Below are 136791 nucleotides of genomic sequence, written 5' to 3'. Positions count from 1 at the left end.
AATCTATTATCTTTCAAGCGCATACTCAAAAAACAAATTGCTCCCAAAGTCAATACTGTAATACTGTTTTGTCACTGTGTATGTGAAAAAAATCCTCCATATAAATATAAAGCTGAGCTGTATTAGAGGTCAGTAAGCCTGGAAAAACTAAAAAATAAGTAAATAAATAAAAATCAAGTGAAAGCAGTGTCAATTGTAAAGGATTGAAGCATTCTGCTTGGCTGGATGGTAAGAAATATATACAAATATATACAAATTACACTTCTAAAGCATAATGTAAAAAACAACAAAACAGATTTCTTTTTCTAAATTCACACTCTCAAACTTAGGAAGCATCTTTGCTTAAAATTTGTGGTTAGCAGCTTTATGAAAGAGTTTGAAAGGATTTTTTTTTCCTTAACTGTTTTTTTTAATTTTTTTATTTGTTTTTTATAATTTCACTTTGAGAAAGTAAACAAAGACAAAAGACAAGCAAAAACAGAGCAGAACAAAACAGCTCATAGGGTTTAATTTTGCCTATATGCAAATTATACATTACTATGTGATCAGCTATTGAACGTCTCATTAAAGAAACCAGCAGATAGTCATGTAGAGAAAATCTATAGTCATTTGTAATACTCACACATCTAATTTCAAACTAGTCCAAAAGGGTCCATCCACTCCACAGATGAAGCAATTGCTCCCTTGTATGCGAACACATACAAATCCAGTATAATCAGTGTCCGATGCCCAATGTTACCATGGGGAAAAAAAACCTAAACTTTATTATATAAATATAATAAAGTGTGTCATCTATTTTCCAGACTGGTAGAAATACGAGTCGTGTATAGCAGCCAATTTGGAAAAGCCTGTGTTATTTATTAGCTTTTGTAGTGACAAATTATGAGTCTTTTCAAATATTGTCATAAAACTGAAGTCATGAATATGAGACAGACTAATGCAGATTCCCTGCACAGCATAGTTAACATTGTGACATGTCCTTTCCTTGTTTTACGTCTGAGAGAATAGACAGTTTTAATCACTCATCACTACTTCACAACTGCAGTAAAAACAAGTTTTCATTAAAAAAATGGAGTTAAAGGTAAATATGGCGTCACTTCTGTGTATTCAACCTCAAAATGCACTGTAAATTTCTGAATTCTGCCCAGATTTAAAACTCTTCCCTATGTTAAAAGCAAAAACTGTTTTGTATTTGGCAAAAATTTAACTAAGGTTAATACAGAGCTTGCCTGCTCATAATATGAACAGACAAACAGAAATCAAATGTTTTCAAGACATCGAAAGTATAGATATAGATAAGAAACACGTCCACTTCTACTGCTTTATGCTTGAGTAGACACATTCAGCCTTGCTGTTGTTTCTCAGTCCTCTTGGCCTCTCAGCCTTGTGGTGCTTCAAAGCGGCATAATGGATGTTTTCTTCATTTTGAGCTTCCTGATTATAAAATATTAAATGCAAAATTATTTAAAATTGCTCAAAATAAATAAAAATGAAAACATACTGACTCCAAAATGTTCTGCTTATGTTAATATTTTAATGTTAACCCCCCAAAAAATTACCTGTGCGACTGCTGAAGAAACAGGAGAAATTCTTGAACGAGACTCTGAAGAAAAACAAATAAAATGTTCTTACTGTAAAGCTGTGTCAGTACTGAGTAGTTAATGTCAATAACAATAAAAGTTGCAGTACCTGCGTGTTTGGTGCTGTTTCTCTTGTGGGTCACATACAATAATAAAGCCATTAAAACGCTCAGAAGTGTGGTGAATGCCAAAGCTCCACTCAAGAGATACACAAAGACACAACAGTTCCTCTCATCTGTGGACAGACACCAGGAAATATTATAGATCCTGTAGCTTGCTGCTGTGTAAGATTGTGTTACATAAAATAAAAGTTACTCACACTCCAGCTTGGTCCCGTTTCCAAACAGTATGTGTCCACATGAGGCGACAGCACAGTAGTAGGTCCCAGCATGAGACATATTCAGGCTCTTCATTGGCAGGTTGTAGACACAGGTGTGTGTCTGTGTGTTGGGTTTCCTCTCACACTGATCATTCCTGCCTCCATGTGTGTAAATGATTCTTGGGAAAGACTCTTCAGAGTCTCTGAACCAGTAAACACTGTGTTCTTCATCACAGGTCCCAGTGTGTACTGTACAGTTCAGAGTCACAGAGCCTCCTGGTTGGAGGGTCTCAGATACTGACTGCTGCACTAAAGTTGGGATGTTCGACCCTGAACCTTTTACATCAATGACAGTACCCTCTGCAAATGTAAACATGTATCCATAGCTGCTTGCACAATAGTAAGTAGCAGAGTCTGAAATGTCCAGATCTTTTATCTTTAAGTCAATTTTTCCTTTTTCAAAATTCACAGTGAACCGTGGATCACTCTTGAATTCATCATGAAACATGGCTTGATTGTCCACTGTGTTTACAGTACAAATGAGCTTTGACTCCTTTCCCAAATTTAACTTATACCAGTAAAGCCTTGCCACATCGTTACCTTCATACAAACAGCGCAGAGTCACATCGTCCCCAGTATTAGCTGATACAAAATGTCTTTCTTGATGAACAGATAAGGAGAATTTGAGGTCATTTGTGTGAGCTGAAATAAAATGAAAGAACGTAAATGAACATTTGAGACACAAGGAAGGACGGTAAATGTTTCTTACTGCAGTTTTAAAAAACTCACCTGTTTCCCCCAAGAACAAACATGTCAGATAGAAGACAAACTGTGCTGATGCCATTGTGTTCAGACTCTGGTGCTGAATGCAAAGATTCTTGAACCTGTCTTTGCTTTTCAAAGAAGACTGTGTTTGACTGGCCAACCACAAATGACACAGCATGTCCTATTTAGGGAGCTTGATCACGTGTCAACTGACACCTATATGTTAAGCTCAGTGTCTGGACTGTTAGGAAACAACATAAATGATGGTAAAAGAAGGTGTATATAGCTCAGTAAGGGACGGCAGGTTATTGCATTTTCGAGGACCTGTGTTTCTTGTTAACCATTTTATTCCATGTTTTTTTGCAGCATACTTTTACTAAGCTTCATTTTCTTTTTTAGATATGATGTTCAGTATTGGCTGTTTTTATATAAGAACCTTTAAGTTAAACAATCAACGTGTCATTAAAGTTTAGACTTTCAACAGGTGCAAGGCCAGGTGCATCTTCTGATGGGCTAACTCTGGCTAACCCTCTGTCTTGTTTTGTCACAATCAGTGTTGGTCAAGTTACTTGAAAAAAGTAATCAGTAACTAATTACTGATTACTCCCCCCAAAAGTAATCTGGTTACTTTACTGATTACTTATTTTTAAAAGGAATTAATTACTTAGTTACTTTTTAAAAACATGATTTACAACCTGAATAAATAAAGAAATAGATCTTTCAGCCCTGTCCAAGCCGGGGCTCGAACCGGCAACCTTCCGTTTACAAGGCAAACTCCCAACTCTTGAGCCGCGATAGTAGTGGTAGTGACAGGCAGGTGAACCAATCAACTCAATATGGAAGATGATAAACGCAAATTGGCCCTCTCGATGGGAAATTTGAGTATTAAAAAAAATAACAAGACTGAACGGTCGACCGATATAAAGTATTACGCACATTGTGTAAGAAGGAATTTTCTTTTCACCAAAGCACTTCCAACTTGAAATATCACATTGATGCGAAGCATACTTTAGTTGGGCATGCTGCTAGGACTTTGGCTAAGGCGTCACCCAGCTTGCAACATACCACTCATGGAGCATCGGGGACTCTGTAAGTCTACCTCAGACATGTTCACTGACACAATTGCCAAGTGGATTGCAACAAACTGCAGCCATGTTAATTTTGTTGAGAACACGCATTTCACACATCTTTGGTTCCACGTTTCTAGGACTTTTCTAGGATGCTTTCTAGGACTAGAAGTGCCTCCCCAAGTTTGACACAGAGAGAGGATAAATGTTTACAGAGTTTTTAGTTAATATCAATGTTCAAGATGTTCAATAAACATGTTAAGTGCGTATATTTTCTCTTTTTTCTTTAGTCTGTTTGCTCATGTAAAATGAAATGTGATTAATATAGAATAAACATGAAATGATATTTAATTGTGATTAATCAAAATTAATCCACAGTAACCCAGTGTTGAAGCTGTTAAAAAATTGTAATTGTTTGACAGCACTAATATATATTATACCTATTACCTATTAGTATATATGTTTTTTTAAAAGTTGTATTTCACAGGAGATAACCTGTGTTAAAAGATTAAAGAAAATTATTCAAATTCTCTTTGAATGTAAGCATACATTCTTTGTGTTTATTCTCCATTTACTGCATTATACAATGGCTTGCAAAAGTATTCGGCCCCCTTGAACTTTTCACGTTTTACGTGCACCCCACTTTCAGTTATTTATTTGTAAAAAATGTTTGGAATCATGTATGATTTTTGTTCCACTTCTCACGTGTACACCACTTTGTGTTGGTCTTTCACGTGGAATTCCAATAAAATTGATTCATGTTTGTGGCTGTAATGTGACAAAATGTGGAAAAGTTCAGAAGTTCCAAATACTTTTGCAAGCCACTGTATTGCATGAATGTCAGTTACAAGCTTAAGTATAAAGTTGAAAAACTATAATTGCAGCTACTATTACTATTGATCAAGTAATTGCAATTAATTACGATTAATGATAGAAAATTGTGAGATTCATTAGTTATTTTTTTTTTATTGACAGCACTAGTCATAACATCCATCCATCCATCCATTCGCTTCCACTTATCCTTTTCAGGGTCGCGGGGGGCGCTGGAGCCTATCCCAGCTGTCATAGGGCGAGAGGCAGGGTACACCCTGGACAGGTCGCCAGTCTGTCGCAGGGCCAACACACAGGGACAGACAACCGTTCGCGCTCACATTCACTCGCACATTCACACCTAATGGCAATTTGGATTTTCCAATTAACCTATCCCCACAAGCTGCATGTCTTTGGACGGTGGGAGGAAGCCGGAATACCCGGAGAGAACCCACACAAACACGGGAAGAACATGCAAACTCCACACAGAAAGACCCCGGCCTGATGTTGGAATTGAACTCAGGACCTTCTTGCTGTGCGGCAACAGTGCTAACCACCGTGCCACCGTGCTGCCCTCCATGCCACCGTGCTGCCCTAACATAATTTACCTATATTGCCAAAGATAAAACATTTCAGATTTATGCCTGACAATGTCACTGTGTTGCTGTGTTGAAAGAAAATACATTTTACTGCCATTAAATCTTTACACAACATAGTTAGCTAATGATGCGCCCATATAGAAAATGTCACGAGTTTACTCACACCTCCGGTGAAGCCCCCCCTCCCCCCCACACACATCTGCCACACTAAAAGAAGAAAACAAAAGAATGTTAAGGTGGTTAGCAGGTCTCAGTGAAACAAGACGATGTTTCTCCAACACGATGATGCTACATATGACATATAACAGACAATCAACACAGGACTACATAAAGTGCAATCTGCAAAAATCGCAAAATAACAAAACAAAGACAGTGCAAAGCCACGTGATACAGACACAACAGTACAGTAGAAATGTGCAAAAGACTGAGTATTGTGCAAAAAGTCTTGCTTTGCTGATGCTGCCGGTGCAATAAGTGTCTGTGATGGATTGGTAGAGAGGCTCCAATGAGCTTCTCAGTGTTCTCACTTTCCGTTGTAAGGTATTGCGATCAGGAACTGAATTCTTTAAAGGTCTAAAATTTGTATGAATCTGTGTGGACATGCATAGTAACAGCAAGATGACCACTTCACATCATCAAGTGGTCTTTTTCTGGCAGCTTTCTGTGCATTCAAGGTAAAACACACAGTGGAGGTTACTGTATATATTGTTAGCTTAGCAGTCCATGCAACAGATAATCCTTTTTTTCCAATCCGCAAATTTTCCATGCTCCAACAGTAATGATGCTGCCTAGTTTAATCGTGGATCATAAAGGTTCTTGAAAATCTGAGAGAAAAGAGGTAGCAGACCCAGATGGACAATATATTAAAACATTGTACAAAAGCTCATTGCTTCCAATTTTAGTCATTATCATCTCAGAACTGATATAAGAGCTTCTGAGAAAAGTGTGGCATAAAAATAACAGCATTTCTGCCTCAAAATGAACCGTCTCCAGGACACAGTCCTAAAAGATGTGCAACTTCATTCTCACGCTGCCACATTTTAGAGATAAAAATAAAATCCAACTTCTCACGACAGAACAAGTCATTTAAAAGAAAGGACTTGTTAGCAATAGAGCGGGCATTAATCATTTTAGCAGAGAAATACAGTGAAACAGCTGGAGCCAGGTACAGTGGCACAAAAGCAAAGCTCCCATGAATCTGTATTTTCATAAACCCACTGAAACCAACAAAGTAGGACAAGAAAGCCGGCTTTCTTGCTCAGCTTTTCTGTCAAAGTTTCTGAAGGGAAGTCGGGATCCTGACTTTTAGCAACAGAGGTACAGTGAGGTCTGCCGCATGCTCTAACCACAGTGGAAAAACAAACTTGTTTTGATGAGTCTGGAAACTACCCATGGCAAATATGATTGCTATTAGTGAATGATAGTCATATGTCTAATGATGTGAAGAGGCAACCTTTTCATATCAGTGACTTTAGTCTCTGACACAGTTTTGTTCTATCAAATCAAATCAGGAGTTTTTAAGAAGCTGATCATCTTGTCTGCATGTGGTCTTTAATTTGAAATATTTTCTGAGACTTTCCCGTGTCCTTCTTTCTGCCCTTCTCACCTGTTTTGTGTAGTTTGGCCCCCAACACTATTTTGTGGGGCAGATAATTTTTTCTGAAACATTTCTAGTTCTGCAGTGGACCTGGTAGAGCTGCAAACACTTTCTTGAGTAATACAGTTGCACCCAGTTTATTTCAGAAGTTAGTGTTTTTTTTTTCTGTCAGTATCATTAATCCTGAGGTAAATATAAACTGCAAACACACTTGTATGAATTGTTTAAGAGTTTTATTGAAAAGTAGCAATCTAAAGTCACCACATTTATCTGAAATCTTAAAAAATAAAACTTTAGAAAAGTCATGATAAACTTTAAAAAGTGAAAATATGAGGTTCTGCTCTGTTATAAAGAAACAAAGATGAAACATTTTCCATTTTACTGCTTGAAGCTAAAGTACACACATTCACTCCAGAAGTCACCAGTCTTGCTCTTGCTCTCCTGGTAACAACAAAGTACAAAGATTGAATTACACATTCGATGGTAAATGCAACTCAGGGCGCTTTTTATACAACATGCCACATTTACCCATTCACACAAGCACCTTTTTTCTATGTTCAAGTGTTATAGTTTCTTGTGACTTATGAAAAAAAGTTGTTTTTTAACCCAAGAGTTACCTCTTTGTGTTTTATGGAGAAATTTGAAAAGCTTGGATGACATTCTGGGCAGCAGCAGCTGTTTATCTTGATGATCACACACAAAGTGGAAACCAGTGATATAGTCAGAACGGTCATGAATGCAACAGCTCCTTTCAAGACAATGGAGTCTATGTTATCTGCAGATAAAGGAGGGGAAATAAAATAGCATTCAGCTGTATGAATTTAGAGTGGGAGTAGATGTTCTTCTTGAATGTACTCACTTTCAAAGTCCAGCTTGGTCCCGTTTCCGAACACTATGTGTCCACATGAATCAACAGCACAGTAGTAGGTCCCAGCATGAGACATGTTCAGATCCTTCATTGGCAGGTTGTAGACACAGGCGTCTGCTTTTGGGTTAGTTTTCGTCCTACAGTAATCATTTTTGCCTCCATAAGTGTAAATCAGTCCTGGACGAGATGCTTCTGTTTCTTTGAACCAGTAAACACTGTGTTCTTCATCACAGGTCCCAGTTTGTACTGTGCAGTTCAAAGTCACAGAGCCTCCTGGCTGGATGCTCTCAGATGCTGACTGATGGACTAAAGCTGGGTTTTTCAAACCTGCCTCCCTTACTTTGACAATGGTACCCTCTGCAAAAGTTAACACAAATCTATAGCTGCATGAATAGTAGTAGCTGAGTCATTGATATTCAAATCTAAAATGTTCAAGTTATTTCTTCCGTTTTCTCTATCCAGTGTAAACTGTGGATTGTTCTGGAATTCATCCTAAAAAGTGATTTTTGTATCATAGACATAGAAGGTAGAGATTAACCTTGGTTTCTGTCCCTGTGCAAGATCCATGCTGAATCATCACCTTCATAGAAACATTGCAAACTCACATTTTCTCCAACAATAGCTAAGATAAAATCTTTGTCTTGATGAACAGATGCCGGTAGTTGCAGATGAGTCTTCTGGACTACATTAAAATCAGAAAAAAAGAAAATGACTTCAATGCAAAGTCAAGTTTTCAACGACATTAGCTGTCCTGATTGGTAATATTACGTGATAGGAAATGATGTAAATACAGCGTAATCCAAATTACTAACACATAACTCACCTATATTCCCTAAGATCAGACATGTCAGATATGAAGCACGCGTGACATATGCCATCGTGTTCAAACTGCTAGTCTGAAAGAAAATAACCTTCCTCCACTCTTTTGAGATCCAACTTAATCATGTGATCTGCCTCATATAGGAAATGTGGTCACAGGTTTGGGAGCACTTTTTGCTTCTTTGAATAGAACCAACACAACATGCACCAATAATATAATTGATTAAAAGGTTTTTGTGTTTCCTTTTTCTAGTCAGGGGGAGGTTTGTGCTCATCATGTTCTCAGGTTGCTCAAACGCTGAAACTAAACACTAATAAAAGCACCAAAATAGAGACACTAGATTAAAAACAAAAGGTGACAGAGCTTTTGTTTCTGTGGCTCCCAGACTCTGGAACTCTCTTCCACTGAATTTGAGATCTGTAGACTCGGTCAGTTCTTTTAAAAACAGTTAAAAACCCATCTTTTTAAACTTGACTTTGGTTGATGTTGTTTTATGTTCTAGCTTCTGTGAAGCACTTTGTGATTTTATCTTGAAAGGTGCTATATAAGTAAAATTTTGCTTACTTTACATGTATTCAGCTAAGTGTTAGAACACATCTTATGATATTTTTACAGTTGTTGGTCTTAAAGGAACAAATTCAAAGTTGCTGTGTGGTTTTCAGTGCACTCCACTCATGTGTGAACGTAGCTGAAAGTGGCCTCAGGGAAAACGTACAGGCATACAGTGGAGCGAGAGTTTCACTTCTTCAGTAAAGCACCTTTGTTGTGCAGGTGTCTTCAACACAGCCTCCCCACTCGAATTCTGAGCAGGCATCTCCATCCGACATCAAGGAAACACTCACTATTGCTTTTAAATCATTGAACTTCAAACACTGCTCGCTTCAGTTTTAAGCGCTACATCAAAAGGTCCTGATTAATGACGAACAGCAGTTTGTTAGTGAAATCTAAAATAAAATTCATCCTTAATCACTATAAGAGGATATGAGAGGATTAAAGCTTTGTCATAAAGCTGATACCAAGCCTCTTGTGATCAGATTTCATTGCTGGACTGTGCACTGGCTTCACCCTGTGAAGAGTATGCGAACATGCAGGTAATCATGCACAGTACAGGAGAGAACAAACATCACAGGTGGTGTGAAAGATTAGATTTTTAGAGCTAAAAGCCTTTGCCAATTAGAGATCTTTATCATACCTTCAGTTTAATCTACTTAAACATGCAGAAAATTTTCTGCTTGCATGTGATGCCTGATTTTAATTGTTTCAATTGTTGTCATTTCTTTACGCAGACTTGTAAAGAAGTACAATTTAGCATGTTTTTATAAATTTTGCTGCTGGTTGATTTGGTAGTTTTAAACACTTATTGAAAGGCTGCCGTAGTTTCACCCAATCCTTATTCTAAAGTATAGCATTTATATCTACACCAGTTGCTATTCTGATGTATGTGTTACAAAGTAGCTTCAAACTAGTGTGCGCTAACTTGTAGGTTATAGTGGAAAGTGCCAGGAGTGGCAACAGCAGAATTGTTTTCTTTGGAGATGGCTGTGCTTACTTGTACTGCTGCTGAGGTTTCTTTTTGGATTTAGCTACATACATAAGCAGGTGTTACATCAGCTATTATGGGCTCTTTAGAAACAAATGACCTGAATAAAACAAGTGCAAAAGTGGAACATGGCAAGGGATACAAAAGAGAAGTTTCTATGCGAACATGACTATTATGCAAACATAGTGAAGGACACTTTCCACCCCTCACATGCAACGTTCTCCCTTCTTCCATCTGGCAGACGGTTTCGCAGCATCAAAACCGTAATGACCAGACTTTTACCCCCCAAGCACTCAGATCCCTCAACTCACTACCACCAAAGGACTGAAAAACACAAACACGTCACAAAAGTCACCAAAAGACTCAAAAACAACATAAACTTCCACAAATCTACTACAAACTGGACCTGGGAACAATATGCTTATCTGCACACCTCAGTCACATAGTTATTGTCTTTGTGTATTGTACATAGATATAGTTAGTAATAGTACCTTTTTTTTAGCTCTTAATTTTACCCAAATTTAGCAAGTTATTATTTATTTGTAATTTCTAGTTTTATATTTCTTGGAATGTTTTTTATATTCTTATAAATGCACCATGCGGGGCTTGGGGTGAAACAGCATTTCGGTACGCTGTATACTGTGTATATTTTTGTACTGACCATAAATCTTGAATCTTAAATTAATGACTCAGATTAATGACTGCTTCCTTTGTCCGTCCAGTAACCATGGACACGACTGGTTAATCCCTCTGTTGTCCCTGCTAGAATTTCCAGCAGTGAAATTCTGGGATCCAATCTTCTGAACTGCTCATCTCGCAGAAGACGAAGGGAACAGCAGAGTGTCTCCGTTTCAGTTTATACTTTGTCAAGTGCCCACCTTTCTACCTTAAATATCCAGTCACTGATCTTCAACAACACTTTATAATTTTCTCTCTCTCTCTTTTAACATGGAAAATTTCATTACATTAGAACATTCAGTCATATATGAATAAGCTTCACATAACGATTTATTCAGTTTAGATTCCATTGGCACATTCACTTTAGTATAATCCTTTTAATCCACATACTTTTTCTCTTTAAAACTGTTTGTCAATCACAATTTGAGCCTGAATTAAGCCTGTCTTTAAAATCATTTGTAACTTTTTGCATTATTATATTGCTCGACTTAAACATAATTCTGAGTTTAAACCATTGCAACATTTAAAACTACTCTTTTTGTTCAAAAGTATGGGTGATGCTAGGGTTGGCAACACAGTCCTTCTCAGTCCCAGACATGAATAAAAAGGTAAACTGTGGATCATGTCTACACACCTAAAATCTAGAAATTAGAGAAATCATTTCCACTACTCAATCTGCATTTCTTTGATAACATATTGAGCAGACATATATTTCTGATTTATCTTTGATTAAAAAAAGATAATCTACATAGTAGCAGAAAGAAAAGCTTTGTTTTAGCACTCATTTTCAATTTTAACACGTAAGGCTGGGTGTCAAGTCGTTTTACCACCTCAGCTGTGATGGCATTGGGCGGCCACGGGGACTTCAATCTCTCACCCAGGTCTGGCTAGTGAAATTCCACTCCGCTGTCCAAAAAATCTCGTTAATCATAGTTAATATGTTTGTATTGTATTGTAATTTGATTGTATTTACTTAAAAAAATCTTTGACTAATGTTAAAAGACTAACGCTAAAAGAAACAAAATCAGGAAAGCGGCAAATACTTTTTTACGGCACTGTTTATAAGCATTCAAATCAAATGCAGAGCTGAGTACAGGATCTACTACATATAAACATTGTGAATTTCCGATTCCAGCACACAGGCTAAAAACGGTTTTGTTTGGGACAAAATCGAACTCATCTTAACATAAAGTTGCAAAACTCATATCAGGAAGTTCACAGACAACAAATGTCTTTGGGGCTTTAAATGCTGAAGCCTGTTAAAAATAACAAAAGCACAAAAACAGATAACAAACTCATCCAGTTCTACTGCTTCATACTAGAGTAGACACATTCAGCCTTGCTGTTGTTACTCTTTCTTCTTGGTCTGTCAGCTCTCGGATGCCTTAAAGCCGCATAATGGATGTCTCCTTCATTGTGCTGATAATAAAATATAAAATATATACAGTTGCATAGAATTACTTAAAAGAAATAAAAGACTGAAAATAAATTGAGTCAGTTGTTAACATTTGAATGTCAACACAAAAATTACCTCTGTGTCTGCTGAGGAAAGAGGTGACGTTCTTGGATGAGACTCTAAAAAAGAACAGATGAAGTTCTCAAACTATGATGCTGGGTTGATTCAGTTTATATTGATAGTAACAATAGCAGTTGCGGTACCTGTGCACGTGGTGCTGTTTCTCTTGTGGGTTACACACAATAAAAAAGCCATTAAAACACTCAGAAGTGTGATGAATGCCAACGCTCCACTCAAGAAATACACAGAGACACAACAGTTCCCCTCATCTGTGGACAGACACCAGGAAACATTAAAGATCCTTGACTATACTATTATGTACTTTATAATAATATTACCAAGTTACTCACCCTTAAAGTCCAGCTTGGTCCTGTTTCCAAACAGTATGTGTCCACATGAGGCGACAGCACAGTAGTAGGTCCCAGCATGAGACGTATTCAGGCTCTTCATTGGCAGGTTGTAGACACAGGTGTGTGTCTGTGTGTTGGGTTTCCTCTCACACTGATCATTCCTGCCTCCATGTGTGTAAATGATTCTTGGGAAAGACTCTTCAGAGTCTCTGAACCAGTAAACACTGTGTTCTTCATCACAGGTCCCAGTGTGTACTGTACAGTTCAGAGTCACAGAGCCTCCTGGTTGGATGGTCTCAGATACTGACTGATGCACTAAAGTTGGGATGTTCGACCCTGAACCTTTTACATCAACAAAAGTACCCTCTCCAAACTCAAACATGTAGCCATAAGCTCCACAGTAGTAAATAGCAGAGTCTGAAATTTGCACATTTGTTATCTTTAAGTAGATTTTTCTTTCCTCAGTAGCCGCTGTGAATCTTGAATCATTCTTGAATTCATCATGAAATGTAGCATTGGTGCCGTACTTGTACAAAGTAGAAATGGGCTTCAGTTTGTGTCCCAAGTTCAGCTTGTACCAGAAAAACTTTGCCACATCGTTAGCGTTATAAAAACAATTCAAAGTCACACTTTGCCCAGTATTAACTGATATAAAACGTCTTTCTTGATGAACAGACAATTTCAAATCATTTGTGTGAGCTGAAATAAAATAAGAAAAAGTAAGTACACAGGACAAATGAAGGCATGGCAAAAAGGTTCAGACGGTAGTTTAAAGAGAAACTTACCCATTTGCCCCAGAAACAAACATGTGAGATAAAACTGTGTCAATGTCATCATGTTGTGGTGAATGGAAAGAGTCTCAATCCTGTCTTCACTTTTAAGAGAGAAGAATGCATTTTATTGGCCAACCAGTGATGACTCAGCATGTGCTATTTAGGGAGCTTGATCACATGTCCACTGAGACCTATAGTGTTAAGCTTTGATTCTGGATTGATGAGAAACAAAGTTAACGCTTTTTCATTTGAACATCAAATATTTTATTTACAAATCCAACTCCCGTAGTGTGATTTATACAGAATCACACACCAAGACCTGCAAGAGGAAGATAATAGCATTTAAATGAAAACGCAGGAAGATGTATAGTTATGGACAGATTTTATATTTTTATGTGACCATTTTTAAAAAAAATAATAATAAAAAAAAAAGGCTTTAAATAAATGTTATCTTTACTCTTAATTTGTTGTTCAAAATATTGGTTTTGAATGAAATATTTTGAATCTTCACTTAAAATTCACATCTTTTTGCAGCGTTATTCATTTTGAACTATTTTACATGAAATACATATGTTTCACATATCTGTGAACTAGAGGACTAATATGGGTGCAGACTACAACTTCATGAGGTGATGGGTGCATACAAATTTGTCTACAGTCAGGACACAGCCATCAGTATATGGGACACGCTCTACCAGGTGAGTATGCTTGGTGAGGGATTCTTGATGACAATGCACCAGAAGAAGAGACAATTGTTTTCCTGACTTATCCATTATTCTTTACTTCTTTTCAGAATTTTCATTTGCTAGCACAGTTCAATTCAATTCAATTTTATTAATATAGCGCCAAATCACAACAAAAGTCGCCTCAAGGCGCTTTATAGATACAGAGAAAAACCCAACAATCATATGACCCCCTATGAGCAAGCACTTTGGCGACAGTGGGAAGGAAAAACTCCCTTTTAACAGGAAGAAACCTCCGGCAGAACCAGGCTCAGGGAGGGGCGGGGCCATCTGCTGCGACCGGTTGGGGTGAGAGAAAGAAGACAGGACAGTTGAACTGTCATGAGCAACAATTGTGATGTGGTTATGAAAGCATGCTGATGTCAACATATGTCCATCCATAAGCCAATTCAGGGTCATGGTGTTGCAGGCTGGCTCTCTCAGGGGATGGACCCAAAGGCAGGACTCCAGAGAGAAAGCAAAAACTCTGATGATAACTTTCAGTAATGGGATGTACAGTGGCGAAGCTTTGGAGTGTGTTAAATCCAGGAAGTCTTTAATGAAACATGTATTGACGTGGCAAACAGGTGAGCTTGATTGCTTCAGGTGCGTCCAGGAGGAGGATGGAGATCCCAGAAGGATCCCATCACACATCCATACAGACAGAGAGAGAGGCAGGAGGACTAGAGGACCATGACAGTTGGTGTGATTTATGAACATAAATATATTCCTTCAAAATTTGTGTGCGAGTATTAGTTTCACCTGTGATTAAGAGGAGCTCATTTTTGATTAATCCTGGTGAAGGGAGAAGGGTGTCTCACTGCAATAGCAGCACTTTGAGCTGCTCTCTCTCAATAAAATATTAACCCAATAACCAAAGCTTTTTCGGCTCTCTACAGGCTCTTCAGGTTGTTTTGTTGCTTTAATTAATTCATTATTAACAACAATATAAAAATATGCACAAAAGGAATTACTAATGTAAAAAAGAAACATGGTTTTATTTATATATGTTTATATATAAATATATGTGGTGGCCCCTAGAGACAAAGTATGTACAAACTCCAAAACACATTTCTAGCTTTAACTGAACTTCCAAAAAAGAGCTACTAGATCACTTAAATTACACAATTGAAAGCATATGTTTATGGTTTGTGTATTTATACACAAGAACTCATATATATATTCAAATAATTTAAAAAAAAGTTCATTTACCTGTTACTACCACACAACAAATCTGGTCGTTGGTACTTCCTGGCTTGTGTAGCCACTAGGTAACAAAAGCTCAACTCTGCTCCTAGCATCCTGGAGCACTTCTGTTGTGTTTTGTACGTGTTTTGGAGTTTTTACGTTTTGGAGTTTTTATGTGGTTCGAAGTTTGTACGTACTATGGAGTTCGTACGTGCTGTCTCTAGCGGCCACAGTAAATATACTTTTATTTATTCACTCCACATAAAATGTAATAAATAAATCTGTCATGATGTGGGATGGACTCAAGCGCAGACGAGGCAGCTAAAATACAGTTCAGTTTATTGGTATACAACACCAGGTGCCCTCTCATACAAGTGAGAGGGCAAGGGGGATCCAGGGCACAGGGGAAAAGGAAAAGAAGCTCTTCACATGCGAGGGACTCCACAAAACACAGCACATCACCAATCTTGCACACCCAGGGCTCCAAGGGAAACGGAATTCCTGTTCCGATTAATCTCATCAATCAGCGACGTGGAAAGACAACAAGAAACTAGTACTCCGGAGCTTACTACCAAGGTTACTCAATAGTCCAGCGACGAGATGTTTCCAGCCACTGCCTTAAGTAGTGGATGAGGTTACGCGATGAGCCACAGGTGTGTGATTAATCTCAGGTGCGAGGGCCAGGGGCGGGAGCTCGCAATGAGCTCCGCCCCGGCAAGACAGGGCAAGCGTGAGAGAGGCAGATGTAAACAAGAAACATATGTAGCCAACCTGAGTCAGCCAGGCAGACACGGGGACCATGAGAAATTCATATAATACAAAAACCAACTATTAACATTTCAACTTTTAATTATTTAAATTTTCAGCTCTTTCCTTTTAAACAAGTTTAAAGTGAAACAACACAAAACACTGCAAACAACAACACAATTAAATATAAATGAAAATATGAAAACAAAATGAAGAAGCATGTTCTCTGTCATATGGGCCTGCATGAATAAACTTTCTGAATCCTTTATCATCCGCAACTTATAATAGTTGTGGATGATAACTATACCTTTCTAATGTGACGTTGTTGTCCCTGGCTCTCTTTCTCTCTCTCTCCCTCCCGCTCTGTTCCTGTGCTACTGCGAGTGTAACTACCGCCCCTCCCCCCTCTGCCCAGTGCAAAGCACAAGGCTCGCGTGTGGAGTGAAGTAGAAAAAAGTGTGAGAGAGAGGGTGAGAGAAAGAAAAAAAAACATGAGTCGGCTCACATCGTTCAGTTCAAAGACTCGGCTCTAAGAACTGTTTTGTTCGCGACCGACACATCACTACTTGCAAGTTGGAAGTCACACACAGCCAGGGAACTGGAGCGTGGAGTTTTACACATAGTTTTTGCTATGAATCTGTAACCAGACCTTAACAAAAATAATTTGCAACTTGTGTAAATATTTTTTGCAAACACACACAAAGAAGACATACAAACAGGATGTAGGTAGATGCACAAACATAACACTTTCAGTTTACATGGTTACAAAACTCAGTTCACAACTACGCATTTGATTTACAAGTACAAAATATTAATGACCACAGTTTGAGCCCATAGAGCGCCACCCCAAGGCAGGTCAGCAAATATAGTCCATAAACACATGAACCATGGATCCGCAGACTAAATCTGTCCTACAACATCTTTCAATCTGAAGAGCACATGATGACCAAACCCCCCTCTCTTTCCTGTTCAGGGTGATGTGGTGTGCACGTTTTACTCTGCTGATGCACAAAAACAATTTAAATAAACAGGTTGGAAAGCTCGGGCTCATTATGAACATGTTATTATCAGGAGAACTAAAAAGACAGCAGTGGTGTACTCTTTAGAGTCCTTTATTTTTATGATATACTGGAACAAGAGGCTTTCATTGAAAGTTGATGCAAAGAATTGGAGGTAAAATTTTACTCTCCAGTACTGTTAAAAATATGATTGTTCTTACAGCCTGATATCACAGTTGCTCATTACATTATGGAAAAGTCAAATCATGGATCATCAACTTTATTAAAACATTGTGTAAAGTGTGAAGGCTGATCTTTGTTATCCCGTAATTATTATTTTTATTTTAATTTAATGTTGATGAATGATTACACAGTGTAGCATCCCTGGCTGAATGATGGTCTCTTATACTGATGCTTCACAGAGGTTTTATTGGAAAGGTTTTTATTGAAACATTCAGTGAAGACACCGTAAGAACTAGGAGCAAAACAAAACCAGCAATTTTAATACCATAACATCAAAGGAAACAAATTTCTCCTGCTCACATATAGCATATACATCAAATTTACATCACTCAAGTCATTATATCACCTCACTAACTTACAACTACACATAAAGGTCAAGGTTAACAACACATAAACTCTATTAAACGACATTTTGATTGCACGTAACTTATTCCATTAAAGGAAACATTAACAAACCTTGTGCCACTGTCAGCCAGGAAACATATTTTTCACTTTAAGGCACACTATTTACCATATCCTAAAAGAAACGCTACTAACAAGCCCTTTAACAGTTTTGCACCAGTTTCCTGTTTCAAGATAAAAGCATGGATTTCAAAATAAAAGTAGCGAAGTACCTTTCAAACAAACGTAAAAATATTTACCAAATTTAAAGGTCATTTACACACAGGTATGATGGGTGACATGGACATAGTTCTCAAAATCTGTGAAACCTCACAAAAAGCAATCAAGCATCAGCTTTTGACAATGAAACAAAGAATGATCCTAACAGCTCTATGTCGTTTGACAGTGTGCCATGCTTAATATTTAAAGTAAGTAGTTGTTTGCCAGTGAATAACAGTATTTGTGTTCATTTTTTCTGTATATAAAACAGTATCAGAATAGCTGGGATGGGTATAAACTGGAAACGCACGTGCATGTTTGTTTTTAAAAAGCTTCTTCAGTAGATTTATTGGAAAGAACATCTCTACAGTTACCACATTTAGGTGAAATCATAAAACCAAAACTATAGATAAAGGAATTCTGTACTTATTTGTGTATATCACAGCATTTTAAAACAAAGATGAAACATTTTCAGATCTTTACAGTAAAGTAGATGCATTCACTCCAGGTGTCATCCCGCTGTCTTCTTGATCTGTTTGTTTTGTTCTCCCTTAAAATGTTCTGGTGATCCTAGTAAAGGAAAGAAGTAAATCACAAATGTGCTTCTTTGAAGGATAAAAATTGCTGAACCAAAACAGAAATTACATCTTCATTTCTTTAGTTACCTCTGAAAAGCTTCCATGAGACTCTGAAAAACAGAAGAAAATCTTTTTAGCACATGACATTCAATGCATGAATCAACTTTACAACAACACTTACCTGTGAAGTGGATGCTTTTCTTTTTGATCATTACAAACAATACGGACATCAAACACAAACTAAGGACACAAGTGAATGCAACAATTCCATTCAGGACATGCACCAAGTAAAGAAATCCCACCTCATCTGCAAAGTGAAAGAGAAGAAGAACATGCAGAATCTTCAGCTTTATTATAGGAATGAGCCGAGAATGGAATTGAATATATTTTTGAATGTGACTCACCTTCTAAGTTCAGCTTGGTCCCGTTTCCAAACAGTATGTGTCCACATGAGGCAACAGCACAGTAGTAGGTCCCAGCATGAGTCGTATTCAGGCTCTTCATTGGCAGGTTGTAGACACAGGTGTGTGTCTGTGTGTTGGGTTTCCTCTCACACTGATCATTCCTGCCTCCATGTGTGTAAATGATTCTTGGGAAAGACTCTTCAGAGTCTTTGAACCAGTAAACACTGTGTTCTTCATCACAGGTCCCAGTGTGTACTGTACAGTTCAGAGTCACAGAGCCTCCTGGTTGGATGGTCTCAGATGCTGACTGCTGCACTAAAGTTGGGATGTTCCACCCTGAACCTTTTACATCAATGACAGTACCCTGTGCAAATGTAAACCTGTACCCATAGCTGCTTGCACAATAGTAAGTAGCAGAGTCTGAAATTTGCAGATCTCTTATCTTTAAGTCAATCTTTCTTTTTTCAAAATTCACAGTGAACCGTGGATCACTCTTGAATTCATCATGAAACATGGCTTGATTGTCCACTGTGTTGACAGTACAAAGAAGCTTTGACTCCTTTCCCAAATTTAACTTATACCAGTAAAGCCTTGCCACATCGTTACCTTCATAGAAACAGCGCAGAGTCACATCGTCCCCAGTATTAGCTGATACAAAAGGTCTTTGTTGATGAACAGACAAGGAGAATTTGAGGTCATTTGTGTGAGCTGAAAAAAAATGAAAGAACGTAAATGAACATTTTAGACACAAGGAAGGACGGTAAAAGTTTCTTACTGCAGTTTTAAAAAACTCACCTGTTTCCCCCAAGAACAAACATGTCAGATAGAAGACAAACTGCGCAGATGCCATCGTGTTCAGACTCTGGTGCTGAATGCAAAGATTTTTGAACCTGTCTTTGCTTTTCAAAGAAGACTGTGTTTGACTGGCCAACCACATATGACACAGCATGTCCTATTTAGGGAGCTTGATCACGTGTCGGCTGACACATATATGTTAAGCTCAGTGTCTGGACTGTTAGGAAACAACATAAATGATGGTAAAAGAAGGTATATAGCTCAGTAAGGGACGGCAGGTTATTGCATTTTCGAGGACCTGTGTTTCTTGTTAACCATTTTATTCCATGTTTTTTTCCAGCATACTTTTACTAAGCGTCATTTTCTTTTTTAGATATGATGTTCAGTATTATCACTATTACATTATGACCTGTTCCTTTTGCAGCATACTTTTAGTAAACGTGAAATATAATGTTCATTATCGTCTGTTTTCATAGTAAGAACTTATTTGGACGAATACAATTTTTTTGTACTTTTGCCTCTGAATTTTAAATTAATCCTTTAAGACGTACCATAGAACCAAGAGCCAACCAGAGCTTATTTTGTATTTTTTACATACTATAGTGCCATTTTTGGGAGTATTTCAAGTTGCTATACATCAATACAACCATTATAGCCCGAATTTTAATAATATGTATTGCATTAAGTGCATAGTAATTACATAAATTGCAAAAAAGGACAATAAACTAGAAAAAACTTGAAAATCGTTTTTTTTTTTAACATATATTTCTAGTTATAAGAGGTTATAAGAAATCAAAGAGCTTTATCCCTCAAAACTGTAAATACAAAAAAGTTGCACAAAATAGTTTCCCACCACAGGAAATTTATTTTGTGTGTCTTTATAGTTTTATTTTTTAAATACACCAATTTTTACATACTGCAGGTAAAATTACAACAACTATTTTGTTGCACATGCTGGTTTTTTTTGCAAATTTGCATTATAATAAACTATTTCCAGCAGTGCAATTTGAGTTCTAAGGATCCCAGAAACAAAAACAAAGTCATAAATTCAAACATAACTTTTAAAAACACCAGTACAGGCTTATAGGATCCTGAAGGTAAAAAACTACATTTCCGCGAAAATGACATAACGTCCGGTTTCGGGCAGGTAATGGAGGACATGCGATAGTTCGCGCTGATGTCTATTCCAACATAGGAAGTGTTACAAACAGCTAATCGGATCAGCAAAGCGTGTTTCTGTAATATTATGTTTTTGTTTCTGCAAGTGCTTTTAATACAATTTTTGCAAAGCTATATGTGGAAGGAAACCGTGACCTAGAAAAAGCTGATGGCATAAGATGTAAGTACAACTCCTCTGGTTTCATATGCAAAAAAAATTATTGCGCTAGCTCACGTGGTTGCAGTTCTACCAGGATTTTAAAATAGTTACACAGAACGGAGCGTGCCGGCTCCGACCGGCCTTAAAGGGTTAAACTTCAGCTTTTAAATCAAGGGGGTGGGGGTGGGGGGGGGGGTTGCATTGACTGTTTAGGAATTAAACACATTTTTCTCTTCACTGTGTTCAGTGTTGAGTGAGTGGAAGCATGTAAAAATAATAATAACTAATGCTGCCAAAAAGAGTGCCTGACGAGCGCAGTTGTAAGTAAGCTATTAAGACTCGACTGTACACTGTGTTCATGTGTTCAATTCAATTTATTAACCTACCTCTGAGATGAAGTGCAGCTGTGAAGAACGCTACAGCAGGTAATGTGGTGCTCTTAATGTGTCTATGTTAATTTGAGCTCCCTGAAACCACAACAAGCAGGTATTTATGTTTCTACAATTTTATTTGCTGGGTTTAATTTCATAACAGCGTTATTGCAAATGATGTTGCATGATGGTTTAAGTTGATTACTTTCACTGAAGATGTAAGAAAAGCTAAAGTAGCATTATATTTTTATGTTTAAGATACAGTGACGTTCCTAAATGTAACTTCCTTTATTTAAATTTTTTCTCACAATGACGATGCTGAGCGATCCTGTTGGTGAACTCGGATTCCGGTCTTTAAGTCTGACGTGATTTGCCGTTTCCAGGCGTATGTACCTTAATCGAGCCATGTAATAACAACATGTGCCGGAACATAATAGAGTAAAAGAAACATGTTTGTTCAGACAGTGAATGGACTGATTCTTATATAGCGCGCTTCTACTCTCCCAGTTTACTCAAAATGCTTTATACAACATGGCACATTCACCGAATCACACACTATCTCTAAACTCAGTGCTTCTTAAATACGTTCATGCTCTTGACATGCAGACTGGAGGAGCCAGGGATCGACCCACCAACCTTCCGATCAGTAGGTGACCTGCTCTACCTCCTGAGCTACAGCCACCTAGTGGTAAACATGAGTAAACCCTCACTATATTTTGGATCAAGTGTATCCTCAAATCTGCATTTGTAAGATGGCTACTATAGAAGTATAGTATTGCAACATGGCATTTGGATCTTCTAACTAAAATAGGAAAATAGGAACATAAACAGTGCCATGATTGCCAGACCTGGCCGGTTAGTCAGAAGTGCCAGCTTGATGACAGATCCGGCCCAGACCGGTTTTCTATGAGCCTGGGCCACATAAACCAAACCACAATCGGGCCAGATATGGCATGCAGTGCCATCAACACCAGGCCTGGCTCGTATCTGGATGACATACCACTTACCATGCCAGAAGTCAGCCAGTAGTGCCGGCTTGACACCTGTCTGGTATGTGGGAAGTCTGTCATGTCTAAGGGTAGAGGCCTGACAAAGTGCAACCCAATTACATGACAAAAACAGTTATCCAGAGCACCTCACCCAACCCCCACTCCTTACCTGCCTGGATTGCCTCTATGTGCCCCCTTTACATTTCTGTCTGCCCCCTCATATATGCCTGTCTAGAACCAGCCCAGACCAACATGCAGGTAATTTCAGATGAAAAGCTTCTTTCATGTCAACAAATATCAGAAAACACCAAAACTGTGTGCAGTTTGTCACATAGTATGTTGCTAGTTAAGGTCCAGCTACTGTATTTCAGAGGGAAAGAAAATAAAGAGAGCCAACTTCACCCAGAGATAGAGAAAGATAATAAAGACAGAACAATAGAGGAAGAAGACAGGTTAGATTTAAAGGTAAGGACTGCACTGCAGCTGCCACACAGTGACGTGTGGGCAAGGCCTCAAGTAAACATCCACCAAAGCTACAAGAAATTGATGTTGTTCATGTCAATGGAAGAAAGGGTCTACTGGGTACATAGTAATTGCCAGGGAACTCAATGTGTGTGTGTGTGTGTGTGCGCGCACAGATGCATGAATCTTTTCTTGTGTGCATATGGCAGTTTGACAAATGAGGATGTGCCTGAATTCATTTATTTACACCAATTGTTTCCTTCCCCACTCATTTCTCGTTGTTTTTTTTTTCAGGGAATGCCAAAGTGTACAAATGTTGGCTAAAATCAGTGGCATCCTGGTGTCGTTGCTGTAGTGGATTGTAATTCCATCTATTTTCTTAGTAAAGTAGTTGTAAGCAGCAGTTATAAGGAGGTTTTGAACAGGAAACTGTTAGGTTAGGAACCGATACTTGTACTTAGTGACAAGATATGAGCTGTTAGAAATAAGTGATAGATTCGGTTATTCTTTATGGTTAGTCTGTAGAAACAGTAGAGAAACTGATTTGTTTTTTTGTATTAAAAAAGTAAAAGGTCTGCTCATTATTTGTCCGAATTTATTGTCACTGTAAAAGTATTGTGTTATAGAAAGATAAAACACTCAAGAAAGCAACAACTTCTAACAGATACCATCTCATACAAATGCTTCAGAGGTTCAATCCCAGCACACACAGTAAAAAGTGTTTTATTTTGGCGAAAAAACTAAACATGAAGATACAGAACTGCAATGCTTATATCGTGTCAGTGTCTTATTCTTTAGCATTTAAAGGCTTTGAGAAAATATACTAAGTATAAAAACTACCAAGACAACTATAATACATAAAAACACACACTCATTTCTACTGCTTTATACTTGAGTAGACACATTCAGCCTTGCTGTTGTTTCTCTGTCTTCTTGGTCTGTCAGCCTTGTGGTGCCTTAAAGCTGCATAATGGAGGTTTTCTTCATTTTGCTTGACCTAATAATAAAATATAATTGCAAAATAACAATATACAACTTAAAATGAGCTAACAATGTTTTACAATGATAATGTGCAAAAATCAACACCAAAATTTACCTCTGCATTTGTTGACGGCGGCGAAATTCTCGAATGAGACTCTGAAAAGAAAATGATAAAGTGTTCTTACTATTATGCTATTGGTTGACTAGATGTTGACAATAACAATAGCAGTTGCAGTACCTTGGCATTGGTGCCGTGTGCAGTTTCTTTTGTGGGCCATATACAATAAGAAAGCCATTAAAACATTCAGAAGTGTGCTGAATGCCAAAGCTCCACTGAAGAAGTACACAGCATTCCCATCATCTATGGACATTAAGACACCAGCAAACATTATATATCTTCCAGCTAGCTCCTATGAAATATTAAAATATAAGCCATCCGAATTACTCACCCTTAAAGTCCAGTTTGGTCCCGTTTCCAAACAGTATGTGTCCACATGAAGCCACGGCACAGTAGTAGGTCCCAGCATGAGCCGTATTCAGGCTCTTCATTGGCAGGTTGTAGACACAGGTGTGTATCTGTGTGTTGGGTTTCCTCTCACACTGATCATTCCTGCCTCCATGGGTGTAAATGATTCTTGGGAAAGACTCTTCAGAGTCTCTGAACCAGTAAACACTGTGTTCTTCATCACAGGTCCCAGTGTGTACTGTACAGTTCAGAGTCACAGAGCCTCCTGGCTGGATGGTCTCAGAAGCTGACTGCTGCACTAAAGTTGGGATGTCCAGCTCTGAACCTCTTACGTTGATGATAGTGCCCTCTCCAAATTCAAACTTTCCTATGTAATAGCTACTTGCACAATAGTAAGTAGCAGAGTCTGAAATGTCCAGATTTGTTATCTTTAAGTAGATTTTTCCTTTTTCAGCATCAGCTGTGAATCGTGGATCATTCTTGAATTCATCACTAAAGGTGGCGTTGGTGTCAAACTTGTAAAGAGTAGAAATGAGCTTTGGTTTCTGTCCCAAAGTCAGCTTGTACCAGTAAATCCTCGCAGCAACATCTCCTTCATAGAAACAAGTCAAAGTCACGCTGTCCCCTCTGTTAGCTGTTATGAAACGTCTTTCTTGATGAACAGAAAAGGAGAATTTGAGGTCTTTCGTCAGAGCTGAAGTGAAATGAAAGACAAAGTAAACACAATTATGGTCTCATAAAATCATCGTCATTCATGTTAAAAGATTCAAACTGCATTTTATAACACACACATACACGCACAAACACACACACACAAACAAAAAAAAACTTACCCATTTTTCCTAAGCACAAACATGTCAAATAGAAGGCGAACTGTGCAGATGTCATTGTGCTCATATCGTTCTGCTCGTTGTAAAGAGCATTGACCCTTTCTCCTCTTTTAAAAGAGAAGAGTGAGTCTGATTGGCCAAGCAGAAGTGACATGGTATGTCCTGTTAAGGAAACTTGATCACATGTCACCTGCAACCTATAGTGTTGAGCTCAGTGTCTCAGAAATATTGCATGGTGAGAGCTATAAAAATGTAATCTCTTGACATATATACATATCTTACAGTCAGTCACTTTGCTAGCGATGCTATACTTGTGGATTTCAACTGAATGCTAGGTAAGCAACAACGAAGAATCTGATGTTGGTTTAAAGAAATAAATAAACCATTTTCTTTGTTGATTTAAAGTCAATAAATATTCATCTCTGCATACATGTGCTAATGAAAAGGAACACACTAAAACTAAATATTGTAATTATGTATTAATTTATATATTTATTTATTACTTTATTATTCAAACAATAGAGACAAAAAACATACCTGATTTAAATTTGGCCAATCTCATTCAAGGATGTGTTTCTATACTGTCAGACTCTCACATTAAATCTAATATCTACTTGCATGTATAAATCTTCAGTGCATGCTGGATCTCCTCAAGTGCAGCATAAATTATATAGGTCTGAAAACCCTCAGCGAGAACTGGCTACAGATACAGACTACGGAATGGAGCAGCTGTCAGCCACCTCCTGCATACAGCTTGATGACATCAAGCTGTATGCCAAGAGCGAATGAGACATTGGTCGTGTCCAAATTCATGGGCTGCATCCTCCTGAGAAGGTCGAGTAGGCCGGAAGTAAACGGCTGGGGAAATTGGACGGTCCAGCCTTCAGATCTGCGTTACCGCTGTCTCCGTGGAGTTTAATAAACTCGGCCGTCTGCTCCTTGCTATCTAAAATATAACAGGACACTGGCGTAAACTCTCGACCGTCTCACACTTCTGTTTAATTGTTTCTGTTTGACGTTTAGTCAGCTGTGTGAAAACTAAGGAGGAACCCACCCGGGGGATTAATAAGTTTTATTTTATCTAATCTAATCTAATAACTTTAATCTCAGCCAAGCCGATTTACTCACGAACAAATAAAACACCCAAAAAAGCCCAACAATAACATTTTAGGTTGTCTAAGTGACTTATATATTACGTTTAACCTGAGTAGCGAAACTCCGCGGTGATCTGAAAATGATGTGCCGGGAGTTGTGCCGTTCTCGGCCGCATCAGTAACCCTCAAGCTCCCGGCGAGCTATCGAGCTGGTGGGTAGCAGATGCTCCGAAAACGTCGAAGCACTTTTGCAAATATGCGATATCTTGATAAACCGAGCAGATATTTGATGTTTACACAGCTACTTTCTCGCCTGAAAATATGTTAAACGTTTATTTTGTGACCCAGAAAGATTAGTATGAGTAATTTTAAAACTTAGTAGCGGCCGCCATTATTGGAAACTGGAGTTTGGCTGGGCGGCGCTATGAATTCTGGGATATGGTGGGCCACGAAGGACACACCCGACCCATCCTTCAAATTTGGGGAAAAGGAGGACGCATTTGTCGGCTGCAATCGGAGGAGTCTACGAATTTGGACAGCCTTCGGCGCGTTGCTGTGACGTAATCGGTCTACAAATGCGGCCTCAGGAGGAAGCAGCCCATGAATATGGACACGACCACTGATTCACTGATCCACACCAGCAGGATATACAGCAATGACATCGGAATATCATTCGGATTGAAGAAGTATAGTCGGATAATAACAAAGAGAGGGAAGGTAGTCAAAGCTGAGGAGATCAAACTACCAGAAGGCAACATTGCAGATATTGAGGACAGCTACAAGTACTTGCAGACCCCACAGCCAAATGGGAACCATGATGAGAATGATATGCAAGCTGCAACCACTGAGTCAGGCAAGTCCTGAGGAGTCAGCTGAACGGTAAGAACAAGATCCGAGCTATAAACACCTACGCCCTGCCCGTGATCAGGTACCCTGCTGGGATAATAAGATGGCCAAAGGAGGAGATGGAAGCCACTGACACCAAGACCAGGAAGCTCCTGATCATGCATGGAGGGTTTCACCCCAAGTCCAGCGCCGTGAGGGTGTATGCTAACTGGAAGGAAGGAGGCTGGGGACTGGTGAGAGTCAGCACCACAGTCCAGGATGAGACAGTTTACATCCACGAATACATCAGGAAGATGGCCCCAACTGACCGTGTGCTCAGTGAATACCTCAGGCAACAGAAACCCTAGAAAGAGGAGGACGAGGAGGAACCGTATGTACCGCAGGCAAACAGAGGAGGTGGCTTTTTTTTAAACATCAGGGACACATATTATTCCAAGCTAATCTCTTACAGCTATTTATTGTAGCATGTATTTATTTCAATACTTACTTCAGATAGACCATATTTATTAATGTAAATTTGAACATATAGGATTCTGTAGTTTTAAGAATGCAGGGATTTTCCATTGTTTAAACATCAACACAAAGACCTAAGCCTGGACGTAATTTGCTTTCCAAAATTCAGCAACAGTGCTGCACGTCGCCGACAGCTCCACATTTTCTCCCTCTGTACCGGGATGGTGCCTCTCTGCAGCACCAAAGGACTCCACGAGCGAAATCTCTCTCACCCTGGCAGCACCTGTCTCTCGCCTCCTCTCCAGTTCGCCTTATCATAAACTCATCATCATATCCTGTGTTATGATTTACTTGTGGTCTTTCAACATGTGTCACAAACTGTGTCTTAGCTGTTTGTGATCAGCCATTATCAACTGAATGAGCCGTACAGATGATTTCAATACTATAGTACTTTCCACTGTGTTCCTGTTAATGGTAAAGAACAAAATTTGCCCCAAATTACTAAAATATCAATATTTTAATATGAGAATCAATTCTAGAAGATAAACATCTCTATGTGAAGAATCAGTTTTTCAGCATCGATTCTCACACCACTAATTCAAAGTGTAATGAGTTGACAATTGTGTTTGATATTAAATCTCTTTTTGTCATTTGTTTTGCCGAAACTTCTTAAATATTTATTTAATGTGTCACCTGTTTACATCAACAGTCTCTTTTCTAATTATTTTGTTTTGTTTTTTACATATATTTCTAGTTAGACAAATTTAAGAGGCTTATCCCTCAAAACTGTAAATACAAAAAAGTTGCACAAAATAGTTTCTAACAACAGGAAATTTATTTTGAGTGTTTTCATAGTTTTATTGTTGAGATACACCAATTTTAATATACTGCAGAAAAAACAAAAATAAATATTATAATGCAAATTTGCCAAAAAAACAGCATGTGCATCAAAATAAACTATGACCAGCAGTGCAATCTGAGATCTAAGCATCCCAGAAACTATACAGAAAAGCATAAAGCCAAATATGACTTTTAAAAACACCAGTATAGGCTTATAAGGCCCCGAAGGTAAGAAACTACATTTTCCGCGAAAATGATGTCACTTCCGGTTTTGGCCAGGTAATGGTGGACACGCAATAGTTCACGCTGACGTCTATTCCAACGATAACAAGAACAGCCGATTGGATCAGCAGAGCGTGTTTCTGGAATATTATGTTTTTGTTGCTCCTTGTGCTTTTTATGTTGTTTTTGCCAAGCCATATGTGGAAAGAAACCCTGACTTAGGACAAGCTGATGGCATAAGATAAGCTAAGTACAATTCCTCCGGTTTCATGTGCAAAAAAAATTATTGCGCTCGCTTACGTTCCAGTTCTACAGGGATTTAAAAATAATTACACAAAACAGAGCGTGCAAAACTCTGACCAGTTTTAAAGGGTTAAAAATGTCTCACTTCTACTATTACTGGATGTCGTCACAAGAGCTGGCTTTTCTATGAGGTGCCCTGTGTTTATGTGTTTATGGAGTGACTGTTTAGTTTCTCCAATGTAGAGGTCTGAGCACTCCTCACTGCACTGCACAGCATACAATATGTTACTTTTAGTTTGCTCAGAAGTAAAGCACCACAGAAAGCGACCATCATTGAACAGAGGGGGTGGTTTACGACACCAGCTGTCCACCACCTACAATTTAGTCTTGAGATCCTGTCCCAGGTATCTAAACCCCCACTCATATCTTTTGTCCGGTGACCTCAATGGGTCACATGATAGGGTGATCCAAAGTCTCACAATGGTTTCACCCAAGACCTATGGCGATAATGATCCACGTCTTTTTTCATACCTTGGCTCATGTGACAACCCCCACTAGGGTTTAAGTACCTGGAACACTCCCCCATTTGGTTTTAGAACCAAAGAAGCCTGTTGGAGGTGAGGTGAGAGGTGAAAATGTCTTCATGAAACTTAAAGAAGTCCAGTCGCTTTCTATCCAAGCTCTTTAGACTGCCATTACTACCTGCTTCAATCAGCTCAGCACAGCTCCACACGGTTTTTAGGATTTTCCATTAGGCGATAATACTTGATACCAGGTACCACAGATTAAGCAGCAGGTATAAAATCACCTTGACATCTGTCACGGTGCTGGTCTTTGACCAAGCATTTTGAGTTTATTTTTTCATATTCATTATTCTAGGTTTGAGGAAGATTATATAGGTTTAAGTTCGGTTTTATTTAGTCTTCAGTTTAGTTCTTGTTATGTCTCTGAGTTTATTTGTACTCTGGTTTATGGGTTCTTGTTAGCTAGGCTGCTTTTGCGTCTTTGTCTAATCCCCATGTCTCCAGTGAGAGTTTGTTGTCTCCTTTGTGTTTATTTGTTTCCCCCCAGTCATGTCTCTGCTTTTCATGTTTGTGTTGGTGTCCTGTGTCCTGTCCCCCCGACCCCACATGTTCGATGTTCATGTATCCCCATCTGGGTGTCAAGCTTGTGTGTGTTTTTGAGTCTCTGTGTTCATGCTACTTCCTGTTTTATTTTGACAGTGTCTCGCCCTGTATTTAGTATTCAGTGCATTCAGTTTTGCTTCCCCTGTCTTGTTATTTGTCCCTCCTGTGCTCCCATGTGCCTCCACTCTCCCTAATCACCCTTTTGTGTATATATTGTGTGGGTTTCCTTGTTGTTCCTTCTCAGGTCATCTGTTCTTACCCCCCTGTGTCTCTATTCCTTCGTGTTTCCAAGTTTCGATTAGTTATTAGTTGGGTTGTCTGATTTGTACTTTTACATTCAACCTAATAAACGGCACGTCTTTGGTTAAAACTAGCTCCTGTTTTCTTGTGTTATTGCACCTTGGTCCTCTCTCTGCTTCACACAATCTGCAGCTGCAGATCATGACAACGCCTACCTTTGTTGTAGCGTTCGTGTCACATACAAGTGACGTTGTGGGGCAAGTCCCAGTGTATACTGTACAGTTCAGAGTCACAGAGCTTCCTGGCTGGATGGTTTCAGATGCTGACGGTTGGACCACAGCCTTGATGTCCAAATCTGAATCTTTAACACCAACAGTAATGCTCTCTGAAAATGTTCATGTGTACAAATAGGAACATATACAGTAGTACGTTCCTGAGTCAGAAATGCGCACATCCGAGATTATTAAGTCGTTTTGACCTGTTTCAGAATCCAGGGTGAAGCTTGGATCACTCTTGAATGTATCATAAAATGTGGGATTGTTTTCATATACAGTGGGGCAAAAAAGTATTTAGTCAGCCACCGATTGTGCAAGTTCCCCCACTTAAAATGATGACAGAGGTCAGTAATTTGCACCAGAGGTACACTTCAACTGTGAGAGACAGAATGTGAAAAAAAAATCCATGAATTCACATGGTAGGATTTGTAAAGAATTTATTCGTAAATCAGGGTGGAAAATAAGTATTTGGTCACCTCAAACAAGGAAAATCCCTGGCTCTCACAGACCTGTAACGTCTTCTGTAAGAAGCTTTTCTGTCCCCCACTCGTTACCTGTATGAATGGCACCTGTTTGACCTCATCATCTGTATAAAAGACACCTGTCCAAAGCCTCAACCAGTCAGACTCCAAACGCCGCCATGGCCAAGACCAAAGAGCTTTCGAAGGACACCAGGAAAAGAATTGTAGACCTGCACCAGACTGGGAAGAGTGAATCTACAATAGGCAAGCAGCTTGGTGTGAAAAAATCAACTGTGGGAGCAATCATCAGAAAATGGAAGACATACAAGACCACTGATAATCTCCCTCGATCTGGGGCTCCACGCAAGATCTCATCCCGTGGGGTCAAAATGATCATGAGAATGGTGAGCAAAGATCCCAGAACCACACGGGGGGGACCTGGTGAATGACCTGCAGAGAGCTGGGACCAAAGTAACAAAGGTCACCATCAGTAACACACTACAACGGCAGGGAATCAAATCCTGCAGTGCCAGACGTGTTCCGCTGCTGAAGCCAGTGCGTGTCCAGGCCCGTCTGAAGTTTGCCAGAGAGCACATGGATGATACAGCAGAGGATTGGGAGAATGTCATGTGGTCAGATGAAACCAAAGTAGAACTTTTTGGTATAAACTCAACTCGTCGTGTTTGGAGGAAGAAGAATACTGAGTTGCATCCCAAGAACACCATACCTACTGTGAAGCATGGGGGTGGAAACATCATGCTATGGGGCTGTTTTTCTGCCAAGGGGACAGGACGACTGATCCGTGTTAAGGACAGAATAAATGGGGCCAAGTATCGTGAGATTTTGAGCCAAAACCTCCTTCCATCAGTAAGAACTTTGAAGATGAAACGAGGCTGGGTCTTCCAACATGACAATGATCCAAAACACACCGCCCGGGCAACAAAGGAGTGGCTCCGTAAGAAGCATTTGAAAGTCCTGGAGTGGCCTAGCCAGTCTCCAGACCTCAACCCCATAGAAAATCTGTGGCGGGAGTTGAATGTCCGTGTTGCTCGGCGACAGCCCCAAAACATCACTGCTCTTGAGAAGATCTGCATGGAGGAATGGGCCAAAATACCAGCTACTGTGTGTGCAAACCTGGTAAAGACCTATAGTAAACGTTTGACCTCTGTTATTGCCAACAAAGGTTATGTTACAAAGTATTGAGTTGTATTTTTGTTATTGACCAAATACTTATTTTCCACCCTGATTTACGAATAAATTCTTTACAAATCCTACCATGTGAATTCATGGATTTTTTTTTCACATTCTGTCTCTCACAGTTGAAGTGTACCTCTGGTGCAAATTACTGACCTCTGTCATCATTTTAAGTGGGGGAACTTGCACAATCGGTGGCTGACTAAATACTTTTTTGCCCCACTGTACATAGAAGGTAGAAATGAGTCTTGGTTTCTCCCCCAAAGTTTGCTTATAGCAGTAAAACCGTGGAGCTCAATCACCTTTTCTGTAACAATGCAAAGTCACACTGTCCCCAGTTTTAACTGATATGAAATGTCTTTCTTGAGGAACAGAAGAAGAGGTATTCAGGTTGTTTGTCTGAGCTGAAGTAAAATAAAAGACAGACCAAATGCAGGTTATGGACTCTTTAAAGCATGAAAATATATTGAAACTTTCAAAATCAAACTCACCCATTTCCCCCAAGAACAAACATTTGAGAGAGATGACAAACTTCGCAGATGTCATCTTCTTGAAATAATCGTGCTGAATGAAAAGAATCTCAAACCTTTTTTTTCCACTCTTCTTACAGAAGACTGTGCCTGATTGGCCAAGCAGAAGTGACACAGCATGTCTTTTTAAGGAAACATGATCACATGGCTATAGTGGGAAAAAACAAAGACTCATCAATTTTGTAATATCATATGAGCGTGTTATTACACATGTTACTTGTTGGTTTTACAACTGACAGCACAGCTGCCAGGAGCCAATAGAGAGCAGCTGAGACACTGACCTCTGTGCATAGACAGAAGTTTCCTCCTTCTCTGTCTGGTGAAATAATATGGTTACTGTTGTAAGGTTGGCTGAGCTAAGTATTTCAGAAATTACTTATCTGGAAGGTTTTTCAGCACAATCATCTCTAGTGTTGCCAGAGGTCAAGGAGCTGATAGAAAACAGTAGCTGTATTTGAACATGCTGAAGAGCATCTCTGAACAACAACCTTGATGTAGATGAACTATAGCAAATGTTAAAATTAGACAAAGATAACCCAAATAAATACAAAATTATGTTTTTACAGTTATAAGAGATTCAAGATGAATATGACACATAACCTGTCTAATCCAAATCGGCCAAATGTTGGAGGCAAAATGTCTTTTATTTAGTCGTCCAGCCAGCAGAGAACATCATCCTCACTAAGAGAGATATCTAATGGGACCCCTCTTTACACTGAAATCTTGAAGAGTATGGAGATGGATTTACTGTTTGTACAAATATTTCAGAAAAAGACTCAAAATAGATTTCTAAAACATATGTCGTTTTGGACATAGCGAAAATATATGAAGCAGTTTGACTGTAGATCCATCTATGTGGATTTGTGATAACCTGTCCATGGACCAATGAAGGTGAAACAACCTTAAACTGTATTACAGCTTCGATGTCACCAATGTTCCCTCTAAGCTGTGCGTGTGCGCAATTGCACACTGCTGGCACGGTCTCTGCGCACAGAAAATCTGTGTTGCGCACAAAAAAAACAACAACCGGAAGTGAAATTAAAATAAATACTTTAACAATTCTGTTTTGCAGTGTTAGTCAGTAAGTGACTGGCTGCTCCCGTATGGGATCAGAACGATGCCACCTCATCCCATAGTCCAGCCAATAATGCGATTCACATTTGTATATACGCAGCTAATCAACGTCATTGACAGGCTATGACAGCGTCCTTATGTGCCGACACCGGGGTTTTAGCTAGCAAAGCGGCGTAGCTGATGTGGAGTGAAGCCACGTTAATGACAACGTGTACAACCATTGGAGATGTGAGCAGGACAGACGGAACAATTGACGGAAAAATTGGGGACTTTATACCAGTTTTCAAATTGTGTTGATCGGCCACGAAAACCAGAGTTATGATAAAAAAAAATATGCAGTGTTTGGTTTTCTTCCTGAATACTATCGTTGTTTATATTTACTGCAGGAAGAAACGGTAAAAACGACATTTAATAAGGAAAATGCTTGAAAGCACTCTCCGCCTGTGAGTAAAAACAAAACCAGAAAACCCCATCCTTTCCTATTGGTCGAAAAAGGACCATATCAACCAATATCATGTCGACCAATATCATATCATTTTTTCGATCAAAAAATGATATGGCAACATGGTATTTAGATGTTTAGGAAGGGGGGAGTTTTAGGAGTGACGGCGGTGTTTTGAGATGTGAGAGATTTGCTACGTTTAGCGCAAATCTTGTGTAGTTAGTGTGTAGTGTAGTCAATAATTTTGTTGTGTGTGTCAGAACAATGAGGCGACTGCTGAATGTTACAGGTGTTACAGCAGTGATACATCTCCTGTTGTCAGGCCTGCAGGTATCAGGCTGTTGTTCTCCTTTATCTCATAGTGGACAGAAATTATTTTTTGGAGTGACACAAATAATTTGTGTGGCATCTGATTTGATGCAGAACAGCTGATTGTTCTGTAAATAGTTTGAAATGTTTATTTAAAAAAACACCTTGGCTGCATTTTTAGGTAAACAGCTGCAAAAAACTTTGTTGTTTGCAAAACTCAGTTACTTTTTTGAAGAAGTAACTATATAATTAATTACCCAACATTGGTCATTATATACTGTATTTTGCAGACAGAGAGTTACAGGACTCTCTCCCAGACCACAGAGTCATTGCTCGTTGCTCACAGTGGTCCAAGGGAGTTTGTGTGTTCGCTCAGACACATGAAAAATTAGAGGGAACATTGGATGTCACCCATAAGCTATACTAAATTTGGAAGTGATATGCTGGCCTTTATTTGGGTAACTGTAAGGTGCTTTTAGATATCATTGTCTGCATTTTTCCATTTGAAGCTTGATATCTGAGAATTACGAAAGAATTAAGAAAGAATCTCTGTCTGAGGACCAATGGTCAAACTGTTTGTCCAATATTCAGAAAGGCTCAATAAGTGCCAGACATAAACTAATCCAGTTTAAAGTCATTCACAGATTACATTTTTCTAAACTTAAACTTAACCGGATCTATAATTCTGTATCCCCCTTATGTGATAGATGTAATATCGGTGAAGGTTCCCTTGCACATCTATTTTGGCATTGCCCTGTCTTGAAAGCTTTTTGGAGCCAGATTTTTACGTGGTTTTCAAACCAATTTAGGAGAAAAGTACCACTTGATGGTACACTGGCTATACTTGGATCATTTGCATCTATCGAATCTTTTTCCTTTTCACAAAAACAGATAATTATAATGGGTATGCTGGCTGCAAAGAAACTTATTCTTTTACAGTGGCGGTCTTCTTCGGCCCCGTGTTTTAAAAGGTGGCTTAATGAGATGGTGTCTGTGGCCAGGGAACAGATAAGATTTGACAGAAAGGGGAAACTGGCGAGTTTTTGTATGATTTGGCAGCCATTTCTAGAATTCTTAAAAATTAACTGATCATAATTCATGCCTCACACTCCGCGTGAATTTTCTTATGTTATTTTACTCCTTATTTAGTTAATATTGTTATAATTTTTTCTTCCTCTTTTTTCTCCTTTTTTTCATGCTTATAAGTTCACAAATGCTAAATGTAATTGCCCTCAGTTGAATCTGTATAAGCGTGTTGTGTTTAATTTAAAAGCAAAAAATAAAAATAATAATAGAATTATGAAAGAAAGAGGCAGACCAGACCTCATCAGTAATATTACGTCCGGCAATCACACTGAAACCATTTCCTTTTTCACATTCCCCTCCCCTGACACTCAACTCATCAATGGGTTCCCAGGGTTACAAAAGCACAACCCACAGATTGACTGGGCTTTGTCTCGCTAACTGCACTAAGATCAGTCGTTCCCATAAACACAGGGTTTTCCTTCCCACAGATCTCACAGCCACCTGGTCTTTCCCGGGTACCCTCTGAGTATCATGATTATGGATAAAATGCTCTAACTCCCACCTCACCGTCCATATGATTGTGCTATTGACCGTTGCTGGCTTCTTTTTTGTGCCTAAAAGGGATGGGTTTCTCCAGCCACGTATTGATTATAGAGGGATGAATGACATCACAATAAAGAATAAATACCCACTCCCACTCATTTACTCAGCGTTCGAGTCAATCCAGGGAGCCAATGTCTTCACCAAGTTAGACCTCCACAATGCTTACCACCTCGTCCGGATACGGAAAGTAGATGAATGGAAGACAGCGTTTAACACACCTCTGGGACATTTTGAATACCTCGTTATGCCATTTAGGTTAACTAATTCTCCCGCTGTCTTCCAGGCGCTTGTGAATGACGTGCTCAGAGACTTTTTGGATGTATTCATTTTTGTCTATCTTAAGGACACTCCTAAGGACGTTTTATGACACTGTGGTGGTGTCTGCTATTTTCTATGTTGTGGTCTGCTGGAGTGGTGGAATGGCAGAGAGGGACAGGGGGAAACTCAACAAACTGGTCAGGAGGTTCAGCTCTGTCCTGGACTGTCCGTTGAAGTCCATCAAGCAGGTTGGGGAGGAGAGGATGTTGTCTAAGCTAACATCTATCATGGACAACACCTCCCACCCCCTGCATGAGACTGTACGAGCACTGAGTAACTCGCTCAGCAGTAGACTTTTACACCCACAGTGTAGGAAGGAGCGCTACCGCAGGTCATTCTTACCAGCAGCTGTCAGACTCTATAATGCAGCTTAACATTCTTTTGGTCATCTTACTCACCAGCTTGTTCATTTACTGTACATTTTATACATAGCTCTGTAGGTTTTATACATAACCCTGTACATTTTAAACATATCTCCGTACATTTTTTTAAATTTTTCTATAGATATTCTGTATATTGTTACCTGTATATACCTGTGCATGCAAACTTCGGTTGCTTATGTTTATAGGACCACTTTGTGTCCTCCTTTTATATTTTATTTTCCCTTACTGTAAGAGCTCTGTAACACCGAAATTTCTCATCCGTGGGATAATAATTTATTTTATTTTTATATTCTATTCTATTCTATTCTATTTCAATCAGGTATTAAAGCACTTCACAGCCGAGTCTGCACTTTTGAGAGTTTTTAATGATATCTTACTAACTGCTGACTCTGGGAATTCCGTCTTACTTGTGCTTTTGGTTCTCACAGCAGGTTTTGATACAGTAGATCACAACATTTTAATTTCTCACCTAGAACATCATGTTGGAATTAGAGGCACTCTCTTGGAGTTATTCCAGTCATACCAGTGTGACAGAAGTTTCTTTGTCTCAATTGGGAAATTTTAATTATCCTCCGCCCCCTCCCATGTGGTGTACCTCAAGGATCCATCCTCGGGCCCCTTCTTTTTTAGCATTTACTTCCCCGTGGCCATATTATTAAAAAACATAAAGTCTCATTTAATTTTAATGCAGACGACTGTCAGATTTATCTACCCCTGAAACACAATGACCGTAAGATAAATACAGTGGTGAGAAATAGCTTCTTTCAGCTGAGGCTGCTCTCTAAAGTCAAACCTTTTATTTCTTTTTGTCATGGTCCTGGGTCGTTGACCCAGTGTTTTGAGTTTATTGTTATTATTTTCCAGTTTCTGCTGTTTTGTATTTGTTCTTATGGTTTGAGTTGTGTGTTTAGTGTTTCTATCATCCCTACCTGTGTCCTTCCTCTGTGTTCTGTTCGTGTCCCCGAGTTGGTGTTGTGAAACAGTCTGTGAGTTTCCTGTTTTACTTTGTAGGTTTGTGTCTCGTTATGCCCATTAGTTCCAGCTCTGTCCCCTCCTGTGTGCCATTTCCTGATTACCTGGTGTGTGTATTTATACTGCGTGTCTGCCTGTGCTCCTCGTCTCGTCGTCTGCATTTCTCTGCATAATTTTGGTATGTCTCCGTGTTTCTCTGTTCCTCGCTTTGTGTCCTCTGTTTGTGTTAGTTTCACCAGTTTAGGTTTATGTTTAGTTCTGCCCTCACCTTGGATTTTTCACCTTAAATAAATCTCCACCTGCATCTCCACTGCCATCTGCGTCTTGGGTCCTCTTTCATTCCACCACACGACTGCTGCCCAGCCATGACACTTTTTGTGACTTAGATGGATTTGTGACTACACACCTTGATTATTGTAAGGCATTTTATTGTGGTTTATATTATATCAGGCTTCACTATCACGCTGCTGCTCGCCTGCTGACAGGGACACACAAAAATGAGCACATTACCCTTGTTCTTGCCTCTTTACACTGGTTGCCTGTCCATTTTAGAATTCATTTAAAAATTCAATTGTTTGCTTTTACAATTTTAAATGGCCTGGCTCCAACTCACCTGTCAGACCTTCTACACCTATATACTTCACAACTGACCAGTCACTCTTTGGTGTCCCCATGCCAAAACTGAAACAATGGGGGTACTGAGCTTTTGCTGTTGTGGCCCCCAAATTATGGAATAAGATGCCCCTGCATATTAGGCTGGCCCCAACTGGCCCCATCACTTTTACAAAAACATATTTTTTCCAATGCTTTTTAGGAGTAGTACTAGAGTCAGCTAGTCAGTTTTAGTCAGTTTTTGGTCACTCTTAATCATTTTTTATTTTGTTAATTTTATTTATTGTATACTTTATTGTCTATTTTAAATTTAATATATACTGATTTATTTTTAACTTATTTTTTCATTTATGTATTTATTTTATTGTTATTTATATTTATTTCTTTGTCTGTTTAATGTATGGCTTTTACCTTTTATCACAGTTTTTTGCTGGAAAGCACTTTGGTCAACCATGTTGTTTTAAATTCATCTATAAATAAAGTGGGATTGGATTGGAATGTTAAACAGGTGAGAAAAAACATGCAGGGGAAAGTCATTGTCAACGGGAACACTTGGGAGACTACTCCTCACAATAATATTTTACATTTTTACACAAAAACTAAGCCTCATCATGTGAATACAGTAAATACCGCCACAAAAACCTAATCTTATCACAAGCATTCAACAATAAAATATGGAATCAAAACAAGTGTCCAATACTGAGCCCACCATAATAAAGAATCAAAACTTCAAATGATAAAAAAACCTCAACACAACAACAAATCCAAAAAGACAACTAAAAATTTGAAACTTCAAAAATAAATTAAACCCAAAATCCAAAACAAATTATCTACTGGAATTACATTTACGAGAATTTTAAAAATATGCGAGTGATCAAATTCTGTTAGCAGTTCAATAAAGAAAAGATGCCAAAAGCATCACTACAGCAGAAAGGTAATACTAAAAATCATCATTTCTACTATGTTTACTTTATACCAGAGTACACACATTCATCCTGGGTGTTGCTCGTCTGTCTTCTTGCTTCTTTCGTCCTAATTTTTCTCAAAGCAGCATAATGAAGGTTGTCCTCTTGGGTGCTCTGGACACCAAAAGAATCAAGATAACAATTCAACAAGAAACGTAATTTCCTAAAAACACATGAACTTCCACACTTTAAAACTCACCTCTAAATTTACAGAATCATTTGTGTTTGAGTCTGCTGAGAAATAAAAGGAAATGATTTAAACTTAAATGCCACTATTTTTAAACACAAGAGTAAAATATGAAAACAGATTCTAACCTCTGGATTGGCAGTTGTTGCTCTTTTTCATCTTATACACTAAAAAAGTTGATAACACGCTGATGATGGTGGTGAGTGTTAAAGCTGCGCTTAAGAAATACATCAGGGCAGGAGAATCCTGCCAAACTGTAAAACTAAGAAATGACAGACCTTTTTAGCTCTGAGTTCATCCAATATGATCTGCTCCTATTTATAATACCATGTGAGTCACCTCTGCTAGAAAACTGACTTACCCCCAAAGTCCAGCTTGGTCCCGTTTCCAAACATTATGTGTCCACATGAGGCGACAGCACAGTAGTAGATCCCAGCGTGAGACACATTCAGGCTCTCAATTCTCAAGTTATAGACACAGGTGTGTGTGCTTTTGTTGTCTTTCCTCTCACACTGATCATTCCTGACTCCACGGGTGTAAATGAGTCCTGGTTGAGAATCTTCAGAGTCTTTGAACCAGTAAACACTGTGTTCTCCATCACAGCTCAGCATAGTGTGCACCATACAGTGCAGACTTACAGAGCCTCCTGGCTGGATGGTCTCAGATGCTGACTGATGAACTAAAGCTTGTATGTTTAAATCTGAATCACTGACACTGACAATAATGGCCTCTAAGAATGTTGGTGTGTACCAGTAGGAACGTATACAGTAGTAAGTTGCTGAGTCTGAAACACTTAAGTCTGAGATAATCAAATGTTTTTTTCCTTTTTCATTATCTAGTCTGAAACGTGCACTATTGTTGAATGGATGATGAAATTGTACAGAATTGGTTTCTGACTTATAGAAGGTAGAAATGAGTTTTGGTTTCTCTCCTAAAGTTTGTTTATACCAGTAAAAATGTGCAGCAACATTCTGTTCATAGTAACAATGTAAAGTCACACTGTCTCCAGATTTAGCTGATATAAAACGTGCTTCTTCATGAACAGAGGAGGATAAATGCATGTTGTTCTTCTGAGCTGTGGTAAAATGAAAGACAAAGCAAATACACATTGTGGAACATGACAGCTGAGAAAAAAGACCTTAAAAGAATTAGATTGTAGTTAAAGACAAACTTACCAATTACACCCAAGATTAAACATATCAGATAGAAGACAATGTGTGCAGATGCCATTGTTCCAAACAGTCGTACTGAATAAAAGAATGGGGACTCCTCACTTTTAAGAGTGATGATTAGATTTTACTGGCCAATCAGAAGTTACACAGTACATGGAAAACTAGATCACATGATCAATGACCTCTGTAGTGTTAAACTTAGTAGCTGAGAAAAAAAACAGAAGAACATCATGATTTAGATCAGAGGTGAGATATATTAGATGTCAACTCGCTGAATATCCTGTACACAATGTGTTTGTGTGGGGCAGTGTGAGACCCATAGTCTATCGTTTTGAAATATTTATTATGTATTAAACCATGAAAAATAATACACAAGCACACAAAATATACAATTATATACAATTACCTTTTCAATGTTTGTTATGTTAGATACATTTTGGGAAGTTTTGATCTTTTTATATTTTTGAGTTTGTGTTTAGGATTTTATGTCATGAAGTTTTGACTCCTGTTTGTGCCAGGTTCTGTTTTGGATATCTGTTTTTTATTTCTTTGTTATTTTACTGTGACTTTCCATCCATTTTCTTCCACTTTTCCGTGACTGGGTCACGGGGCAGCAACCTAAGCAGAGAAGCCCAGACCTCTCTCTTCCCTGGCCACCTCCTCCAGCTTGTCCCAGGAAACACCAAGGCATTCCTAGACCAGCGAAGACAAATAATTGTTCAAGCATGTCTTGGCCTCCTCCCAGTGGGAGGTGCCCGGAACATCTCACCCATAAACCAACCATAAGTAAAGGTAGGGATGTAGAACGACCAGTAAATTGAGCTGTAGCACCAATCTGTCTGTCGATCTCCCACTCGTTTCTCCCAGAATGTTGTCAAAGCTCTGCCGGAGTCAAGAGTTAAGGATCTCGCAAACGGGACTTCTGCCAGGCATTCCTCCCCTGCTACATGATCCATCTCACCACCAGTTAGTGATCAATTGACAACTCAGCACCTCTCTTCACAGTAGTGATAACTACAATATTATTAGGTCTTTCCCTTTCATATATTTACTGTTATCTAGCAATGCGGCATAGTTTTTTTTGCTTTCTTGTGTTTGGGTAGTTTGCACTTTACTTTGATTTGTATTGCGCAAAAGGATGAGAGCATGATGGTAAAGTTCATATGCATGCTTTAGACTAGAGATGGCACGATACCACTTGTCCGATGTCCGATACTGATTCCGATATCATAAATTTGGATATCTGCCGATACCGATATGAATCCGATATAGTGTATTTGGTAATCAATAAAACTGTTTTTGTTTTTTTTTTATATCTTGCTGCATTTTGTATAAGTTCATACTCAAGTTTTAAAAAACAAAAGACTGGAGCTATTCTGTTATACCTGCATGCGAAAAATGTACTCCACCCAAAACATTTTATAGTTCAGCAACACTGATCAATCTAATAAATTTAAACCTACACCATCCTCCCTATTCTGGTATTTTAAAGAGTACTTACCTACCTAACTAATAGGGTTGCAAACTCCCAGCAAAAATATTAGGGAACCACCCCGCCCTTAATTGATGTAATCAACTTTAATTTAATGCAAGTGTAAAACAAATGTACAGAAATCAATTATTTTTCTACAATAATTAAATAGATTCAGCATCTTTCTTCAAAAGAATTGCAGACTGCACAGATGGTATCTTCCCAAAGGAAAAAGTACTATAGCTTACTAGGGTATATTAGATTTATTAGTTACTATATACAATAATAGATTTCTATACATTTAATCAGATGAACACTTTTGTTGTATGATTCAGACAATTATTTATTCAAAGAAAAATATTTATTTGTGCCCTCTTTTCCCTGTTAATGCCAAACCTGCCCCCCCGACAAAACTTTGTTAGACCCACCCCTGCACAGTTACCAGCCATCTGCTATGTAGAAAAGTATCCTGGTGTTAGTTGTCAGAAACAGTTCATAACTTCCCTTCAACTCATTCATGTCACCTAAAAGGTAAACCTGTTTCTCCATCACCTGCTCAGCTCTGATGATTCAGTAAGGACGTCTCCTGGTTTCATCTTCATGTTTCCCTCTCACCACATATCCAAACCGACATCATGACCAGCAGCTTTTACAGCCGTGTCTCCAGCAAACATCAGCCAATACTAGAAAGTAATATTAAATACATTCTAACAACAGCTTATCACGCTTAACCCTTTAAGACCTACCATAGAACCAAGTCCGCCAGAGCTTATATTATATTTTTACATGCTGTAGTGCCATTTTTGGGAGCATTTCAAGTTGCTATACATCAATACAACCATTACAGCCTAGATTTTAATAATATGTAGGAATTAAGTGCATAGTAACTACATAAATTGCAAAAAAGTGCAATAAACTACAAAAAAATTGAAAATCGTTTTTGTTTTTTTAACATATATTTCTAGTTAGAGAAATTTAAGAGGCTTATCCCTCAAAACTGTAAATACAAAAAAGTTGCACAAAATAGTTTCCCACCACAGGAAATTTATTTTGAGTGCCTTCATAGTTTTATTTTTGAAATACACCAATTTTTATACACTGCAGGAAAAACGAAAATAAATATTATAGTGCAAATTTGCAAAAAAGCAGCATATGCATCAAAATAAACTATTTCCAGCAGTGCAATATGAGTCCTAAGCATCCCAGAAACGATACAGAAAGTCATAAAGTCAAAGATAACTTTTAAAAACACCAGTATAGGCTCACTGAGGGCCGGACCGTAAAAAACTACATTTCCGCGAAAATGACGTCACTTCCGGTTTCGGGCAGGTCATGGCGGACATGCGATCGTTCGCGCTGCCGTCTAATCCAATGTAGGAGGTGTTACAAACAGCTGATCGGATCGGCAAAGCGTGTTTCTGGAATATTATGTTTTTGTTGCTGCAAGCGCTTTTTATGCAGTTTTTGCAAAGCTATATGTGGAAGGAAACTGTGACTTAGGACAAGCTGATGGCATAAGATGTAAGTACAACTCCTCAGGTTTCATATGCAAAAAAAAATATTGCGCTAGCTCACGTGGTTGCAGAGCTACCGGGATTTAAAAATAGTTACACAAAACAGAGCGTGCCCGCTCCTACCGGTTTTAAAGGGTTAAACGTGCTGCTGTTGTTTATCCGCTGGTCTCCCCTTTCTAGCACAAAGTGGGCGATAAACAAACAAGAAAGACGCAACTTGCGGCAGAAAAGCCGATCAGCTGATCGTTGATCAGTTTCATGTTTGAAGTAATAACAGGAGAGGAAGGGGGAGAGAATGCGAGAAGTAGATGCAACTGCACAGCAAAGACAGAATAACTCCAGCTTTGTTTCTATTTTTTAATTCTAGCTGAAGTACGGGACAAATCGCTTCCTTTTCACCTCAATATGGAACTCCGATGGCCAGTCCAGCTGTGGCTCAATATATCAGTTGTTAAGCTTAACGTGGAAATACTATGCAAACATTCAGGGATGAATTTACACACTTGCTTTACTTCTCTGGGATAGTTTTCGCCGACATGAAATGCAGCGGTTAGGAAGCATGTAGCGAGGCTCCAAATGCTCCAACAGACCGCCAACAGGTCTCACAGACAACAGTCGCTCTATCACGTGACACATACTGCTCCGATGAGCTGAGCTGAGTTACGCCATGTAGCGCGTTTTGTGAGATGATTTTGTGATACTTCGGATCGGATTACATTTTTTTTTTCTCTCCGATATCCGATCCAGTAATTTAGGTCAGTATCAGACCGATAAGTAATATCGGATCGATCCATCTCTACTTTAGACTGTGCCACTATTTTGCCATGTTGGCCCCCAGGGTGAGGACAGCCACGACACAACCTGCTGCCGCGCCTGTAACCACTCCTTGGGTGGGAGCAGCTGGTGCTTGGCAGGGGCCTGCACCCGTTCTGTTTCCCCAGAGAAGGGTCACTAAGCAACCACCAGACTTACCAACGTCTCACGCACCTCGCCAGCTGGAGGTGGAGAGAGGGTGGAGAGACCCCGGTCTCTAAGGACCAGGGAAGACCTGGGTCGCCGCCCCAGTGGAGCCTGCTCTGCCTGAGTGTAGACAATGCCCGGGGAGGACTAGCTCAGCGTGAGCTGGCGGGACCTGCCAAGCTGGAGACGGAGGTGGATGTGCTGCCCGGTCTGGCCTCTCTTCCATCAGACACGCGGCGGCCACTTGAATGGACACTTTCCTGTCGCTGGGCCGGGGGGCCCTGACTGTCCGTTCACTGTTCACTCTCCCGCTCATGCGCAGGATGGGGGAGCTCAGTCGGGCGATGGGGGTATGTGGCACGGCGTGGTCTGCAGTGCTGCTGCAGGAGAGGCAGACGCACCTAAGCGGCATTCGCAATCACACTTCTCCATCTTCAAAGCTGAACTACGTCCTGCAACGTTATTGTTGTTGTTAGTGTGTGTGGCTGCAAGCTGCAAAGCTGCAGCCGATGTGTAAAACAGCAAACGTGAGAGTTAATACAAGTAAATACTGAAAAGCATGAGATGGTCGTCGGGTCTGCCGTGGTATGTTTACAAGTAGAAAAATAAAGAAGTGAAAAAGAGTGCAGTAGAGAATACATGCTAACTGTCATGAAACAGCTGTGCAGGCAGGCAGGAAAGGACCCAAATGCAAACTCACAGAAAATGGGATTTACACTCAAAATACAGCTTTATTAGCTGAAAGGGAAAAAAGGCAATACAAAAATAAACTGGGACTCTATAAACATGAATACACGAGGAAACACAGGGAGAGACACACTGCCATGAGGGAGATTGCGACACGAGATTGAGGGAGACGCTAAAATAAATACGCAGAAGGATAACGAGGAAATGAGAACACGCGAGCAACACAGCTGACACGAATAACCTTAACGAGACAGGGGAAGCAAAACTGAACAAAACATGGAAACACAAGACCTTTAAAATAAAACAGGAAACAGAGGAACATGATGCAGGAGTGGAGGAGAGGCAGACGGGATAGAGCGAGGGAACACGAGGGAGTGTGAGGGAGGACGGGAGAGAGACATGACGCGAAGGGAGACAAAACATCATAACATGTCACATGGACTGGGAAGACACAACACTCGGGAAAACAAGAAAGTCTAAGGAGATAAACATAGATGGGAAACATGGAATGACACACACACAAGGAAGGGAACATGGGCATGGTGTGTATGTGTTTAGGACTAACACACCTAAACACATACACACAGAAGGTGGCACAGAGGGCAAAGACATGAGGGGAGCCTAAATGTACAAAGGTCGACATAGACACAACATAGACCACTAAGAATAATAAAGCATAACACACAAAGTCATAAAAACACAAGAAACACAAAATGATGAGTTGCAGAGAATATCCTGACTGCCAAAAGGTGAAAGGAGGGTTACACCCTAAAAAGGTTGCCATTTTTCCACCAGGTTAACACAGAGCTGTTTTTTTGGACAGTGAATGATGCCCATCTCTGAGTGGCAGGCAAACTAGGATGTAAATGAAGGACTAAGTGAACTCAAAAAGGCAGCTTTAATACTGAACGCTTTCCAGAAAACAGAACAACACAAAACTCACATAAAGCAAGAGCCACATATTCACAGTGTAGGAACGAGGTGATTTGGAGCAGAACAAAACAAGAAGTATGTTTTGTACTGGCTTATTTCTTCAAAACATTGATTCAGCAAGGTAAATGGTAAATGGCCTGTATTTGTATAGTGCTTTTCTAGTCCCTAAGGACCCCAAAGCGCTTTACACATTCAGGCCGCATTTGTAGGCCGATTACATCACAGCAACGCACTAAAGGCTGTCCAAATTCGTAGACTCCTCCGAATGCAGCCAACAAATGCGTCTTCCTTTTCCCGGAATTTGAAGGATGGGTCTGGTGTGTCCTTCGTAGCCCACACAGGATTCATAGCGCGGCCCAGCCAAACTCCAGTTTCCAACAATGGTGGCCGCTACTAAGTTTTAAAATTACTCTTATTAATCTTTCTGGGCTACAAAATAAACTTTTAACATATTTTCAGTGGGTGTGTAAACTTCAAATATATGCTCGGTTTATCAAGATATTGCATATTTGCAAAAGTGCTTCGACATTTTCGGAGACGTCTGTTACCCACCAGCTCGATAGCTAGCTGAGAGCTTTAGGGTCACTGAAGCCGCCAAGAACGGCACAACTCCCGGCACAACTCCCGGCACATCATTTTCAGTACACTGGTTACATTTTTTTACACTGGTTGCCTGTCGATTTTAGAATTCATTTTAAAATTTTATTGTTTGCTTTTAAAGTTTTAAATGGCCTGACTCCCACTTACCTGTCAATTCAATTCAATTTTATTTATATAGCGCCAAATCACAACAAAAGTCGCCTCAAGGCACTTCATAGATACAGAGAAAAACCCAACAATCATATGACCCCCTATGAGCAAGCACTTTGGCGACAGTGGGAAGGAAAAACTCCCTTTTAACAGGAAGAAACCTCCGACAGAACCAGGCTCAGGGAGGGGCGGCCATCTACACCAATACACTCCACAAAGGTCTCTTAGATCAACTGACCAGTCACTTCTTGCTGTCCCCATGCCGAGACTGAAACACCAGAGGGACCAAGCTTTTGCTGTTGTGTCCCCCAAATCATGGAATAAGCTGCCCCTCCATATGGGGGCGATTGTGGCCTTTCAATGAACTTAAACTGTATGCAGAAAAGTAAACGTCTTGCTAAAATATAAAAACATGAACTTGCAATAGGACATTTAAAGGTGTGAAGTCTTAGAGTTTGAGATAACGAACAAGACAGTCTGGTTTCTACAGCTATAATGAAAATTATAACGTCAAGGCTGCTTCCGCTCATCTCATGGTACACAAGTGCACATAGACTCTTATCAGACCTACTAAGGATAAGATACTTTATCAGCACACAAATGATTATATATATATATATCTAAGCATAAATGATTATATGTTTCTAAGCACAAATGACAAGAATAAAAAATGTCAATTCCAACAGTGTGTGTGAATTAGTGGATGACTGGATGTGTAAAGGTTCATCTTGACAGGAAGTTAGGGGATCATTGAACTTATTATCGTGGCGAATGTGGCTCAAGAGTTGGCAGTTCGTCTTGTAATCAGAAGGTTGGCGATTCGAGCCCCACCTCTGACAGTCTCTGTCGTTGTGTCCTTAGGCAAGACGCTTCACCCGATGCCTACTGGTGGTGGTCAGAGGGCCCGGTGGTGCCAATGTCCGACTGGATGTGTAAACGCTTTGGGGTCCTTAGGGACTAGTAAAGCGCTATACAAATACAGGCCATTTACCATTTTACCATCCATATTAGAATGGCCTCAACACTTGAAATCTTATAATCACTTTAAAAAAACACACCTTTTTTCCAAGGCTTTTTAAGAGCACTACCAGAGTAAGCTTGAAGTCAGTTTTGATCTTCTTTTTTCATTCATGTATTTATTTTATTGTTATTGATATTTATTTATTTGTCTGTTTAATGTATGGCTTTTAACTTTTATCTGAGTTTTTTGCTGGAAAGCACTTTGGTCAACGATGTTGTTTTAAATTCATCTATTAATAAAGTGGGATTGGATTGGAATGTTAAAAAACAACATGCAGGTGAAAGTCATCATCAACAGGAACACATGTGAGACTACTACTCACAATAATATTATACATTCTAACACAAAAACTAAGCCTAAGCATTTTAAATACAGTAAATACCACCACAAAAACCTAATCATATCACGAACACAAAACCATAAAATAGGGAGTCAAAACAAATATCCAATACTGAGCCCACCATAATAAAGAATCAAAACTTCAAATGATAAAAAAAACCTCAACCCCAACAACAAATGTAAACAGACAACTAAAAATGACTTCAAAACTTCAAAAGTACATAAAACCCAAAATCAAATTTTCTACTGGAATCACATTTACAGGAATTTCAAAAATATGCAAGTGATCAAATGCTGTTAGCAGTTAAATCATTTTTCTTTCAGACCAAAGAGAAGATGCCAAAATCATCACTATAGCAGAAAAGTAATACTATAAAACTTAATTTCTGCTGTTTACTTTATACCGGAGTACACACATTCATCCTGGGTGTTGCTCGTCTGTCTTCTTGCTCCTTTCGTCCTAATTTTTCTCAAAGCAACATAATGAAGGTTGTCCTCTTGGGTGCTCTGGACACCAAAAGACTCAAAATAACAATTCAACAAGAAATGTAATTTCCTACAAACACATGAACTTCCACACTTTAAAACTCACCTCTAAATTTACAGAATCATTTGCGTTTGAGTCTGCTGAGAAATAAAAGGAAATAATTTAAACTTAAATGCCACTATTTTTAAACACAAGAGTAAAATATGAAAACAGATTCTAACCTCTGGATTGGCAGTTGTTGCTCTTTTTCATCTTATACACTAAAAAAGTTGATAACATGCTGATGATGGTGGTGAGCGTTAAAGCTGCGCTTAAGAAATACATCAGGGCAGGAGAATCTGTAAATCCTACGAATGACAGAGCTTTTTAGCTTTTCTTCCTGAGTTCATCAAATATGATCTGCTCCTATTTATAATAGCATGTGAGTCACCTCTGCTGGAAAAGTGACTTACCCCCAAAGTCCAGCTTGGTCCCGTTTCCAAACAGTATGTGTCCACATAGGGCGACAGCACAGTAGTAGATCCCAGCGTGAGACACATTCAGGCTCTCTATTCTCAAGTTATAGACACAGGTGTGTGTTCTTTTGTTGTCTTTCCTCTCACACTGATCATTCCTGACTCCATGGGTGTAAATGAGTCCTGGTTGAGAGTCTTCAGAGTCTTTGAACCAGTAAACACTGTGTTCTCCATCACAGCTCAGCATAGTGTGCACCATACAGTGCAGACTTACAGAGCCTCCTGGCTGGATGGTCTCAGATGCTGACTGATGAACTAAAGCTCGTATGTTTAAATCTAAATCATTGACACTGACAATAATGGTCTCTAAGAATGTTGATGTGCGGAAATAGGAACGTATACAGTAGTAAGTTGCTGAGTCTGAAACATTTAAGTCTGAGATAATCAAATGTTTTTTTCTTTTTTCATTATCTAGTCTGAAACGTGCACTATTGTTGAATGGATAATGAAATTTTACAAAATCGGTTTCTGACTTATAGAAGGTAGAAATGAGTTTTGGTTTCTCTCCTAAAGTTTGTTTATACCAGTAAAAAATTGCAGCAACATTCTGTTCATAGTAACAATGTAAAGTCACTCTGTCTCCAGATTTAGCTGATATAAAACGTGCTTCTTCATGAACAGAGGAGGATACATACATGTTGTTCTTCTGAGCTGTGGTGAAATGAAAGACAAAGCAAATACACATTGTGGAACATGACAGCTGAGAAAAAAGAGCTTAGAATAGAATTAAAATTAGATTGTGGTTAAAGACAAACTTACCAATTACACCCAAGAACAAACATATCAGATAGAAGACAATGTGTGCAGATGCCATTGTTCCAAACAGGCGTACTAAATAAAAGAATGGGGACTCTTCACTTTTAAGATTGAAGATTAGATTTTACTGGCCAATCAGAAGTTACACAGTATATGGAAAACTAGATCACATGATCAGTGACATCTGTAGTGTTAAACTTAGTAGCTGAGATGATGTCTCACTAACTCACTAAATATCCTTTAGACAATGTGTTTGTGTGGGGCAGTGTGAGACCCATAGTTAATAACTTTGAAATATTTCATGTATATAAAAATGGTGAATAAACTACACAACCACACAAAATACGCCACTATCTTTTTTAATAGTTTTCTTGTTAAAAACATTGTAGGATTTTTTTTGTTATCTTTTTGAATTTGTGTTTAGGATTTTCTGTCATTTGAAGTTGTGACTCTTGTTTGTGTCAGGTTGAGTTTTGGATATCCATTTTTATTCCTTTGTTATTTAATTGTAACTTTCCATCCATCCATTCATTTTCATCCGTTTATCTTTGACTGGGTCGTGGGGGCAGAAGCCTAAGAAGAGAAACCCAGACCTCACTCTCCCCGGCCACCTCCTCCAGCCTGTCCCGGGAAATACCAAGGCGTTCTTAGCCTAGCCAAGAGACATAATATCTCAAGCATGTCCTGGTCTCCTCCCAGTGGGAGGTGCTGGGAACACCTCACCCATAAACCAACCATAAGTGAGGGTAGGGACATAGAACGACCAGTAAACTGAGCCACCATAGCAATCCATCTCTCGATCTCCTGCTCCTCACACCTCTGTTGGATTCTGGAGTTGATGATCTCTTGTCCAGAGGCTTCTGCCAGGCATTATACATTTCGGTGCACCAGGTCTGTCCAGCATCCTTCCCCGCCACCTGATCCAACTCACCACCAGTTGGTGATCAGTTGACAGCTCAGCACCTCTCTTGACCGTAATTATAACTACAATATTATTAGGTCTTTCCTTTTCCTATATTTACTGTTTTCTAGCAATGAGGCCTAGTTTTTTTTTTTTTTTTGTTATCTTGTGTTTGGGCAGTTTGCACTTTACCATCACGATCTCATCCTTTAGTGCAACACAAATAAAAGTAAAGTTCATATCCATGCTGTACACTGCACCACAATTTTCCAGACAGACTAACAATTCTTGTTTGGCTCTCGGAGGAGGCGGGCGCACTTTTTCTCCTCTCCCTTATCTTCCCTGCTTATGTCCTTGTCTAGTCTCGTGTTTTTTTTGTATTTTCTCTGGAACACTCTCTCACAGTCTGTTCTCTAAAACCTAAAAGAAGAATTATCGATTGGATCAACTGGTCCCTAAATGCAATTGACACCCCTTTCTCAACGAGAAGTTTGGGCTCGGGTGAGCCTGAGTGCTGAAGATATCTACCTATTCGGAACCATGGTAAAAGGGTTCTGGTTCAGAACCAGGCTGTTCAAACCCCCACAAGGCTGCCCGCTGGGATTGGAACGATGGGAGAGGCGTGAGTTTCTAAAAATGGGCTCATTGAGTCAGCACGGATAAGATCTTGGAGAGGCTACGGCTGCTGTGAATACTCAGAATAAGATCTCTGACTGCAGACTGGATACATCTCGGAAGGGCTAGCTCGGAATAGCATCTCTCTGAGCGCAAATTGGATGACATCTTGGGGAGGCACACTGCCGTGAGTTCTCAGAAATCGGCTCCTTGAGCACAAGAAATGACAACATCACAGAACGCAAGTATGGCGAAGCTCGCGGCTCTCCAACGGGAGATTGAGAGACCAGTGTTGGACTGTAGAACTGCTTTGAAATTCATATGAGCTGTTCGCACTAAAGTAAAAAGCACCATCACTTATGCGGATACCCTCTCGGTGCCAGCTGCGGTCTCAAGGCCGGAGCTGAACAAAACTCCCTGATAACGACTGTGTTTAGTCTGTTCCTTCCCATTCCATGCAAAGCCACCTGGGTTGGCTGGAAGACTGTTTACTTAGCCTGGCAGGGCGAAGGACACTGTCTCAGCTGAACTATGGACACACACACATACATATACTGATACTGATAAGCATTCACTGACGCATCACCCTCCCTACCCCAGATCCAACGCCACCTCCAACGCTTACCTCCCCTCTGATGTGGACATCGGGTCAGTTGGAGGCGCAGTCGAAAGATTGCAGCTCAGATGTACACACTGGAACTCTTTCCCATGTTGCTGTCTGTGTTTATTGTGCTATGGTGTGTTGATATCTGTGCATTCCTGTATTATCCTTCTGTGTTACACATTTCGATGTTTTTTTTCCCCTTGCTACCTAGCCTGACCTGTCTCCCCAATGTGATATTTGTGTATTGTATGTACGGTCGGCAAGGTCTGTCATCTCGGTTGTGGGCAAAAGACGTGCAACTGACAAATAAAGGCTATCTCATCATCAATTCCAAGAAATTGAAGTTCTGAACGACATAATTTTAATGGAGTGGGGTTTTTTTATTCATGGAAACCAGCTGCATCAAAGCCTTACATCATACATCTAAATGCACCGCATCAGATGCAGTGGCGTAAGGCATGCCACCACTGGATGCCAGAGGAGTGGAGATGTCTTCTCTGCAGGGACAGATCACACTTCTCCGTCGGACAATCTGATGGTAAAGTCTGGACTTCACAGGTGTGAGGAGAACAGTACTTGCCTGACTGCCCTCTACCAAGTGTAAAGTTTAGTGGAGGGGGATTATGATGTGGGGTTGTTTTTCAGGATCTCAACACAGCCTCAGTGATAGAACTGTTAATGCTTCAGCACACCAAGACATGTTGGACAATTTCATGCTTCCAACTTTGTGAGAACAGTTTAGGATGGTGATCATTAATCACAGTACAGATATATGAGATTTTTTGCCTCATGGGATCTGTACACGTTTTAGTGGTTAATTTATCTCTCATAGTAATTTATGCCATGTATACACCACAGAGAGCCTTGGTTCCCAACCAGCTTACTCTGCCAAAATCCCCCAAAATTACACAACGTAATCAGCCACACTCTTTTGCTCTTGTTGCAAATGGAACAAATAAGCTGTTGTCGCAGGCATAGTCTGCAGCATTGGGCTCATTTCCTCATCAAAGACACTCCTGAACTCATTGGTAAACTCAGCACAACACAAATCCTTGCTGTAGTTGAGAATGGGCTAAGCCCATCTGAGAGTCCTTCCTCTGAGGAGGTAAACAAGGTAAGAACTCTTTCATTCATCTGCCGAGTAAGTGAGACAAATGTGTCTAAATACCAGTGCACACTGTGTGAGGAAACACACAGTGGTTTTTACACACTCACACTGATATATGAGAGAGGGAAAACGTGGAGGAGACAGAAAGAAAATGGCATGTCAATCCTAGATATACAAGAATATAATTTTAGAAAAAAAAAAGCATACCATAATAAGACAACCACAAGACACAAACTATGGGAAAGAGTAGAAAAATACAGAAGTGGAAAGAGTGTAGTGGAGAAGACATGATAAGTTCACTATGGGAAATCTCCCAGCAGCCTGAACCTATAGGAGTGTAACTGAGGGTTGGCTCTTGGTCTCTGGTTTCTACATTTCTTTCTTTTCCTTCACTTTCCAATTCATAGTTGCAGAGAATATCCCAACTGCCATTGGCTGAAAGGAGGGTTACACCCTGAACAGGTTGCCATTTTTCCGCCAGGTTAACACAGAGCCATTTTTGGACACTGAATAATTGTCACAGTCTCGTTGAGGCAGACTGCATGGAGTAAGGAGTGGACCCAAAATGCAGACACAAATAAACATGAAACAAAACTTGATATAAACAAAAAGTGAGCTGTTTATTGAGGGCTGGCAAAAAAAATGACAAACAAAGAGGGCAAGGGAAAAACTGAAACCTAAACTGGGTGAACTAAAGCACAACATAAAAGACCCTGATAAGAACACAGATAATCTTGGACATGAATACGTGAGTCGTGGAGCATGGAAACCTTGAAGCATGGCATTGAAAACAACAGACGACCTGACAAAGACTGAATGAGAAAACACAGACTAAATACACACAGCAGACTAATGAGGGAAGAGGGAACACATGGGGAAACAGCATAAACAAATGACCATAACGATGTCACAGGGGAAGTGTAAAACTAAACACAATGAACACAGGAGCTCTTCAAAATAAAACAGGAAACGTAATGAAAAGCAGACATGACAACATGAACTTGATAACAAAAGACATGCAGACGTGAAACACATAAAGGACAATGGAGATGTAACACTGGGGTTGAAAACATAAAGGGAATCTAATAAACAAATGAACTTAGCGCACCTAAATAACTTAAACATAAACATTAACATCCAAATAAAGTAAAACATAAAACTCTGGGTCAACAGACCCAGGAACGTGACAATGATGTCCATCTCTGAGTGGCAGGCAACGTAGGACGTAAATGAAGGACTCATTAAGCATTAAGTGAACTCAAAAAGGCAGCTTTAATACTGAACACTTTCCAAAAAACAGAAAAATACAAAACTCAGATAAACCAGGAGGGACTCACATATTCACAATATAGGAACGAGGTGGGATAATAAGGCTGGAGACTGAAGTGGGGACTACGTGGCTGGTGGTAGTGCAGGTGAGCAGGGAGGCTGAGGCCCAGAAAAATGAACTGAGGTAAAATAGAAAGTTAGGCAGATTGATGCACAGAAAACTTGGGAAAACTGGGAATGGCTGGGCAGTGAGCGTCAAGAACTGAAAGGAAGCAGAAGAGAAGGCGATCGTGAATGTCCTGCTAATCAAAGTAGCACAAAAAAGATGGTTGGCCTGTTACCACCTGAGACTGAGACAATAATTTGACACCCAAGAGCTGTCACACTACTACTTAAATAGAAGAGGTAAGAGAGAGGGAAGGACCTGTCCCGGCCAACTTAGTCTTTCTGTGCTCTTCCATTTTCTCCTCTATAGCTCCTCTTTTCCAAAGCTTTCCTCAGCTTGGTTCTGCTGGAGATCTCTTCCTTTTAAAAGTGAGTATTGCTGCTCATTGGGGATTATTGTTGGGATACTCTCTATTAAAGCAGGATCTTTACATTTCAAAGCACCTTGAGTTGACTGTTGGATTGAATTGGCAATATTTACATAAAACTGAATTGTAAATATCCAACACTGATTTTTACTGCTTTAACTGTTCAAAACATGGATTCAACAAGATGCTGAAAACCTTGCTCAGACATATTGGTCCATACTGATATGATAGCATCTGCTGTATATTTGGAATCTGCACATCCCCAATGTGAATCTCCCATTCCACCACATCCTAAAAATGCTCTTTGCGACTGGAATCTGATGACTGAGGAGGCCATTTGAGTACAGTTTTATGTTTCCATGTTTCAAGTACTTTACAAATACAGTGTGTTTATCCTTCATGTGAATGATGCCAAGCCTGTCATAGTTTGAAGAATTAATAATGCAAGTGTAGGCCTGAAGGCTGACAGAAAGCTAATCTTTTATCAGGTTGCAAACAGAATTACAAAATAGAAAAAAATCCAAAAATCATTTTAGAGATCCTCAGAAACCAGAGAGAGCAGAGGGTGGAGATAGACAGCGACAGAGACAAAGAAGAAAGGGAAGACAGGACTATAAATACTAACTGGGAATGTTAAACTGGTCAGAAATAACATGCAGGTGAAAGTCTTATAAACGGGAACACTTGGGAGACTTCTACTTCTACAATAATATTTTACATTTTTACACAAAAACTAAGCCTCATCATTTGAATACAGTAAATACCGCCACAAAAACCTAATCATATCACAAGCATACAACAATAAAATATAGAAGTATCCAATATTAAACTTACCAAAATTAAGAATCAAAACTTCAAATGATAAAAAACAGTCAACACAACAACAACTTCAAAGAGACAACTAAAAATTACAGAACCTCAAAAATACATCAAACCCAAAATCCAAAACAAATTATCTACTGGAATTACATTTACATGACTTTATGTAATACTATAAATCTTAATTTCTACTGTTTACTTTATACCGGAGTACACACACGTATCCTGGGTGTTGCTCGTCTGTCTTCTTGCTTCTTTCGTCCTAATTTTTCTCAAAGCAACATAATGAAGGTTGTCCTCTTGGGTGCTCTGGACACCAAAAGAATCAAGATAACAATTCAACAAGAAATGTAGTTTCCTACAAACACATGAACTTCTACACTTTAAAACTCACCTCTAAATTTACAGAATCATTTGCGTTTGACTCTGCTGAGAAATAAAAGGAAATGATTTAAACTTAAATGCCACTATTTTTAAACACAAGAGTAAAATATGAAAACAGATTCTAACCTCTGGATTGGCAGTTGTTGCTCTTTTTCATCTTATACACTAAAAAAGTTGATAACACGCTGATGATGGTGGTGAGCGTTAAAGCTGCGCTTAAGAAATACATCAGGGCAGGAGAATCTGTAAATCCTACGAATGACAGAGCTTTTTAGCTTTTCTTCCTGAGTTCATCAAATATGATCTGCTCCTATTTATAATAGCATGTGAGTAACCTCTGCTGGAAAACTGACTTACCCCCAAAGTCCAGTTTGGTCCCGTTTTCAAACAGTATGTGTCCACATAGGGCGACAGCACAGTAGATCCCAGCGTGAGACACATTCAGGCTCTCTATTCTCAAGTTATAGACACAGGTGTGTGTGCTTTTGTTGTCTTTCCTCTCACACTGATCATTCCTGACTCCATGCGTGTAAATGAGTCCTGGTTGAGAATCTTCAGAGTCTTTGAACCAGTAAACACTGTGTTCTCCATCACAGCTCAGCATAGTGTGCACCATACAGTGCAGACTTACAGAGCCTCCTGGCTGGATGGTCTCAGAAGCTGACTGATGAACTAAAGCTTGTATGTTTAAATCTGAATCATTGACACTGACAATAATGGTCTCTAAGAATGTTGATGTGTAGAAATAGGAACGTATACAGTAGTAAGTTGCTGAGTCTGAAACACTTAAGTCTGAGATAATCAAATGTTTTTTTCTTTTTTCATTATCTAGTCTGAAACGTGCACTATTGTTGAATGGATGATGAAATTTTACAAAATCGGTTTCTGACTTATAGAAGGTAGAAATGAGTTTTGGTTTATCTCCTAAAGTTTGTTTATACCAGTAAAAATGTGCAAAAACATTATGTTCATAGTAACAATGTAAAGTCACACTGTCTCCAGATTTGGCTGATATAAAACGTGCTTCTTCATGAACAGAGGAGGATAAATGCATGTTGTTCTTCTGAGCTGTGGTGAAATGAAAGACAAAGCAAATACACATTGTGGAACATGACAGCCGAGAAAAAAGACCTTAAAAGAATTAGATTGTGGTTAAACACAAACTTACCAATTACACCCAAGAACAAACATATCAGATAGAAGACAATGTGTGCAGATGCCATTGTTCCAAACAGTCGTACTGAATAAAAGAATGGGGACTCTTCACTTTTAAGATTGAAGATTAGATTTTACTGGCCAATCAGAAGTTACACAGTATATGGAAAACTAGATCACATGATCAATGACCTCTGTAGTGTTAAACTTAGTAGCTGAGAAAAAAACAGAAGAACATCATGATTTAGATCAGAGGTGAGATATATTAGATGTCAACTCGCTAAATATCCTGTACACATTGTGTGTGTGGGGGGCAGTGTGAGACCCATAGTTTATCACTTTGAAATATTTAATATATTTTAAAAAAACATGAAAAAAAATACATAACCACGCAAAGTATGCTAGTAGCTTTTTTAATTGTTTTCATGTTAAATAAATGTTTGGAATTTTTGAAGTTTGTGTTTAGGATTTTCTGTCATTTGAAGTTGTGACTCCTGTTTTTGCCAGGTTCTTCTTTCTTCTTTTCTTCCACTTATCCGGGACTGGGACGCATGGGCAGCAGCCTAAGTAGAGAAGCCCAGACCTTACTCTCTCTGGCCACCTCCTCCAGGTTGTCCTGGAGGAGGTGGCCAGGCGTTCTCAGCCGAGCAACATAATCTCTCAATCTTGTCCTGGTCTCCTCCCAGTGGGAGGTGCCCGGAACACCTCACCCGTAAACCAACCATAAATGAGGGTAGGGACGTAGAATGACCAGTAAATTGAGCCACAGCACCAATCCATCTGCTGATCTCCCGTTCCCTTCCCCCAGGATGTTGTCGAAGCTCTGCCACAGTCTGGAGTTAAAGATCACACGGACGGGGCTTCTGCCAGGCATTCTTCCCCCACCACCTGATCCAACTCACCACCAGCTGGTGATCAGTTGACAGTTGAGCACCTCTTTTCACCGTAGTGATAACTACAATATTATTAGGTCTATCCCTTTCCTATATTTACTGTTTTCTAACACTTAATTATCTCAGACCTAAGTGTTTCAGGCTACACTCTCAACAGGTTGCCATTTTTCCGCTAAGTCAACACAGAGCTGTTTTTGGACAGTGAATGATGTCCTTCTTTGTGTGGCAGGCAAAGTAGGACGTAAATGAAGGACTCATTAAACATTAAGTGAACTCAAAAAGGAAGCTTTAATGCTGACCACTTTGCAAAAAACAGAAAAATACATAACTCAGATAAAGCAGGAGCCACTTATTTACAGTCTAGGAACGAGGTGGGATACATAAGGCTGGAGATTTTAGTGGGGACCATGTGGACCGGTGGTAGTGCAGGTGAGCGGGTAGCCTGAGGCCCAGAAGAAATGAACTGAGGTAAAATGGAAAGGTAGGCAGGTTGATGCCCAGATAACTTCAGGCTTAGAATGGCTGGACAGTGAGCATCACAAACTGCCAGAACACCGAAGGCGATCCATGAATGTCCTGCTAATCAAAGTAGTACATAAAAGATGGTTGGCCTGTTACCACTTGAGAATGAGACAATAATCCGACACCCAAGAGCTGTCACACTACTCCTTAAATAGCCTAGCAAATGATGCCTGATGCTCTGCAGGTGCATCAGCAACACCCTGATGATCACAACCATGACCGCCTGCACTAAAAAAGGAAAAGACACACAAGACAATAGAACACATGCAGTCCCAAATCCTAACATAAACTGATGAAAACATGACGAAAGGCATGGGAAACACAGGGGAAGCATGATAACTAAGAAAAGTCTATAAAGTGTTGGGTTTTTTGTGTGTTTTTATGAGAGAAGACAAAGGTGCTCAAATGATAAGTTTTCACAATTTATTATTAAATGGTTAGAATGTCAAATTAGTTTTACATGGCATGGTGGACTGCCGTCTCTCTGGCTTGGAGGCAAAAGCTGCCACACGCAAGCAGTAAACACTTTTATTGCGTGTGGTAAAAACAGAGCGTTAACATGATTGGTCAAAAGTTGGAGAAAATCCTTTAGACCCCATGTCCTGCATATGTTTCATCTCCTGCACCTTTCAGACATCTCCCTTTATGGAGATGACAGTTCTGCAGGCAACACTCCCATCACCATGGCAACCACCTCTTTTCCTTTCTGTAGAGTTAGAAAAGGGGGAAAAGAGCATTCCCTAATAACCAAAATGTATTGCCCTGTTTTCCGCTAGCAGAGTCAGCCTTAAAGTTTTATACCTTCTGGTGCCATCACCAGCCCTAACAGACCCTTCACACATTCCTTAGAGACAGGACTAGACCAGGGGCGTGAACACAAGGGAGGTAAGAATACACAGGGATTCAAAGAATACAGTATAGACTGAATCTAAGAAAAGGCTAGATATTAAAAAAACAAAAAACAAAATTGGGAATCTAAATATAACCGTGAAGAAGAACCAGGACATGTCGAAATCAGGTAGACTCGAAACACCAAGTGTTAGAACCAGTGTTTGGAGGTGTGACATTGGTGTTTGACCTTTTTGTTTTTTAGATTAGATTAGAAGAAACTTTATTAATCTCTCGGGTTCCTCCTGGAAATTCCAGGCAGTGACCAGGCAGATGGACCCCTGCCTGGTCACAACCTGCTGCTTGACACTGGAGTAAACACATTTGTTGGGCAGGTTAATGCTTAAAGCAGCGCAGTGGAGGTTGTCCGCATCATGGCTATCCTGGTAAAAACAAATTTGAAATATTTTTTATTCCAGAAACTGTAATTTGATCTACCTCTCAAAGTAATATGTGCTAAAATATTTTTTAATATTACTTTAATCTGAACAGATGAAACGTACCTCTGCAGAGGGAGTTGAAAGTCTTGCTTGTTGATGGCCTGAATGTAAAATACAAAAACAGCAGTCTCACTTAAAAGTCCAAATCAGTGAATAAAAGCTGTCAAATGCAGCACTTTTTTCCAGTACCTGATTTGAAGTTGTTTCTTTTGCTCATCTTGTAGAGAAGAAAAGCCAGCAAAACAACCAGGGTGGAGGTAAAAGTCAATGCTCCACTCAAGACGTACACCAAGACAAGAGATTTTGCCTCATCTGTAAAGAGCCAAGTATTCTGAGAACAGACTTCTCTATATTTTAGGTTTTCTTTTCAGATAGATAATAAAATAACAGTCACAGATTTGGGTTCTATACTGCTACTTACCTCCAAACACCAGCATGGTTCCTCCTCCAAACAGTATGTGTCCACATGAGGCGACAGCACAGTAGTAGATCCCAGCATGAGACACATTCAGGCTTTCCATTGTCAAGTTATAGACACAGGTGTGTGTTCTTTCGTTAGCTTTCCTCTCACACTGATCATTCCTGCCACCACGGGTGTAAATGAGTCCTGGCTGAGATTCTTCAGAGTCTTTGAACCAGTAAATACTGTGTTCTCCATCACAAGTCCCAGTGTATACTGTACAGTTCAGAGTCACAGAGCTTCCTGGCTGGATGGTCTCAGAAGCTGATTGTTGGACCACAGCCTTGATGTTAAAGTCTGAATCTTTAACACCAACAGTAATGCTCTCTGACAATGTTGATGTGTGTAAATACGAACATATACAGTAGTAAGTTCCTGAGTCTGAAATGTGCACATCCGAGATTATTAAGTTGTTTTGACTTGTTTGAGTATCCAGGGTGAAGCGTGGATCACTCTTGAATTCACTGTGAAATGTGGCATTTTGTTCATATACATAGAAGGTAGAAATGAGCCTTGGTTTCTCTGCCAATGTTTGCTTATACCAGTAAAACCGTGGAGTTACACCATTTTTACTGTAACAATGCAAAGTCACACTGTCCCCAGTTTTAACTGACATGAAACGTCTTTCTTGAGGAACAGACGAGAAGAACTCCTGGTTGTTCACCTGAGCTAAAGTAAAATAAAAGACAGAGCAAATACATTTTATAGACCCTTAAAAGCATGGAAATATATTCAGACTGCAGTTTCAAAACCATAAACTCACCTATTTCCCCTAAGAGCAAACATGTTAGACAAAAGACAAACGTTGCAGGTGTCATTGTCTTTAAATAATCCTGCTGAATAAAAAGAATCTCAAACCCGTCTCCAGAAGACTGTGTGTGATTGGCCAAGCAGAAGTGTCACAGTATGTCTTTTAAGGAAAGATGATCACATGTTCAGAGCAGCCAATAGTGTTAGACTTCATGATTGAGGCAAAAAAGAAAACTAAAACTGTTTATAAATAAAGAAAACAGCACTGATCAATCAACTCTTTGTACACATTTTTCTTAAAAATTCTAAAGGCCCGTCTTTCATATGAGTATGTGGACCAGGGATTTCCCCCATCTCTATCTGTTGATTTTCAGGCATGGAGGAACAAATGAACCCTCCATAGGAAAAAAGCAAAGACGATATCAGACACGGTGGTTGAGGCCTGATGGACCGGTTTGAGTGTTTCCGAACTGCTGACTTAATACAAAAATATGATAGTGAGTGATTTTACCATTCACGTAGATGCTGAAAACAACAACCTAAACACTGCATTTAATTAGCTAGACTCAAAATGTAAATGAGCCCACCCACCGCTTTAATCATATTCTGTATCTTGTGCTATATGGCGTAGAAACAAAGCACTTAACAGTATCCCCTAAAAAGTCAGATCACTGCTTAATAACATTGAAACTTACAAAAATAGGCTACACAGCAGTGGGGAATAACTTTCATTAGAGTATATATATTTCTGAAAGTGCTGTAAGTACATTTAAGGATATAATTTGTCCACTTCTTCAGTGCCATGTGCCAATACAATAGAGAGCAGCTACCTAAACTTTCCTCCCACAGAGGTCAATGATGTTATAAACAGTGCTGCATTCTCACTCCATATGACTCTGGATACTCTGGAACTTAGAACTTAGAACTTCTAAGTATAATAATACTAAGTTCTAAGTATAATAATATCATGAGGTCATTCAACACCACTCAACCACAAACTCGAGACAAGTTGTAATTGTTAATGGCTGCACACATTCAGATTTGGAGCAATGCTTTTCATTGTTGTGCTCGTTGCAATTTCCTCTTTCTCTGGTAGAAAGAACCGCCAACTCACAGGAAGAAGGTTGTGGGTTTGAATGGTCTTTGAATGGAGTTAACACAGTCTCTGGCTATATGGGACCTCTAGCCACATGGTAGATAAATCTATTGAATGTGTGCTCTAAATTGCTGTGAGAAAATGTGTGCTTATGTGATTGAGAATCCCAGGTTATTCTGAGCTGAAGTAAAAAAAATAAAGAAAGAAAGAAAATACACATCAGAAACCAGTGAAAGCATGAGAATACTCATATCACTGCAGTTTCAAAAACACAAAAACTTATCCATTTCTATCAGGAATAAACATCTCAGGTAAAACTCTGCAGATCTACTATCATGTTAAAATATTGTCAACGCTTTCTTCACTTTTGAGATAGAAGATATTTGCATTTGATTGGCTATTCAGAAGTTACACAGTACTGTATACCATATTTACATAACCTGAACATAAACAACAATGTTTATATAACAACAGTTATCTGTTACTTATGTCTGAGGAAGACACTCCATGGTTTGGGTTTCCTATGGTTTTGGGGTTTGAGTAATTGAGTTGGGCGGGGGGATTGTGGTAGCTAAGCTCAAGATTCACATTTTTACATTGGGAATGACCAAGATGGACAAGATTAGAAATGAAAACATTGGAGGGACAGTTCAAATAAGTTAGACAGACAAAACTGAGACGGCTATGTAAAGCAATGCAAATTAGCCACACGGCGCAATGTAAGGAGCTCTGAGATTGGTTGGACAGACATACACTTGCTGCCTGGATTTTTCTACACTGCTGTTTGTGCTCATAGCTTTGCTGTGCTAAGAAGTGCGTGTGCTTGTACAAAGGCCATTCAGCCTTGAAATGCCACTTTACACTCTGCCTGACAAAGATTTAATAGAGATATGTGATTGAGATAGGTGAAGAAGGAAAGGGACCCTGCAGTGAAACAGAGAGCTGAACCTCCGAGTGCGCGCCTGTGGACTCAGCCTGACCACCTGTTGAAGCTAACGTGCTAACATGGCTAATGCTAGCATCACTGCATGTAACCCCGCTCTATTAAGGGCCATTTCTCAATACTCACGTACGCAACTCTGTACTCATGTTCTCGCAAACTTCATAAGTTCACACAGGAGTCTGGAGAATTTTACAGTAAACATATATATAAATGTTACTGTGTCAGTTTTCTTTGAAAAATAATAAAGGAAAAATATTTAATAAATTACTTTACCTGTACTATAGCAGGATGTGCTATAGTACAGAATAGGATGGTGCACATATTTCAGAAATCCAACTATAATTTTACATGCAAGCTCACTTTTTCCGCAAGTTAATTTGCAAGCGATATTTGTATCGATTTCATACAAATACCAGCATGTGAGGCCCAATGTTTTTGACCAGACAAGAGCAAAGTAATGCTATAATGAGCAGTGCTAACCAACCACAGCATTTCACACTCACTTTTAGGACGTTGCAACAAAGACCAAAGGGAGAGTCAGACAAACTTGCACCACAAAAATGAGCTTTGATGGTGACTGTGCTCTGCACTAAAGCACACGAGCCACTCTACATCACAACTTTCTTTTGTTGACTCTATTATCTTAAAATTAAAGGTTTTTAGTTGTAAGATTGAATAACTGTTATTCAGTGTTCATCTTCATCTAAAGTCATAATATAAACTGCCTACAATTTTAATACAGTGAAAACAAATATTGTTGACTAATATATATATATATTAGGGGTGCAACGATACACAAAATTCACGGTTCGGTTCGGTTCGATACTTTGGTGTCACGGTTCGATATTTTTTCGATACAAAAAAAAAAGTTCATGCCTTTTTAATTTGTCATTTATTAAATTTTCACGGCACATTCTGCACCATATCTCTGTGTGTTCATCATTTGTTTGAAGCCAGCTCACCTCCTGCAACCACTTTTCCGAGAATATGCGCTTCTTTTGTGGTTCGGACTCCTGCTGACATTTCTTGGAGGTGGAGGAACACTTAAGTAATTGCTTAAAGGATTTTGCTTCTTCGACATCTTTAAGAGTTCTAAACAAATGTCTGTCCTCCTCCTGAAAATCTTATATACACAAACACACGTTGCAACTTCTTATCTTGTGCGCGTTTTTTATTTTGACAGGGAATGCACACCTGCGGACCACTTATGTGCAGCCCTGGTTATTTAGCTTGTCATATTGCAGCCACAGAAATTCGTTTGTCCATGAAACCATAAAGCTGCACTTTCTTTTTGCCTTATAGTCTGATTTGTCATTACTTTTCCGTTTTGTGGTAAGCTTTTCTTTGGCTGTCACTTCTTCACCCTGACCTGTCTTATTTGGCTCAGCAGAACTAAAATATATATCCTGCTGCTTTGACACACGCACTCACTTAATGCTCAGCGATTCTCTGCGCGATCAACCTCTCACATGTTTAAGCTGCGGGAGATTTCACTTGTCATGTTTGCATAGTAAGCTAACGATTGATAAGACGATGTCAGAGGAATTGGTGCGCAAATTATCATTACTCACCAATCAGTGCTGTCGCTCTCTATACACAGTTCACGCGATTGCAAAGTGAAAGCAAAAAACAAGCGCAAATTCAAACGCGATTTCAATATGTCACATTGACAGTGGCTCACCGATGCCAATGACATAATTACCCAGCTACATTTCCGAAAGAATGCAAAAGCATTGACATAGATTTTTCCTTCCTACGATAGGCCGACGGGCAGGGCAGAGAGATTTTGGTAGCCCGACTGGAAAAATCGCTAGCGATTTTGCGAGTCCTGTATCTGATTGAGGAATCACTCATCTTTGGAAAAGAGAGTTTATTACAGAGAAATGGCTCTTTCCAAAATAAAAGCTATACTATACGCTTCTTCTGGGCTATATTCTCAGCAGCATATTAAACATATCAGGTCCCCATAAGGAGAATCATGTGCTAACGGCTGTCTAAATGACTCGGGTAAAGTTTGTAGCATGCCTGCTTGTTGTTTTTGTCTGCTTCCACTTGTCTTTGCACTAGGATGATGTCGGCATAAATGTGCAGTCATATTTGTTGTGTTCCCACTAGTGCTGTCAGCGTAAATCTCGTTGAAATGACGTTAACGCCACAACACGGCAAATCTCCGTTAACGAGCTACCGCGGATCGCCCCGTGCGTGGGGCTGGACGGGCAACACGTTAACGAGCTAACTGCGCTAACACACTAGTTCCCACCCATGTAATTGAGCATTGCTGGTACATCCAACATACTGTTTTACTTTAGTCCATGACGTGCTTACCTTCAGGGTCATACTTCACATGAAAACCAAAATAGTTCCAAACGCCAGATCTGAATGAGGGTGGGGGAGGTTCAATTTGCCATGTTGCAAGGAGAGCTTAACTTCTGTCTCGCTAGCTTGCCCTGCGCTCAGTGAATCTGCTTTCGACTACTCCGCCTAGGCTGCACTGTTGAGCGCAGATCCACTGAGCACTCAACACAGACAGCATAGTCAGAAGGAAAGTTGATAAAATAAATTAAAAATTTTGTATTGTTCGATACACATGCATACCGAACCGAAAGCACTGTATCGAACGGTTCAATATCGATACGAGTATCGTTGCACCCCTAATATATATATATATATATATATATATATATTCTCCAGTGAACAGTGAACACACTCTGAAAAGCAAAAAAGAAACCTACATTTTCAAAGCTGCAGAGGGGGTGTGCAAATCAAACAACAGGGGTTTTAATTTTTATTTTCTGACAAAATATAGACGTGAAAATTCATTATATACACAGCAATGTTGAAATTCGTCCTATAATGCCACTTTCTGTCACTATCTATCTATCGATCTGTCTTCTGACAGAGAAATTGTGCACTGTTGTGGATAGAAAACAGTATTATCACAAGGATAACATAATGTCCACCTGACACTCCACTTGAGATTCTGTGTACTTTACATCTTATGGACCATGAAGATTTTGGACAAGTCCTACTGCTTCACACTGGAGTAAACACATTCGGTCTTGCTGTTCCTCTCTTTCTTTGATTTTCTGGAAATGTTAACATTTATAGAAGCATAGTGGAGGTTGTCTGTATGAGCATTCTGTCAAAAAAAGGAAACGTATATCAAAAAATGCCTTCTAATAAAAAGTGCTGTGAAAAATGTGTTTTATGTTATTTAAATTGTAAAATCGTTTAAACAGATGAAACATACCTCTACAGAGGGAGCCGAAAATCTTGCTTGAGCCTCTAAATGTGAAATATACACAATTGAAATCTGATTGAAAAGCCAAATAAATGAATACAAGCTGTTAGATGTAAGTAGCACCAATGGTCCATACCTGATTGGAAGCTTTTTCTTTTATTCATCTTGTAGAGTACGAAAGTCAGAGAAACCACCACGGTGAAGGTGAAAGCCAATGCTCCACTCAAGAAATACACCAAGAAGTGAGATTTATTATTGTCTGTAAAGACCCAGAATTCCAGATCAAGGATTTCAGAATGTTTTTTGCACTTTTTAGAGTTTTATTAGCGCAATATTGTATTTGTTGTGACAATGTTCCTTACCCTTATATTTCAGAGTAGTTCCTTCTCCGAACAGTATGTGTCCACATGAGGCAACGGCACAGTAGTAGGTTCCAGCATGAGACACATTTATGCTCTTCACTGGCAGGTTATAAGTGCAGTTGTATGTTTGTTCGTTCTTCTCACACTGATCATTCCTGCCTCCATGGGTGTAAAGGAGTCCTGGGTAAAAATCTCCAGAGTCTTTGAACCAGTAAACACTATGATCTTCATCACAGGTCCCAGTGTGTACTGTACAGTTCAGAGTCACAGAGCCTCCTGGCTGGATGGTCTCAGATGCTGACTGCTGCACTAAAGCTTTGATGTTTAAACCTGAACCTTTTACACTGACAGTAGTGCCTTCTGCAAATTCCAGGACTAAAGAAACCCGCCTTGCACAGTAGTAAGAACCTGAGTCTGACTTCTGCAAGTTTGTTATATACAAGTGGTTTTTCCCTATTTCTGTATCCAGGTTGAAGCGTGGATTGTTCTCAAATTCATCATGAAAAGTCCCATTTGCTTTAAATACATACTGAGTAGAGATGAGCTTTGGTTTCTGTCCGAGACTCTGCTTGTACCAGTAGAATCTCGTTGCATCGTTGGCTTCATAGAAACATTGTAAAGTCAAGCGTTCACCAACAATAGCTGATACAAACCGTCTCTCTTGCTTATGAGTTACGGAGAAATTCTGGTGAGTCAACTGAACTGATAGAGAATGAGACAACGCAGACACAGCATTAATTTTACAGGAAACATTTCATTAACATATGTGTATAGAGGAGCAGTCATAGCCACTGATAGATTAAAAAAAAAATCATAACTCACCTAAATTTCCAAAGATCAGACATGTCACATAGAAAACAAAGTTGGCAGGTGTCATCGTGTGCAAACCTCTGTGTTAAATGAAATGAACCTTGACTTTTTTCCACTCTTTAGAAACAAGACAGCTTTTGATTGGCCATTGCAAAGCCATGTGATCTGCCCCCAGGATGAAATGTGTCTCCTGTGCATTTAACACAGAGATTTGTTGCCTTTGGTAGAATGATATAGCGACAGGTCCATAATGGTTGTGTCGTGGTTTTTTTGTTTTTAAAAATATATATTTTTAGTCTGAAACTGATCATTACATTGAGTGTAAACACAACTGACAACATACAGTGGAACTTATTCCTGTTCATCATTTACAGACTCAGTACGTGTACAAAAGAGACACAGTAAGGCACCTGGCACTTGCTGGATGTTTGCATGATATCGATCTCTTTGTGACAGTATGACTGACACACTTCTCCTGCTGCCCAGAGGAGGTAGACTGTAATGAGGTCTGTATACACTTTTTTCATGCTGTGAAAACTGCAAACAAATTTCCACTCACTTTCATCCTAGAAGTGAGAATAAAAGCAAATGTAACATGGTAGGTCTTTATGTTAAAAGGTAGCATGTGTTTTGTGTTCTTATTATTTTGGAAGGTCTGTTACCATTACTGTTATTTGAAATGGACTGTAGGTAATATGTCTGTGTTACCTAAAGGGTACTGACAGTGCCATTCAGGTAACACTATTGAAATTGACTTTGCTGCTATTTCTCTCAGGTAGCATCTATTTTTGGTCAGACTAACACACTAACATCCTCCCAAAAACCACAACCTGACACAGGAAAGAGTCATCATTGCACTTTGAATGTCTGAGTCAGGACTAAGACTGACAGGGAGTAACAGCAGAGCTAGTAGTACTTAATGCATTGCAAAGAGCTAAGAAAAAAATACATTTATATATATCCCAACTTATGGTATGGAAGACATTTTTTTTTATTCTTTAACATTTTTAGATTTAAATTCATTCTTTATGGACTTCCAAATGAGTCTCGTTGCTCCTGAAAACCAAATACTTTGCAATCAGAATACATTTAAGAAGAGACATTGGTGAGCATGGTTTGTGGCACAGCTACAGGGGAGTGGAACTCCATCAGCAATCATGGCTCACCTACATAAAAAGAAAGAACTGGGTCCTGAGTTCATTGTTGTGTGTGTGCAAGTGCAGCAGCTGCAGCCGAGTGCTGAAAGTAATAGCAACACAATAAAGTTGCCGAAGTGTACGAACTTTGTGGTGGGGTCCGTCATGCTTGCTACAGACATGTCAAGCATGCAAAGGAAAAATCAAATGTTATTTTATTTAGCTAATGTCCCCATTATGTTCAGTCCCTTAGACATCTCTGTATACAGTCTAATTTCTGTGTGAGTCAGCCTCCCCTGACACTACACCCTGAACCCACTGCTCCACGTCTCTGGGCATTAAGCCAGGCACGAACCAACTCCAATAACTACCTCACCTCATTTTTGCTCTTGGGATGCGTGCTTCTTCAGGTTGGAGTCCCGCTTGCCTCACTGACTCACTGAAAATCTCTCTTTTCTGTGATTCCAAACGCCGTTTACATGTGGACGAAACAGCTGTGTTTTCAAAATCACCCGTGTACGTGCGGACGTAGAAGAGTTAGTAGTTTATTTTCTTACTACCTGCAGATTACTTGTATTTGCTTAATTGTTTACTAAAAGTTTGAGGTGTGAAATATACCGCAATGGAGCAAAATATGGGTGTGTGTGGTTGGAGGATGTTCGTGTGCGTGTGCGTGTGCGCATGCGAGGGGTGGGGACGGCGAATGTTTTTCTTGCAAAACAAAGGGGGGGCCAGCAAAAAAAGTTTGGGAACCACTGTAGTAGTCGATGCAAAACCTATGGGACTACACCACATATTGTGTGACTCTTCTATTGCTACCATTTTTAGCATTTCGGCCAATTGTCTCTCGATAATTTGTCTCTTATGCTGGGGTAGCCTATAGGGCTGTGAATGCAACCTCACGCAAGGGCACGTTACAAAATGGTGCTCTATGACACTGGTATGACAGGTCAGGGGGGATACACATCTGCAAAAGGCTTTCGCAATGCAGCAACAGCTGCTCTCTGGGCCTGTGTGAGATGGTCATCATAATGGAAAGAGGTGGGAATGGTGGAATTAGGCAACTCCAACTTATTTCTCACCAGGCTTACTAGAAAAGCTGTTTTAGCCTCTCTCCATGCTTTTAGGAGGTTGAGGTGATATATTTGTGTGGCTCCTCCCCTGTTTGAATGCACCACATCATAGTCAACGTCATCCACTCACAGTGTGACACAAAGGGTTCTTGCTACTTGGTGAGTAACTTGGAGCTAGAAGAAGGGAGTAATACAAACACTTTGGCAATTTTCACCAGGAGACAGAAGCTGCGTCCAAATTCAGGGGCTGCATCCTTCGGATGCTGCATTTGTAGACCGATTACATGACAGCCAGGTGACGCAGGCTGTCTCAGACTCCTCCAAATGCGTCCTTCATTTCCCGGGTTTGAAGGATGGGTCAGGTGTATCCTTTGTTGCCCAACCTATCCCAGAATTCAAACAAAAGCGACGCTACTTGGTTTTAATCTTACTCTTTCTGAGTCTCAAAATAAACTTTTAAGATATTTTCAGGTGAGAATGTAGCTGTAAACTATAAATATCTGCTCGATTTATAAAGACTTCGCATATTTGCAAAAGTGCTCTGATGCTTTTGCTTTTCGCAGTCTTTTGCTTCTCAGGTTAAACATGATGATATATAAGTCACTTAGATAACTTAATGTTATTGTTTGGCTTTTTTAAGTGTTTTATTTGGTCCTGAGTAAATGTGTTTGGCTGTGATTAAAGTTATAGTTTTTACACATCTGAATAAATGTCAAACAGAAAACGGATTAAACTGAAGTGTGAGATGGTCGAGAATTTACTCCAGTGTCCTGTTATATTTTAGATAGCAAGGAGCAGATGGCTGACTTTATGAAACTCCACAGAGACAGCTGGTGACGCAAATCAGAGGCTAGACCGTCCCATTTTACAGCCTTGTACTTCCGGCCTTCTCGGTCTTCGAAGGACATGGCCCACGGTGTTCCTCAATTTCAAGTCATATCATATCATATATCATATCCCCATAATCATATTAGTGGACAGCGGGGGTTTGGAGCCTCTACTATATTCTACAGGAACAAATCAATCCTTTCAAACATGCTTTACCGAGCTAAAAGAGATTTATTTGATCATCAGTGAATTTGTCCATAATGTCTCCATAATTACATGAAAAGCAACAAGGATAAAAACAAGCACATTGTTTCATATATTAAACTTGTAGAAAAGTATCACGAAATATCTCCTACAAATGTATTGGTACATAGAAAAAACAATGAAAGAACAAGAAAGAAAGGGCGAATCCTTGACATCACAAAAACAACAGAGGGCAGAAGTTCCTAAATTTATATCATTACAATTTTACCACAGTGAAAGTACAAAAATGTCTATGCTAAGAGACACCAATACAGCATTTCTCTAATAGATAAAGAAAATTGGCCACCTCATTTGCAAATGTCCATCTTTATTTGTTTATAGCCGAGTAAACACATTCATTGTCGGCATTGTTTCTCTGTGTTCTTGATCTCTTGGGGATTTTAATGCTTAAAGCAGCATAATGAAGGCTGTCAGCATGCTGGTAACCCTGTCAAAATGTGTACAAAGTAGATAAGAACATGATTTCAGATTTAAACAATGGCCATAAAACAGAAGACTGTAAAAAGTTTGTTGAAGAGAGCTTTAACAAGTCATTAAAAAATATATTCACCTCCAAACTTGTTGTTGCGGGGGCTGAAAATCTTGCTTGAGGTTCTGTTTGTGAAACACAAAGTAATTGATTTAACTGAAAATCCAACTTTAGCTAAAACCAGTCTAAGCTGTTACCTAACAGACTCCACTTACCTGTCGATTGGTGTCTGTTTCTTTTGTTTATCTTGTACAGCAAGTATCCCAGTAAAACACTGAGGATGGAGCTGAATGTCAAAGCTCCGCTCAAGAAATACACCAAGCCCTGAGAATTAAACGTGTCTGCAACACACCAAAAATAGAGCTGTTTTTTATCTATATTTTTTAGTACTGATAAAGAGAGCAACAGGTAGAAAGGGTTACTCACCTTTAGGCTCCAGCTTGGTCCCATTTCCAAATAGTATGCGTCCACATGAGGCAACAGCACAGTAGTAGGTCCCAGCATGAGAAACACTCAGGTTACTCATTGGCAAGCTGTAGACACAGGTGTGCGTTTGTGTGCTGGGTTTGTTATCACACTGATCGTTTCTGCCCAAATGTGTGTAAATGAGTCCAGGATGGGATTCGTCTGAGTCTTTGAACCAGTAAACACTGTGCTCTCCATCACAGTTCCCAGTGTGTACTGTACAGTTCAGAGTCACGGAGCCTCCTGGCTGGATGGTCTCAGATGATGACTGCTGCACTAAAGCTTTGATGTTCACACCTGAACCTTTTACACTGATGATGATGTTTTCTAAAAAGGTTATAGTGTATAAATAGTAAACACAGTAGTAAGAAGCTGAGTCTGAAACTTGCAAATCTCTGATTGTCAAGTGATATTTGCCGTCTTGTGTTTCCAGTGTGAAGCGTGGGTTGTTCTTGAGCTCTTCATTAGAAGAGTTGTTCACATTATATTTGAAAAAGTGAGAGATGATCTTTGGTTTTCGTCCCAGATTTTGCTTAAACCAGTAAAGTCTTGCAGACCTGTCACCATCATGGAAACATTTTAATGTCAGATTTCCACCAACTTGAGCTGATATGAAACGAGACTCTGGATGAACAGATGAGAACTTTTGCGCCTCTGTCATCTGAACTGTAGTGGAATTGAAAAAAACAAACAAATGTACATTCAGTTCAATGTAATAACTTCACAACACAAAAATCTGAATTCATGATAATGGAACTTACCCATTTTTCCCAAGAACAGGCACAGAAGACCGAAGGGAAACACTGAAGACACCATTGTGGTGAGATTCTCGTGTAAAATGAAGGTTGCTGTGCTGCTTTTGAGAGGCAAGAATGTGTTTGATTGGCCAGCCAGAGGTGACACAGTATCTGTTGTATGGAAGTCACGATCATGTGTTCACTGCAGCCTGTATTGGAAAATACAGTATGATATCTAAGAAGAATTACACGGTTAGACATAGCCTATATTCAAAAATTATGAATCGTAATCAGATCTAAAACTTTAGTAAATACAGCTTGGTCTGCATTAAATATGTTATATAAACTTGATCAATTTTATTTATTGGACCAGTTTACCTGCATTTCCAGTATACCCCACGCTGTAATTGTTAAACTAGAAAACGGCAACTTCTGGGTCCAGAAAGAGATAATCAGGAATATTTGTATTCACACAAGATATTGATCTTTAACATTCAGGATTAGGAAACTGTTGCTCATAAGTTGCATAAATGCAATGTTACATTTTTAATTTATATCATTTTTACTAAGTTTCAGCATCTGTGTCAGATTATTTTACTCTGTACTCAACTGCTGTTTGAATAGTCACTGTTATACAATAATGGTTTTGCATTCCTGATAAAAGAAGTATTCTGAGCTCATATGAGTTGCAGCATGAAATAAACAAGACCTGTTGAAAACTACAGTTTTGTTGGGTGTTTACAGCAAGTGGTCCTTGGGTCATGAGGTATGTGTGAGCGTAAGAGCACATCCTGCTGAAACCACAGAGGCCGTTGCACTGACACGTCTAAATAGAAAGATGGTAAAAGGCACTGTGTTTGACAGGATGCAACCACTGTTACCTTTCTGTGCCCTTGTGTCCTTGTAACACACGTGTAGGACTAGTGCAGTGTTCAGACTTTTCATTGTCATATATTTAAATGTTTACAGTTGTGAACTCACAACGTATGAACCCTGCTTCTGGGTCCATTAAGGCTGTTGTGTTTTTAACATGTTTTAATGCTTTGAATCTTGTTCTATTTAATCTGAACAATCCCCTAACAAAGAGCAGTGATCACTGTCAGTCCTTCTGTTTTTTATTACCACTAATTATTTTAAAGCTCAGTTTTTAAAACCCTACAATGTAGCTACAGCCCAGCCCATGCAGCAGAATATTAATGACTAACTTCATATTGTAGATGGAATATCTCAGTTGTTCTCCTGACTAAAGTTTTGTCCATTTACAGCATCCTGCCGTGTGATTGCATTTGTCCCTGACCATTGGGAACCCTCATGTTAACTTTAGTTACAGAGTTCACCCTCCAGCTTAACTGTGTTTATATTATGCTAACTATAGCTGTGTAGCTAGCCAACAAGTAGCACATCATTATATACCAGCTAGGCCAACTTCAGTAATCCTACAAACATCACTGCTGTTTAGTTTTCTGTCTTTATTTATGTCGGAGGTGATAGCTAGCTGTACATTTTAATTTCTCAAAAATCCCTCAGTCAGAACATGGTATATCATCTTTAGATGGAAACTAGTGAGCTAACTCAATGCTAACTTCATAAATTCTATTTTGGCAGATAATTGGATGTTAAAATTAATTGTTACACATGGTAGAGCAGCCACACTGTTCATTTTATTACAGATGAAAGAATTCAGACAGTTTTTAACTCTCAGTGACGCTGCAGTGTTCGTTTGACTTTGGGACCTGAAGTGGAGTTTGGATCCAGCTAATGATGTCAGACTTAAGGACCGTATTTACTTGACTCAGTTTTGTTCCACCTCTTTGCTCTCCGACTACCTACCTGGACTTGGTCAGGATTGTTGCATTCGGTTGTTCAGGACTGAGTAGATGATATCTGACTGCTTCATCTTCTACGATCAGACATAACATTGATACCAACTGCCTAATATTGTGGTAGTTCATCTTTTGCTGCCAACGCGTGAAATGGACACGCATGCAGAAGTACCAGCAGAAGGAGTTATTTTATTTCAACCACACATGAAAAATAATCACGAGAAAGCAACACTGTTACAGCGGGAAATGACGTTGTGTTTTATGGAACGGACCCAAATTGCAGACGGGAGAAATGAACTGTTGTCTAAACAAAAAACATTATTGCAGCTGATAGAAAAAACAGAAAAACAAGGCGAGGCAAAACAAGGGTGAAACTAAACTGAAACCTGGGATATGACGATGGCCAAGAACATGAAACTGGACAGGAACATGCGAGAACGTAACTATGAAACAAACCAAACATGAAACAGAACATTAGGAAAAAACTCTCAGACTCTATGTAACTTGACACGAAAACAAACAGATGACCCAACAAAGAACAGAAGGAGAAAGAGGACTTAAATACACAGAAGAGTAATGAGGGAAGTGGAAATACCTGGAGAGACACAGCTGACACAAATGAACATGACGCCACAGGGGGATGGAAAACAAAACACATTGAACATGGAAACACTGGTCTCTTCAAAATAAAACAGGAAACATGGAAAGACGTAGACATGACACCCAAGCTTGACAACATGGAAACAACACAGACATGAAACTCATGATAGACTGGAAAGTAGTGATGTGCGGATCGATCCTGAAATATCGATTCCTCCGATACCAATCATTTATGTTATAGATTCGATTCTCACATTAAAATATCGATATTTTAGTAATTTAGGGTAAATTTGTAGTTTATCATTAACAGGAACACAGTGGAAAGAAACTATAACATTCGGATTGTCTACATTCAAAGGAACTATTTCCTCTTCCGCCTTTCATAGTCATTTGCGAAATAGGCTGTCTTGCAGCCCCTTGGCGTGCGCACTCACAACAATGGCTGAGCGTAATTGGAGTCATGTGCGAACCTATTTTACCTCCACAAAAACTGAGACGTGGTTTGCGATACATGTGGCAAAAACGTGAGGTGTTGTGGCCACACTAGGGAGACATTCAAAAAGGCTGTTGGGGGGGATAAATACATTTTATAGTGTTTATTTATCGGATGAAATACGTTAAATGTCCAGAAACAGTGGGGGTGTCCAAATTCAGAGGCTGCTTCCACCTGAGGACCCGGCCTTCGTGGTCGAGAAAGCCGGGTATACGTCACAAGCTCCCTCGGTGGAGGGAAACTCTGCCGTCTGCTCCTTGCTATCTAAAATATAACCGGGCGCTGGCGTAAACTCTCCACCGTCTCACACTTTTGTTTAATCAGTTTTCTGTTTGACGTTTATTCAGCTGTGTGAAAACCCCGGAGGAGCCCTCCCGAGGGATTAATAAAGTTAAATTTAATTTAATCTAATCTAATAACTTTAATCTCAGCCAAACTGATTTACTCACGAACAAATAAAACACTGAAAAAGCCAAACAATAACATTTTTAAGTTATCTAAGTGACTTATATATCATGTTTAACCCGAGTAGCGAAACACCTCGGGGATTTGAAGACGATGTGTCAGTCGGCTCAGATATTTGAAGTTTACACAGCTACATTCTCACCTGAAAATATGTTAAAAGTTTTTTTGCGACCCAGAAAGAGAAATAAGAGTAATATTAAAACTAAACAGCTGCCGTCATTGTTGGAAACAAGTACTCTGATGTCCTGTAATCATTATGATGCTATAATTTGAGATACAATAAATAAAATAAGTTTTTGTACAAAGTATCGGTATCGGATCAGTATCGTCGATACCACCCTGAATATTACTTGGTATTGGATCGGAAAGGAAATCAGTGGTATCGCACATCACTACTGGAAAGGAAACATGACACATAAACCAAGGAGACATAGATGATAATATTGGCTAAACTAAAACTCAGGGCAGGCTGGGCACCAAAAACTTATCAAGAGGTCCTTTAAGCTGTGCGAGTTATGAAGTCTAGCCTCAATTAATCAGATTTATTTATCCAGCACATCCTACAGGTGTTTGATCGATTTGAGATCTGGGGATTTTAAAGGTCAAGTCAACACCTCAAACACGTTATTGTGCTACTCAAACTATTTCTGAACTATTTTGGCAGGGTACATTATCCTGCTGAAGAAGGCCACAGCCATCAGAGAATACAGTTTCCATGAAAGGATGTGTATGGTTGCAACAATGCTTAAGAACGTGGTACGTCTCAAAGCAACATCCACATTAATGACAGGACACAAGATTTCCCAGCAGAACATTGGCAAAGCATCACACTGCCTTCATTTGCTTGCCTCCTTCCCATAGTTCACCTGGTGACAGGTGTTCTCCAGGTAAGCAAGGCACACACACCTGGCTGTCCATGTGATGTAAAAGAAATTTGATTCATCAAACCAGACAGTGATTGTTTGCTTAGCCAAGGAGACTCAACATGCAAGTTTTCTTCAGGGTTTAAAGTCAAAATACACAAAGGATGTTTTACATTTAAGACACAAACCCTTCTTCCATTGCTTCGTGGTCCAGTTCTGATAACCAGGATCAAGATGGCACCCTGACTGATCTGCGGCTATGCAGCCCCATATTCAGATAAATGTGATGCACTGTGAAATCAGACACATTTCTATCAGAACCAGGATTAGCAGTTTGAGGTACAGTAGAACATCTGTTGGATGGGACCAAAAGGACCAGCCTACACACCCCACATATATCAGTGAGCTTTGACCACCTACGAATCGTGACAAGAGCTGCAGTTTTGCACATGCTCTGACCCAGTTGTCTTGCTATCACAATTTGGCCCACAACTCAGACTCACTCAAATACTCACACTCGCCCACTTTTCCTGCTTCTAACACATCAACTTTGAGAACAAAAGTGTTTACTTGCTCCCAAATATCATGACACTCACACGTATCACTTCACCTGTTAGTACTTATAATATTATGCATGATCAGTGTATATTATTAATACAAATAGCAGACACTTCCATTTTCAATATGATGAATAATAAAAAAATTGTTATGTATTTTTTTTTAGATGCAGATGTTTTATGCAGTCTCAAAGTTGATTTGAACCAGAGATTTAAGTGAAAAATTTCATTTGAAAAGTGACGTTTTTATATTATACTGGGACAAGCAGTGTGGAGCTTGAATGTTCTTCTTGTATTCATGTACTGTGTAGGGTTTATTTCTTTAATTTTTACCAGAACAACTACATTTCTTTATTATCTAGAGTTTAGCTCAATTCTCTGACACACACAATACTAACTGTCACTAACAGTTACTCGGGTCTGTGTTATCACTGGATTGAACGTGCACACACATATAAAGTCAAGCTTTGAAGGTCTTTCAATTTTTATTGTGGTTTATCTTCAGTAACATATGACTTACAAAAAAATCTTATAGAACATTTTGTTGAGAGAAGAATTTAGAGTACAGTAAAATTACAAAAATCATTTACCAGCAGAAAAATCACCCCAACAACCCCCCCAACAAATAAAACAGAAGCCACAAATGCATGTATTATATTTTATCTACACACCACAAACAGCACAAATAATCTATGAAAGAAAGAAATGTTCAAATCTGAATTTTATTCTACAGTTAACCTCAAAAGCAGAACATTGTGTCTTAATAACAAAAGAAACACATCCAGTTTTACTGTTGTTTGTACCACTGTAGCTGCACACTGTAGTACACACATTCACTCCAGGTCTGATCTCTCTGACTTTTTGATTGGTTGTACAGGTTGACAGTTGAAGCAGCAAAAATGAGCTTCTCTGTTTGAAAACCCTAAAAACAAGAAACGTATTAAAAAAAATATTTCCACAGATGGATTTTTCCGTAAGTAAAATCTAACTGAACATTATTAACTGACCTTTGCATCTGCTCTGGAAGGGATTGCTTGAGGCTCTGCAGCATAGAAAAAAATATATTAACATTCAAAGTTCTAGAAGAAGTTGTGAGCTAAAAACAAAAAAGTTGTTACCTGAAGATTCACAGCCACAGTTATCGCTGATACACAGTAAGAAAGCCAGCAGTACACTCAGGATTGAGGTAAATGCAAAGGCGCCACTCCAGAAAGTCCAGAAAGAAGCACGATTATCTGCATAAAGTGACACATCTGAAACAGATTTGCATCCATTAGTTGTTTTGGTTTTAGAAGTGTGAATTGGAACAACTTTCACTAAGCTCAGTCATAATGTTATTTACCTTCAAAGTCCAGTTTTTTCCCACTTCCAAACAGTATGTGTCCACATGAGGCAACAGCACAGTAGTAGGTTCCAGCATTATACACATTTATGCTCTTCACTGGCAGGTTGTAAGTGCAGTTGTATGTTTGTTCGTTCTTCTCACACTGATCGTTTCTGCCTCCATGGGTGTAAAGAAGTCCTGGGTAAAAATCTCTAGAGTCTTTGAACCAGTAAACACTATGATCTTCATCACAGGTCCCAGTGTGTACTGTACAGTTCAGAGTCACAGAGCCTCCTGGTTGGATGGTCTCAGACGCTGACTGCTGCACTAAAGCTTTGATGTTTAAACCTGAACCTTTTACACTGACAGTAGTGCCTTCTGCAAATTCTAGGACTAAAGAAACCCGCCTTGCACAGTAGTAAGAACCTGAGTCTGACTTCTGCAAGTTTGTTATATACAAGTGGTTTTTCCCTATTTCTGTATCCAGGTTGAAGCGTGGATTGTTCTCAAATTCATCATGAAAAGTCCCATTTGCTTTAAATACAAACTGAGTAGAGATGAGCTTTGGTTTCTGTCCAAGACTCTGCTTGTACCAGTAGAACCTTGTTGCATCGTTGGCTTCATAGAAACATTGTAAAGTCAAGCGTTCACCAACAATAGCTGATACAAACCGTCTCTCTTGCTTATGAGTTACGGAGAAATTCTGGTGAGTCAACTGAACTGATAGAGAATGAGACAACGCAGACACAGCATTAATTTTACAGGAAACATTTCATTAACATATGTGTATAGAGGAGCAGTCATAGCCACTGATAGATTAAAAAAATCATAACTCACCTAAATTTCCAAAGATCAGACATGTCACATAGAAAACAAAGTTGGCAGGTGTCATCGTGTGCAAACCTCTGTGTTAAATGAAATGAACCTTGACTTTTTTCCACTCTTTAAAGACGAGACAGCTTTTGATTGGCCATTGCATGTGATCTGTCCCCAATATGAAATGCGTCTTCTGTGCACTTTACGCAGAGGGTTGTTTCCTTTGATAGGATGATATAGCGACAGGTCCATAATGGTTGTGTCATGTTTATTTTTTTAATATTTTCAGTCTAAAACTGATCATTATAAAGAGTGTAAACACAAGTGAGGACACACAGTGGAACTTATTTCTATTCATCATTTACAGACTTGTGTACAAAAGAGACACAGTAAGGCATCACTTGCTAGATGTTTGCATGATATCGATCTCTTTGTGACAGTATGACTGACACACTTCTCATGCTGCCCAGAGGAGGCAGACTGTAATGAGGTCTGTATACACTTTTTTGATGTTGTGAAAACTAAAAAGAAATGTCCACTCACTTTCATCGTAGAAGTGAGAATAAAAGCAAATGTAACGTGGTAAGTTTGGACAGGCATTTGACCTTGCAATCCCCTCACTCTTTATTTTAACATGTAGCTTCTGGAATATGTTTTTTAGCTAATTATTTAGCTACCTGAAATGGACTGTTGGTAAAGTGCACATTCAGGTAACAGTATGAAAATAACTGTTACCTGATATTTCTTTCAGGTAGCATCTATTTTTGGTCAAACACCCAAACATTATCCTAAAAACAACAACTGGCTACTTAAAGAGGCAGAAAATAAATAGCAAAGGGGTTGAGATTCTGTGCTGTTTCAGTAGTGCCTCATGCATCAAAAATGAGCGAACACAGATTCAAAAGCAAGATCTTTCTGGAAGCTTATGTCATGAAAGTTTGCCACAACTCCTTCAGTCCTCAGCCTGTTCTTATATTAATGTTTTGTGAGCTGAAAACCAGGACGTCATTGCCTTTTTGGAGAAGGAGACATTATAGGAGTTATCACAACAAGTTGTAACAACTGTAACGGCTTACTGTCCGCAGCACTTGCAGTGAAGCTAATGCCCAACATATTGCTTTGCTTTCCTTTGAAACACATCAGTGGATGACTGAGACCCTTATATTTAGAAGCCAGTCTGGGAAAGTCCCTCCAGAATGCTGTAGAATAGCATCAGACAGAATGGTTCATTGTCTTAGTAGCAGTGACAAAGACACCCCCAAAATAAAGAAAAAGAAAAAACATGCAGCAGGCTAGTCCTCGTTGCCTTAGTTTCATTGCAGCAATTCAAAAGTTTCTCAGCACTTTGTATGGCCCCCATGTGCTTGTATGCATGCCTGAAAATTCTGGGCCATACTCCTGATGAGATGATGGATGATGTCCTTCTTCCAGATCTGGACCAGGACATCACTGGGCTACCGGACTGTCTGTGGTGCAACCTGGTGGTGTCAAAAGGACTGAAACATAATGTTCAAGAGGATTGAGGTCAGGCAAGTGTTGGTGCCTGTCAGTGTTATCAATTCCTTCATTCTCCAGGAACTATCTGCACACTCTCGCATTGTTGTGCACCAGGAGGAACCCAGGACCCACTGCACCAGTGTAAGGTCTAAGAATGAGTATTTCATCCCAATACCTTATGACAGACAGGTATCCAAAAGTAACTGCCTGTCTCCTCTAATCTCTTCCTTGCTCTTGAAACTGTGCTGGGAGTGAGCAAGTATTGATGTGCCATCCTGGAGGAATTGGACTACTTGTGCAATCTTTACAGTCCATGTATCACCTCATGCTACCATTAGTATAGCATAGAGCTGGGCGATATAAGATTTTTTCATATCACGATATGTTTTTTTCATTTCAGGCGATAACGATATATATCACGATATAAGCCAAATAACTATATTTGTAAGATTTAAATGTGCCGTTGCTCACAAGTAAAATGTGAAATAATCAACAGCTTGTTTTGATTTAAATATTTATTTCCCATAATAAGTTCAACAGGGTAGATGTGCTTAAGGAACATCAGATAAATAAAGGCAAATATTGCAAACTACACAAAAGGCAGCCGCTAAAGTGTTTAATTTTCAAAATAGAACAAACAGACTACTAAATTGTCAATTCCACTTAGAAACAAAATATTAGACTTGAAATAGCCGAAATACCTTCACACTACGGAACTCTCCGGCGTTGGAACCATCATCGGTTTTCTCTTCGGTAACCTTCGGTCACGCTCTCGGTTGATTTTTCTCTAGTCGGCACACTCATTTCCTCCATTACCCGGGCAGCACGGCGGCTGGCTGCTTCCCAAAACAAATACACATGTGCGGCTTGGCACTTGTGCTGTACGTAACAAGTCACGTGACGTGACGCTGCGGCTGTGATTGGTTCGGCTCTGCGCTAGTTAATTTGGATTGGCTGTTCTTTTTTTTTTTTTTTAAAAGGACAAGAGAGATGAGGCCTATCGCAATAGTTTAACTTTTCTATGGAGAAAAAGTTATTTCGCAATACATATCGTTATCGTTCTATCGCCCAGCTCTAGTATAGCATATAACATTATGTATTACTGCTGACCCTGGCCAAATGTAAAACTAGTGAAAAAACAGTCAGAAAAGATGAGGACATTGCATTAACTTGCTTGTTTGCACATTGTAGAGTAATCCCATGTGAATAGAAGACGTCGGTTCAGCATACGGATGACAAATGGTAAGTAAATGATGTTTATTTTAGGGCAAGCAAATTGTTGTTTATAGTGACAATTGCAGGGCTGCATAGTTTGCAGTGCATTTACACGATTTGCAGTTTTTAATGTATTCTTTGAAAAGAGAAATGCAGTTTTGCATGTATCGTCTAACATACATAGCTGTCAGTTTGTGCCATGCGTATGCCGATCTGACAATGTATGTTGATTGGACAGAACACCACCTTGCCTACTTCTCATAGTGCATGTGTCAGTTGTTTCCCAGGTAAGCGATGCATACACAATCTGTGTTATCACTGGATTGAACTTGCACACACATATAGAGTCAAGGTTTGAAGGTTTTTAAATATTTTATTGTGGTTGAGCTTCAGTAACATAAGATTTACAAAAAACAGACAAATTCAAAATAAATTGAAGTTACAAAAAACATTACAAGCGAAATTAAAAAAGACATTGTGAACATGACCCCACAGGAAAAACAAAACCCTAAAAGTGAACGTATTATGCTTTATAAAGAAAGCGTGTTATTCAAGCATGTTTTAGCTGAACACCACAAATAAACGATAAAAGGAAAAATTGTGTCTAAATAGCAAATGAAACACATTCGGTTTTACTGCTCTGAGTACCGCTGTAGCTTCACACTGTAGTACACACATTCAGTCCAGGTCTGATCCCTCTGACTTCTTGACCTGTTATCCAGCTTAACACTTGAAGGAGCAAAAAGGAACTTTTTTGCCTCTTGGAAATCCTGACAACAAAAGATTTATTATCTTATATTATCTTGTCATATTATTAATATTGGAGGTTGATTTTCTTTAGGAAATGGCAACTGACCAGTATTAACTCACCTTTGCATCTTCATTGGAGGCTCTTGTTTGAGACTCTGCAACATAAAAAAAATAAATAACATTCAAAATTCTGGAATAAGTTTTGAGATAAAAACAAAACATTTGTTACCTGAAGATTTACATCCACAGTTTTTGCTCATCATACACTGTAAGAAAGCCACCAGTACACTCAGGATGGAGGTGAATGCAAAGGCGCCAGTCCAAAAAAGCGAGAGAGGAACACCAACATTATCTGCATAAACTCCACATCAGAAATAGATTTTCATTACATTACATTTCAGAGGTTAGAATTAGAACTACTTTCAATAAACTCACTCATGATGTTACTCACGTTCAAAGTCCAGCTTGGTCCCGTTTCCAAATAGTATGCGTCCACATGATGCAACAGCACAGTAGTAGGTCCCAGCATGAGAAACATTCAGGTTACTCATTGGCAAGCTGTAGACACAGGTGTGCGTTTGTGTGCTGGGTTTGTTAACACACTGATCATTTCTGCCCAAATGTGTGTAAATGAGTCCAGGATGGGATTCGTCTGAGTCTTTGAACCAGTAAACACTGTGCTCTCCATCACAGGTCCCAGTGTGTACTGTACAGTTCAGGGTCACGGAGCCTCCTGGCTGGATGGTCTCAGATGCTGACTGCTGGACCACAGCTTTGATGTTCACACCTGAACCTTTTACACTGACGATGATGGTCTCTAAAAAGGTTAAAGTGTATAAATAGTAAACACAGTAGTAAATAGCTGAGTCTGAACATTTCAAATCTCTGATTGTCAAGTGATATGTGCCGTCTTGTGTATCCAGCGTGAAGCGTGGGTTGTTCTTGAGCTCTTCATTAGAAGAGTTGTTCACATTATATTTGAAAAAGTGAGAGATGATCTTTGGTTTTCGTCCCAGATTTTGCTTAAACCAGTAAAGTCTTGCAGACCTGTCACCATCATGGAAACATTTTAATGTCAGGTTTCCACCAACTTGAGCTGATATGAAACGAGACTCTGGATGAACAGATGAGAACATTTGCGCCTCTGTCATCTGAACTGTAGTGGAATCGAAGAAAAAGCAAATGTTGAATCAATTCAATATAATGATCTCACAACACCTTAACAGAGAGACATAATAATGATAATGGAACTTACCCATTCTGCCAAAGAACAGGCACAGAAGACAAAAGGCAAACACACAAGACACCATTGTGGTGAGATTCTCATGTAAAATGAAGGTTACTGATAGCTGCTCCACTTTTAAGAGGCAAGAATGTGTTTGATTGGCCAGCCAGAAGTGACACAGTATCTATTGTATGGAACTCACGATCACGTGTTCACTGCAGCCTGTAGTATGATATCTAAGATGAATTACATGGTCAGATAAAGCCTGTGTGTGAATATTATAAATCGTAATCATTTGGTCTACATTAAATATGCTATAGTAACCACATCAAAGCAGAAGCTGAGGTTCTTTTATCTTCTTTTTATTGTAATAGTTGACCCTCTTTTTTCAGCATATCCCATGTTGTGATTAAAGTATGTAGGATACTGACTATGGCAGTGAGCCCAGCGTAGGTAAGAAAAACAATATCATCTGGGTCCAGAAACAGTGAGTATTAGGAATACTGGCATAAATCCTTGCACCCCGGATTTTGGTGTTTAGCATTCAGGTTCTATATAATAGCTATAAGAGCTACCATAGCTCTGAAGTTGCATAAATGCAATTTAAATGGTCATTTTTATCATTTTTACTCAGTTTACCAGCATCTGTGTGAAATTATTTTACTCTGCATTGTACTGCTTGTTAAATAATAACTGATATATATAATAATGGTTTTGCATTCCAGGTGAAAGCAGTATTCTGAGCTCATGTAAGTTGTAGCACGGAGTACATGCTGCTCTTTACATTAGGTGGTCCTTTGGTCCTGAGATATTTGTGAGGGTAAGAGCACATCCTGCTAAAAACCACAGAGGCTGTTGCATTGATGCATCTAAACAGAAAAATGGTAAGAGGCCCTGTGTTGTCAGCATCTGAGCCCTGCCAAAGGATCATTGTACAGTCCCAATCAAAAGTTTAAGACCACTTGAAAAATGGCAAAAAATCATATTTTGCATGGTTGGATCTTAACGAGGTTCCAAGTAGAGCTTCAACTTGAAACAAGAAAATATGGGAGTGAGACAAAACATTTTTTAAACATGCAATTTACTGAAAACAATGCATAATGCAACAGTTTAAGACCACAATCCAAAAAAACCCTGAACCATAAGTGGTCTTCAGTCATGTGATCATTTGATGAAAAGATTAGAAGGATAAAAAATGTTGGTGGCCTCCACCTTTACAACCATTCTGGAGGTTGTCTTATCATTGCCTCTCTAGGGCACCTGTTGATAATTTCATTAATACCAAAGTGCCTGAAATTTATCAACAACACGCTCTGCTACCTCACTGTGTGGATCAGTATCCCGAAAGTTAACCTGATCCTATAGTCTGATTAAAAAGTCTTTGTGCCACCTTGTCTCAAATTTTATGTTCCAGCTGATTCATATGACTGGCTATTGTGTTTTAGATTCTACTATACTATGTTGTAAATCACCACGGCAGACCCGATGGCATGAACATGCTTTGCAGCATACTTTATTAGCACACACAAGGTTGCAGTAACAGTACTCTCAACGGCTGCAGCTCTCCCACTGCCAGTCGTACATATCACCAACAACAACAACAAACATGGGACCCAGTACAATATTTAAGTCAGCGGGGCATGATTGCAGATGCAGTGCCAGTGCATCCGCCTTCCCTGCACGGCACCGCATGGAACGCCCTGCCACATATGTGTTAAAAAGACCATCTGGAGATAGTGTTACTAGTTGGATCATGGTCTTTGAGTCTCTGTGGTTATGGATTTGACTGGGTGTACTGTATCTTTAATTATTATTGTTTTGACCAATAAGTGCTCAGTACATTACATTTCAATGCAGTAACCTTAGTAAGTGGCTTCAGCCACAATCACAATGACACTTCTGACAAAAAAAAATGTTGCTATTCACTGTCTACAGGCCTCACTTCCACTAATTAGAGTTGCTGAATTAAACTTCTACAAACTGTGTTGCTGGGGGATTTTGGTGACTGTTTTATTTATTTTTTCTCTTCTCCCTTTCTATTTTTTAATTATCTGATAAAAAAAAAAAAAGTGATCTGCTGTGTGGTACACTAGTTTAGATGAAATACATTCTATTTTTATTCCCCTGCTGTTTAGCTATCTGTGCATTTTACCCCAACAGTTTTGTGACCCCACACAGCATTCAGGTGACTGTTTTTTTTTATTTTATTTAGTGCACAGAAATGTTCCTTTGTGGTTTGGCACCAATATCTTTTACTGGCAGTCAGCTTTGCAGCTGACTAAACACTCGACATACCTTCATCTCAGGTCGCCAGCTTCACTAAAAGGAAGGAGACCTTTCTAACACAATCATCTCCACCTGCCCCATCAGCGTACTTGGTACAGCCACTGAGCCCACTGCAACACCTCTGCACTGCAGCGGAGCTAGAGACCACACCTCTGCCACAAGTTTATCGATTACTAACCAAGCTTGTAACACAGCACCACTCTGTTTTGCAAATATGGTCACTGGCTTACAAAAAAACATCTCACCCTCCTCCTCCCCCGGCACTTCTAGAACTGCTATACGTTTGAGTGTCTGTGAAGGTTCTCAGTGATCCAGGTCGTCGTAATCTATAAGCGTATGGACTTGGTTTGAAAGAGGAGTGAAAGAAACCATCAATGTCCACTGTGAACGACCATCTTTGAACAGAGGTAGTGGTTTACGACACCAACCGTCTGCCATCTATAAACCAGTTTTGAGATCCCTTCCTAGACGCCTTAACACCCACTCACATCCTGAGCCTTTTGACCTCAAGAAATCACATGATAGTGTTCGACTAGGCTTCACAGCGGGTTCACCGGAAGCCTTGGCTGATTGTGACCTATATCCGTTTTCACACCTTGGCTCATTAGTCAGAGAATCAACAGGGGGGTCCAATGTCCCTCTTGGGGGACACTCCCATAGAGCTTTAATCTGGCACTCGCCACCAATTGACCCTAGAACTGAAGAAGCTTCTTGAATGAGAGGTGAAACATATTCAAGCAACTTAAAGAAGTCCAGACACTTTTCTTTCCAAGCTCTTTAGACTAAATGTTTGTGTGTTTCTCTGCATTACTATTCAATACATGAATAAACACTTTTCACTCTTCAATTAGCACACCTGTAATATGATCAATATGACAGAACTGACCCGGGTAAGTAGTTGGATCTCTTGTCGCAAATATGATTTAGTCATAATTGAATTAAATTGAAATAATTGAATAGTTGTATATCATCCTAGTTAGGGGTGGGCGATATAAACGATATAAATTTGGCCAACGATAGACATTTTGACTATATCGCTCTATTGCGATAGCGGATGTTGATGATGTCATCAAGCTGCGCCTGTTTTGGTCGAAAGCATGGCAGCGGCTAAAACCATTATCATCTGCAAATTATGGCGGGCGACAGTCATAGCAAAGAGATGAAGCACTTTTGAAATATGGGGAAAGACAAAAACTGCGTTTCCTCCACTTCCGTAACATTGATTCATTAATGTTGAATTCTCTCGCAGCTGTTCTAGTCCCATGTTGTTGCAGTATATTAATAACTAACCTCGTATTGTGGATGAATAATCTCAGTTGTTCTCCTGACTGAAGTTTGCCCCGTGTATAGCATCCTGCTATGCGATTGCATTTGTCTCTAACCACCAGAATCCCTCACGATAACTTTTATCGAGTGGAAAAAAAGTTGGCGTTCATCCTCCAGCTTCACTGTGCTAATGTTATGCTAACATAGCTGTGTCGCTAGCAATCACGTAGCACTACATTATATACCAGGTAGTCCAACTTCATTAACCCTGCAAACGCCACTGCTGTTTAGTTTTCTGTCTTCATTTATGTCGGAAGTGGTAGCAGAGCTGTACGTTTTAATTAGTTTCAAAAATCTCTCAGTCAGAACATGGTATGTCATGTTTAGGTGTAAACTAGCAAGCTAACTTCCTGCTAACTTCTAACTACGTTAAATTTAATAAATTCTGTTTTCATGGATGCATGGATGTTAAACTTAATTGTTACACCCGATAAAGCAGCAACGCTGATGATTTAATTAAAGATGAAACCGTTTTTAACTCTTAGTGTTCATTTGACTTTGGGGCCTGAAGGGACGGAGTTTTGGACCCAGATTACTCCGCGAAGCTCATCACTACGGCAGCCGTAATGCTCTGACAATCCATCAAGCAGTGCGGCTTACCAAAGTTGTACTAAAACACATTTTAACAGATTTCTAAACGCCCAAATCAGTTCGAGGTCAGTAAGCACAACTAGAATTCATACATAAGGCACACTCTCGATTTTTGAGAAAATTAAAGGATTTTAAGTGTGCCTTATAGTGTGGAAAATACGTTATACAGAAGAAAATAATATATTGTGATATATATCGTTACCGCACATGCTTCAAATTATATTGCGATATGAATTTTTCGCCATATCGCCCAGCCCTAATAAAAGTGAATATTCTGTTTCCCCTGTAGGCTGTACACCAATGGTTAAAAGGCCTGATTTCTTTGTCAATTTACTGTTATTTGTGGATGGAGTAGGTGAATGGCATTTGTCCTCCAGTACGTATGTGTGACAAAGCCAGATAAAGCACAAACAGGGCACATTCCTCACACACATCCTCTCAAACTGGCAGTCAGTGCTGCTGCTGTCCTGCATCGCATGTTTGAATCTCTATATCAAACATTTTTGTAAGGAGTTGTTAGTTTGCTTTGCAGCATACTTTATTAGCACACACAAGGTTGCAGTAACAGTACTCTCAACGGCTGCAGCTCTCCCACTGCCAGTCGTACAGCATCTGCTGCTGTAATAAATCTAATTTAAACCTGAGTTGTCTGACTGAAATAGATTTATGTGATTATCAATGGTTGTGCAGGTTAATTACCTGAAAGTCACAAAGGAAAAATAATTACCACTTGTTTGTCTTGTGAAACTTGTGGAATATTATCAATGAATCCACCCCACTAAAAAGTAGATGGGTTAGTAATTTCCACTCAAAGTGCATCTTTCTAGAAGTGTCACAGCCGGGCGCGCTGGTGTGTTTGTGGAGTGGACCCAAAAGCAGACACCGGAGAAATAACCAAATGTTTCAACAAAAAGCGAGCCTTTATCACAGCTATTACAAGAAAAGAGAACAACAAGGCGAGGCAAAATAAGGGCAAAACTAAACCTAAACTGGGACTGAACACTGGCACAAATAATCATGACGCCACAGGGGAAGCAAAACTAAACACAACGAACATGGAAACAAGACTTTCAAAATTAAACAGGAAACCTACATAGACAAGGAGGTAACACATGACAAACGGAAAAAGACTCAAAAACAAGGAGACATTGACAATAACCTAAACTAGACTAAACTTCAACTAAGATGAATTAATAATAACCTCAGAACTTAACATTATCTCATAAGTAATCCAAAACAACAACAAAAAAAATAACTCAAAAATGGTGGGTCAGAGATCCAGCCCCTGACAAGAAGACTTATACATTTAATGAAGCATATTCAGAGAACACTTATTTTCACTAAGCCTTCTTCTAGTATTCACACTCTGTAACTCTGTCACACTCTGATGGATACATTGGAGGCAACTCATGGTTCAGTGTCATGGAGAAGGATGCTTCGGCATGTGGACAGGTATACCTGGGTAACTAATCTTCCAATTGGCAGACAAACCATTCTACCACCTGAGCCACAGCAGCAGAAAGAAAGACAGAGCATACATTTACAGTATGCCATACAGGTAAAATCACAAATGCAGTTCCTAAGTGGGAATCATTCCAATTTAACCAGTATGAAACTACAAAAACATCTATATAACAAGATAAGACTGCAGCTATTTCAAAGGAGATTCAAAGAAATAACTACATGATGTACAAATGTCCATCTTTATTTGTTTATAGCCGAGTAAACACATTCATCGTCGGTGTTGTTTCTCTGTGTTCTTGATCTCTTGGGGATTTTAATGCTTAAAGCAGCATAATGAAGGCTGTCAGCATGCTGGTACCCCTGTCAAAATGTGTAAAAGTAGATAAGAACATGATTTCAGATTTAAACAATGGCCATAACACAAAAGACTGTAAAAAGTTTGTTGAAGAGCACTTTAACAAGTCATTTAAAAAAATATATTCACCTCCGAACTTGTTGTGGGGCCTGAAAATCTTGCTTGAGATTCTGTTTGTGAAACATTGATTTAATTGAAAAGCCAACTTTAGCTAAAACCAGTCTAAGCTGTTACCTAACAGACTCCACTTACCTGTCGATTGGTGTCTGTTTCTTTTGTTTATCTTGTACAGCAAGTATCCCAGTAAAACACTGAGGATGGAGCTGAATGTCAAAGCTCCGCTCAAGAAATACACCAAGCCCTGAGAATTAAAGGTGCCTGCAACACACCAGAAACAGAGCTTTTTCTTATATCGTATATCTCTATATCTTTAAATATTGATAAAGTGAGCAACAGGTAGAAAAGGTTACTCACCTTTAGGCTCCAGCTTGGTCCCATTTCCAAATAGTATGCGTCCACATGAGGCAACAGCACAGTAGTAGGTCCCAGCATGAGAAACACTCAGGTTACTCATTGCCAAGCTGTAGACACAGGTGTGCGTTTGTGTGCTGGGTTTGTTATCACACTGATCATTTCTGCCCAAATGTGTGTAAATGAGTCCAGGATGGGATTCGTCTGAGTCTTTGAACCAGTAAACACTGTGCTCTCCATCACAGGTCCCAGTGTGTACTGTACAGTTCAGGGTCACGGAGCCTCCTGGCTGGATGGTCTCAGATGCTGACTGCTGGACCACAGCTTTGATGTTCACACCTGAACCTTTTACACTGATGATGATGTTTTCTAAAAAGGTTAAAGTGTATGAATACTGAACACAGTAGTAAGTAGCTGAGTCTGAAACTTGCAAATCTTTGATTGTCAAGTGATATTTGCCGTCTTGTGTATCCAGTGTGAAGCGAGGGTTGTTCTTGAGCTCTTCACTAAAAGAGTTGTTCGCATTATATTTGAAAAAGTGAGAGATGATCTTTGGTTTTTGTCCCAGATTTTGCTTAAACCAGAACACTCTTGCAGAAACGTGAGCATCATATAAACATTTCAATGTCACTTTTCCACCAACTTGAGCTGATATGAAACGAGACTCTCGATGTTCAGATGAGAACATTTGCGACTCTGTCATCTGAACTGTAGTGGAATTGAAGAAAAAAACAATGCACTTTCAGTTAAACGTAAAAACCTAACAACACAAAAATCTGAATCTACAGTAATGGAACTTACCCATTTTTCCCAATAACAGACACAGAAGACCGAAGAAAAAAACTGAAGACACCATTGTGGTGAGATTCTCGTGTAAAATGAAGGTTACTGATAGCTGCTCCACTTTTGAGAGGCAACAATGTGTTTGATTGGCCAGCCAAAGGTGACACAGTATCTACTGTATGGAACTCACGATCACGCGTTTACTGCCGCCTGTAGTGGAAAATACAGTATGATATCTGAGAGGAATTATACCTTTTTTGGAATTACAAACAGATCTAAAAGTATTGAAAGTTGAGTTTGGTCTACATTAGGTTTGTTATACTATATAAATGGGATCAAAGCAGAAGCTGCTCTGACCCAGTTGCATTTGATTTTCAAGTTTGATAATGATGTGTTTTTCATTGTAATAGTTGATTCTCATTTCTAGCATATGCCATGCTGTAAAACACATTTAATTTAAAAGATGTGATGAGTAATAATTTGAGTATACAGAATTAAGCTCGTTGTGGATAACAGTAGGGTAAACCAGAAAACAGCAGCACACGGGCCCAGAAAGAGATCATTAGGAATATCAACATGAATACATTCACACAGGATTTTGGTATTTTAAATTCAGTATTATAACATCTTTGCTCTTAAGTTGCAGGAATGCAATGTAACATTTGTCATTTATGTTATTTTACTCTTTACTCTACTGCTGTTTGAATAATGATTATCATACATCATTTTCAATAATGGTTTTGTATTCCGGATAAAAAGTTTCTGAGCTCATGAGTTGCAGCATGAAATAAACAAGACCTGTGGAAAACTTACGTTTTGGGGTGTTTACAGCAAGTGGACCTTAGGTCGTGATGTATGTGTGAGCGTAACAACACATCCTGCTGAAACCACAAAGGCCGTTGCACTGACACGTCTAAACAGAAAAATGGTAAAAGGCACTGTGTTTGACAGGATGCACCCACTTTTAGCTTTCTGTGCCGGTTTGTCATAGACTCAAATGTTTACAGCAAAGACATTTTAAATTTGTGTCAAAGCTGTCTGTCAACGATGTTTTGCTAAAACAACATGACCAATGGGATGAGATTTACTTGCTTTCATCCTTCAATTGACAATAATTTGTCAGCTCTCCTTGTCCTATTTTAACTGACTCTGCTGTCAGACCATGTGCCTGAACTTGGGTCACCTTTTAAGGCCACAGGTTTGTTGCTTTTCTTCACACATCAGTATCCAGGCATTCCCCATCCTCTATTAGCCATAAACAGTTTAATCTCTTTTAACAGTCAAAGCACTTTAGACTATATGTTATATTATTGGAAGTGCTTCACTCTTTCTTATGCAATTCCACCTCAACATTGACTTTTTTCCCCCAAATCCATGCTAATGTTCCTCAATCTCAACTAACCCTACTTGAAAAATGTTGTCACCTAGTGCATCTTCCTATTCCCTAGAGTCTTGCCTCATAAACAAATCCTTCTCTGCCGAAACAAAGCAGTCATAACACTTCATAAGAATCTGGCTTTGTACCTGCCAATAATAACAAGCATGTCGTTTCCTTAATGCAAATTCCAATTTGATATCCGCAAATACTTGCAATCGACATAAATGGTAAATAGTTCACATTATTCGACTGGGTATATTCTTTTGCTGAAACAACCTCTCCTCATTTCAGCATATTACCCCTGATCATTTGTTCTGCAAGAGATTCAGTAGTGACCTCTCACATGGCATACCTTCCTAAATCTTGATGAAGTTATCCTTGCCATGTGCCAGCAAAAAGTAGTCATATTGACAACAAATATTTACCGTAATCCTCCTTTACACACCCAACCCAGTGCAGGCTTAACCACGATTAAAATCAGTGAAGCTGAGAACAAGAGACTTGGTGTTAGTGAGAGTATTCACCATGAGGTCTAGAGAAAAGGTTAGGTGCTATCTATTTACTTAATTATTTTTGCAAGCTAAGTTGCAATCTAAAGCAAAATGGAGGAAAAACTGAAAATACAATGTAGTCGTACTTTAGGACTTATTAATATTAAACACAGTTCAGAGCTAGTTATTACTTTATGACGGGCATTTAAATTAACTGTCCTATACAAAACGTGCAGTGCTACGTATTGGCTGCATTTTGGGGGCAATAGTTGTATAGAACTTAAAATTGGAGCATAAGTTTTTAAAATTTAAGATTTATATCAATTGTGCTAATACAGTATGTCAAAATGAAAAGAATAACAGCGGATTCAGGCATGTGAGTTTGTGCTGAAAAGACTGATACCAAACAAGGGCATATAAATAGCTTTTAATGGTGAAAAATGAAGGTAAAATTAATAGTCAAAAATGGCCAATTATACCCTGGAACCCAATAAATATGAAAAATTAGGTTTAAATTTTCAGTCAAAAATTTTTTCATGACAGTGCAGATTTGTGCAATTTTTGTAAATTATTTCTAAATAAAAAAAAAACTACACATCCGTATGTGTAAAGAAAAGACTTTTCATTTTGCCATCCCATTTGATTTCCCTGCCACCTTTTGTATTTAGGATAACAGATTAAGTCTAGTACTTTCTATACTTAACTTGGCAGCAGAATTACTGCATTTCATGATCCGTTCTCTTGAAGAGACAAGCTTGGCTTAATTCTCTCATACACAATAATAATAATCTCAATAATAAGACATGTTATCACTGAATTGAAATGGCACACATATATTGTCTCAAGCTTAAAGGTCTTTTAGTCTTTATTATGTTTACTGATCTTCAAAAACATTAAATTTACAAAAATAAAATCAAAAATTAAAAGACTGTTGGCAGAGAATGAGGATTAAAAAATAAGTGAATACTGACATTTGTCTCTCATGATTCCTTCATTATTTCATCTTTAGCTTCAAACTACAGTGACGTTACAAATGTGATTAACTACCAAAAAAAAATATATTCTGAACATGACCCAACATAAAAAAGAAATACTACATTTCAAACACTGTGTCTTCTCTGCGTACTAATGCTTTACACTATAGTACACACATTCACTCCAGGTGTGATCCTTCTGACTTCTTGATCTGTTGCGCAGGTTGACAGTTGAAGATGGAAAATAGAGTCGTTCTGCCTCTTGGAAAGCCTGGCAACAAAATACTTATTAATAAAAATATGTCCACAGATTGACTTTTGCGTAGAAAAATGGTAACTGAATAGTTACTGGTAATACGTCACCGTTGCATCTGCTTTGGGGAGACTTGCTTGCGATTCTACAAGAACAACAAAAGTTTCTTATATTTATAATTCTGGAATAATTTGCAAGTTAAAAAAAACTAAACATTAGTTACCAGGAGATTTGCAGATGCATTTCTTGCTGATCGCACACACTGAGAAAGCCAGAAATACACTCAGGATGGAGATGACTGCAAAGGTGCCGATCCGGAAAACATTATCTGCATGAAGTCAGACAGTTTAGACAACTGGGTGGGACCTACTGTGGTTTTAGTAAACTCAGTCTTAATGTTACTCACGTTCAAAGTCCAGTTTTGTTCCATTTCCAAACAGTATGTGTCCACATGAGGCGACAGCACAGTAGTAGGTCCCAGCATGAGACAGATTCAGGTTATTCATTGGCAAGTTGTAGACACAGGTGTGTGTTTGTGTCTTAGCTTCTTTCTCACACTGATCGTTCCCACCCCAATGTGTGTAAATGAGTCCAGGATGGGACTGAGAATGGGATTCGTCTGAGTTTTTGAACCAGTACACACTGTGTTCTTCATCACAGGTCCCAGTGTGTACCGTACAGTTCAGAGTCACAGAGTCTCCTTGCTGGATGATCTCAGAAGCTGACTGTTGGACCACAGCTTGGACGTTTGACTCTGCATCGTTAACAATAACAGTAATGCTTTCTGAAAATGTTAATCTGTATAAATAAGAGGTCATACAGTAGTAAGTCGCTGAGTCTGAAATTTGTAAATTTCCGATCATCAAGTGGTTTTTGCCATTTTCAGTATCCAGTGAAAAGCGGGGATTATTCTTGAATTCGCCAAAAAATGTGTTATTTTTTTCATATATGTAGGAGTAAGAGATGAGCTTTGGTTTCTGTCCAAGAGGTTGTTTATACCAGTAAAGCCTTGCAGCAACCTCACCTTCGTAGAAACATTTCAAAATCAAGTTGTCTCTCGTTTCACGTGACACAAAAGCGCTCTTCTGATGATCAGATGAGGACAGCTCTAGATCAGTCAAATGAGCAGAATTGAAATATAAAATAAAGCAAATGTAAGGCAAACGTGAAAGAATTCAATATTCTTAGAGAGGAGAAATGAACCTACAAGCACACAACTCACCCAGAGTCCTCGATAACAGTATTGCAAAATAAAAAGCCAGCAGTGAAAAAGCCATTGCGCAGAAAATTGCTGTGTGAAAAAAAGGAAGGAAAAAACCCTCTTTTCTACTCTTTATAGGCAGGACTGTGTTTGATTGGCCGACTAAATGTGACGCTGCGCTGTATGTGCTACTTAGGAAATGCAACGTGCTCACTGGAAACAATAGTATCACGTTTTGTTTTTTCTAATAATAAATGCTGACACTGTGAGATGCCTATTAAGCACAACATTTTTAAAAAGGGTGAAAGAGCATAGTAACTGTCATTTACGTTCTACAGCCTAGAATAGAACAATAAAAAAGTAAAGTGAAGGTGGTGGATTTTGCAAAAGTTGCCAAATAGAATTTAATGAAAATTGGTGGATTTTTTGGGACAATATCTGTATCACTGTTAAACTGGCCATTGGCCTTGGGGAAGCATATCCTTAGGAAATTTATATACAAAACTGAATTACTCATATAGTGTAGTTTGCAGCATAAAACAAGTAGTTTGTTTTAAAACTCCAGAATTTGATGTTATACTGCTGACATAATAATCTAAATATGAACTTATATTCACTTTATACACTGATGTTTATATTGGCGTTTTTGAGTGTTTCCTTAGTCTTGCATCTTAAACATTTTTGTGTCTGCATAATACTTAACATCCTGTCAAAAACAGTAAATGGCTATGCACTGACAGAGGAAAGAACATATGATTTCAGTCAGTTTCTACGAATTTTTTTTTTTTTTATTTCAGAATCAGGTCATTTCCCGCTTGTAACCACAAAGATCACACAATAGATAATACAGCCAAGTAGTTACACAATACTAAAGCCTGTCTAAGCTTAAAGAGATCTTATCTTTAAACCGAAAACCACGATTTAAAGACCAATATCAAAAGAATATTTCCAACTTCACAATGCATCTTCAATGAGATTCTTAACAACAAAAACAAAAACATAAAGCTCTGGTGTGAATCTTTGCGCTAGAGTAAAATTCCTCCTATGATCTCGATTAGTTGGATGACTTGAACTCAAAGCTACATTACAGAGGTTGTTTGAACTTTGACAAATAATAACAGATATGTCCGAAAAAAAAAAAGAATAAGTGCAATTTGTCTTGTATTGGGGAAAACCTGGGGTATTCACACAACTCTTTTTAATCCCTTTTGAGTATCTCAAATCCAACCCGGTCTTCACAGTACTCCTCACAGCAGCTGAGCAAAACACACTGAGGTGAGTTTAAGCATGAATCACAAATGGAACAGCTTTGAAACCACATGTGGTGCAGGGATTTGGCACTTTGTGAAAACTCCAGCTTAAGTAGCCAGGGTGACGTTGGCCGCAAGACAGCAAAACTAAGAGGGAATTCATTACAATGTTCCTTAAATGTGAAGTCTAGTGTTGGTAGGGATGGGTACCGGTATCTGGTGTCATGATGGCACTGGTTCTGAAATAAACGGTAGTAACCAGACCGAAAAGCAGCGCACATTTGCTTTTTTTTTCCTGAACTGGGATACGCTTTAGATTCTAGCCAATCATTTTACGTTTCCAAGGATAGTAGGCGGGTCCAGGTACATACGTTCTTTTAGAGCAGAGCTACAGATTAAAAATGCCCAAGGCGAAGCGGTCAAAAGTCTGGCTATACTTCACAGCAAAAGATGCAAACTCAGCAGCCTGCAACAAGTGCTTTAAGCTGATACTGTGATACTGTGCAAAAGAGGTAACACCTCAAATCTGATGAAACACCTGGCGACGCATAGCGCTTTTTTAAAAGTCGAGAAATGCGCCGTATTTGATAGCTTGCTGCGAGACCTCACACCGTGCACATCTACTGCGGGTGTGGTGCCTGTTATTGGACCCGGAGTTAGCAACATCCCCCAAAAACCCGAAGAGTAGAGTCCTGGCCCCTAGCCCTGCCAGTGTAGCAGAAATGATGACGCATGATGATGGCAGCAGCAGCAGCCGTTCTTCTTTGCGTGAGTAGCTTAATGTTGTTCGTGTGTAATTTACGTTGAGTAGGCTAACCACGTTATTACATTAGTGCATGTAAGGTGAACTAGCAAACACCGTCATAGCTACATGCGGCTGTCTTCTTGTTTGATGGCAGATACTCCCTTCACCCTGACCAAAAAGGCTAAAATGACCAAAGAAAAAGTGGAAAACAGTTAAACATGAGAGGTTTTTGGACAAAGTTTGTTTTTTCCATTGTTTAAGCACTGCTTCCAGCCAAGAGTGATACCATATATGCCCCATAGCTGCAGAAAAGGCTAACATTGTTATCTTTTTACAAAAAAAAAAACAAAACAGCTGAACATGAGAGGTTTTAGGACAAACTTTGTGTTCTCCATTCTTTAAGCACTGGTTTGAGCACCGTTTAAGCACCGGCACCGTTTCAAAAGTATCGTATGGCACCGGTATCAGATAAAACCTAAACGATACCCATCCCTAAGTGTTGGTCTTCTCTTGCAGGTGGTTCAGTGAATTTAGTTCAGAAAGTGATGAAACCAGCAGTTTATGAATCTGTGAGATTTATGCTTTCAGCACCCTGTGGCATGATCGTGTATCGTGGCATGATCGTGTGATTTGCGCTTTGTGTTTACATCCTTTTACCTGCTCTTTAACCATTTACTGTTTTACAGTAGCTGTGTTTTGTGACTTTTTTTAGCTTTTAGTTGAGATTCTGACATTTCTCTGAATATCACACAGCTATATTTAAATAACAGATCTGGTGGTACATTCCAGATGTTCTCCCTCTCTCCCCCATTACTGGGGGCATTGAGTTTCAATGGATTAAATGCAGAACTAAAGATGGAGTGAAATACAAAATAAGCTTTTATCACTGTCTGTTCAGGATAAATGTTCAGAATAATCTAAGGGAAAACAGAAAAAATACAAGGAAAAAACAAACACAAAGTAATGAGGTTAGGGGAAATAGGATGAATGCACAGCAGTAGCAAATCAGGGATAATGAGACATGGGAAGTTATTCAGTACAAGGTACGTACGGCTATCAAAATAAAACAGGAAGTAACCAACAAGGGAATATCTAACACAGAGGCTGAGATTTAATGGGAAAGTCAGGGAATCAGATAAAAAAACAAAACTCAAGGAATTATTACAACTAATTAAAAACCCATAATATTAAGGTACTAGAACAAAAGTAGCCACCCTTTGCTTTGTTGACAGCACTGAAAACCCTTGGCCTTCTCGCAAATGGTTTCATTTCACATTTGTGCCTTGTCAGCGTTCATTTGTGAAATTTGTTGCCTTCTCAATGTTGTTGGGACCATCAGTTGTGTTGTACAGAAGTCAGGTTGGTACACAGCTGACAGCCCTATTTGACAACTGTTAGAATTCATATTATGGCAAGAACCAATCAGATAAAGTAAAGAGAAACGACAGTCCATTTTTACTTTAAGAACCTAAGTTTGGTCAGTCTGGAAAATTCCTAAAACTTTGAATGTGTCCCCAAGTGCAGTCGCAAAAACCATCAAGGGCTACGATGAAACTGGCTCACATAGGGACCGCCCCAGAGTCGCCTCTGTTGCAAAGGATAAATTCCTCAGAAATCACAAGTTAACCCTTTAAAGCCGGTCGGAGCGGGCACGCTCCGTTTTGCATAACTATTTTTAAATACCTGTAGAACCGGAACCATGTAAGCTAACGCAATAATCAAAGGAGCTTGCAAAGAAAAGCATCTGGACTTCTTTAAGTTGCTTGAAGATGTTTCACCTCTCATCCGAGAAGCTTCTTCAGTTCTAGGGTCAAATGGTCGGGAGTCCCAGATTTAAACCTAGAGGGAGTATCCCCCCCAAAGAGGGACAAAAGGACCCCCTGATGATCCTCTAATCACATGAGCCAAGGTGTGAAACTGGGTGTGGGTCCCAATCAGCCAGGGTTTCGGGTGAGCTCATTGTGAAACCTGGCCCCACCTTATCATGCGAATTCCTGAGGTCGGATGGCCCAGGATGTGAGTGGGCGTTAAGGCGTCTGGGGAGGAAACTCAAAACTGGATTATAGATGTCAGACAGTTGGTGTCGTAAACCACCACCTCTGTTCAAAGATGGTCGCTCACAGTGGACATAGATGGTTTCTTTCACTCCTCTTTCAAACCATCTGTCCTCTCTGTCCAAAATGTGAACATTGGCATCCTCGAAAGAGTGACCTTTGACCTTTAGATGCAGATGGACTGCTGAGTCTAGCCCTGTGGAGGTGGGGCATGATAAGGTGGGGGCCAGGTTTCACAATGAGCTCACCCAAAACCCTGGCTGATTGGGACCCACACCCATTTTCACACCTTGGCTCAGGCAATTAGGGGGTCCTTTTGTCCCTCTGTGGGGGGAAACTCCCACTGGGTTTAAATCTGGGACTCTCCGCCATTTGACCTTAGAACTGAAGAAGCTTCTCGATGTCTTCAAGCAACTTAAAGAAGTCCAGACACTTTACTTTGAAAGCTCCTTTGACTACGATGACCTGGATGACTGAGAACCTTCACAGACTAACGCAATAATTTTTTTTGCATATGAAACCGGAGTTGTACTTACATTTTATGCCATCAGCTTTTCCAAAGTCATAGTTTCCTTCCACACATGGCTTTGCAAAAACTGCATAAAAAGCACTTGCAGCAACAAAAACATAATATTCCAGAAACACGCTTTGCAGATCCGATCCGCTGTTCATAACACTTCCTAGTTGGAATAGACGTCAGCGCAAACTATCACATGTCCGCCATTAACTGCCTGAAACCGGAAGTGATGTCATTTCGCGGAAAATGTAGTTTTCAATTTTTTTGTACTTTATTGCACTTTTTTGCAATTTATGTAGTTATAACTTATTATGGACTTAATGCTTACATATTATTAAAATTTGGGCTATGACGGTTGATGTATAACAACTTGCTCCCAAAAACAGCACTATAGCATGTAAAAATATAAAGATAAACTCTGCCGAACTTGGTTCTATGATAGGTCTTAAAGGGTTAAAAGCAACTCATGTATGTATAGATATAGACATGCATACCAGGAGCCAAGCCATTGGAGAGATTTAAAAACAACTAACAGAACCTTAAAATCAACTCTGCATTTAACTGTCAGCCAAAGTAAAAATGCAAATATCAGAGTAATACTCTCTCTCTCTTTTTGGTACCTGTCAGTAGCTGCAAGTACTTCGCTTACAGCTGCAAGGTGGGACAGGCTATTCAGAATCAGAATACTTTATTAATCCCTATGGAAAGTATGTATTTACAGTTGCTCCAAGACAATAAGAACAGTAACATGCTGAACATGTGAACATGCTAAATTAAATAATACAATATATTACAAAGTTTACAAAATATAAGAACTAGCTATAATAAATACAAATAGCTAAATTATAAATATCCAGAACATACAGAGAAACTGCATGTATATGATTGACATTTTACTTTAAAATGAGAATTTTGTTATTTGTTATTTTCACTGTAGAGACCTCAGTTGGCTTAGAGGATAGAGACGACTCTGGAATCCTGTCGAGGTTGATCAAGATCAGAGGTCAGATTTACTGAAAATCTTATGAACATAATAACTCCTTTCTACTAAAATTCTTGGATGACTTTGAATATTTGTGAGGTCAGGGGGAATGTGTTCTTAAATTCTTGTGAACACCATAAATTAAGAACTTAGAATTCAGTGAGCTTGACCTACAGGTCAAGGTCAAAGATCAGGTTTTTCTAAGTGTTGGGAATGTGACTCAAGAAGAATGTCACTTGGTATTTTCAAATTTATACAATACATCTAGTAGGGGGCTGAGGGATTGCACTAGTAGCCACCAGTATATTTTTTTAGAAAAAGGTGTATATAATCATTTTACTGGTTCATCTTCTATTTGCTGTGACCTATCTCTTGACAACGCTCTGCTATAGCTTCAAATTGATTGCAGCAAATTCCTAGATTGGCTCTGGTACTAATCTGTATAGTACCTGAAGTAGCCACACTGGCTCAAAACACAAGATCATTGATGTTGCACTGACAGAGATAAAATGAAAAAGATCTACAGCCATAGCCTAGCAGCTTTATTTAGTCACAGTGCTGTTTTTTTACTAAATGTAAATGTCTAAAATCCAACACATTGGTTCAAAAAAGGAGGAAAAAACTGAAACCTTGCAATTTGTTTGTAGTCTGGCACAAAAACTTCATTCATGCAGTTTTTTTTACAACCTTGAGATCAAATATTTAGTAAAACAAATACATACTGTTCAGAAATGTATATGTATTTAAAAGTAATCATTCCTCAAGTAACAGCCAATGAATCCTGTTGGAATATGGATGGGAGACAAGCAGGACATGCATTTGCCCGATTTTCCAGTTGCAATTGGGCTAGAATGTTAGTACTGGTCATAAATTGTATTGAACAGAATGTAGAATTGTTTTGTCTGCTCGACATTGAAATGTTGAAATGTCCATATTTACTGCTTTATGCTGGAGTACACACATTCACTCTTGCTGTTGTCTTTCTGTCTTCTTGACTTGTTAAGTTTTTTAGCACTTAAAGCTGCATAATGGAGGCTGTCTGCATCTTGACAAGCCTGTCAAGAGAATATGCAAAAGTCATTTGAGAGATTTCCTTCACAGAAATTTAGCATTGTTTATTAGTAAGTAACTGGGATTTTATTTACCTCTGAATTTGTTGTTGAAGGAGTTGGTAATCGTGCACGAGACTCTAATAGACAAAGACAAAAAATACTCAGATCCAAAGACTAAAAGATAAATGTAACAAATTTAAGCTATCAGGCACAAGCAGTACCACATACCTGGGCAAAGGCAGTTGTTTCTCTTCATTGTCTTGCATACTGAGAAAACCAGTAGGAGAACCAGGATGGTACTGAATGCCAAAGCTCCACTCAAGTAGTACACCAAGACAAGAAAATCTGCCTCACCTGCAGTTAGCCAGTCATCAGAAAGAGATTTTTAGCTTGTCTTATCTTCTCACAAAAAGTGATCAGAATTGACTGTAAATGACTCTTCAGTACTCACGGCTGAGATCCAATCTGGTCCCGTTTCCGAACACTATGTGTCCACATGAATCAACAGCACAGTAGTAGGTCCCAGCATGAGACATGTTCAGATCCTTCATTGGCAGGTTGTAGACACAGGCGTCTGCTTGTGGGTTAGTTTTCGTCCTACAATGATCATTTTTGCCTCCATAAGTGTAAATCAGTCCTGGACGAGATGCTTCTGTTTCTTTGAACCAGTAAACACTGTGTTCTTCATCACAGGTCCCAGTGTGTACCGTGCAGTTCAAAGTCACAGAGCCTCCTGGCTGGATGCTCTCAGATGGTGACTGATGGACTAAAGCTGGGTTTTTCAAACCTGCCTCCCTTACTTTGACAATGGTACCCTCTGCAAAAGTTAACACAAATCTATAGCTGCATGCACAGTAGTAAGTAGCTGAGTCATTGATTTTCAAATCTGAAATTTTCAAGTTATTTCTTCTGTTTTCTGTATCCAGTGTGAACCGTGGGTTGTTCAGGAATTCATCATGAAAAGTGATTTTTGTATCGTACACATAGAACGTAGAGATTAGCCTCGGTTTCTGTCCCAGAGTTTGCTTATACCACAAGATCCACGCTGAATCGTCACCTTCATAGAAACAATGCAAATTAACATTTTCTCCAACATCAGCTAAGATAAAATCTTTTTCTTGATAAACAGATGCCTGTGGTTGCAGATGGGTCTTCTGGACTACAATAAAAATCAAAATAAAAGCAAATGAAGAGTCAGTTCAACATATTCATTTCCTTAAGAGGTGAAAACTTGAAGAGATGTTAAAAAGAACAGAAACAGAACTTACCCATTTTCCCCAGGAACAAACATGTCAGATAAAAGACAAACTTTGCAGGTGTCATCGTGTTCAAATCGTTGTGTCAAATGAAAAGAATCTTGATGCTTTCTCCACTCTGAAGACCCAAGACTGATCTTGATTGGCCAGTCTACAGTGACACTGTACATCCTACTGTGGAAACATAATCACATGTTCACAACCACCTATGTTGTAAAGTTCATAATATCATGAGCATATATGAAGAACATTGAGGCTCTTGACTAGTGCAGTATATGTTCACTAAGGAAAATTACATTAATGTCATTAGTTTCATTTAGTTCAGTATTTTGCACTGAACCATGATTATTTAGAGTGTGCATTGTAATTGTCCAAATGGCTTATTAAAGCAGAAAGACCAACGTATTTGACAATTTTTAAATCACAAATTGAAATCATTGCTTGGATATGCATCCCAAATACTTTTTAAATTAATCTTTTATTTCACTTTTAAATTTTATGTGAAATTCAATTATTTTTATAGAAATGCTTGTTTTGAAATGTGTTGTTTTTTCTTTGCTTTGAACAGCAGGGAACCAAAAGCTGTGTTAGGGTAGTAAGATAGTGGTACAAACACAACCCACACACAAAACCTCCAAATGTGCATAGGTATAATGGGAGTGGTCGTAATGGTAATGCAATTCAAGGGATGTGATTTCATCAGCTGAATAGTTTTAAATTATCTGCCAAGGAACTTGGATGTTATGTTAGATTTACTTTTGTTTGTAATATAGTAATATAATAATAGTCTGTTCTCTTCATTGATGTAAATATTACTCTAAATATTTCACCCAAGTAGTATTACGATACCTGAAAATCCACCACTTTTGGTGGCATGTTTAAAGGTGCTAATGGTGTATTTATGTGGGTGTGGAACTACCTTTACATCCTGCACAAAAACCACATGAGCTGCTGCACAGACAGAGACTGACAGAGTTTGAAAACAAACATATGAGGGGAAAGATGTTGGTGTGGTGACCACTTCTTCTTTTCTGCATTCACACTGATGCAAGTCAAAGCTCGTAGCTGTAGAGCACTTGACTATTATGGTTCATCTTGAAAGCTATCCAATTTGAATGAGTATTTTAAAATGATTTTATCTTGTGTTTCCTCAGCCCAGTAGCCAGAGCTGTGTGCCTGTGTTTGTCAGATTCTAGAGACTTAGTTATGGACACTTTGTTCTCCTTCTTAACCACAGAGGATCTGTCTCTCATGAAACCCTTCTGCAGCCAGTAAGCATCATCCTGGGCTTCCCTGATTTTGGCTTCCAACCTTCTTTTTGAATGGAAGGTTATCTTTACATGCTTTTTTGATCTTATACCCAAATGTTAATAGTATTAAGGTGCGACAGTGGCACACTCAATGGTTTCTGTCATACTGGTACTGGGGATGGTGAGTAGAGCTGTGTTAATGTCTGCAAGATTTTCTTCTGGTAGAAGTTTGTCAGTGAGACAGTTAAGTCATGGACATTTCTGTAGAAGAAGCGTTATATATAAGAGGTTGTTGGGTTTCATCTATATCAGGGGTCTCAAACTCAATTTAGCTGGGGGCCGCTGAAGGCACAGTCAGCTTGAGGCTGGGTTGCATAAGGTTTTCCACAAGAAAAGTATTGTTAAAAAATTCCCATAGTCTCAAATCTATTATCTATAACACAAAAATAAATGAGTTAATAAGTTGTGGTTTCTTCAGTCTTCTATATTTGCTGTATTCAGATTCAAATGTCTGTATTAACAGTTCTTTAACCTCTAACCTTCTTTTGAACATGAATGGAACAGTGAAGAACATGAACTGTTCATCTGAACGTGTCTCGCCTACTCCTTGCAGCTAGAGACCTGGCAGGGCTTCCTTTCGCATAGCCCAGCCACATTTTCAATCAATCCATCAATCACCTTTAGTTATAAAACACTTTAAACCAACCACAGCTGACACAAAGCGCTGTACATTGGAACCATAAAATAAAATTACAGAACATATAAATAAAAGGCAAATAAAAGAAAGAAAAAAATAATTAATTAAATAACTAATTTCATTTCAACTGAAAACTAAGTCTCACTGAGATTAAAAGCCAAAGAATAAAAGTGGGTTTTGAGACGGGATTTAAAAGTGGACAGAGAAGGGCCCTCTCTAACATGCCAGGGCGAATTATTCCATAATTTTCGAGCCACGATAGAGAAGGCCCCGTCCCCTCTGAGTTTCCTCCTGAATCTCGGTACCTCCAGGAGCAGCTGGTCAGCTGACCTGAGAGACCGACAGGGCCAAACAAGCTTTAATATCCGGTCGTTAAGTCTGACGTCACTAGCCGTGTCTGGACCTAAACTCCGCTGCAGGTCCATTTATCAAACGATCACTATGGCATTACTGAGAGTTGAAAAACTGTCTAAAGTCTTTCATCTTTAATAAAATGATCAGCGTTCTGCTCTACCAGGTGTAACAATTGAGTTTAACATCCAGGTATCCATGAAAACGGAAGTTATGACATTTAACGGAGTTAGAAGTTAGCAGGAAGTTAGCTCGCTAGCTTCTATCTAAATACAATATAGCATGTCCTGACTGCGGGGTTTTGGAAACAAATTAAAACGTACAGCTCTGTTATCACTTCCAACATAAATGAAGACAGAAAACTAAATAGCAGTGACGTTTGTAGGGTTACTGAAGTTTGGCTAGCTGGTATATAATGATGTGCTACGTGACCGCTAGCGACACAACTATGTTAGCATAATATAAACAAGCTAACTTTTTTTCCACTCGATAAAAGTTAACGTGAGTGTTCTCGGTGGTCAGGAACAAATGTAATCGCATGGCAGGATGCTGTAAAAGGACCAAACTTCATCAAGGAGAACAACTGAGATAATCCATCCACAATACGAGGTTAGTCATTCATATACTGCTGCATGGGCTGGGCTGTAGTTACATCCTAAGGTTTTAAAAACTGAGCTTAAATAAATGATTAGTGGTAATAAAAGCCGAGGGAGGTCAACAGTGATCACTGACTGTTTTAGGAGCTTTTTGAGATTAAATAGAAGAAAATACATAACATTAAACATGTTAACAACACAAAAGCCATATTAAACGCAGACTACTTTAGGCCCGGAAGTAGGATTCGTCAGGTCATCACTTAACGACCGGATAGGCATGTCATGAGAGGTTTGGCCTGAGGGAGGAAGCAGTTGAGACCCTCAGTATGTCTTAAAGATGTTCATCAGTAAGTCTGGTCCTGTACTTGGACTTATTGAAGTTCAAGGTGGAGAAGAGCTTTTCGCTGAAGTACGTGCTTCTAAAAAGGCACATGGGCCGCTTGAACACTCAGGAAAGCCGAAGGAAGCTAGGGGTCAGTTCTCTCAAAAAATGCTCAAGCTAGTCGGCTTTTCCACTCACCTCCCTGATCTTCACTTTGAGTTGACTACAGCTTAATGAGCTTCATTTGAAGCACAGAAGGGGCATCATTATCAAAGGAGAAGGGGCTAGCAAAAATTTGAAATGTGACTCTGTGCGTCTTGAAGTCTGCAAATCTGTGATCAAATTCCTCCTGTAGCCTCAAAATGACATCAACATACTTCTCACCACTGAGTAGTGTTCCTGCATCCACAAGTGCCTTGCAATGCTGGGAAATTTCAGGAACGTCTTGTGGAGAATGCTTTCTTGTTGTCATAGGCAGCACTGACAAGTTGCCCCTGGCCTTGTAATTTCTTGTTCAGTACATTAAGCTTATATCTGATATCAACAAGAAAAGCTAAGTCCACGAGCCATTTGGGATCACTTAGCACAGGAAAAGCCACTCCATCTTTCTCCATGAAGGCTTTCACTTCTGCTGTCAACTCCAAAAAATCTTTTCAATATGTTTCCCCTGCTGAGCCAATGTGCTTCAGTGAAGTAGAGCACATCCTATATTGTGACCCCACTTCCTCTAAAAAAGCACGGAACCCTTCAGTGCTTTAAGCTCCTGGATCTGATTTGGTTGATGCATTTTGCAATGTTTACATCACTTTGTCAAAATCCAGGGGTTTGCTGCAAAGGACCTGATGATGGATAATGCAGTGCAGAGCAATAGCCTCCTCCACACCCTCCTTACCAGTCCATTTTTCCTCCCCGTCATTGATGGCGTTCCATCAGTTGTTATTCCAACAAACCTCTTCCATGGCATCACACAGCTTGTGACATATCTCCTGAGCGGTGGTCTGGCCATGCATTGGAATTGCTATAAGCAAGTCCTCCATCACTTCAAAGCAGTCCTCAACACCTCGGACCTACACTGCGAGCTGAGCAGTATTGGTTATATCTTTGGTTTAATCAAGAGCGACTGAAACATTTGGCTTTCTCGCACAGTTGGTCTTAAATGTCACTTGACAGGTCAGAAATGCGATCTTATACGGTGTTGGCAGAAATGCTGATGTTGCTAAACTGACCTTTCTTTTCTGGACAGACTATATTTGCTGCCTGCAATATGCACTTTTGACAAATTCTCTTTTGTGAATGTCTTTCCTGCTTTAGCAATCATCTCACTAACCACATAGCTAGCTTTCACTGCTGCATTATTCTTTTTGGTTGCTTTCTTGAAGAAATCTTGTAGCCTCAGTAGATGTTTGAAGACTGGCAACCTGGTTGGCTCTCTCGTCTCCCTGGTATTTTGCATACACCGCAGCATGTCTAGTTGTGTAATGACATTTCAAATTGTATTCCTTGTGCACTGCAACTTTCTCTGTGCAAATATGACACGCTGCTGTGCTCAACAAAGAAATATTGCATTTCTCACTTATCCTGAAATTGTCTGTGCTCATCACCAACCTTTCTCTTCACTGCAGGGTTTGAAAAAGAAGTGTTTGGGGCTATGCAATATGTACATAATTCTACTTGGTGTCACTGTCACATTGAGTTTCAATCCAATGTTTAGCCAAAGCACGGGGAACGTCTAAATGCATAGTGAACGACATTAACACCATGGCATTTGTAGATGGTAGAATGTAGAGGGTTAGCGAGAACAAGAAGGCGACTGTTCACAGACTGTTATCCTGTTATCCGCCGTGCTGTTGTTACAGGGAAAAGAAAGCAGAAATGACACCTGCTGTTGTTGATGTCATTTGTTTTGACTACTTTTACAATATATATAAATATATGTAATGTACATTGTATGAGGACATGCACCTATGCCACCGGCATGTTGGTTGGCACTTTTGCCTCACAGCTAGAAAGTCCATTGTTCAATTCCACCATCAGACCAGGGTCTTTCTGTGTGGAGTTTGCATGTTCTCCTTGTGTTTGTGTGGGTTCTCTCTGGGTACTCCAGCTTTCTCCCACAGTTCCACAACTTAAGTAAGCTCCAAGACTCACAAAGAGCAATAATTTGAAGCAAATGCTTTCTGTATCAGTCTCTCACACTGTTGTGGAGAAATTTTGGCCCACTCTTCCTTACAATTTTGCTTTAGTTCATCACAGTTCATGCGTTCCTCTCTTGCAGAACCTTGGTTCTTTTGTCATTTAGCTGTTCCGTTGTAGATTTGCTATGTTTGGGTCACTGTCCTGTTGCATAATACAGTTAAAGCCAAGCTTTAGCTGTTGGACACGCCTGACATTGACCCCCCCCTCCTCAAATAATCAACACCCCTTCAACTTGACAGTTATTCCCAGGTGTTTTGTGCTGATGCTATGTTTGGTTTTCAATGACTGTGGTGTTGTGCCAAACACATCCATTTTGATTTACTCTGTTTAATAGACATTATTGTACAAGACATGTTGTTTGTTCTAATGCAACTTCCCAAAAATATCCCACGCTGATGGGTTCCTTTTAAAGGGGACTTTTTTCCTGGCAACCCTTCAAAAAACCTAATCTTGGTCTGTTTTTTGTGATCATGTTCTCATGAACATTTCATATGCTAACTGAAAGTTTTTGGCTTTGTAGAGGTGGTCACACTTACTGATCACCTAATGAAGTGTGTTTCACTGTCAGCACCTGGCAGCTACTTACGCTTAGTTCCTTTGAAAGCAAAATCCGAGACTAGTGATAATAACCTACAGAGAAACAAAATCTCAACAACAAACCTTTGGTGTTTAAACTACATGTGCAGTATTTAGAGTTGTTAAAGTGTCAAAATCCTCCAATAATTATTGGCAGCTTTTCTGGCAACAGCCATCTCCTAATTCCACTGCTGGTCTGGGATAAGTGAGGACTGTCACATGTACTGTACGATACACAGGGAGCAACCAGATACCCAAAAGAAGTAAACACGCATGCGCTCAAGTTCTTCATAATGACATTTACTTTATTTTGTGATTAAACACATGGCAAGAATTCCAGAGCATTAAACAAAATGCATCAAAATCAAGAAATTTGTGATATATTTCATCTGTCAAGTCTATAAATCACTTTAAAGGAATAATATTAGGATATCCATCATGAAATTCCAAACAAACAAAAAAAACGACTCAGAAACCGTTTTTAAGATCAAAATTGTACAAGTACTTCTCTGTAACAACTATAAAGAAAGCAAAAGACAGTCATTGCTTTACACTGGAGTACACACATTCACTCATGGTGTCATCCTTAAGTCTTCTTGATTGTTTTGTCTGGTTTACACGTAAAGCAGCATAATGCAGGCTGTCTGCATCGTTGTAACCCTGCTAACAAAATATTATATTAATACGTTGTAACTGCTTCACATGTGCATTGTACTGGAAGATTTGTGCTTGTGAAAGTTACACTCCAGTGATATTTACCTCTGCATTGGTTGTGTGGGGAGATGACTGTCCTACATGAGACTCTGAAGGTAAAAGTTGAAGAAAAAGTTATTTTTACTAAAGAAAAAAAATACAGATTAAGCTTCTAGCAATGAAAATACACTGTACCTGAATATTGGCTGCAGTTTCTCCCATTCATCTTGCATATCAGGAAAGCCAGAAAGCCAGAAAGAACCATGACGAATATCAAAGCACCACCCAAAAAATACACCAAACCCAGTGAGTCCTCGTTCCCTGTAAAATGTGAAAACAAGTTCACAACTTAAACCTTTTTTACAAAGTTAAAATAAATACTATTGAGTAAAATCAGATCATTCCTGGTAGAAAATCTGCTCACTTTGAAAGTCCAACTTTGTCCCATTCCCTGTTGGGGGGGATCTACAGTATTTTTAGTAAGCTTAGCCTTGACGTTACTCACGTTCAAAGTCCAGTTTTGTCCCCTTTCCAAACAGTATGTGTCCACATGAGGCAACAGCACAGTAGTAGATCCCAGCATGAGACAGATTCAGACCATTCATCGACAGGGTGTAGACGCAGGTGTTAGTTTGTGTTTTAGTTTTTCTCTCGCACTGATCATTCCCGCCTCCATGGGTGTAAATGAGTCCTGTTTGTTGAGATTCTTCTGTTTTTCTGAACCAGTAAATGCTGCGTTCTCCATCACAGGTCCCAGTATGTACTGTACAGTTTAGAGTCACAGAGCCTCCAGGCTGGATGGTTTCAGAAGCTGACTGCTGGACTAAAGCTTTGATGCTCAAACCTTGACTCTTTACAATGACTTTGGTACCCTCTCCAAATTCAAACACAAATGAAAGACCACTTGCACAGAAGTAAGTTGCTGTATCTGTGATTTGTACGTTGGAAATTTGTAAGTGATTTATACCCACATCAGTTTCCAACGTAAAGCGTGGATTGTCCTTGAACTCATCATAAAAAGTTCCATTTTTGTCAAATTTATAGGTATTGGAAATAAGCTGTAGCTTCTGCCCCAGTAGTTGCTTGTACCAGTAATACTTTGCAGCATCACTGTCATGAAAACATCGCAAAATCAACGTGTCTCCAACATTAGCAGATATCAATCCTTTCTCTTGATGTAAATTTCTGGGTTGTTTTAAATGATTCATCTGAGCTAAATGGGGTAAAGAGCAGAATTATTTTGAACCAGAATGATACATTTAAAACATAAATAGTTGTTCTTGTTTTTTAAATAAAATGCAACTTACTAAATTCCACCAAGAAGAGGCATGTCAGATAGAAGACCAGCTTCGGAGGTGTCATCTTGTTGAAATTGCCGTGTTGAGTGAAAAGCACTGCTCTACATCCTCACTCTCTTCAGAGACAAGACTGTTCTCATTGGCCAGGAGGGTAGATGATCACATCCACCTACAGAAGCAATCTTAGCTCTATAAGAATCAGTTGGGTGAAACTATATGACGTACTTTAAGGCTTCTGACACTTTTTCAAATCACTTATAAATAATTTACCTTTAGGCAACATATTCGAATAGAAAGCAGAGTTCTTTGGCACTAGAATTAACATCATATTGTTCTACAGAATAACTGCAGTCAGTAATTATATACATGGCTTATCCTGTGAAAGTATATTTCTAGGAATCAGCAACACATTGCAAGGCATTAAACAACCCGTCTGTAAAAGTGAACTAAAAAAAACAGTTTCCAGTTTTTTATCCCATAGATTTTATATAAAAGATTGAATTAGCAAGCGTGACATTATCCATTAGCCAGCAAAGCCCCATTGCAAATTTTCAAGTTAAGTATTTTGACTGTCAACATCTTGATTCTTTTAAACTGGATTCGATAAGTCACTGGTGGCTTTGACTGACTGAGATAAGCCAGCCTACCCCGGTACCGGGGTCAGTGGAGCTCAAGAGGTAACCCTCCATGACGTCAAGCCTTTTATGAAAACATCAACACGTGTGTTGACACAGAAACCTTAGAATCTCAGCTAAATGCTAATATAAACCATTTCTACCGAGAAAACAAGCGATGATTAAAAGAGCAGTTAAGTAAATGAGCAAAAGTCTTCTAAACACACACAACTGAGCCAAGAATTCTCCAGACTTTATGTAACAATGTAAACAATAGCTAATTAGCTATCTTAGTTCTCACCGATTCCAAAACAGCGAGTTTCAAAATTCACTAAACCAGCAGCAAAAGAAGACCACAAATGTGCTAAGACAGAAATTTGCTTACCAGACTGGTTTCCTCCGCTGTAACCAATAGCCGCTGTAGTTCCGGATAATGGCTGCGGTAACACAATGCATCAGAGCAACTTCCATCAATAATCGCCATCTTAGGCCCAGTTATGGACACGTGACTGGACAGATGCCGCGTGTCATAAATTTGGGGTCACGTGGGGTCTGGTCTTGCAAATTCTGTTGATCGAGGTGATGTGAACGTGGCATCATTACTGTGATTCTATTGGCTCAAATGATTAAAAAAAGGTGTCAATCACACAAATCGTCCAATAGAAGCCAAAGCTACAGCTCCTCAGAGTTTAAAGCGCCAGAGGCTGTTTAACCTTTCCATGCGCATGGCAGAAAGGGTACGCTGCCTGTGAATGTGTGTTTAATTCTTCAAAAATATTTTTTTAAAAAACAAGCATTTTTAGGCATGTTAATGAAAATAAATAATTTCTGCTGTTCCATACTCTTGTACGGTGTCCGAGGTGTGCCAAAATTGGTCAAACCAGGATGATGTTTATATGTTGATTGAGGTCTTCTGGAATCTGGTCCTTTGAAAACAACGAACAATCTTTGTGTATTCATAAGTTTGAAATAATAATAATGCTGAGCATGAATGCTGTTTTTGGAGAAAACCCTTAGGAACTTTTCAAAAGTTATGACAATATCCTTTGTTAGGGAAATGGCATCAATTTCCAGCACTTTCTGGCAAATTTGAGTCTCAAACAGTCAGGTGACTTTCCCATCTCATGCAAACAATAAAAAGCAATGAGGAAATCCCAAAAACTTGAGGGTGTCTTCAAAAGTAGTCGATTTCTGTAGACTCCCTGTTAAAATGCCCAATTTAACTGATGTACAACATTTTAAAAAACAGTTTCATGGTACAAAACACACCATTTTGTTTTCCTTGGATAATTTGCTGCTTTATAATAACTATATGGGGAAGACATTTGCTTACTTTTTAGGCCTAAAGTTTGGTCAGATGCCCTAAGAGTGGCCAACAGGCCTCTGTAGTCTATACAAGGTCTCATCTCCACGTTTGTCAAAGAACTGCAAAGAATTCTATTAGCTGACATTTGACATAATGCCTTCTCTCTTTGGATTGTTTTATGGTCTATAAAGGTTTATTGGTTATTTGCATGTGGTCTTTAGGGCTTGCATTGTAACACCTCGAAGGTAAATTCGATAATATACGCACAAAGTCCATTTACTTTGTGGTTTAATGCAGTTTTCTTTAAGACTGACTCCCCACTAAAGTACTTACGCCTCTTCATTCTTCTGAAACCCACAAAGACCACTACAGCTTAACTTGGCTAACGTAAGTCTCACTGAAATGATTGCTTGAGTTTGACCTTGTGTTTACAGAAGAAACTATGACGGGGTGGAATTTTTTGTGAACACATTTTCTTAAGCATAATGAATCTATGCACATGTGTATGCATAAAAAGAGGTGTGACTATATTGAGTGACAGGTATTTATAGTTTTTTCTTGTTTAATGTTTACTTCAAGATTTTGGGTATTCAGTTTCAGTTCAACCCCTTAGACTTACTAGGCTGGTAACTCTGAAGCTCTACTCTCCTGTCCAAATATGTGTTTTGATGTTTTAAAAAACATGGCAACATCCAAAATACCAAAGTAATCCACACAAACCAGTGGGTGACATCAGTTTAACACATAATCACTGCTTCTTAAACCAAGAAGTCTTGAGTTCTATGTCTTAGTTATACAAGATAAGATTTGTAAGTTATGTAGAATTTAAAAAAGACCATTTTGGTGTGTTTATGAGGACAGGCAGCTAATGGGGAAAAATAAAGATTTAAGACTTACCAAGTCTTGTATATCAGATATTTCAGTCATATCAGGGTGGAGTGCTAAATTGCCAGCTAATGTTAGCAAGCTTTATTCATAAATTGTACAGGTGCAACACAAAGACACAGATATCTTCCAAACAGTCAGCAGGAAAGAAAATAACCCAAATAAGCATCTTGAATGGTGTGTAATATATTTTATTTGTCAGAAAATTCCATTAAAACCGTGCAAAATACACCAGCACAGCAAGAAGGCCCTTCATAGAGATCATGCTAGTTTTGGCAGATAATTTATTCACAAGCAGGTAGCTCCATTTTATTTGTTTTGCTTTTTCTAACTTTTGCAATTTCAGAGAAATACTCCATTCATCTCTCCTCCTGGAATCGAACCACAAATCTTTTACCCGTTGAACACGTAAACCACTATACTATGGAAAAATAGCCTTGCTGCAAACTTTCAGCAGAGTTAGTTCAAAATTGCTATTTGCATTAACCTTGTTGTTTTAGCCAGTATACGGCTGCAATGGTGGAAAAGTAGTGGAGGCTTCCTGTTTGCAACTACACAGACACAAAAACAAAAGATGGCTTGTTTTTGTTTTTGTTTTATCTTTGAATATGCTCACCCAGACATATAGAGATTTAACTTTATGACTTTTTTTTAACTTCAGACCTTAATCTAAGCTATAAAAAAGATTCTTGAATATGTAACCACAATATGAAAAGATAAACAGATATTCCCCAGTAGAGAGCACTCATTACTTTGTACATTGTAATTCTTGTGACATAAACTGGCTTATATTTATGATGATGTGGCACAGTGTGTTATGCACATGCAATGTCAAAGGTTGGCTTCGTAAAGTAACATGTGTTCATACTGTTTTTCTTACCCCTGAGAATCAACAAGTATACTGATAATGGAAATGTAGCACTTTTGTAACCAAGGCTTTGTACTGATTATCTTCACAACACATCTCAAAACACACGCTAACAAAACCACATCTTACGCTGAAACAAAGTCTAGATGAAACAGGTTCAAATCTGCTGCCTTACACTGGAGTACACACAGTGATTCATGGTGTCATTCATCTGCCTCCTTTGCCGGTTGAACTTTTGTGTCTGTACGGCAGCATAGTGAAGGTTGTCTGCATCTTGGTATCCCTGGTACAAAAATACACGAGTCAATAAATGTTATAGAAAAAAAATCAAGTGCTACAGTATAATATATGTATTGGCAGCTGTTCAAAAGATAATTTGATATATATCAAAAAATATAGTCACCTCTGCATTAGCTGCATTTGAACATCTTGCTTGCTCTATTGTGAAACACAAAAAATATAAAAGCCTTTGTCTGTAAATACACGCTGTTCAAGAAAACAATATTATATAGTGTGTATCCAGTATTACTAACAAATCAATGCACTTTACACTGTAAGCCACATGTGCCCTTTCATACACCCTTCCAGTTTTTTGTGCACTATATCTAACCATGTTTGGACTGACTGCAAGTAGATACTAGTGACTGGTTACCTTTATTCATCTTGCACACTAGAAAACCCATTAAAAGACTCAAAGTGGTGGTGAATGCCAAGGCTCCACTTAAAACATGCACAAGAAAGTCAGGAAAGGTCACCTCATCTGTAGAGAACCAAACATCCATCAACATCAGTGTTGTTAATATGTTTCCATTAAAAGCTGAATGAGTAAAGACTGTTTAGCAAATGTGAGACAGGCTGCTAGAATGCCACTTACCCTCCAAGCCCAGCTTGGTCCCGTTGCCAAACAGTATGTGTCCACAAGAGGCAACAGCACAGTAGTACATCCCATTATCAGACAAATTCAAGCTCTTTATTGGCAAATTGTAGACACACGTGTCCGTTTGTGTGTTAGTTTTACTCTCGCAGCGATTGTTCCTGCCCTCATGGGTGTAAATGAGTCCTGGATGGGATTTTTCTGAGCTTTTGAACCAGTAAACACTGTGTTCTTCATCACAGGTCCCAGTGTGGACTGTACAGTTCAGAGTCAAAGAGGCTCCTAGCTGGACGGTTGCAGAAGACAGCTGATGGACTGAAGTTTGAAGGTTCAAACCTGAACCCTTCACATGGATAGTGGTGCCGTCTGCAAATTCAAACTTGTACGCATAGCAGCTTATGCAGTAATACGTTGCTGAGTCAGACATTTGTAAATTCGAGATTGTCAAGTGGTTCTTTCCATTTTTACTGTCCAAAGAAAATCTTGGATTGTTCTTGAAATCCTCGCTAAAAGTGCCATCTTTGTCATGTTTGTAGAAGCTAGAGATGAGCTTTGGCTTTTGTCCCAGGGTTTGTTTGTACCAGTAAAACATAGCTGCAACATCACCTTCGTAGATACATCGCAAAGTTACATTGTCCCCAACATTAGCTGATATAAAGCCGCTCTCTTGACGAACATTTGAGGTGAGCTGAATATTAGTTACCCGGTCTGTAAAGAGAACATCACAACATCACAATAAAAGTCTAATCACTCTATAAGAATCATTAAAATAAAATTGTGAGATTTAATTTATATTTTTAAGAATTTAATGTATTCCCAACTTACCAATTTTCCAGAAGAACAGGCAAATCAAAGCAAAATTCAGAGATGTCATTGTGATAAAAAGGTCTTGACCAATGTAGAAAACCTCCATACGTCCTCTAGTCTTAGAGACAAGGCTCCGTTTGATTGGCTAACCAAAAGTGACACTGAACTATTTTTGAAACAGGGTACAAAAGTTTAACGCCCCCTTCATTATGAATTTTGGTTCTCGCAGCAAGAGATGTGGAAAACAATACCAGAGTTATAGTATTACATTATTTTAACCATTAAAACCCTAAAAATCAACAACGTGAGTGAGAGCAAACTTGGCCAAGGTTAGGATGTTTACGGTTAGTGTGAAAAGTAATTTAGCTACTTATTGTCTTAAGAACAGTGAAATGAACCAAGATCTGATTGAAAGATGCCACAGACCTTAGTTATTGTAGTGACTGTGTGTGTGCCATATCTGGTGATGCAAGTTTTCTTACTTCAGTGGGCCATATCCTTTTTAAATGCTCTATGAAAAGATCATATTCATTATTTTTAACTTCCCGTCATTCATACATTTGGATATGTTTCAGTGTTTCCCTTGCTGGTCCCACCTTCACATTTCTAATTGTCTAGCATGCTTAGAGAGAAATGCTGCATTATCAAAATTCGATTTTCTAGGCTTCTGTTCTGTTAGTAGTTTATAAACATATTTTCAGTTGCAATAATATGAGTGGCCATTGGGTGTTAGTATCTTGCCCAAGGACATTTGGCATGCAGACTAGGGGAAGCCAGGAATAGAACCACCGACCTTCCGATCAGTAGAGGAGCTGCTCTATCGCCTGAGCTACAGCCACCCCCACATGAGGGCATCATATGACTTACTCACAATACAACCATCAATGTCCACCCCATGGGGGCCATAAATGGACTTGCTGCAATCGTTGAGATATATGAATCTGAATCAAAGTGGTGCGTTTGGTGATAAAAAAAAAAAAAACGTAAATAGCATGAACAATCCAGAAAATTAATGGAAAATTAATGAAAATCCAATTGCCCAGACCTGAAACTTGCTGTTTAAACGTTAATGTTTAATGTTTAATGTTGACTAGATGTAAATTAAATAATATCAAGCGTACATGCCCTGAAAAGACTCAAGAACTGAACAACAACGATAAAAAAATTGAATTTTGAGCATAGGAGAGAAGGAAGTGCTGCAGCTGCAAACAGATCAGCTTTCGTCCCCATCACTGACTTTTCCACCCTGGTGACACGTGTAACGACCTGCATCTTCATAGCTGTTTTCTAGTCTAGCAATGGAGGTACAACTAGAAAGGTGATGTTACAACATTTTACAAAGATGAACGACGATTTAATTGAGGCGTCATCACATTGGTAGGTGTAGTGGTTGGTAGTTCACTCTTGTTGTCTCTGACACAGCTGCCTCCTACAGCTACTGTCACTTTTATTGAACTCTCACTCACTAAGTCTCAGTCATTTATGTTAATTGGGATCATACTGGATCTCAGTACAGTTCTCCTGGTTAAGGAGGTCAAAAACTTCCTGCATCTGTATTCACTGTCCTCTAGTAAAGGCTAAAAGCCAAAAAAATGGATCTGAAAAAAGCAGTGGGGCCATAGAACAAAGTTTTTGATATTTGGTTCATGTTTTAGCCATAAGGAAATGTTTATATTGCACCAAATTACATTTATTTTTATATACATTTTATTTACATTTATTTTATTTTTCATGTCTGTCATAGAATTGTGTTAGTTAAAATGTGTGTGAACCTTATAGACTGAAAGGCCACAAGAGCTTGGGCTTCACTGGTTTTGTGTGGGTAAGAAGCAACATAGTTATAGAGTGCATCCTATATGAATAAAATGAATAAAACAAAGACAATGTGATTGATTACATTTTGATTTATTTTAGTATTTTGATGTAGTCTACTGAAGAAACTTGAGCATCATTAATACTGCATGGCTGCAGTCCATAAACACACTGCAGACACTTCCTGTCTGAAACCAGAAAGACAAAGTGAGCTAGGTGTTCTTCAAAGCACTTTGAAAGTCATTTGACTGTTGACCACACAGAAGTCTCACTTCTCTGGTTTCAGGTGTGCAAACAACACCAAATGGAACAACATTCTGCAAATGCAGTTGTGAAAGATATATGACATGTCTTAAATTATCAGAAGATTTTCACTGATAAATTGTTTCCTGTCGTGTTCAGTGTAACTGCATATTTAGAAGTTAAGTGCCTGCTTACCACAACACTGCTATGAGAAGGCACAGGCCTGCTGTTTCTGTGCGTGCAGTCTGAAGGCCACACTTAGAGTTTGCAGAGACGTTCTGTTTATGATCCTTTTGCATTACTGAGTTTGTAATATTTGTAATATGAGCTTGCTAGCTTATGTTCCTCACAGTTCTACTGGCTTTTATGTAGCAATCTTTTACCTTTCTTTATCTCTGGCTTGTAGTTCTCTTCTTGCCATACACAATATATTACAACAATGCTTCAACAATCAACAAATCTAAAAAACAAACAAAAAACAAATGCTTTAAAGACACAGTTCTTCTTACAGGACAACATGGCTACAAATGAAATTCCAGGTTTACTGTTTGACACTGGAGTACACACATTCGGTGTTTGTGTTGTCTCTTTGTCTCTTGGATCGGTTGACCTTGTGGTCCCTCAAAGCAGCATAATGGAGGTTGTCTGAATCTTGGTTGCCCTGATAATAACATAACAATTTAAAATTAGTACTTTATTAATCTTTATTGCCACTACAACATAATTTCACATTGCTAAGGACATCTACACACCTGGAAGAATAAATGCATCATCAAATGTGCTGCTTTACATTCAGTAGCAGGCAGGTGCAGTTGATGGTGGGAATCTCACAGTTCGTACCAGACTTCATTTGCAATATGTATACATTTATATTGTGTCTCACGTCTCCTTGTACCACAGAAATGTGTCAAAATTGCCAACTCTCTGCTGGCTTAATAACTGCAGAGTTTCAAACCTCCTCTGGTATTTACATCAACACAAAAACTGCACCGTGGCATGTTTTGTTATAGCCGAGCAGCTCTTCTGGTTCTAATGTTTAGATGGCCCAGTACTTTTGTCCATATACAGTACTGATATCTTCAAACTTGATAACTTCCAATGGTTGGTCATTATGTTGATGGAAGCCATAACTGTATGTGGCAAGTTTTCCTCTTATTTGTTTTTAAAGATAGTTTTTAGTAAACATAGGTCCAAACATAATTTTCTGTTGCTTAAGATAGTAGAAATGCAAAGATTGCAACATCACAAACTAGAAAACTGGCGCAACCCACTTCTGTCTGTCTACATACAGTTAGACTGGCAGATTAGTACTCACTTCTGTATTTGGAGTTGAGGCATTTGCAGATCTTGCTTGAGAGTCTGGTTATGAAGGTTGGAGACAAAGATGCTTTTTAAGTCTTTATGACTGTATATGCTACCTAAACATGAGTGAAAAATAACCACAGCCTACCTGAACTTTGGCGTTTCATTTTGATATTAATCGTCAGTGCTGCGTATGACAGTATAAGCAGCAGGATAATGGTAATTATCAACGCTCCACTCAGGAAATACACCAAGACAACAGAGTGCTCATCTGCAAGTTCAGATGAGTGAAACAAACATTTTTGAACATGCTTTGTGTGTAAAACAGTCACAGTCATGCAAATATGAAACTTATTTTGTATTGCTACTTACGCTCTAAGTGGAGCTCTTCCCGGTCTCCAAACAGTATGTGTCCACATGAGGCAACAGCACAGTAGCTCGAAGCATCAGACAGATTAGGACTTTTCATGGGTAAGTTGTAGAAGCAGGTGTGTGTTTGTGTCTTCTCATACTCATCACTCCTGACTCCGTTGGCATAAATGAGTCCAGGATGAGATTCGGTGGAGTCCTGGAACCAGTAAACTCTGTGGCCTCCATCATAGGTATGTTTGTGTATAATACAGTTCAGAGCAGAGCCTCCAGGCTGAATGGTTTCAGATGGAACCATCGGCTCAGACTGATGGAGCAAAGTTTGGATGTTTATCCCTGAACCCTCTACACTGACAGTAACACCTTCAGAAAATTCAAAATCGTATACATAGATACCAATGCAGTAATAAGTAGCTGAGTCCGAAATCTGTATATCTGAAATGATCAAGTGATTGTTACCATTTCCAGTGTCTAGTGAGAAACGAGAATTGTTTTCAAACTCACTGTAAAACGTGCCACTTTTTTCATGTTTATAAAATTTAGACACAAGCTTTGGATTCTGTCCCAGAGATTGTTTATACCAGTAAGACATCACTGCGTCTTCTTCGTAGAAACATTGCAAAGTCACTTTGTCACCAACGCTAGGCGACACAAAACCACTTTCTTGACGCACATAAACTGAGGATTTCAGGTTAGTCTTCTGAGCTGATGAGGAAAAAAACACTGATTTTAAAAGATTATATATATCATATATGTTCTATACAGCTGTATTTAGAAGAGACAACTTACCTACAAAACCAAGTGCCAAGCAAGTCAGACACAAAGCGAACTTTAGAGTCATCATCGTGTCCACATCGTATCCTGTTGAATGTACTGACTCTCACCAAGCCCTTTATTCCACTGAGTGGACTGCATTTGATTGGCTAACGAGAAGTAACGCCTAGGAGCATTAAGACTTGTGATGTTCCACACCGATTTCTGTCCCTTTAATTTAAACTTAAATGTAATCAGGTACACTATGACATTGCTTTAACTATTGTTACTTTCATTACTTGATGTTCTGTAAATTGCTGTTTTTGATCACAACATATCAGAAAATGACAAACTGTAACATTAAATGGTACGTTAACTATTTTCATGTATTGCACGTCTGTATTACCCATGCATTATCTTCTCCAGTAACAAAAAAAGTCTTGGTCCATAAAGGAAAATCTGATTTTTATATTAAATGTATTAGCAACAGCTGGGTGTGTCTATGTTAGCTAATTGTGGGCAACACTTTCTTTTAATACTCTGCACAAGTGCCAGTGCTAACACAGACAGAAAACCTGAAGAGGTAACCAATGAGTCCCGGAAGAATATGGTAATATTAAAACCATTATGTCAAGATAACATTAGAAAATATATAAAATATATATTTTTTACATCATGCAAATTTTACAGGGGTATTCACTGCTTCATATATGAAGGACTCGTGTTTAAGAGCTGATATATGGGGCGGAGCACAAATAGATTTGCTGGGAGTCATTAAAAGAAGCTCAGGCTAATCTCTAAATAGCTGCTATTTGCGGTTGGTGGTAATGTTTACTTATATTATACATGCACAGAGTGTGCATATGCACAAATGTTAGCTATTAAAATGACTATTAATAATATTAGCTATTTTATTAGTATAGGACACCTGCTCTTCAGGGAAACTGCAAACAAACTATTGTAATTACCAGATTGTTGTATTTTTTTAACTACCAAAAGAGTAATTGGTAAGCCGAGTTAAACTGTGTGGCTGCAATGTACAAAAACAATGCAGCGACTTCCTGTTTGAGACCACAAAGAGTGCAAAGGGTCCTACAGGAGTGCATGGCTGAAGTATACTGAGAGCTATGTTTTTTGCCTATCAACCACACAGACGCTAAAAAAAGACTCCCTCAGCTCTGCTGTGCGCAGACGACACATTTAGAGTAAACAACCTGCAAAGGCTTTCAGATGCCATCGATACATTTAGGGCAGATAATCTGGAAGATTTGTGTATGTCACATAATCATTTTAGACTTTGCAATGGTGGTGGGACTTGTTGTTGTGAAATGGTTGCAGCTTTGTGTGAGCAACCTACCACACCTGGAAGAAGGCTGTGTTGCATGAGTCACATCTGCAGTGCCATGCCGGTTGTTTCCTCCTGACTCAGATTGTGTTAATGCGACTGTTTCATTCAAAAATCAATCTAGAATCAAATAATGTGTGTTGAACTAGAGGGTGAAGCGCTAATTATGTGCAGGCTTTGTTAAAAGAAGAGGGCTGTTCAGATCTTAAGCTCTGCAACACAAAGGTGCATTGTGAAACCACACAACTGTTGTACAGTTGTATGTCGCTCGCTGTACATCGTGAATGCAATGTAAGTACAGCGACAATGGAAATATCACACATTTGACAAAAGAACCTGGCTCAGCTGCAGTTAAGCAAACATGTCTGTTTATTTTGTAAGCCGCAGATTTACATTTAGTTTACGGAGGAGAAAACCACACAAACAAAAAAGCAAAAAATGTGTCATTTTTCTCACAGAGACAACAAAGAAAACATGTCCAGCTTTATTGCTTCACACTAGAATAAACACACTGGCTAAGGGTGTCCTCTTGCTGCCTTCTTGATCTGGTGGCCTTGTTTACCTTCAAAGCAGCGTAATGGAGATGGTCTGCATCTTGGGATGCCTGTGTAGAAAAAAAGAAAGAAAAATGTTGCCCTTAAACCAGCCAGCATAACCACTGGATGGCACATTAAAAGAAAACCCCACTTATAATAAAATTAATTTCAAACCACTACAAGTGAAAACTGAACATTGTGACCTTCACAAGAATATGTAATACTGCAATGCATTGAATTGTTAAGGTGCTCTTCATTCTGTGTTTTTTTTCCTTCCATTGTAAGGTCTTGAAAAACAGTTAATTTATTCACTGATAATTTTTTAAAAATTAGAATATTACAGAAAAACTTACATCTCCATTTGGATCCGAGGTCCCTGAAGACTCCGCGCGAGGGTCTGTTCATAAAAAGAAAGAAAAAAATGATCATTCTTTTAACTCAGTCAAGACAAAATGACTCTCCATTATTACTCTCCATATGTAGTCAACACAGAATTGCAGACTTTAATATACTGAACAACTGAAGTACTAAGATTGTTTCAGTAAACCACCTATGACTTAATAATAAATTAGGTATGTCCTGAGCTAATTCATTTCATTCCAGTAAACAAAATAAATAAATAATTACATTTAAGAATTTTTTTTACATCTTAGCAATTGACAGTAAGAAAAAGTACAAATTGCATTTATGTAGTATAAATATTTATGAAATAACTTTGTTAAAAAGAAAAATGAAAGAAAGAAATGTACTTGTTGTACACATTATCTGGACTTTAAGCGAGTCGACCAAAAATTTCAACCAAGTGTGCTGAAGAAACACCAGTTGATGTCTTCAGTTAACGTAACAATGAGCATTATGACTAACAGCAACTTATTAATGTCTTTCTGCCTTGTTATTGCATTCAGTAAAATGTAAAGAAGTCAGTTAACCTACCTGTGCATTTGCAGTTTTTTCTCTTGTACAAGGTATAGGCTGCATAAGCCAGGAAAACCAACAGACTTGAGTTGAACGCCAAAGCTCCGCTCAAGGCGTACACATAGATAAAAGATTCCCCCTCTTCTGTAGAGAACCAGACATTAAAAGACACCACATACATCGTATTTGATTAGAAACTATTGTTACTGTTTAACAAAAGAGACAGGAGCAGTAGCTACCCTCAATGTTCAGCTTGGCCCCATTTCCAAACAGTATGTGTCCACATGAAGCCACGGCACAGTAGTAGGTCCCAGCATGAGACCGATTGAGACTCTCCATTTTCAGGTTGTACACACAGGTTTGGGTCTGTGAGCTGCGATTCCTCTCACATTGATCATTTCTGCCTCCGTGGGTGTAGATGAGTCCAGGGTGAGATTCTTCAGAGTTTTTGAACCAGTAAACACTGTGTTTTTCACAGGTTCCAGCGTGCACTGTACAGTTCAGCATCACAGAGCCTCCAGACTGGATGGTCTCAGGTGCTGATTGATGAACTGAAGCTTGGAAAACCAAATCTGAATCCTTCACTTGGATGATAATCCCCTCCAAAAATTCATACACATATGAATAGCCACTTATGCAGTAGTAAGTAGCAGAGTCTGACATTTGTGCTTTTGAGATCTTCAAGTTGTTTTTATAGTTCATAGTTTCCAGTTCAAAGCGAGACTCATTCTTAAATTCATCAGTGAACGTGCCATCTTTTTCATGCTTATAGAATTTCGACACCAGCTGTGGTTTCTGTCCCAGAGGTTGCTTATACCAGTAAAACATCACTGCAACAGTAGTTTGATTGAATGAACAATTTAAAGTTAAATCCTGACCAGCTTTAACAAATGTGATATTTAATGATGGTGATAGCTTCAGAGCTGCCAGATGAACTGAAAATAAAAGAAAAAACACAATGAACTTAATATAATAACTGGATAAGTATTGGAATTTATGAGATTGTATAGCTGTCAACAATATTATTTAAGATGCAACTTACCTATTGATCCTGAGAGTAGATATGCCACATAGAAGGATAACAGTGGGGCTGTCATTTTGTTCAAATTGCTGTGGACCATTGAGAGAAGGTCTTTACGTTCTCTACTTATCAGAGACAAGACTGTTTTTGATTGGTCACTCAGAATGACTGAAAGATCACATGCTCAGTGCCCCCTGTAGGGTTCATTTAGGTCTATGAGACGATCTACAAAGGAGGTAATCAAAGCAGATTTGAAAAAGTTTATTTCAAAGAGCAAGTTGTGCAGATTTACTGAAGAAAATGTACATCCAGTTTACATTATGGCAGGCTCTGCCTGTACATGTGACCAATCACATGAGTACTACTGAATAATTTACTCATCACTCAATTAATGTTATTCTACTAATGAAGGTGCTTTGCAACCTGCAACATATGTAAATGTTCACCATTAGCATTGGCTAGTTAACATTAGCATGCTTTGAAGGTCTGAATGTATTATGCATGTTTGGTAGCCAGGTCTCACCTCTTGATTTTGTCACCGTAATGTTTATGAACAAGAATAAACTTGTGAGCCTTCACAGACTTTACAATAAACGTATCTTTAGTCATATTGTATAATGTTTAGGTCTTTTTTGTGACTTTTTCAGTGTTCATGTGGATAAAAACTGAGAGATTTAGTGCTTTATTTTGTACAGCTTGTGTAGTTATACAATGTCATACAAACACAACAGCATAAGGAGATCTATTTAATCATGGTAGAGGTGTTTTGTTTTTAATTAACACCATATGGCTCAACGTGAAGAAAAGTAAGAGAAAGCATAACAGAAATGTTTCATGTGGTATTTTTAACATAGACTATATATGAATGTAACCACTGTGATGTCACCCACTGTAGTACCAGAAATACACTGTCACATAGCTGACTGACACAAATCTCTGTCCTACTAAGGACATGCGTATGTCCGGTATTTAAAAAAAAAACAACAACAACACAAAGATGCTTCATAGCAACTGCGTCTGTTATTAAACTGCAGGAACGTGCAGAAATAGAAGCTACAGTGAGACAACTCTGTTGATGACTGCATTGATTTTTTACTCTTTGAAGATCGGGCTCTGGCTCCAGGGCTGGCATTGACATACACTCACTCTGGGTTCTTTGTTAGCTTTGTGTTAGCACGCTGTGTGTGCGGATCCTTGCAAAGAGCCAGTGTAATGCTGGTGGCTGTTTCTGTTCTAGATGCAATGTGCACTTTACGTGGAAACTCTTGTTCTTTTGTGCAATAAAGATAAAAGTAATATCAATATCACCACTCCTCAAACGTTAGACTGTCTCCCTGCACATAAACGCAGGAGGAAAAATACACGTTTGATGTTTTTTCCCCCTTACTATCTATTGATTGTGCAGATAATTGAAAAACCTAATCATATCATTCTTATTGTAACTTCCTATTTCTGAATTTAGTAGAGTAATCTGCATTATAATATATCACATTCTATTACTGTGTTAACAAAAAGTGTCATTTTTGACATAGTAACATATTATGTTAAGTCTGTATACTATATATTTTCAGTTTGAAAATATGGATGTTTTTTAAGTGATCACAACTGACTGTACATGGGTAAACTATATTACCATGCTGGTTCATAAATTAGCATAAACCAGTAGAACAAAGAAACATTGTAATTAGTAACATAAGACAAAATAGCATCACTCTGCTCACAAAATTGAGGCCTAGCAGACAGCTATTAGCAGTTATTGGCTAGCACACCTATCAACCTATCGCATGAGTGAGCCTAAATGACCCAGTACAACAGTAACAAGTAACAAGGAGGGTGCTCAGTGCATGAATGGAAGCCCCCAGCAGATGAGGCCTACTTTAGAGTAACTAAAGGAGAGTTCAGGGTTACATGTTCCAGCTATATACTTTATCAAAAGGAACATTTTAAGCCTAATCTTAAGAACCTAAAGTAGAGAGGTTATCCCTCTCCTGAATCCAAAGTGGGAGCTGCTTCCACAGATGAGAGGCCTGTCCCATAAACCCCAAGTGGTCACGGCAGATCACTAGCTGTGCCTGAGCCTGGTTCTATTGCGGGTTTCTTCTCATTAAAAGAAAGTTTGAGCACTTAGCAACAACTAAGTGCTTGTTCAAAGGTGGTTGTCGTTGGGGTTTTGTCTGTATTATTGCAGAGGCTTAGACCTTACAATAAAGGGCCTTGATGTGGCTGTTGTTGTGATTTGGCACTTTATAAATAAAACTGAACTGATTTGAAAAAGTAAGCTGCAGTCTGAGAGCAAATCGTTGTACTGGGTCAGGATGCTACTATTACCCACCATTTAGTTTGAAATGTTAGAAACATAAAACGTGTTTTTGTTTTGTTTTAATGAATGGATGCTCAGTTCATTGCAAATAATGCAGGGCCACAGCTTTGGCTCTGGGTTTTATTTTTTTAATATTTTATGTATTTTACAAAAACAACTAAGCAGCAGATAACTTTAAACTATAATGACTTTCCTAAAAAGTGAAGCTTTTTGTACTTTTAGGGAACTGAAACTGTTCAGGATGGATGACTGCTGTTTTTACAAAGAAGCAACTTCCTGTGGAGCAAGAGATGCATTCACACAGTTGAAGCTGAAGGTATGTAAAAGAAATCCATCTCCTTCGATCTTTTTTTCATAATCGTAGTTTATTGCCGATTGCTTTTAGTTTTTCACGTACACAGCACGTCTTGTGAGAGTGGGCTTGCAAACATGAGAGGTTATGTGGCCAGGGGGCAACAGCCCGGTCTTCCTGTGTTTAAGCTCTCGTAGGACTTATGTTTCCACCAGTGGAAACTTACACTCTGTCGCTCACATCACCTTGACCACAGAAGTGAAAGGTAAACAGTGAGAACTTACTGTAGCTGTGACCTGCATTTACGAAGATATTAATAGATCATGGGGGATTTTTATGCTTCTCTACACTACATTTGGGTTCAGTTTGATAGTCTATGTATAACAATGCTGAGCTCACAATAGTTATTAGTCATCCAGCTGGTACACACAAAATATATTTTATTTTACATGATTTTACATTTGGCAGTGAGTATCTTTGCATCCATTCACACTTTTCTGCTCTTTACTCTAGAGTACACACAAATATTATCCACATTTTCTTCTTGACGATGTTGTTTACTACTCCTCTTCAGACTCAGAGCTGCATAGTGGAGGCTGTCTGCATCTTGGCTCTGTTAGTGACAGACAAATGGGGGGATTGTGTTAAAATATAACTGGAAACATATCATATCTAATATAAATATAGCTTCTGCTTCTATTAAAAACATGTGAGCAGATTCTATAGGCTTTTTCACCTACCACTGCATCTGAGACTGTACAGGTTTGATGAGGAACAGCTCCTGCAAATCAAAGAAAATAAATAAGCATGCTGGTCAGATAGTTAGAGGATTGTTGTCATTAGAGATGGCAGAGACCTCACCTTTGCAGACAGAGCAGAGGTTTTTCCTAAGCTTGTACATGATGAAAGCCAAGACAAAGAGCACAATAAAGGAACCTCCTAATGCCGCGCTCAGGAGATAAACTAAGACAGGGGAACCTAACACACACACAAAACAGATGTTACACAGTCAGTGTTTCACAGATTGCTTGAAACCGTAGTATGAAGTCACCCTCCTGCAGTATCACCTACCTGCAATCTCAACCTTTGTTCCATTTCCAAAAATAATCTCTCCACAGGAGGCCAAAGCACAGTAGTAGATCCCAGCATCAGCGGAGCTCACTGACTTTATTGCAAGATTTAAAGTGCAATTTTTCCTGTGAGGTGTTTCCTGTGAGATGTCTGCACACACGTGTCCCTCGCTGGGATACATGACTGTAGACTGAGACGCTCCATGCCTGAACCAGTAAAGGTTCAGCTCCCCTGCACATGGTTCAGCTTCCACTGTACAGGTCAAGTTCAAAGAGTCCCCCAAGCGAAGCGGCTTCAACGTTGGCTGGTCTATTGCAGATCCGATGCTGGTCGCTGGTGATTTGACATGAAGGAAAAGTCCTTGTCCAAATTCAATAGCGTTAAAGACTAAAACCCCACAGTAATACGTCCCTGAATCTGACAGGCTGAGGTTTGTGATTTTGAGATATTCTTTTTTACCTTCTACAAGGACTTTAAACCTGTCTTTATACTGTGCATAGATATCAGCTTCTGGGTTGTGCTTCATCCGAGTTGATATGATGTTAGGTTTGCCACCCAGGCTTTGCTGGTACCAAGAAAGGAAAGTTACAGCATCATCTTGACAAATGCATGTTATTGTTACATTCTCCCCGACTTTAGCTATCTTGATTCCACTCTCCTGAATTACACTTGAGGTCTTGTGAGCAGCTAGCACCTGACCTGGACAGAAATGCATACAATTATTTTAATTATATCTTTAACATCTTATCAGTCTCTTTTTAGAATTTACATCCTTGAAAAAAGAAACTGTGAAAAAAGTGAAAAATACTCACAGATTTTATATAGAAGTGCAAGAAAAGCACAAAAGGGCATCATCTCTGCAGCTCTGCAGTATGTATCGTGTGCCTTTACGGACGCACCCAACTCTTATAGGAGACGAAGACTGATTGTGATTGGCTAAGCTCAATGGTTGGTTTTAAATTCAGAACTACAGTTTGTTTCTTTCCAAAAGATCAGACTGATCAGGTGACTGGAGGTGTGATTGGGTTCAAGTCTTTTTTGGTGACATCATTGTTGCTGTACTAAGGGCAGAAGGTGTGGTAATGTGTATTTTATGTCGGAAAGTTTCTTGGGCCAATTTTTGTTAGTTATAGAGGTTTGTGTGTGTTTGTATTTGCTCTGCAACACATCTAGGGTGTTTTTTAATATCTGATCTATAGATGTGTGTTTAAGTCACAACGCAAGTTTTCATAGTTGCATGAATTTGTATGGGGAGGTGTGTTTAAATAGTTACGTGGGTTAAGAGGGAGTGTTAGTGGGGGGAGACACAGAAAGTAACGCAGAAATCAGGTCAAGAAGTTTAAACCAACTAAAGTGAATAATGACATGTTATGGTTAATGGCAACATTGTCTATGCTGTGATCCAGTTAATGAGTATAAGGGAGGAATTCACATTTGTTCCTGTACTTGTAGACATTTTAAAAAATCTCAGATTTATATGGTCATATATGAAGAAATTGGTGTACAGATGTTTTCAGGATCGACAATGGTTGGAGGGTTTGGCGATAATTTGTGCAAGGGACAACCTGAAAAATGAAGCTAACGTGGAAGTGACAAAAACTGCAGTTGCTCTGGGAACCATCTGATGCTGTCTGAAAGTATTTCAAATTGAAAAGCGATTAAAAATGACTTTTATATTGCTCCTGGGTCTCCAACTCAGCATTTTTGAGCTTGTTCTGGACTTTTCAGCTACATCGTAGTTCTTATTATATTCTTATTTATAGTTCTTGGTTTCTTGTCTCATTATGTTAGTTCCCTTTTGTGTCCAGTTTGTGCTAGTTTCATCTCTGTGACTTGTAATCAGCGTCTCCTGTGTGAGTCAGTGTTTGTTACTGTTTTTAGCTCACCAGTTGTGACCCCGTGTCTGTCTGGCCTCTCTGTGCCCTGTCTTTGTGGTTGTCTGATTTTCCCTGTTCTTTCTGTCAAGTTCATAAATATTTAATCCTGGTTCCTGTGTTAATCTCTTCCTGTTCCTGTAGTCATCTCTTTGTGTTTCATCCTTTTGTGTCCTCTTGAAGTTTATCATCTCTACATGTTTGTTTACATCTTGTCAGTTACTACCTACCCCACTCTATCAGTTTTTCTTTTCCTGTTTGTTTTCTGCCAGTTACCAGCTAATAAAGCTGAGTTTTGAGTTTAATTCTGCCTGCTGAGACCTACATCTAGGTCTGATCTTAGTCAGCCACATGCCTGTTTCGTAACACTTGGATTTGACTTGGACTTGTCTGCCCACACAAAGAAAGGTATTCCTACACTATATTGATGAAAGTATTCCCTCACCCATCCAGAACATTAAATTCAGGTGTTCCAATCACTCCCATGGCCACAGGTGTATAAAATCGAGAACCTATACATTCAGAATATTCAATCATTTATGAAAGAACTGGTCGTTCTCAGATTTCCAGCATGGTACAGTGATAGAATATCGGCAACAAGACCAGTCATGAAATGTCTTTGCTACAGGAAAGTGTTTTTAAAAAGCAGGACTGATTGGGAATGACAGCAACTCATAAATGAACTGTTAGGTCACATAAAACCACAGAGTTGAGTAGGCGCATAGCGTGCAAATGTCACCAACTCTCTGTAGAGTCAATCACTACAGACCTCCAAGCTTCACGTGGCCTTCAGATTAGCTCAAGAACTGTGCATAGAGAGCTTCATGGAGTGGGTTTTCATGGTCAAGCTTGATCCAAGAGTTACATTACAAAGCACAACTCAAAGTGTCCGACGCAGCACTGGACTCTAGAGCACTGAAGCCATGTTCTCATGCTTGTCTGTCTGGCAATCCAATGGGCGAGTTTGGGTTCGGTGGTTGCCAGGAGAACAGTGCTTGTCCAACTGTACTGTGCTAAGTGTAAAGCTTGGTGGAAAGGGGAATATGGTGTGGGTTGTTTTTCAGGAGTTGGGCTTGGCCCCTTAGTTCCAGTGAAAGAAACTCATAGTGCTTCAGCATACCAAGACACTTTGGACAATTTCATGCTCCCAACTTTGTGGGAAGTTTGGTGTGGAAGAACTTAAGTGGGCTGAGTCCCTAACTCAACCTGATGGTTGGTTTGATTACACAGCGAGGTTTAACGTAACATTGCTTTTGCAACGCTTGTTTATTTCCTGTAGTTTCACAGGTTCTGTGCACATATGTTTGGTCAAAGGTCGCACTCTGTGTGTGGACAGGGCAGTGACAACTGGAGGAGAGACAGATCCTGTTGTGTTTTTCTTTTCTTTTTTTTGCTGACAGATGTTGATTTCACTTCATGCCACTGCAATACAATGAACTAGAAATTCATAGAAAATTGCAGGAAATGTGCATTATTCAACCCTCCACCCATCCATCCACCCACCCACCCGCCCACACACACACCATTGTTCTCTTCTTTTTTCTGGGTTGTTTCAGTTTTGTAATGAGTGGCGATGTACTTTCAAAAGGTGACAAAATATTCTGGTCCATTCCCACAAATGTTTTGGATGTCAACGTACATGCACATGACTGTGAAGTCCAGACATTTCACCAGTAACTGGCAAGAGTGAAGGTTCACTCTGACAAAAATGACTCAGGGTGCCAGATTAGAGCCCCTGGTAAAAGATTCCAATGCACACTTACATGCACTTACATGTTTTTGGTGGTGAAAAGGGAACAATCTTGACTGTTGTCAGGTATTTTTATCCATTTTCATACTTTTAGCTAACGTAGCATTTTCATTGGCTCCTTTCAGCTTCGCACTTGCCACATTTGGTTGCATTAGAACTTCACCAGGCAGAAGTAGACTACTGCATGTGACTCATATAAGTCTTTTTGATCTTTGTGGTCAGGTACTGTTTTAAGAAAGCTGCGGTGAAACTTCTACGACTGTTGACTCAGAACAGATGCTGCTTTACTGACCAACAGTCTTCTCACTTTAACCCACACTTCCTGAGTAGTGCAAAGTGACAGTAAGCTGTGCAATGCTCACGGCTTCTTTGACGAGCCAGAGCTACAATGGAAACATTTTGTTGTCGTTCTTTTACAAACAGTTGAGAGGAAGTCGTGTTGCAGGTTAAAAGCGTCAACTGGTAATGAAGAAAAAAGCAGGTGTTTAGTGTGATTTTGGCATGTTGGACAAGACTTTTTCTTTCTCTCAGTTGTCATTTTATTGTCTTCTGTTCTCATGTTGAACTTCTCCAAAAAGCATGGCCAGATGACATTTTTCCACTTGGGTCATCTGGCCATAAAGTCTTTATTTTTCCAGTCAGTTCACAAAAAATCCAGAGCAGCGTACTTTATTTAAATAAACTGCAAACATGTTATTATGTATTTTCCAATTCCTTTCACTTAGAGTGAGCAGGATTAACACAGAGATATTAAGAAGTTGCTCTTTGAAGCTCTAGGTTTAGACGGCCAATGCAGTAAGAAAAAAGAAATGAGCGGATGTTTTGTGTATTTGGCTCTTCCGTGTTCAAATCATAAAAACCAAAGTGTAGCTGATGTAATTATGCTTATTCTTTGCCTTCAGTTTTAAAGGGTGCATGTAAATAGATGAACATGTGCAGTTTAAAAGCTCCAATTTTTTATTGGGACTGTGTTAAAGTAGCTTTGTGTGAATATACTTTATAATTATTGAATACTGAGCCTTGGTGAGACCACCCTCAGTTCATCCTCTGGTAGAAACAAGCTGCTTTAGCTCCTCCTGCTTTAAGGGCACCCGCCCTTTAAACAAACTCTTCTGATTGGCAGCCTGTTGAGCAGCATGTAGGTGGTGCTTCTGCGCTTGCAGGCAGAGATGTGTGGCTGAGATGACCATATAAAGAATAATCTCTCACAGTCACTCTCACTTGCTGTACACAGGTACAAGAGTAGAAAAACACAACAGTAATGGATTGGTTTCGTGAGTTGAAATTAAACTGTGTTGAAATGCTCCTATAAGCATGACTTGCCACATGGTAGTTATTGTGAAACAATTTGGTGCATTTGGGTAATTTTTTTATAGCCTTGAATTCTGATGGTCATTTGAATATAAAAATCATATAGCATCATCAGTCAAATCAGATTTTAAAAAGTAGAAATGACACAACAGAAAATAGGGAAAAGCACAGTAGGTACATGAGGCTAGGTCAGCAAACTTATTTTGTAGTTTTCCGTTAACATTTTGGACTCATATATTTGCAGTACTTGCCGAGTTTCAGTAGACCCAGAGAAAGCTAGAAGCTATCGTGGTTTCCTAAAACAATATTAACTCATCATTTACCAAAACGTTTTAAAACCATCAAAAACTATGAATGTAGACTGAATCCTTGTTCCAAATAGGTCAAAAACACTGTGAACACCACAATGGGGAGGAGTATGTATGTTTTTCCACTGTGCTTCAAGAAGTAAATTCAGGTCACTCAGTGGCATTTCCATTATCACAGTACATATGCGTGCCTGCGCTGCTGGGAAAATATCTCATTTAGTGGCCCACACTTGAAGCACTTTGCTTAAATTAGTTCATGAAAATGGATCAAAAACAGGAATATGGCAGCAACTTAAAACCAAATGAAATGTTTTTTTGCAAAATAAATTTAAAAAATTATATTTTAGCACGGTGGCACGGTGGTTAGCACTGTTGCCGCACAGCAAGAAGGTCCTGAGTTCAATTCCAACGTCAGGCCGGGGTCTTTCTGTGTGGAGTTTGCATGTTCTCCCCATGTTTGCGTGGGTTCCCTCCAGGTACTCCGGCTTCCTCCCACCGTCCAAAGACATGCAGCTTGTGGGGATAGGTTAATTGGATAATCCAAATTGCCACTAGGTGTGAATGTGCGAGTGAAAGTGAGTGCGAATGGTTGTCTGTCTCTGTGTGTTAGCCCTGCGACACACTGGCGACCTTTCCAGGGTGTACCCCGCCTCTCGCCCTATGACAGCTGGGATAGGCTCCAGCGTCCCCCGCGACCCTGAAAAGGATAAGCAGAAGCGAATGGATGGATGGATGGATAAAAAAAACATGGTAACAGAGAACAGAAAGTAATGCCAGGCCCCTACAAACCTTATCATATTGCTCCTCCTCCTTCCTCTAAAAATTCAAACAGGTTCAGCTCTGCATCACTTCACTACTGTTTTTTCTTTGTGACTTGACTGTGGGGAGGTTTTGAACTTATTAATAGACATAAGTGTCAAAGCATACGTGAGAATGAGAAGTGACAGGTCACAACTGTTACTGTGAAGCAACTGGAACAAACAAACAGCATAAAAAAACAACCACATAGACATCCTGTTAGGACGGAGGAGCGGTGGGTTGTTTGTTTGGGGGGACTGGTGAAAAAACCGCTGGGCTTAAACTCGCTGTTAGATAGGTTGACCACAGTGGGAACTCAGTAGCGAGATGTGTTTTTGCATTTCTTATTACTCAGCCGGCTGAAAAACACATCCGTTTCAATAGGAAACAAGATCAAAGTTGAACAAACATCCATTCCTTACGACTCTCTGTTTGTTTGTTTGTTTGTTTGTTCTTTCTGGATAAATAACATAATGTCAAATGAAGTCATGACAGTCACATTTCATCATGGCACCAGGTTAAAAGCATAACTTCCTGACTTACTCACTTATGAAATTCCATAATTTCAGGGAAAAAGTAGCACTGTGCTCCAGCAGATTGCTCCGCTGCTTCTTTGCTACCTTTTCTTACACAATAAAGAAGAAAAGTGTTTGTTTTAAGACATCAAAAGTTGTCATGATCGTGGGGTTTCGGGGGGTTGAACAAAGGGGGCAGCAAGTAGCTTTTTATGTCAGTCAACCACAACAACACATCTAAACACCTCACTGTGTGGGTGGATTGCTTTGTGTTTAGAACAAAACACGTCTCACAAACATCAGTCTTTAATATGTGGAGATAAGCATCTTGCCTTTGTGGTGAGCTTACCTGAAATAACATATATCTCACCACTTAGCTATCTAGTGGTCACGGCCACATCTAAGCGTTGTGTGATCGCTTGAGCAAAATGTTGATCTTTTCACAAGTTTACCAAAGCACAATAATGGTGGGCTACTGCCCTCTGCTGGTCTAAAGCGTAACTGATATTAAATTGCAGGGTCCTCCACCCAGTTTACATATTAGGTTCTATCTGATATGTAAACTTTAAACTGATCTGTACTTCCATCCATTGTTTTAACCATTTTGTGCAAAAATAGTTTATATAGTTTTAATGGTTTAACAATTTTAATCTTTTATTATGCATTGTTGTGCTTTGATCTTAGCATAAATATAGATTTAGATTCACAAATGCAAAGTTAGGTAAGGGTTAAAAGAACAAGATAAAAAAAAATATTTAAAAAAAAAAGATAAAATAAGGATAAAAAAATTAATAATAACACTTCACTTACCTATTTGTACTTTTTTTTTTTATTTAAAAAAAAGTACAAATAGGTAAGTGAAGACAAGTGTGGTATGCAGATGTCGATGTAGATGGATGTACAAAGGAGCTTAATGTGCAAAATTAACTTAATGTGCAAAGTGACCTGATGTGCAAAATTTTAGTTGAGGTAGGTCAGCTGTTCAGGAGTCTGATAGCAGTGGGGACGAAGGAGTTGTTGAGTCGGGATGTTGTAGATTTCACACTTTTAAACCTTCGTCTATGAAGGTGTTGGGGGTGTGTGGGTTCTTTGAGGATGGAGGCAGC

At 39.1% G+C, this 136791-nt stretch overlaps 19 protein-coding genes and 2 gene segments (V, D, J or C); all 21 read right to left on the bottom strand.

Moving 5' to 3' along the window:
• Positions 1-589: 589 nt before the first annotated feature.
• Positions 590-2746, bottom strand: LOC148104347 (uncharacterized). 4 transcript variants are annotated; one of them, XM_087839401.1, is made up of 5 exons: positions 2689-2746; positions 1902-2601; positions 1690-1853; positions 1560-1603; positions 590-1434 (listed from the first exon to the last, which is right to left on the bottom strand). In XM_087839401.1, the coding sequence occupies exons 1-5, from the start codon at positions 2741-2743 to the stop codon at positions 1315-1317; spliced, it is 1083 nt and encodes a 360-aa protein (XP_087695527.1). In that variant the 5' UTR covers positions 2744-2746; the 3' UTR covers positions 590-1314. The 4 variants fall into 4 exon arrangements, with proteins under 4 accessions (XP_087695527.1, XP_087695526.1, XP_087695524.1 ...); XM_087839400.1 differs by having other exon boundaries at positions 1569-1603; positions 1690-1808; positions 1896-2601; positions 2689-2743; XM_087839398.1 differs by having other exon boundaries at positions 1690-1815; positions 1900-2601; positions 2689-2743.
• Positions 2747-7558: 4812 nt separating this feature from the next.
• Positions 7559-8172, bottom strand: LOC118456043 (Ig lambda-1 chain V regions MOPC 104E/RPC20/J558/S104-like). The segment is given in 1 exon segment: positions 7559-8172. A coding segment is annotated over 1 exon segment (614 nt).
• Positions 8173-11948: 3776 nt separating this feature from the next.
• LOC102795432 (uncharacterized) lies at positions 11949-13364 on the bottom strand. The gene is made up of 5 exons (XM_087839397.1): positions 13295-13364; positions 12510-13208; positions 12303-12428; positions 12175-12218; positions 11949-12062 (listed from the first exon to the last, which is right to left on the bottom strand). The coding sequence occupies exons 1-5, from the start codon at positions 13344-13346 to the stop codon at positions 11949-11951; spliced, it is 1035 nt and encodes a 344-aa protein (XP_087695523.1). The 5' UTR covers positions 13347-13364.
• A 4927-nt stretch (positions 13365-18291) lies between these two features.
• Positions 18292-19615, bottom strand: LOC102775596 (immunoglobulin kappa light chain-like). The gene is made up of 4 exons (XM_087838347.1): positions 19558-19615; positions 18763-19470; positions 18540-18665; positions 18292-18350 (listed from the first exon to the last, which is right to left on the bottom strand). The coding sequence occupies exons 1-4, from the start codon at positions 19610-19612 to the stop codon at positions 18292-18294; spliced, it is 948 nt and encodes a 315-aa protein (XP_087694473.1). The 5' UTR covers positions 19613-19615.
• Positions 19616-23574: 3959 nt separating this feature from the next.
• LOC102795723 (immunoglobulin gamma-1 heavy chain-like) lies at positions 23575-25041 on the bottom strand. Of its 4 annotated transcripts, none has more exons than XM_087837714.1 (5): positions 24978-25041; positions 24128-24838; positions 23917-24039; positions 23794-23834; positions 23575-23694 (listed from the first exon to the last, which is right to left on the bottom strand). In XM_087837714.1, the coding sequence occupies exons 1-5, from the start codon at positions 25039-25041 to the stop codon at positions 23575-23577; spliced, it is 1059 nt and encodes a 352-aa protein (XP_087693840.1). The 4 variants fall into 4 exon arrangements, with proteins under 4 accessions (XP_087693840.1, XP_087693839.1, XP_087693841.1 ...); XM_087837713.1 differs by having other exon boundaries at positions 24960-25032; XM_087837715.1 differs by having other exon boundaries at positions 23917-24056; positions 24136-24838; positions 24978-25032.
• A 14162-nt stretch (positions 25042-39203) lies between these two features.
• LOC102776163 (uncharacterized) lies at positions 39204-40620 on the bottom strand. Of its 2 annotated transcripts, XM_087837717.1 has the most exons (4): positions 39752-40499; positions 39519-39644; positions 39403-39437; positions 39204-39317 (listed from the first exon to the last, which is right to left on the bottom strand). In XM_087837717.1, the coding sequence occupies exons 1-4, from the start codon at positions 40497-40499 to the stop codon at positions 39204-39206; spliced, it is 1023 nt and encodes a 340-aa protein (XP_087693843.1). The 2 variants fall into 2 exon arrangements, with proteins under 2 accessions (XP_087693843.1, XP_087693844.1); XM_087837718.1 differs by lacking the exons at positions 39204-39317; positions 39403-39437 and adding an exon at positions 40566-40620 and having other exon boundaries at positions 39514-39636; positions 39744-40465.
• Positions 40621-48630: 8010 nt separating this feature from the next.
• On the bottom strand, positions 48631-50053 carry LOC148104346 (uncharacterized). 2 transcript variants are annotated; one of them, XM_087837719.1, is made up of 5 exons: positions 49999-50053; positions 49177-49890; positions 48946-49071; positions 48830-48861; positions 48631-48744 (listed from the first exon to the last, which is right to left on the bottom strand). In XM_087837719.1, the coding sequence occupies exons 1-5, from the start codon at positions 50051-50053 to the stop codon at positions 48631-48633; spliced, it is 1041 nt and encodes a 346-aa protein (XP_087693845.1). The 2 variants fall into 2 exon arrangements, with proteins under 2 accessions (XP_087693845.1, XP_087693846.1); XM_087837720.1 differs by lacking the exon at positions 49999-50053 and having other exon boundaries at positions 48830-48864; positions 49177-49958.
• Positions 50054-56039: 5986 nt separating this feature from the next.
• On the bottom strand, positions 56040-57451 carry LOC148104345 (uncharacterized). 2 transcript variants are annotated; one of them, XM_087839394.1, is made up of 5 exons: positions 57397-57451; positions 56586-57296; positions 56355-56480; positions 56239-56270; positions 56040-56153 (listed from the first exon to the last, which is right to left on the bottom strand). In XM_087839394.1, the coding sequence occupies exons 1-5, from the start codon at positions 57449-57451 to the stop codon at positions 56040-56042; spliced, it is 1038 nt and encodes a 345-aa protein (XP_087695520.1). The 2 variants fall into 2 exon arrangements, with proteins under 2 accessions (XP_087695520.1, XP_087695521.1); XM_087839395.1 differs by lacking the exon at positions 57397-57451 and having other exon boundaries at positions 56239-56273; positions 56586-57330.
• A 3088-nt stretch (positions 57452-60539) lies between these two features.
• LOC118453634 (uncharacterized) lies at positions 60540-61404 on the bottom strand. The gene is made up of 2 exons (XM_087839396.1): positions 61350-61404; positions 60540-61255 (listed from the first exon to the last, which is right to left on the bottom strand). The coding sequence occupies exons 1-2, from the start codon at positions 61402-61404 to the stop codon at positions 60540-60542; spliced, it is 771 nt and encodes a 256-aa protein (XP_087695522.1).
• A 4996-nt stretch (positions 61405-66400) lies between these two features.
• LOC102796030 (immunoglobulin kappa light chain-like) lies at positions 66401-67855 on the bottom strand. Its single transcript, XM_006807180.2, has 5 exons — positions 67801-67855; positions 66979-67680; positions 66753-66875; positions 66626-66660; positions 66401-66514 (listed from the first exon to the last, which is right to left on the bottom strand). Exons 1-5 carry the CDS (start codon positions 67853-67855, stop codon positions 66401-66403), a joined length of 1029 nt encoding a protein of 342 aa, XP_006807243.2.
• A 3541-nt stretch (positions 67856-71396) lies between these two features.
• LOC102776455 (uncharacterized) lies at positions 71397-72842 on the bottom strand. Of its 2 annotated transcripts, XM_006807195.2 has the most exons (5): positions 72785-72842; positions 71985-72689; positions 71774-71899; positions 71640-71683; positions 71397-71516 (listed from the first exon to the last, which is right to left on the bottom strand). In XM_006807195.2, exons 1-5 carry the CDS (start codon positions 72837-72839, stop codon positions 71397-71399), a joined length of 1050 nt encoding a protein of 349 aa, XP_006807258.2. In that variant the 5' UTR covers positions 72840-72842. The 2 variants fall into 2 exon arrangements, with proteins under 2 accessions (XP_006807258.2, XP_087695518.1); XM_087839392.1 differs by lacking the exon at positions 71640-71683 and having other exon boundaries at positions 71397-71518.
• Positions 72843-78895: 6053 nt separating this feature from the next.
• On the bottom strand, positions 78896-79777 carry LOC148104344 (immunoglobulin kappa chain variable 6-17-like). The segment is given in 2 exon segments: positions 78896-79605; positions 79723-79777. Coding segments are annotated over 2 exon segments (765 nt in total).
• A 3829-nt stretch (positions 79778-83606) lies between these two features.
• Positions 83607-84473, bottom strand: LOC102776742 (uncharacterized). The gene is made up of 2 exons (XM_087839391.1): positions 84419-84473; positions 83607-84319 (listed from the first exon to the last, which is right to left on the bottom strand). Exons 1-2 carry the CDS (start codon positions 84471-84473, stop codon positions 83607-83609), a joined length of 768 nt encoding a protein of 255 aa, XP_087695517.1.
• A 5753-nt stretch (positions 84474-90226) lies between these two features.
• LOC102777040 (uncharacterized) lies at positions 90227-91599 on the bottom strand. 3 transcript variants are annotated; one of them, XM_087839388.1, is made up of 4 exons: positions 90885-91599; positions 90663-90788; positions 90540-90580; positions 90227-90406 (listed from the first exon to the last, which is right to left on the bottom strand). In XM_087839388.1, exons 1-4 carry the CDS (start codon positions 91582-91584, stop codon positions 90296-90298), a joined length of 978 nt encoding a protein of 325 aa, XP_087695514.1. In that variant the 5' UTR covers positions 91585-91599; the 3' UTR covers positions 90227-90295. The 3 variants fall into 3 exon arrangements, with proteins under 3 accessions (XP_087695514.1, XP_087695515.1, XP_087695513.1); XM_087839389.1 differs by having other exon boundaries at positions 90227-90409; positions 90534-90559; XM_087839387.1 differs by having other exon boundaries at positions 90227-90415; positions 90885-91589.
• A 2792-nt stretch (positions 91600-94391) lies between these two features.
• On the bottom strand, positions 94392-96048 carry LOC102796325 (uncharacterized). 2 transcript variants are annotated; one of them, XM_006807181.3, is made up of 6 exons: positions 95983-96048; positions 95785-95868; positions 95167-95514; positions 94984-95088; positions 94871-94905; positions 94392-94778 (listed from the first exon to the last, which is right to left on the bottom strand). In XM_006807181.3, the coding sequence occupies exons 1-6, from the start codon at positions 96035-96037 to the stop codon at positions 94659-94661; spliced, it is 747 nt and encodes a 248-aa protein (XP_006807244.2). In that variant the 5' UTR covers positions 96038-96048; the 3' UTR covers positions 94392-94658. The 2 variants fall into 2 exon arrangements, with proteins under 2 accessions (XP_006807244.2, XP_035770915.2); XM_035915022.2 differs by having other exon boundaries at positions 95167-95868.
• Positions 96049-102443: 6395 nt separating this feature from the next.
• Positions 102444-103887, bottom strand: LOC102796625 (uncharacterized). 2 transcript variants are annotated; one of them, XM_087839385.1, is made up of 5 exons: positions 103830-103887; positions 103013-103720; positions 102790-102906; positions 102655-102698; positions 102444-102564 (listed from the first exon to the last, which is right to left on the bottom strand). In XM_087839385.1, the coding sequence occupies exons 1-5, from the start codon at positions 103882-103884 to the stop codon at positions 102445-102447; spliced, it is 1044 nt and encodes a 347-aa protein (XP_087695511.1). In that variant the 5' UTR covers positions 103885-103887; the 3' UTR covers position 102444. The 2 variants fall into 2 exon arrangements, with proteins under 2 accessions (XP_087695511.1, XP_006807245.2); XM_006807182.2 differs by having other exon boundaries at positions 102790-102915; positions 103830-103884.
• Positions 103888-110321: 6434 nt separating this feature from the next.
• Positions 110322-111867, bottom strand: LOC102796927 (immunoglobulin kappa light chain-like). Of its 2 annotated transcripts, none has more exons than XM_087839384.1 (5): positions 111806-111867; positions 111004-111711; positions 110694-110819; positions 110565-110608; positions 110322-110468 (listed from the first exon to the last, which is right to left on the bottom strand). In XM_087839384.1, exons 1-5 carry the CDS (start codon positions 111858-111860, stop codon positions 110346-110348), a joined length of 1056 nt encoding a protein of 351 aa, XP_087695510.1. In that variant the 5' UTR covers positions 111861-111867; the 3' UTR covers positions 110322-110345. The 2 variants fall into 2 exon arrangements, with proteins under 2 accessions (XP_087695510.1, XP_006807246.2); XM_006807183.2 differs by having other exon boundaries at positions 110322-110465.
• Positions 111868-115626: 3759 nt separating this feature from the next.
• Positions 115627-117256, bottom strand: LOC102775710 (uncharacterized). Its single transcript, XM_087839383.1, has 5 exons — positions 117169-117256; positions 116344-117051; positions 116122-116229; positions 115873-115907; positions 115627-115752 (listed from the first exon to the last, which is right to left on the bottom strand). The coding sequence occupies exons 1-5, from the start codon at positions 117254-117256 to the stop codon at positions 115627-115629; spliced, it is 1065 nt and encodes a 354-aa protein (XP_087695509.1).
• A 2490-nt stretch (positions 117257-119746) lies between these two features.
• LOC102797216 (uncharacterized) lies at positions 119747-121720 on the bottom strand. Its single transcript, XM_087837724.1, has 5 exons — positions 121666-121720; positions 120880-121581; positions 120656-120778; positions 120521-120564; positions 119747-119866 (listed from the first exon to the last, which is right to left on the bottom strand). Exons 1-5 carry the CDS (start codon positions 121718-121720, stop codon positions 119747-119749), a joined length of 1044 nt encoding a protein of 347 aa, XP_087693850.1.
• Positions 121721-123458: 1738 nt separating this feature from the next.
• LOC102775996 (uncharacterized) lies at positions 123459-125546 on the bottom strand. 2 transcript variants are annotated; one of them, XM_087839382.1, is made up of 5 exons: positions 125468-125546; positions 124665-125360; positions 124444-124569; positions 123852-123907; positions 123459-123578 (listed from the first exon to the last, which is right to left on the bottom strand). In XM_087839382.1, the coding sequence occupies exons 1-5, from the start codon at positions 125544-125546 to the stop codon at positions 123459-123461; spliced, it is 1077 nt and encodes a 358-aa protein (XP_087695508.1). The 2 variants fall into 2 exon arrangements, with proteins under 2 accessions (XP_087695508.1, XP_006810231.2); XM_006810168.2 differs by having other exon boundaries at positions 123864-123907.
• Positions 125547-128481: 2935 nt separating this feature from the next.
• LOC102777905 (protein amalgam-like) lies at positions 128482-129984 on the bottom strand. Its single transcript, XM_035915038.2, has 5 exons — positions 129942-129984; positions 129130-129828; positions 128920-129036; positions 128799-128839; positions 128482-128671 (listed from the first exon to the last, which is right to left on the bottom strand). Exons 1-5 carry the CDS (start codon positions 129982-129984, stop codon positions 128546-128548), a joined length of 1026 nt encoding a protein of 341 aa, XP_035770931.2. The 3' UTR covers positions 128482-128545.
• Positions 129985-136791: the final 6807 nt, after the last annotated feature.

The sequence above is a fragment of the Neolamprologus brichardi genome, chromosome 3 (genome assembly GCF_056152115.1).
Source record: "Neolamprologus brichardi isolate AB-2024 chromosome 3, ASM5615211v1, whole genome shotgun sequence".
In the NCBI taxonomy this organism is placed as follows: Eukaryota; Metazoa; Chordata; class Actinopteri; order Cichliformes; family Cichlidae; genus Neolamprologus; species Neolamprologus brichardi.
Note: the sequence above shows the minus strand (reverse complement) of the source record. Positions and strands in the feature narration are given on the sequence as shown.

Bases quoted from the DNA above. Each gene is read 5' to 3' on its own strand.
- LOC102775996 (XM_087839382.1), bottom strand. From the start codon at position 125,546: ATGGTCCACAGCAATTTGAACAAAATGACAGCCCCACTGTTATCCTTC. The intron at 125,361-125,467 runs GTAAGTTGCATC...TTTTATTTTCAG, and splicing joins TCTACTCTCAGGATCAATAG to TTCATCTGGCAGCTCTGAAG. The intron at 124,570-124,664 runs GTAGCTACTGCT...GGTTCTCTACAG, and splicing joins GGCCAAGCTGAACATTGAGG to AAGAGGGGGAATCTTTTATC.
- LOC102795723 (XM_087837713.1), bottom strand. From the start codon at position 25,032: ATGACATCTGCACAGTTCGCCTTCTATTTGACATGTTTGTGCTTAGGA. The intron at 24,839-24,959 runs GTGTGTGTGTGT...ATTTCACTTCAG, and splicing joins GGGTAAGTTTTTTTTTGTTT to CTCTGACGAAAGACCTCAAA. The intron at 24,040-24,127 runs GTGAGTAATTCG...TAATGTCCATAG, and splicing joins GACCAAACTGGACTTTAAGG to ATGATGGGAATGCTGTGTAC.
- LOC148104347 (XM_087839401.1), bottom strand. From the start codon at position 2,743: ATGGCATCAGCACAGTTTGTCTTCTATCTGACATGTTTGTTCTTGGGG. The intron at 1,854-1,901 runs GTGTGAGTAACT...CACAGCAGCAAG, and splicing joins GGAAACGGGACCAAGCTGGA to CTACAGGATCTATAATATTT. The intron at 1,435-1,559 runs GTAATTTTTTGG...TTTTATAATCAG, and splicing joins TTTCTTCAGCAGTCGCACAG to GAAGCTCAAAATGAAGAAAA.
- LOC102797216 (XM_087837724.1), bottom strand. From the start codon at position 121,720: ATGATGACTCTAAAGTTCGCTTTGTGTCTGACTTGCTTGGCACTTGGT. The intron at 120,565-120,655 runs GTAGGCTGTGGT...CTTCATAACCAG, and splicing joins AATGAAACGCCAAAGTTCAG to ACTCTCAAGCAAGATCTGCA. The intron at 119,867-120,520 runs GTGAGTACTAAT...TGTTATTATCAG, and splicing joins CCTCAACTCCAAATACAGAA to GGCAACCAAGATTCAGACAA.
- LOC118453634 (XM_087839396.1), bottom strand. From the start codon at position 61,404: ATGACACCTGCAACGTTTGTCTTTTGTCTAACATGTTTGCTCTTAGGG. The intron at 61,256-61,349 runs GTGAGTTTATGG...ATTTTACTTTAG, and splicing joins TTTGCTCTTAGGGGAAATAG to CTCAGGTGAACAACCAGGAG.
- LOC148104346 (XM_087837719.1), bottom strand. From the start codon at position 50,053: ATGGCATCTGCACACATTGTCTTCTATCTGATATGTTTGTTCTTGGGT. The intron at 49,072-49,176 runs GTAAGTCACTTT...TGTCATTCGTAG, and splicing joins GACCAAGCTGGACTTTGGGG to GATTTACAGATTCTCCTGCC. The intron at 48,745-48,829 runs GTGAGTTTTAAA...TTTGGTGTCCAG, and splicing joins ATGATTCTGTAAATTTAGAG to AGCACCCAAGAGGACAACCT.
- LOC102796325 (XM_035915022.2), bottom strand. From the start codon at position 96,037: ATGGCTTTTTCACTGCTGGCTTTTTATTTTGCAATACTGTTATCGAGG. The intron at 94,906-94,983 runs GTAACTAATGTT...TTGTTCTTGTAG, and splicing joins ATGCATCTGCAAATCTCCTG to AATCGCAAGCAAGTCTCCCC. The intron at 94,779-94,870 runs GTGACGTATTAC...TTTTGTTGCCAG, and splicing joins TCCCCAAAGCAGATGCAACG to GCTTTCCAAGAGGCAGAACG.
- LOC102776163 (XM_087837717.1), bottom strand. From the start codon at position 40,499: ATGTGTATTTGCTTTGTCTTTCATTTTACCACAGCTCAGAAGAACAAC. The intron at 39,645-39,751 runs GTAAGTCAGTTT...TTAGTTTTACAG, and splicing joins GACCAAGCTGGACTTTGGGG to TTTGGCAGGATTCTCCTGCC. The intron at 39,438-39,518 runs GTTAGAATCTGT...TTTATTTCTCAG, and splicing joins CAACAACTGCCAATCCAGAG to CAGACTCAAACACAAATGAT.
- LOC102775596 (XM_087838347.1), bottom strand. From the start codon at position 19,612: ATGGCATCTGCGCAGTTTGTCTTCTATCTGACATGTTTGTTCTTGGGG. The intron at 18,666-18,762 runs GTGAGTCACATT...TTCACTTTGCAG, and splicing joins GACCAAGCTGAACTTAGAAG to ATGAGGTGGGATTTCTTTAC. The intron at 18,351-18,539 runs GTAAGTGTTGTT...TTCCTTTACTAG, and splicing joins GAAAAGCATCCACTTCACAG to GATCACCAGAACATTTTAAG.
- LOC102795432 (XM_087839397.1), bottom strand. From the start codon at position 13,346: ATGATGACATTGACACAGTTTTATCTCACATGTTTGTTTCTGGGGCAA. The intron at 13,209-13,294 runs GTAAGTTTCTCT...ATTTTATTTCAG, and splicing joins TTTGTTTCTGGGGCAAATGG to CTCACACAAATGATTTGAAA. The intron at 12,063-12,174 runs GTAATTTTTGTG...TTTTATTATCAG, and splicing joins TTTCCTCAGCAGACACAGAG to CACAATGAAGGAGACATCCA.
- LOC102775710 (XM_087839383.1), bottom strand. From the start codon at position 117,256: ATGGAGGTTTTCTACATTGGTCAAGACCTTTTTATCACAATGACATCT. The intron at 117,052-117,168 runs GTAAGTTGGGAA...TTCTCTTTACAG, and splicing joins CCTGTTCTTCTGGAAAATTG to ACCGGGTAACTAATATTCAG. The intron at 115,753-115,872 runs GTGACTATATTT...TTTTTGTACCAG, and splicing joins CAAATGCAGCTAATGCAGAG to GGATACCAAGATGCAGACAA.
- LOC102776455 (XM_006807195.2), bottom strand. From the start codon at position 72,839: ATGGTGTCTTCAGTGTTTCCCTTCGGTCTTCTGTGCCTGTTCTTGGGA. The intron at 71,684-71,773 runs GTAAGTGGAGTC...TTTCACAAACAG, and splicing joins AAACAGACACCAATCGACAG to AACCTCAAGCAAGATTTTCA. The intron at 71,517-71,639 runs GTGAATATATTT...ACATTTTGACAG, and splicing joins CCGCAACAACAAGTTTGGAG to GGTTACCAGCATGCTGACAG.
- LOC102776742 (XM_087839391.1), bottom strand. From the start codon at position 84,473: ATGGTGTCTTGTGTGTTTGCCTTTTGTCTTCTGTGCCTGTTCTTTGGC. The intron at 84,320-84,418 runs GTAAGTTCCATT...ATTCCACTACAG, and splicing joins CCTGTTCTTTGGCAGAATGG to TTCAGATGACAGAGGCGCAA.
- LOC102777040 (XM_087839387.1), bottom strand. From the start codon at position 91,584: ATGACAGAGTCGCAAATGTTCTCATCTGAACATCGAGAGTCTCGTTTC. The intron at 90,581-90,662 runs GTAAGTGGAGTC...TTTCACAAACAG, and splicing joins AAACAGACACCAATCGACAG to AATCTCAAGCAAGATTTTCA. The intron at 90,416-90,539 runs GTGAATATATTT...ACATTTTGACAG, and splicing joins GCCCCACAACAAGTTCGGAG to GGGTACCAGCATGCTGACAG.
- LOC102796625 (XM_006807182.2), bottom strand. From the start codon at position 103,884: ATGACACCTGCAAAGTTTGTCTTTTATCTGACATGTTTGTTCCTGGGG. The intron at 102,916-103,012 runs GTGAGTACTGAA...GGCTAACTGCAG, and splicing joins GACCAGATTGGATCTCAGCC to GTGAGGCAGATTTTCTTGTC. The intron at 102,565-102,654 runs GTAAATAAAATC...TTCTCTTGACAG, and splicing joins CTTCAACAACAAATTCAGAG to GCTTGTCAAGATGCAGACAG.
- LOC102796927 (XM_087839384.1), bottom strand. From the start codon at position 111,860: ATGACACCTCCGAAGCTGGTCTTCTATCTGACATGCCTCTTCTTGGTG. The intron at 110,820-111,003 runs GTGAGTAACGTC...CACATTTTACAG, and splicing joins GACAAAACTGGACTTTGAAC to GGAACGAGGACTCACTGGGT. The intron at 110,609-110,693 runs GTACAGTGTATT...TTTTACCTTCAG, and splicing joins AAACTGCAGCCAATATTCAG to AGTCTCATGTAGGACAGTCA.
- LOC102777905 (XM_035915038.2), bottom strand. From the start codon at position 129,984: ATGATGCCCTTTTGTGCTTTTCTTGCACTTCTATATAAAATCT. The intron at 129,037-129,129 runs GTAGGTGATACT...TGTGTGTGTTAG, and splicing joins AACAAAGGTTGAGATTGCAG to GTTCCCCTGTCTTAGTTTAT. The intron at 128,672-128,798 runs GTAGGTGAAAAA...TGTCACTAACAG, and splicing joins GTACAGTCTCAGATGCAGTG to AGCCAAGATGCAGACAGCCT.
- LOC148104345 (XM_087839394.1), bottom strand. From the start codon at position 57,451: ATGGCATCTGCACACATTGTCTTCTATCTGATATGTTTGTTCTTGGGT. The intron at 57,297-57,396 runs GTAAGTTTGTGT...ATTTCACCACAG, and splicing joins TTTGTTCTTGGGTGTAATTG to CTCAGAAGAACAACATGCAT. The intron at 56,271-56,354 runs GTTAGAATCTGT...ATTTCTCAGCAG, and splicing joins CAACAACTGCCAATCCAGAG to AGTCAAACGCAAATGATTCT.
- LOC102796030 (XM_006807180.2), bottom strand. From the start codon at position 67,855: ATGACACCTGCCAACTTTGTTTTCTATGTGACATGTCTGATCTTTGGA. The intron at 67,681-67,800 runs GTGAGTTATGAT...ATTCTCTATCAG, and splicing joins TCTGATCTTTGGAAATTTAG to TTCAGTTGACTCACCAGAAT. The intron at 66,515-66,625 runs GTATGTTTCATC...TTTTTTTGACAG, and splicing joins TTTCGGCTCCCTCTGTAGAG to AATGCTCATACAGACAACCT.